Source organism: Oncorhynchus masou, chromosome 19, assembly GCF_036934945.1.
Source record: "Oncorhynchus masou masou isolate Uvic2021 chromosome 19, UVic_Omas_1.1, whole genome shotgun sequence".
Taxonomy (NCBI): Eukaryota; Metazoa; Chordata; class Actinopteri; order Salmoniformes; family Salmonidae; genus Oncorhynchus; species Oncorhynchus masou.
The window spans coordinates 30,646,032-30,789,662 of NC_088230.1; the positions used below are offsets into that span (position 1 = coordinate 30,646,032).

General features: G+C 44.0%; 7 protein-coding genes and 1 long non-coding RNA gene across 10 annotated transcripts; 3 read left to right on the forward strand and 5 right to left on the reverse strand.

The window, feature by feature from the left end:
- Window positions 1-315: 315 nt before the first annotated feature.
- LOC135506154 (zinc finger protein 106-like) lies at window positions 316-24,101 on the reverse strand. The gene is made up of 20 exons (XM_064925619.1): window positions 23,995-24,101; window positions 23,399-23,484; window positions 23,078-23,139; window positions 22,431-22,631; window positions 19,641-21,143; window positions 18,986-19,352; window positions 18,795-18,864; window positions 15,572-15,726; window positions 14,407-15,395; window positions 14,117-14,166; window positions 13,746-13,888; window positions 11,137-11,271; window positions 8,219-8,335; window positions 7,747-7,938; window positions 7,295-7,357; window positions 7,025-7,144; window positions 3,140-3,211; window positions 2,875-2,946; window positions 2,640-2,786; window positions 316-2,313 (listed from the first exon to the last, which is right to left on the reverse strand). The coding sequence occupies exons 2-20, from the start codon at window positions 23,480-23,482 to the stop codon at window positions 2,257-2,259; spliced, it is 4,599 nt and encodes a 1,532-aa protein (XP_064781691.1). The 5' UTR covers window positions 23,483-23,484; window positions 23,995-24,101; the 3' UTR covers window positions 316-2,256.
- A 36-nt stretch (window positions 24,102-24,137) lies between these two features.
- On the forward strand, window positions 24,138-26,153 carry churc1 (churchill domain containing 1). Its single transcript, XM_064925623.1, has 4 exons — window positions 24,138-24,361; window positions 24,573-24,708; window positions 24,918-24,988; window positions 25,334-26,153. Exons 1-4 carry the CDS (start codon window positions 24,323-24,325, stop codon window positions 25,424-25,426), a joined length of 339 nt encoding a protein of 112 aa, XP_064781695.1. The 5' UTR covers window positions 24,138-24,322; the 3' UTR covers window positions 25,427-26,153.
- A 1,322-nt stretch (window positions 26,154-27,475) lies between these two features.
- ttbk2b (tau tubulin kinase 2b) lies at window positions 27,476-38,736 on the reverse strand. Of its 3 annotated transcripts, none has more exons than XM_064925621.1 (15): window positions 38,525-38,736; window positions 37,213-37,338; window positions 36,718-36,865; window positions 36,443-36,516; window positions 36,119-36,259; window positions 35,631-35,735; window positions 35,320-35,385; window positions 33,572-33,664; window positions 33,376-33,501; window positions 33,022-33,179; window positions 32,155-32,371; window positions 31,485-31,702; window positions 30,201-30,642; window positions 29,181-29,899; window positions 27,476-28,926 (listed from the first exon to the last, which is right to left on the reverse strand). In XM_064925621.1, exons 2-15 carry the CDS (start codon window positions 37,282-37,284, stop codon window positions 28,560-28,562), a joined length of 2,946 nt encoding a protein of 981 aa, XP_064781693.1. In that variant the 5' UTR covers window positions 37,285-37,338; window positions 38,525-38,736; the 3' UTR covers window positions 27,476-28,559. The 3 variants fall into 3 exon arrangements, with proteins under 3 accessions (XP_064781693.1, XP_064781694.1, XP_064781692.1); XM_064925622.1 differs by lacking the exon at window positions 38,525-38,736 and adding an exon at window positions 38,319-38,488 and having other exon boundaries at window positions 27,476-28,923; XM_064925620.1 differs by lacking the exon at window positions 38,525-38,736 and adding an exon at window positions 38,319-38,488.
- A 1,165-nt stretch (window positions 38,737-39,901) lies between these two features.
- Window positions 39,902-59,091, forward strand: mideasa (mitotic deacetylase associated SANT domain protein a). Its single transcript, XM_064925624.1, is given in 14 exon segments — window positions 39,902-40,332; window positions 41,037-42,637; window positions 42,640-42,905; window positions 46,242-46,439; window positions 47,211-47,559; window positions 50,181-50,250; window positions 50,482-50,627; window positions 51,702-51,805; window positions 52,014-52,089; window positions 52,267-52,355; window positions 52,694-52,837; window positions 54,456-54,575; window positions 55,861-56,036; window positions 56,513-59,091. Coding segments are annotated over 13 exon segments (3,267 nt in total). The 5' UTR covers window positions 39,902-40,332; window positions 41,037-41,361; the 3' UTR covers window positions 56,766-59,091.
- Window positions 59,092-102,300: 43,209 nt separating this feature from the next.
- On the reverse strand, window positions 102,301-108,606 carry LOC135505592 (potassium voltage-gated channel subfamily S member 3-like). The gene is made up of 2 exons (XM_064924656.1): window positions 108,468-108,606; window positions 102,301-104,554 (listed from the first exon to the last, which is right to left on the reverse strand). Exon 2 carries the CDS (start codon window positions 104,434-104,436, stop codon window positions 102,919-102,921), a length of 1,518 nt encoding a protein of 505 aa, XP_064780728.1. The 5' UTR covers window positions 104,437-104,554; window positions 108,468-108,606; the 3' UTR covers window positions 102,301-102,918.
- Window positions 108,607-118,313: 9,707 nt separating this feature from the next.
- On the forward strand, window positions 118,314-119,904 carry LOC135505593 (uncharacterized). The gene is made up of 4 exons (XR_010450298.1): window positions 118,314-118,628; window positions 119,071-119,121; window positions 119,468-119,757; window positions 119,820-119,904. It is a non-coding gene; the product is annotated as an uncharacterized LOC135505593 (long non-coding RNA).
- Window positions 119,905-131,940: 12,036 nt separating this feature from the next.
- On the reverse strand, window positions 131,941-136,533 carry zpax1 (zona pellucida protein AX 1). The gene is made up of 15 exons (XM_064924699.1): window positions 136,378-136,533; window positions 136,190-136,280; window positions 135,892-136,109; window positions 135,595-135,751; window positions 135,159-135,367; window positions 134,829-134,946; window positions 134,355-134,566; window positions 133,985-134,099; window positions 133,704-133,873; window positions 133,150-133,244; window positions 132,943-133,073; window positions 132,616-132,805; window positions 132,307-132,445; window positions 132,104-132,224; window positions 131,941-132,020 (listed from the first exon to the last, which is right to left on the reverse strand). The coding sequence occupies exons 1-15, from the start codon at window positions 136,513-136,515 to the stop codon at window positions 131,941-131,943; spliced, it is 2,184 nt and encodes a 727-aa protein (XP_064780771.1). The 5' UTR covers window positions 136,516-136,533.
- Window positions 136,534-141,603: 5,070 nt separating this feature from the next.
- Window positions 141,604-143,260, reverse strand: ttc32 (tetratricopeptide repeat domain 32). Its single transcript, XM_064925625.1, has 3 exons — window positions 143,018-143,260; window positions 142,729-142,895; window positions 141,604-142,347 (listed from the first exon to the last, which is right to left on the reverse strand). Exons 1-3 carry the CDS (start codon window positions 143,131-143,133, stop codon window positions 142,220-142,222), a joined length of 411 nt encoding a protein of 136 aa, XP_064781697.1. The 5' UTR covers window positions 143,134-143,260; the 3' UTR covers window positions 141,604-142,219.
- Between the last annotated feature and the right edge of the window lie 371 nt (window positions 143,261-143,631).

Genomic DNA, 143,631 nt, shown 5'->3' on the forward strand with positions numbered 1-143,631 from the left:
TCATATAGCCCTCAAGCTCTGGACTTCGAAGCCAATTCCACCGTTTCATTGTTCCCCTCGAATCAGGGACCGATTTAGACCTGGGACACCAGGTGGATGCAGTTAACTCAGGTAGAACAGAAAACCAGCTCTTGACCTCATAGGGTAAGAGTTCAATACCCCGGTCATAGTGTTTCCATCAAATATTCAGAACTCCACTGTGGGGCATTTAAAGCGGCCATATGGTGTATATATATTATGTATTTATTTCACAAGCCTGAGAAACGGGTGGTCCTTTTTAGACATCTAAAAAGTAATGCAGAAATCACACCACCATTTCCTGGTTGTAAAATGTTTTAATAGTTGGCCTAAATAAAGTTTGACAAAACAAGCCATGTATGATGTAGAGGATCATTGCACGATTTAAAACACTGAAATATCTTCTCAATAAACAAAAATATTGTACATTCAGATGTTTGAAGCTGGTGTACAAAACCTAAAATAAAAGACGCAAAAACTGAATTTAATGGGAAGCAAAGAAATTGCACACCTAAAACAGATCTGCTTCTCAAACCTTGCTTTCAATGAGAATGACGGATCTCTCTCACATTTCTATGTGAATTTGGTCAGGTGGCCTAAAAAGTGACATACTGCAGCTTTAATAGTGAGACCCTTCCATACAGACTGGAAAATAACATGACAAATCATGTCTAAACAGACGTGTGTGTGTTAGGAGTTGGTCTCACATCACAGCAAATCACAAACCATTAAAAAAAACAAAAAAGTGTGTCAATAATCCTTATGTCCGTGCTTTTACAGTAAGCATTGGTCTCGGTCTTACACCACTGAAATGGGAAACATCCTTCCCAACAGAATAAAATCATATACATTTTTCTGAATTAATAAAACACGTTCCTATTGTTGCTGTACATGTGTGTGCACGCTCAGCATATCAATACATACAGGCAACTAACCAACATAAAGGAAACACCAACATAAATTATCTTAATAGGGTGTTGGGCACGAGCCAGAACATCTTCAATGCACCTTGGCATAGATTCTACAAGTGTCTGGAACTCAATTGGAGGGATGCTCCATTCTTCCACAAGAAATTCCACCATTTGGTGTTTCGTTGACGGTGGTGGAAAACTCACTCGCCACTCCAGAATCTCCCATAAGTGTTAAATTGCGCTGAGATCTGGTGACTGAGACACGTCCTTTGAGACCTCTATTTCAGTCCCAGAACTCTTCTAGCCTAGGCAGCCCAAATAACCACCATGGGATGTTAATTGCTTAATTTACTCAGGAACTACACCTGTGTGGAAGCACCTGCTTTCACTATACTTTGAATCCCTCATTGACTCAAGTGTTTCCTTTACTTTGGCAGTAACCTGTACATACGCCATAGATGTGTGAATGTATGTATGAAATAGAAGTCCCTACACAAGACTATGTATAGTAGTTATGTATGACCAGCCCATGTCAACAGATCAGTTACAGTGTGGTTATGCAGTGATAATCTATACGCTGTGTGTTAGTGTGTGTCCCCAGTATGGGCTATTTAGCAAGTGTTCCAATACAATTGCTGACGTTGAGCCACAGCCTTGTAGAACGGTGTAATCCAGGGTTCCCCAACTAGCAGCCCACTGTGATTTTATTTAGCCCCCCCAAGTTCTGAAAATTACTATTTTAAATTGTTGACCATAAGACTGTTAAAACACCAGCCAATCAGCTCCAAGTTTTAATTTTGGAAATCTGTCCCACAATATTCCCAGGCATAATACAGAGATATATGTGATCATATACAAACATATGCCAGGTTTGAAATGATTATGTTTTAGTCAAATATATTTGTTTGGGCTTCTTGCGGTCAATTTGCAGTCAACAAATGATTTGTAATTATGTTAATCCGCTCATGAAAAATCATGCCATGGCTTAATCTAGTTGATGATCCCTGTTGTAAACCAAGGTCCATTAAAAACATGTCACAACCTTTAGTCCTACTGGTGTCCTCTTACAAGGAAAGAGCAGGGGGTTAAAGGATGAAGTGAGAAATTACTCTGAACAAGAAAACAGTTCAGTTCTATCTCCTTCCCTCCTCAACATTTGCCTACTGAATGGGGTCCCAACTCCTACCATCCAAGAAGAATGAATGCCAGAATTCCAGCCTAACTCCATGTATGGAGCCATTGATTCTAATGGTGAGAGATCCGTGTCAACTCAGCACCACACATCCGCAGAAGTAAGAACTGGGGAAACAGCATGTCTTCTCTACTGTCATGTTTTCAGCTTGCTGTCCATCTCTACGTGTGTCTGCATGTGGCTAGGCAGGTCCTGTAGAGACAAGGGGGAGACAAGGTACTGAAATATTGACAATAACCCCCCTCTCTTCCTTATATACAAAGAGCTCTCAAATTCTGCATTTCTGACAGAATAATCTTCTGTAATAACAAGATCTGTAATTCAGGCAGAGAGTCTTGTAGACAGACAGGTTGACTGTTTGTCTTTGTTCATCAGTCAACCTGTCTGTCTACAAAACTGTCTGCCTGTCTCTTACCAGGTGGGAGGAGTCTTGTAATTCAGGTAAACCAAGCAGCTACTGTTGGTCTTTGTCCATCAGTCAATCTGTCTGTCTACAAACCTGTCTGTCTGTCTCTTACCAGGTGGGAGGAGTCTTGCGTGGCGAAGGCGGCGTCGCAGTTCCTCCAGCGACACCTGAAGGTCTGCAGGTGCGGGTTGCTGTGGTCGGTGAGCAGGTGCTGCAGGAGGTGCTCCCCCATGCCAAAGATCAGCGAGCAACCGTGCCACTGCACACAAAGGTCAGGTCAGAAAATGACCTGTCAGACAAAACGATAGGAAATATTCTGAAGGTAAATCCCAGCGTGTTTCTCTTACCCAGCAGCGGTAGTTTTGCATCAAGTTGAGTTTCACGGCCTGGACGGTGCCATCGTAGCAGCCTGTGTAGATCTACATTGCATCAGGAGAGAAGAGTAGTTTATTGTCCACAACTTCTCTTTTCAATTTTGTAAATTCTATCAACTGTACAATGTATTCACAGTAGTCCCCTTTCCAATGTACTGAATGTAGATGTTGTTCATATTGCCTCTAGGTCCACAGGCAGGAGGGTTGGCTTCTGGGCTGACTAAACAAGCTCACTTACCACGCTCTTATGGATGGCCATACACATCACCATGTCATGGTGGCCCCCGTACACCTGCAGCCGGTCGTGGGACTGTGGAGAGAAAGAGGGGTTGAGTGAGGGAGGAGAGAGAGAGAGAAAGAGAGGATCGCAGGACAGAGATGGTTCACCATATTATATTGTGTGTCTGTTCTTTTATTAAGTGTGTTGCACTTTAAATCAAGTATGAGCGAGACGGACGGACGGAGACCGAGAGAGACCGAGCGAGACAGATGGAGACCGAGAGAGACAGACGGAGACCGAGAGAGACCGAGCGAGACAGACGGAGAGAGAATTGGCCACTAGTCTAGAAAAATCTTCAGCCCCTGGTGTTAGTCTCCACAATTCAGAGGTTAAATCCCTACTCTTCACAGATGACCTGTGCCTGCTGTCCCCTACAGCACATGGCCTACAGCAGAACCTGGACGTGCTAGAGCAGTACTGCCAGACCTGGGCCCTGGCAGTAAATGTCAAAAAGACTTAAATAACGATTTTCCAGAGAAGATCCAGATCTCAGGGAATTAGACCAAAGTTCTCAATTGGTACAAAATATATAGAGTACTACATACACTACAATTACATAGGTTTAAAAATAAGCTCAACTGGACACCTTAATGAGGCAGTGAATGAACTGAGAGAAAGTACACAGGACATTCTACGCTATTAAAAAACAAATTCAAATTGAAAACACCTATTACAATTTGGCTAAAACTAATCAAATGTGTCATTGAACCAATTGCACTTTATGGCAGTGAGGTCTGGGGTACTCTTGCAAAACAAGATTTCACCAAATGGACAAACACCCAATTGAAACCCTGTATGCAGAGTTCTGTTTTAGAGACATCTAAAATACAGTGACCGCCTCTCATATCATTACATTTACATTTAAGTCATTTGGCAGACGCTCTATCCAGAGCGACTTACAAATTGGTGAATTCACCTTATGACATCCAGTGGAACAGCCACTTTACAATAGTGCATCTAAATCATTTAAGGGGGGGGGGGGTGAGAAGGATTACTTTATCCTATCCTAGGTATTCCTTAAAGAGGTGGGGTTTCAGGTGTCTCCGGAAGGTGGTGATTGACTCCGCTGTCCTGGCGTCGTGAGGGAGTTTGTTCCACCATTGGGGGGCCAGAGCAGCGAACAGTTTTGACTGGGCTGAGCGGGAACTGTACTTCCTCAGTGGTAGGGAGGCGAGCAGGCCAGAGGTGGATGAACGCAGTGCCCTTGTTTGGGTGTAAGGGCCTGATCAGAGCCTGGAGGTACTGCGGTGCCGTTCCCCTCACAGCTCCGTAGGCAAGCACCATGGTCTTGTAGCGGATGCGAGCTTCAACTGGAAGCCAGTGGAGAGAGCGGAGGAGCGGGGTGACGTGAGAGAACTTGGGAAGGTTGAACACCAGACGGGCTGCGGCGTTCTGGATGAGTTGTAGGGGTTTAATGGCACAGGCAGGGAGCCCAGCCAACAGCGAGTTGCAGTAATCCAGACGGGAGATGACAAGTGCCTGGATTAGGACCTGCGCCGCTTCCTGTGTGAGGCAGGGTCGTACTCTGCGGATGTTGTAGAGCATGAACCTACAGGAACGGGCCACCGCCTTGATGTTAGTTGAGAACGACAGGGTGTTGTCCAGGATCACGCCAAGGTTCTTAGCGCTCTGGGAGGAGGACACAATGGAGTTGTCAACCGTGATGGCGAGATCATGGAACGGGCAGTCCTTCCCCGGGAGGAAGAGCAGTTCCGTCTTGCCGAGGTTCAGCTTGAGGTGGTGATCCGTCATCCACACTGATATGTCTGCCAGACATGCAGAGATGCGATACGCCACCTGGTCATTACCAAGCCCTGCAAGCATAGAAAAGAGTCCCCTCATCCAAAACCTTCTGCCCCAGCTGTGCCCTGGACACCGTATGTGAATTGATTTCCCCCCATCTTTCTTCAGAGCTCGTGCTGTTAGGTGACCTAAAGTGGGACATGCTTAACACCCCGGGCATCCTACGATCTAGACTTGATGCCCTCAATCTCACACAAATTATCAATGAACCTACCAGGTACAACCCCAAATCCGTAAACACAGGCACCCTCATAGATATCATCCTAACCAACCTGCCCTCAAATACACCTCTGCCGTCTTCAACCTGGATCTCAGCGATCACTGCCTGCCTCCGTAATGGGTCTGCGGTCAAACGACCACCCCTCATTACTGTCAACCGCTCCCTAAAACACTTCTGTGAGCAGGCCTTTCTAATTGACCTGGCATCCTGGAAGGACATTGACCTCATTCCGTCAGTAGAAGATGCCTGGTTAGTCTTTAAAAGTGCTTTCCTCACCATCTTAAATAAGCATGCCCCATTCAATAAATGTAGAACCAGTGAAAATGTTGCCTGCTACCAGCAGAGCCTAGCATAGCATTATGCCATGATAAACTTACACAAATGCTTGTCTAGCGTTGGCTGTAACGCATATTTTGAAAATCTGAGATGACAGTGTTGTTAACAAAAAGGCTAAGCTTGTGTTTGAATACATTTATTTCATTTCATTTGCAATTTTCATGAATAGAAAAAGTTTCCAGGGGTATTTATGTCCGCTGCGTTATGCTAATTCGTTTGAGGCTATGATTACGATCCCGGATCCGGGATTGCTCGTCGCAAGAGGCTAGGTAAAGCCCCGCCTTATCTCAGCCCACTGGTCACCATAGCAGCACCCACCCATAGCACGCATTCCAGCAGGTATATTTCACTGTTCACCCCCAAAGCCATATTTTGCTCCTTTGCACCCCAGTATCTCTACTTGCACACTCATCTTCTGCACATCTATCACTCCAGTGTTTAATTGCTATATTGCAATTATTTCACCACTATGGCCTATTACCTTACTTCCGTTATTCTACCTCATTTACACACACTGTATATAGACTTTGTATTGTATTATTGACTGTATGTTTGTTGATTCCATGTGTAACTGTTGTTGTTTCTGTTGCATTGCTTTCCTTTATCTTGGCCAGGTCACAGTTTTAAATGAGAACTTGTTCTCAACTAGCCTTCCTTGTTAAATAAAAGGTTAAAAACATATTTAAAAAAAATCAAATCCAGCTGGTCCTGGGGTTACGTTCACAAACCTGTTCTAATAAAACAAATTACAACACAATCAAAACTACATTACTTATTGGGAAACACAAGCACAAAGCAAAATGCAGTGCTATCTGGCCCTAAATTGACAGTACTCCGTTGCTAACTATTTGACCATGGTTACTGATCAAAACCTTAGAAAAACCTTGACAAAGTACAGGCTCAGGGAGCACAGCCTTGCCATTGAGAAGGGTAGACAGGAATACTTAGCTCCCTGTAAAGGAAAGGCTTTGCAACCACCACACCACAGCAGAACAGAGCTGCATTTCCTGACAAAACGTCAAAAATATAAAACAATTAGATAGTGTCATTACCCCAAATTTGAAACCCGTATTCAAGGTTTCAAAGACCTCTCTGATGAGAGTAGGCAACCTGTCCTGTTGGGGGAGGACGCAGAGAGCTGTGGGTTGGCAGCGCACTACATTGCTGCCTGCCATAAGATGAGGGACAGTGTCAGACAGACCAATCAACCTGTACATGTCCTCTACTGTATGCTTATTGTTATTGTATGGTTATTTTGACCCTTGGTTATTGTTGTTACTGTTGTCCCGTTGACAATTTTGATTCTTTTATTTTCATATTGTAAATATCCAAAGCTTTGGCAATATGTACATTGTTACGGTATACCAATAAAGCAAATTGAATGGAATTGAGAAAGAGAGCGAGAGACAGAGAGCGACAGATAAGCTAGTAATCTGAGTGAGTGGATGAAGCCATTAAAGGAGAGTAGGATGAGGCAGACCCACCTGTAACTCGTAGACACGCACCAACTTGTCCAGGCAGGCTGTCACCATGACCTTCCCCAAGATGGCTAACGCTGTGACTGCGTGGCTGTGACCCTTATAGATACGGACCAGCTCACCAGTCTACACATGGAAAGACACACAGGGAGCGAGGAAGATGTCAACCAAAAAGACTGAAATGAAATAAATCAACTGCAACCAGAGATTGTGACTGTTCCGTCATACGGGAATGAATGTGAAAAAGGAAAGTGATGGGAGGGGTTAGACACTCACGTGGATGTTGTGGGCGTGGACAGACGTATCACTGGAGCCGCTGAAGACCAGGTCATTCACCACCTGACATCAGACAAATGGTGAAAGAATGATCATACCTGACAGGCAGAGTCAGAGTTGTCCGTTCAAGACCACCAACAAATTAACGTTACATTAACATCACAAGTGTTAACTCTAGTGTCCAAAATGAGAATAAAACACCGATTGCATCACATTCAGACCACTACAGGAGAACAAACCCTGAAATATGCCATATCAGCGTAGGAATGCTGACCCGGGATCAGGTCCCTCCTGTCCATATGGTCTAAGAGGGAAATGTGTTCTCGGTAAAAGGTCGGGGTTGACTCCCCAATTGACTGAATTCAAATGGAATTGACCCCTGACCCAAGGACACAGTGGTGACACACGATAAGATTACTATTTTAGATCATATCAACTACCCGACTCCTCACCTTCATACAGAGGACGGTCTTAGTGTGGCCCTGCAGTGAGCGCAGCAGCAGACCGCTCTTGGCGTCACGTACGCTGATGGTGCTGTCGTAAGAGCCCACTAGCAGCACCCGCCGCGCTCCCTCCTGGGACGTGCCCAGGCAGCTCACCCCCCGTGGGCCGTGGCACTCAAACACATCCAGCTGCCTCTGGGTCTGCAGGGGAGAGAGGGAGGGAGAAGGAGACGAGGAAGAGAACAACTGTTTGTATCATATTCTGATCCAAGCTATAATTAGGAACTACCATGTTGAATAGAGGGACCTATCAAAGCGTCTCAGAGAAGGAGTGCCGATCTCGGATCGGTTGTGCCTTTTTGATCGTAATGGAGAGAGAATAAAATCATATGGATAAGCGGGACCTGATCCCAGATCAGCACACCTACTCTGAGATGCGTTATGATTTCAGGACCTGGACTCCAGGCTTAGACACACTCACCTTGACCTCAAAGCTGGCCACAGATCCATTTGCCAGGCCTACGTACAGGATGTTCCAGTGAATGTGCAGACACAGCACCCGGTCGGACAGAGAGATCTGCTCAAGGCACTTCTTTGACTGAAGAGGGAAAGGAGGAAGATGAGGACCAGAGATACACAGCAGGGAGAGGGGAGGTGATGTATAGGAAGATGAGGACCAGAGATATACAGTAGGGAGAGGGGAGGTGATGTATAGGAAGATGAGGACCAGAGATATACAGTAGGGAGAGGGGAGGTGATGTATAGGAAGATGAGGACCAGAGATATACAGTAGGGAGAGGGGAGGCGATGTATAGGAAGATGAGGACCAGAGATATACAGTAGGGAGAGGGGAGGTGATGTATAGGAAGATAATTCTCAAATCAAAAGATGACCCATTACACATAATACATCATAATGACAGTGACCAGAAATATACAATTTAAATAACGCCCCCCTTCCCCCGAGTCAAAACTTTGAAGAAGCACCCCGTCCGTCTTTCTGGGTATGTTTTTATTCTGTACAGACTTCCTTCTTCCCACTGTCAATTAGGTTAGTATTGTGTAGTAACTACAATGTTGTTGATCCATCCTGTTTTCTCCCATCACTAGGGCTGTCCCCGGGGGGGAATTGGTCGAGCAAGAGTCGTCCTGTTCTTTCAACCAATCGACTAGTCAGAATGTTTTCCATATATAGACAGACATCTTATGTGCTTGAATAAAACCAACTACATATGCACTGAGCTTGTCTGATGCTTTAAGCACATATGAAGCACAGTGAAGGCACACCACAGCAAGTGTTAATTGCTCTCTCTGTGCTGAAGCTGCAACAATTTCATCCATTTAGTTCCTTACTTGTTTCTGAATGAAGAGTTGTTACCATAATCACTAATTTGTTCAGGAAAAACATTCCCTATTCCCTCAAACCTTGCTCTCTTTACGTGAAACAAATACGCATGGCATGCATGTGACCAATAGGGCCTGACCTACAGCATATCATTATCACATCGATAAACAAACACCAAAAAACAAACACGTGACAGCAAAATGGATGCGGAGGATGTGAAAAAAAACCCTTGAAACCCGGAGAATGTTTACTGGTTGCTCAGGGGGGAAAAAAGGAAGTCAGATCTGTGGGAGATATTTGACTTGGTTGTGGAAATTACTGGAGATGAAGAATAAGGAGGGTATAGGAAACAGGCGTTGTGTGAGTAGTGTCCCAAGCTGTTGCTGTTAGATTACAATATTATTTCTTCTGACAATTTGGAACAGTGTAAACACTAAGTGTACAAGAGAGTCATAAAAACATATTTATAATGTATAAAGCCTTTATTACAGCAGACTAAAAACAGCTGCATGGATTTGTGAATTGCGTTTTACTTTTGTTTAGGCCAATTATTCAAAGCTCCCTTTGGTTATTTAATTTTTAAACTAAAAATGCTTGATTGTATTTAAAAACGTGAATGTCTCGTATGCTGTGTGATGGAATTAACAAATGATCCAGTAGCCTATATATTGAAATATAGGCCTAAGTAAGTTACGGTATTAAAGACTAAACAGGATGCTCCCTGAGGCCTACAGCTCAATGGTGGTTATACAAGGCTGCTATACTAAGCCTACTAACGATAACGGCATTACTTATTACAAAGATCATCATCATAATAATAATAATAATTGTAACAACAAGAAAAAGGAGGCTATAAGAGTTGTGTGCATATTAAGTGTGACAAACTGGTGCTGTTAAATTACCATATACCCTTTCTGTCTGCTTGGAAAAGAGAAAACACTCAATAAATAAGTAATATCAGTCTGCCGTAACAATTTTTAAAAAGCCTTTTTGGATTCGCTAGCGTCCCACATATCCCAGAGGGGTTAACTGACTTGCCTAGTTAAATACATGTAAAATAAACCATTTGCTATTATGCACATAGCAACATAGGGAAAGGTGCCAAATCTACAGGGCACTGAAGATCATGTTTCAGAACCGCGGACAGCGAACATATCCAACACGGGAGAAAGCACATTTGATATATGTGTGGCACCATTATTTTTTTACATAATATAACTCACATACAATTTCAGTACAACATGTCTTAGTGATGGACTATGCCATCCCTGTGGCCTCCACAATGGACTAGTCCACTGAGACAAGCGCGAATCAGACAGGTGTCTTATACAACATAAAAAATAAACATTGCGACTGCTCGACTAAAGAAATCTCGGTCAACCAACAGCCTATCGACCAAACAATTGACCAGTCAACTACCTATTGCAGCCATTAAACGCTCTAAAAGTTTTAAAGTCACCATTGGCCTCTTGGTGAAATCATGAGCAGTTTCCTTCCTCTCCGGCAACTGAGTTAGGAAGGACGACTGTATGTTTATTGATACACCACCCAAAGTGTAATTAAAAAGTTCCCCATGCTCAAAGGGATATTCAACGTCTGCTTTTAAAATGTTCTACCCATCTACCAATAGGTGCCCTTCTTTGCGAGTCATTGGAAAACCTCCCTGGTCTTTGTGGTTGAATCTTTGTTTGAAATTCACTGTTCGACTGATAATTGTATGCGTGTGGGTGCAGAGATGAGGTTGTCATAAAAAAAAAAAACATGTTAAACACTATTATTGCACACAGTGCGAGTCAAGACATTTCAGCTTTCATTTTTTATTAAATGGTTAAAAAAAAGTTTCTAAAAATATTATTCCACTTTGACATTATGGGGTATTGTGATGTCATTATGGGGTATTATGTTGTCATTATGGGGTATTGTGGATAGGCCAGCGACCGAAAATATCAAAACCTAATCAATTTCAAATTCAGGCTGTAACACAACAAAATGTGGAAAAGGTCAAGGGGTGTGAAAACTTTCTGAAGGCACTGTGTGATGAAAGGGGTGTGGTACCTTGATGCTGAAGCAGCGGATGGTGAGGTCACTGGAGCCGGTGTAGAGACGTGCTGGCAGGCCGGGCAGAGATGACACCAGCAGGCAGTTGATCTTGTTGGTGTGGCCCTCAAACACAGCTTGGCACGCTTTGCTCTGAACACCCCAGGGACAAAAATACAGTATCTCAGCATTGTAAGCCTGCCTGTTAGTCAAATCAATTTTATATTGTAGAATAATAGAAGACATCAAAACTATGAAATAATACTTATGGAATCATGTAGTAAACAAAAAAAGTGTTAAATCAAAATATATTTTATATTCTTCAAAGTAGCCACCCTTTGCCTTGATGACAGCTTTTTACACTCTTAGCATTCTCTCAACCAATTTCATGAGGAAGTCACCTGGAATGCATTTCAATTAAAAGGTGTGCCTTGTTAAAAGTTTATTTGTGGAATTTCTTTCCATCTTAATGATTTTGAGCCAATCAGTTGTGCTGTGACAAGGTAAGGGTGGTATACAGAAGATAGACCTATTTGGTAAAAGACCAAGTCCATATGATGGCAAGAACAGCTTAAATGAGCAAAGAGAAATGACAATCCATCATTACTTTAACTTCTTATTGGCAGGTGGGACGGTAGCGTCCCACCTGGCCAACATCTGTTGAAATTGCAGAGCGCGAAATTCAAACTACAGAATTATAAATATTTAACTTACATAAAATCACAAGTGTAATAGATCAAAATAAAGCTTAACTAATCCAGCTGCTGTGTGAGATTTCAAAAAGGCTTTATGGCAAAAGCACACCATGCGATTATTTGAGGACAGCACCCCGGCATGAAAAACATATTTCAACCAGGCAGGTGCGACACGAAAGTCAGAAATAGCGATATAAAAAACGCCTTACCTTTGATTATCTTCTTCTGTTGGCACTCCAAAAGGTATATTGAAAATAGTGGTAGGCCAAATGTCTTTTTTGTGGGGGGTGGTGGGGTTGTCCTCAGGGTTTCACCTGCCATGTCAGTTCTGTTATACTCACAGATATCATCTTAACAGTTTTAGAAACTTTAGAGTGTTTTATATCCAAATCTACCCATTATATGCATATCCTAGCTTCTGGGCCTGAATAACAGGCAGTTTACTTTGGGCACGCGTTTCATCCGGATGTCAAAATACTGCCCCCTACCCCAGAGAGGTTAAGACATGAAGGTCAGTCAATCCAGAACATTTCAAGAACTTTTAAAGTTTCTTCAAGTGCAGTCGCAAAAACCATTAAGCACTATGATGAAACTGGCTCTCATGAGGACCACCACAGGAAAAGAAGACCCAGAGTTACCTCTGCTGCAGAGGATAAGTTCTTTAGAGTTACCAGCCTCAGAAATTGCAGTCCAAATAAATGTTTCACAGAGTTCAAGTAACAGACATCTCAACATCAACTGTTCAGAGGAGACTGTGGGAATCAGGCCTTCATGGTCGAATTGCAGAAAAGTAACCACCACTAAAGGACATCAATAAGAAGAGACATGCTTGGGCCAAGAAACGCGAACAATGGAATGTCCATTGGAAATCGGTGGAAATCTGTCCTTTGGTCTGATGAGTCCAAATTTTAGATTTTTGGTTCCAACCGCCATGTCTTTGTGAGACTCAGAGTAGGTGAACGGATAATCTCAGCATATGTGTGGTTGTCACCGTAAAGCATGGATGAGGTGGTGTGAGGATGCTTTGCTGGTGACGCTGTCAGTGATTTATTTAGAATTTAAGGCATACTTAACCAGCATGGCTACCACAGCAGTCTGTAGTGATACGCCATCCCATCTGGTTTGCGCTTAGTTGGTCTATCATTTGTTTTTCAACAGGACATGACCCAACACAACACCAGGCTATGTAAGGTCTATTTGATCAAGAAGGAGAATGATGGAATGCTGCATCAGATGACCTAGCCTCCCCAATCACCCGACCTCATCCCAATTGAGTTGGTTTGAGATGGTTTGGGACCGCAGAGTGAAGGAAAAGCAGCCAGCATGTGTGGGAACTCCTTCAAGACTGTTGGAAAAGCATTCCAGGTGAAGCTGGTTGAGAGAATGCCAAGAGTGTTCAAAGCTGTCATCAAGGCAAAGGGTGGCTACTTTGAAAAAACTCAAATATTTGTTTGTGATTTGTTTAACACTTTTTTGGTTACTGCATGATTCCATGTTATTTCATAGTTTTGAAGTTGCACCATTATTCTTCAACGTATAAAACAGTACAAATAAAGAAAAACCCTTGAGTTAGGTTTCCAAACTTTGTACCAAACATATGACAAACCTTTGTTTTAGCAAACATGTGTTTTGAGTTACCTTTCTAACTAATAAGCCATGTTAGAGTTCAGACTTCCTGCAATTACAATGTGGGTAGGTCAAAACATTGAAAAACAATCCACCAAATCTATTAATTTTAAAATGTTGATTACTTCTCCTTGCCATTATCAATCACCTGAGATAATAAGACAAGATGTGAAATTTTGCTAACGTATAACGGGGGTCTCTGGGTCACCGGTTGTCAGGGGGGGGGGGGTCTTAATTGTCAGCAAGGGGGTCCCTGGGCAAGAAAATGTGTAAGACCCCTGTACTATACACCTGTTAGATACGCACCACTAGGCAATATGCTCGTGCTGTGTTATCCCCTGAACATGTATACAGGAAGCCCCCATGGATCTGGAGGTCATGGACGGTGCCAGTGTGGCCCTCGAAGCTCCCCAGAGACGGCTCCTGCTCCTCAGCCACGTCGGCACACTCTGAGGGGAGAGAGATACAGGGTCAAAACCAGGAAACGGAGCCATATCACAAACACTAGTTATGGAACAGACAGAAACTCGTACACCGTGTAGATTGGCCTACAAACAGACAGACCTATAATACACTCACTCTGCGCGGCATTAACATTCAACGTTTATGACTAATTGACAAATTTTCATTTCAGCCCAAAAAATGGTGGAAGTGGACATATGAAGCAGGTAACTCACTCTGGGGACTATGTTTCTCTTTCACAGTTACAGGTGGTAACTTCATTTTGCTGGGGAAACAGAAACCACAAGTATTTCACATTAGGGGGGGGCATTGCATTCAAAAGAGGATTCTAATGCAACAATGTGGGTTGATACTCTGATAACATAACGCCTGGAAACACTATAACGACTGGATACACTGATCTAGCAATTACCAAACAATTTAGCTTCATTACTGTTATTGATACCTAGGTCCTTGTTTATTATTGTTTGTTCCTTTATGGTAAATGTACAGTAAAGAGACTAACCCGTAGCTGGTGTCCTTTAGTTTGATGTCCTTCTGGTCCTCCTTAACCCTGACTGTCTGGGTACCGCTAGAGTTCACCTCCACACACACAGACCGAGGTGGGGCAGGAGAGGTGGAGGGGAGCTGTGCGGGAGCAGGGGTGTGTGGAACAATGGCCTCCGGCTCCTCCTCGACGTCCGAGTCATCGATGGCGACGACGTCCATGTTGGATCTCGGCTGGCGCTCTACAGTGACTGTCTCGACGTAGCAGTCGCTGTCTCCTTCGTCACCCCCTTTACCCCCGTCCTTCTCCTGCCCCAATAGAGGGTCTTTCCGCCCCTGTGCGAGGTGGACAGAGGTGAGGGTGAGCCCCTCTTGGTCCTCCCAGTCCTCTGAGTCACTGGTGGTGGAACTGGCCGTTGAACTCTGGTCTTGAACGTCTTCCTGCTTTGACTTGGTCCTCCTGGTGGCCTTCTCCTTGCTCTGCCTTCCCCTCAGCTGCGTGGTGCTGGTAGACAGTGAGGTGGAGCTACCCACCACCCTCTGCTGGCCGAGTGTCGCAACAGCAGGTGGTGTAGTTGCAGGAAGGGTCACTGTGGTGGAAGGGGGTTTGGCGGGTATGGGGATGGGTAGAGGTGAGCGAACGAGGACAGGGGTGGTGGAGCGAGGGTTCACGAGGGGATAGGAAATGACAGGACTGCCCGAGGGGGTGGTGCGAGACTGGCTGTTGAGAGAGGCAGGCTCTTTTTTGACAGGCAGGCTCACTGAGGTGGAGGGGGTGGGGTTTAGGATGGGTATGGCAGAGGGGGTGGAGTGGTAAGCCGGGGTGAGATTGGGACAGGGCGACAAGGGTGCCGCAGAGGTGGGCCCAGTGGGGGAGGGGATACGGAGGTTGGACAGAGGAAGGAGTGAGGGGTGTTGGATAGGCACCGAAGCTGCTGCCACTGCCCCTTGCATCCCCTGCAGGATCTCAATACGCTTGGCTCGGAGACCATTAATCTCTGTGGTAACCTGCAACACAGACAACAAAAGTGAAACCGATGCAACACTTCATCTATTCATCCTCTATACCAGGGTCGTTCCTATGTGTATCTTAATAAAAATCCAGGTAGAACCTCCGTTTCCTTCCCTTTCATCCCCACTGATCACAACCCAGGTCGATGTCGTGAGCATCGCGGGCGTAGTACCTGCTGTTTGACCAGTAGGAGGCGCTGCACCTCTGTGTAGGCGACCTGCAGGGTGTTGCGGGCCTGGATCAGGGAGGTGTCTAGGCTCTGTAGGGAACCACTCAGCTCCTCCTCCATCAGAGACACAGCTAGCAGCTGGTCTACCTGGACATTCTCTACAGAACAGGGAATGGAGTAAGTCTGGATGTAACAACCACACAAACAAAGTGTGAACCTCAATAGTCTAATGTGGGGGTCTTTACCAGTCTCATCTCCATCAGCAAAGACTGGAAAACACAGGACATGTCAAAGCAATATACTGGGGAGTGTCTTTCCCCTTCCCGGTTCAACAATACTGGGGAGTGTCTTTCCCCTTCCAGGTTCAACAATACTGGGGAGTGTCTTTCCCCTTCCCGGTTCAACAATACTGGGGAGTGTCTTTCCCCTTCCCGGTTCAACAATACTGGGGAGTGTCTTTCCCCTTCCAGGTTCAGTTCAACAATACTGGGGAGTGTCTTTCCCCTTCCCGGTTCAACAATACTGGGGAGTGTCTTTCCCCTTCCCGGTTCAACAATACTGGGGAGTGTCTTTCCCCTTGCCGGTTCAACAATACTGGGGAGTGTCTTTCCCCTTCCCGGTTCAACCCTACTGGGGAGTGTCTTTCCCCTTCCCGGTTCAACAATACTGGGGAGTGTCTTTCCCCTTCCCGGTTCAACCCTACTGGGGAGTGTCTTTCCCCTTCCCGGTTCAACAATACTGGGGAGTGTCTTTCCCTTCCCGGTTCAACAATACTGGGGAGTGTCTTTCCCCTTCCCGGTTCAACGATACTGGGAGTGTCTTTCCCCTTCCCGGTTCAACAATACTGGGGAGTGTCTTTCCCCTTCCCGGTTCAACAATACTGGGGAGTGTCTTTCCCCTTCCCGGTTCAACAATACTGGGGAGTGTCTTTCCCCTTCCCGGTTCAACAATACTGGGGAGTGTCTTTCCCCTTCCCGGTTCAACAATACTGGGGAGTGTCTTTCCCCTTCCCGGTTCAACAATACTGGGGAGTGTCTTTCCCCTTCCCGGTTCAACAATACTGGGGAGTGTCTTTCCCCTTCCCGGTTCAACGATACTGGGGAGTGTCTTTCCCCTTCCCGGTTCAACGATACTGGGGAGTGTCTTTCCCCTTCCCGGTTCAACAATAATGGGGAGTGTCTTTCCCCTTCCCGGTTCAACAATAATGGGGAGTGTTTTTCCCCTTCCCGGTTCAACAATACTGGGGAGTGTCTTTCCCCTTCCCGGTTCAACAATAATGGGGAGTGTCTTTCCCCTTCCCGGTTCAACAATACTGGGGAGTGTCTTTCCCCTTCCCGGTTCAACAATACTGGGGAGTGTCTTTCCCCTTCCCGGTTCAACAATACTGGGGAGTGTCTTTCCCCTTCCCGGTTCAACAATACTGGGGAGTGTCTTTCCCCTTCCCGGTTCAACAATACTGGGGAGTGTCTTTCCCCTTCCCGGTTCAACAATACTGGGGAGTGTCTTTCCCCTTCCCGGTTCAACAATACTGGGGAGTGTCTTTCCCCTTCCCGGTTCAACAATACTGGGGAGTGTCTTTCCCCTTCCCGGTTCAACAATACTGGGGAGTGTCTTTCCCCTTCCCGGTTCAACCCTACTGGGGAGTGTCTTTCCCCTTCCCGGTTCAACAATACTGGGGAGTGTCTTTCCCCTTCCCGGTTCAACAATACTGGGGAGTGTCTTTCCCCTTCCCGGTTCAACAATACTGGGGAGTGTCTTTCCCCTTCCCGGTTCAACGATACTGGGGAGTGTCTTTCCCCTTCCCGGTTCTTTCACAGTGCAGGTAAAGGAGGGGAGACAAGGAAAGAAAGACACTTCGGACTATTGAGATGCACTCACAGAACCACACCGACTGACTATGGAAATGAGTTACAAGTGATATGGAACATGGAGCAAAGAAAAAAATTGCCGACGTTGACATACCTCTATTGCAAAGTTATAAATCATTGGATTCTAGCTTGAAATATACTTATTCATGTTAAACATACCAGAACTTGGCAATTGCTTTACATAAGAAACGTATAAGAAATGTATATGTTGGGGGTCAAGGAAGGGCAAAGAGGAACTTTGTGTAAGGAAAGTTAGTGAGAAAAAGGGGAAGAGCAGAAAGTTAATATTCTGCTCAAACATGCTATTGTTGAATATAAATGTATCTAAGGAAGGAGGCAAAGGGCAACAGTCTAGTTTCAGTTCTTAATAAGGCAGGCCAGTTGCTGCAGAACCAGCCTAAAGACAATCTGATTACAGTCCTCTCTCTCACACACTTCCATGAGGGTCCTGACAATACCAGTAAGAGGAGCCTACTGTGTTTGACTAACAACAGAGAAGGACCGTCTTAGACATGCAAGGAGATGACTCCGCCTACTCGAAAGGTATAAATGTGTGTGCTTGTGTGACTTGTATGTTGTGTTTGCAGCTGAAGCACTCAGTGGATTGAATAAACTTGGTTTGAGCTGTGCCAAAACTGCTATTGCAGGGACGGTGGGCCAACCCTCCACATGGGCGGAGATAGTTCAATTAATCTAATTCCGCTCACTTTGCAGTGCTTGTAGTCATGGCTACCCATACCCCAGGCACCGGTAATGGACCCGAGTAACAACAATACAAGCAAGCCGAGAGGTAAATCTGACAAATACATTTGGCGGTGAAAACGCCAAACCTTGTTCCCAATGCGGCTCATTTGGCCATGGGTGGTGCCGGAGCCCTCTGCACCGGCTCATTTGGCCATGGGTGGTGCCGGAGCCCTCTGCACCGGCTCATTTGGCCATGGGTGGTGCCGGAGCCCTCTGCACCGGCTCATTTGGCCATGGGTGGTGCCTGAGCCCTCTGCACCTGCTCATTCCGGGGTAAGTGCAGCTGTTCAGACATTTTTTTCACTGACTAGTGAGCAACAGCAAGCACTCCTGAAAGCAGCCGGAGTTGGAGATAACGCAAATGGGTATTTGGTCTATGTGCGGTCGTCAAATTGGCTGAATTTATGACAAAATCATTAAGTTCAGTGGGGTTACAGGGATAGAATCTAAAGCTATGCAATTACTACCCATGCTCTTTACAATAGGTCCAGTGACAATACCGGGCTCATTCTTTATGGTAACCGGGGTAGAACCGATTATAATGTAGACACAGAAGTAACAATATGGGCATATTTCAGGAAGGAGGGTACCACAAATTTTAAATGACAACTTACCGCTGTTTGATATAATCTTTTGCTTTTTCCCACTCTGATCCACACCAGAGGTGTCTAACAAGTCACTATCCTGAGACAAAGGCCGAGGAAAAGAGAAGGGTGAACACCAGCTGGCACATTTGTTAACATCAATAGACTTGAAAGAGGCGGGAAAAGTAGCAGCCTGATTGTCTAATAACTCCTCCCCTTACCACTTTCCGCTTCTTTTTCCTCTTTGTATTCAACTGTCTCTGCTCACTGTCCACTCCTGCCTCCCTGTACCGCTCTGGTTCAGTCTTCACACATAAAGACTGAGGGGCTCGGGATGACCTGCTATCCCGCAGCACAGTGCTAGGCTGCTCCGATCCCAGCGTCCGAGCCTCTGACGGTTGCTCTCTGATGACATCACTAGCAGGCATTGCCTGTGGGAGAGAGGGAGTGGGTAGGGCTGCAGGGGGCGGGGCTCCGTCGGGGAAACCAGACTCCCATTGGAAGCCCTCTGTTAGGGGGAGGTCCTCGTCTTCGTCCAGGGCCAGGCCCTCTGGGTCAGAGAGGGGGTTCACCAGTTCAATGCCAAACCTGCAACATGAAACCATTACCTTCCAATTACAGATAACATTGTAGTGAGTAACACAGATGCATGTTCCCAGGGCAACAGTCGAAAGAGACAGTTTGATCTTATCTTAGTCTTAAACAGCATTGTTTAAAAAAAATACACAGTTGTCCAGAATAATCTAATTGCTTTCCTGGTCATGGACTAAAAACCATCCATTCTAAATGAAGAATATCCATTGAAAGTATGTTTTTGTCCAAGACAAGACATAACCTGGGTTTAGTAAACCAGTCCTAAGTGCTGCCCTCCCTCACCTGGGCATGCCTTTGACTTTCTCCTGCTTCTTCCGGTTGGCCTCCTGGTACATCTCCCTCCAGTTGACCTTCCTCTGTGACCCCGCGGAACTGAGCAGCTTCTTCAGTGTGGGTTTGAGCCCTGCCCCTGTCCCCGTCTCCTTCTCTCCCTCGCCCTTCCTTATCCGGCGAGCTGCATTCAGGTTAGGCTCGTGGGCTCCGGGCTTGCTGATATGTCGGGTCAAGTCCCTCTTCAGAGAGGTAGGTCGTGGAAGGGTGCTCAATCGGGGCACAGTTGAACCTTCCTGAGGATTGGTTTGGCTGCTAACCGGAACGTATGTGTCTGAAGCCAATCCCTCACCTTCCTTGGTTGGTTGTGAGTTACTGGTTTCCTCTACCTTGGGGTATCGGGTTGATCTTCGTTTAGCTTGGTTGCCAGGGAGAGGCAAAGTTTCACTTGAAGCCACAGATCTGGTAGTGCTAACCTGTGAGGACTGCAGGGAGGTGGTGGTGGAGGGGAGGCTTTTGAACTGGCTGACTGGGGAGTTGGGAAGTGTGGCTGCCTCTCCACGCTTGGTCCTCTGTGTCCTTCTGGTTAGGCCCTCCTCGGCCTCTGCCCCCCTGCAATGGCCTCGAGTTGTGGTGAGAGTCGGGGTGACGGAAGAGGCTCTTGGGGGCTCCCTCACCCCCAGGGCTCTCTGGACCTGACGTAACATCACAGTGACGTCCACGCTCCGTATCTGGCCCTTGTCGCTGTCATCCTGACCAGAGGGACCTGAGCTGGAGGTAGCGACGGGGGCAGTGGTACTACCAGAGAGTCTCTCCCCTGGGCTGAAGATGATTGCTCCTTTTGGAGGTAGGTGATCACTAGTGAAGTCCATATCCTGGGTCTTTCTGGGTGCCTGCCCATAGAATTCGTAACCCAACTGGCTGGTTTTAGGCCACCTCAGCTGGCCTGGTGGTAGCGTCACAGGATTTACTCCGGCTCCTCTAAGGTTCTTATGAAATGTGTTGGGCCTGCTAGCTTTGAAGCCCCTTCCTCTGACACTAGTGCCCAGGCTCTGGATGTCAGGACTGCCAGAAATTGGAGGATTGTCATCACTGCCAACTTGATGGGGCTGGGACAATGTGGACTGGGTGTGTTGTTCACTGTAGAGGTGGCATGTTCCACCTGGGGGTCCCCTAAACTCTGGCCAGGGAGGCTGAGCTCCACTCTGCCCCTGCGGTGTGGCTGGCTGACTAGGAGGCAGAGACTTGAGTTTACAGGCGAGCCGGTTCTCCTTGTTTTGTACCATCTTACCACTGAGTGGCTGTGATGTCTTCTGCTGGGGTTTCTTCTCGTTGTAAAGTTTTTTTGGTGTTTTCGATTTAGCTATTTTTAGTTTAGCTATTTGCGGTATCCATTTCAGTGCTTGTCCCTTTGGCTGCTTGGGACATTTCCGCATGGGAGCTTTCTGCTTTTCCGGGTCTTGCTGCGCTTCCATTTTTAGATTTAGTTTCTTTTTCTTCCTCTTTTTCTTTTTCCTATGTTGGAAGACAAACGGAATGACGTTCAAAATGAAGCCAGTAGGGATTTAACAAACGGCATCGGTTCCTGGTTCAAATTTTTAAGAAATTAGTGCGTTGGCCCGCTGGGCCCAAACCGATCCAAATGTAGCATGGACCCAAGGCGATCCAAATGTAGCATGCATCGGTCAGAACATCGATACAAACATTACGAATCACCGGTTCATAATTTTTGGGTTTATCTTTACCTGTTTTTTTTTTTACCTTTATTTTACTAGGCAAGTCAGTTAAGAACAAATTCTTATTTTCAATGACAGCCTAGGAACAGTGGGTTAACTGCCTGTTCAGGGGCAGAACGACAGATTTTGTACCTTGTCAGCTTGGGGATTTGAACTTGCAACCTTTCAGTTACTAGTCCAATGCTCTAACCACTAGGCTACACTGCCGCCCTTCCAAAAATACCTCCTCTTTTGTGACAACTGTGTCCTCTCCTTCATTGTAGAACTAAGCAAGTGATTGTGTTGACAGTCATTGATCTACAAGTCATTTGGCATCAACCCCAGGCAATATCAGTAGCATAGTCAAACAGTGCTCAGCTTCGTGCGCTGACCAACAAGAGGTAGGCCTATTCCTGATCATGCATGTCACCTTGAGCATTCAAATGTTTGTTAAATGGCTTGCGCAACATTGTGCTTTATTAGTTGAGTAACATCCAATGTCATTTGCTAGGTTATTTTTTAATCAAGTGTGCTGTTGAAAATTGTGTTTTACCGGAATAAAAGTATTTAACCCTTTCTTAACCGGTTAATGGGGGTTGTTTATTCGACAACGGACCAAAATGTGCATCCCTAGTCATATCCTTAACACACACACACAGAGAGAGAGAGGACCAGCTCATGAGCTCTTATCAGCTCTAGATTTTCATTTAGAATGGAAAATGTGTTAGTGCAACAAATGTTAGTTCATCGAATCGTAATCCTATCAAATGGCATCGATTCATTCCTTTAATCAAATGAATCGCACAGAATCCTTTAAACTGAAATGTATCATATCCCATGTATCAAGATAATTTTGGAATTGTCTTGAAAGGAAAGATGCACATCCCTAAAAGAATGGCTTATTCACTAAGCAAACTCTAGTATCTCATGTCTTGTACGACAAAGACAATGTAGTGTATGTAGCTGCTTTATATCAAGGAAGCTGTAATAATTTTTTCAACTGGCACAACAATTTACATTTTACCAAGTACTCTCAGATCTCCTGTTGTTTAAAATGAAGAGATAATGTAATAAACATGGAACTCACTCCATCTTATGCAGTTCTTTGTTCCTTTCCCTGACTTTGGAGAGCAGCTCTGCGTCAAGGTCTTGTTCCACATACATAGGCTTAGTCTTCCGTGGCGGGTTCTTGATCTTGTCTCCGTGCGACTGGGTGGAGATGTGCTCGGCGTACTCAGTCAAACCCTGAGAGGACACTTTGCACACTTTGCACCAGTGCCTACAATCCCTGGGGAAGAGGAGGGGTGGCATATTTCTCTAGTCCTGGTTATGCTTTCAAATGTTTGTTAAATGGCCACATTTATTTCTCTAGTCCTTGTCATGCTTATTTCTCTAATAGTGATTATTTATTTATGAACTTTTAGTTACTCGGGGCAGCCCAATTGAGACCAGGGTTTCATTCCCAATGGTGCCCTGAGTGGAAAAATGTTCTCACAACAGGAAGAACAGTTGATATTACAATTAAAACATAATGCATATCAACTTAATATCAGGTCTAGAAATGGAAATTAGACGCTGTGTGGAACTAACCACTACCAAGTAATAGAGTCTGTCTTTACACTTGAAAGCATCATTTTTTTGTAGGGACGTGGTACTAAGTATTACAGACATGTCTGCATTAAGATAGGTTACTCAGTTCACAAAAGACCTGTATGGTTGGGAATTGAATCTCACCTGCCCTTCACATTCTCAAGCTCTCGGTGGTGTAGCATGCTCTGCATGTGCTTGTGTGCATCCTGTAGGATAGTTAGGAGAGGAATTTAAAAAAAAATCTGAACTTGAATAACATCTCTCAAGACATGGCAATAGTGAAAAATGCCAATCAACAGCATGCAATTGGCTTCAGCCTGGAATCGCTAAACCAAATCACAGTATCTATGACACAGTAGCCAATATTGTATGGACAATTATAATTTGTTATCATCTATAAAATACTGTCTAGCAACAAGTAATCCAGTTGAAATATGGTTATACCAATAATACGATTGATCTTACATTTTTCAGGTAGACCTTGCGACATAATATACAATAGCAAGACACCTCCACCTTCACGCTTGGGGTCTTCTTAGTCGGTGTCATCTCTGGAAAGGGAAAATGATATGCAGCACATTTTGAAGACAGCGAAGGAGCTAATGACAGATTCAAACCTAACTACCTTGTTATGATTTAAAACTCCAAAGACAAGGCTTTTTACAACGTAAAGATTTCCTCGTCTTTGGAGTTATGAATCACTGCCTACCGTGCAATTTCTTACCACCTGGAGCCAACAATATAATATTTGAGTGTCTGTGAGATGGTGTGTCATGACAATCAACCTATCCAATACACACTCACTTACAATTTAATTTACAAACAGGTAGATGCAAACAATGCATTATATTGTTAGCTAGCTAGCTCTTTTTAGCATTGTATTACTAGTGTCCGTTTGTCAAGGTTTATATAGCTAATGTTAGAGGTTGGCTAGCTAGCTAGCTTCGTTTGCAAAATATGACAAACACGTTTTCAAAACATTCTCAAGATACCAGGACCACAGACATGTTCGTTTATGAATTGTGTAGAAACATACATTGCAGTGTACAAACCATACTTACCTCAGGGAGTTTTTTGGTATATTATTGTACTCAGCAAATCTCACATGGCCAATTTGATCGCCATGCTTGTGGTCCACAAAACACCCGACCACTGCTGATCCACCTCGTCATAGTTGGCCCGAAGAGCCAATCAGATGCATCCTCTAGTTATATTCCCGGAAGTTAAGAATAGCCTGTCATTGCGGAAGTAGCTTCAGTGAAGAAAACCTTTTTTGTTGAGAATTGAAAGATAATAATTTACTGTCGTGAGAAAACGAGTCACGTCATATAGTTAGAGATTACTACCCGTTTTACTGTGTCTATTGCTGGCTTTTTGAAAAGGAGTAAAATGTGTAATGGTTGTGTGCAGAAAGAGTACCCCGACAGGGTGAGTCTGGTTAAAAAATCGGACCAAAACTCAGAATCTAGTGTAAACATATTTGCAGTAGTAGTCACCTAGTAACCGTATATAACTGTATTTTATGATGACTGCTTTTATCAATTTTACGTTGAAGAGGATCTTTCTGTCAAACTGAATATGGAATCTAGCTTAGATAATTGTTTGTCAACTGTAAAATACCTTCATCTCTGGTTGTCAGGGGAACACATGTTTGGAGAATGGCTCCTACTTGATGAACTACCTGGGCTGTGCCAACTGTCACCAGAGGGACTTTGTGTTGATCAGCAACAAGGCCACAGAGGATGAGGATGGAGAGGAGATAGTCACCTATGATCGTGAGTTAATGTTGTTCCAGTGATGTTTCGGATCAAAAGTTTTTGCAACAGCAAACAAAAACAAGCATTTCTAATTGGACAATTTCGGATAGTATCTCCCAGTTTCTTCTGTTTTGTGTCTAATGAACATGGTCCTGAGAAAGGTGTGTGTGTGGCTGTGCTGGAGATGATTTTCATCTTACGAGTGGCCTTTCTTTACTACCTGGCAGATGTGTGTAAAAACTGTGACCACGTCGTAGCCAGGCATGAGTATACCTTCTCTGTGGTGGACGATTATCAGGTAAAGACTTCTCCTTTGAAGGTTAAATACTCACTGAATAACAGTGCAATAGTACCCTGTTCACGCTACTGAGCCAAGCCGAACCAAGGCAAGTTGTACTGTGCTGGCCTGGTTACACATCCACCAGAGTAATAATAGAGAATATATCCGAGCTAGCACAGTAAGGTTCAGGTCGGCACAATGGTGTGAAAAGGGTTGAAGATTTCCATACCATTATCTGAAAGAAACTATAAAAAATGATGTAGGTCCAAGGTGGGTGTCACAATGGTAAATACCTCATAACTGCATTGACTATTCTCTGATTTCTCTCCTGACGGTAACGTCATGGGCCTCTATCCACTCCAGGAGTACACAATGTTGTGCATGCTGTGTGGGAAGGCGGAGGACTCCATCAGTGTGCTGCCAGATGATCCCAGGCAAACCGCCCCTCTCTTCTAGAAGAGTACAATGAAAGACTGAGATGACCAGATGTAAACAATCAAGAACTGCAAGCTCAACATGGACCAGAAGTCCCATGAAAGAGATGGACTATTAGCATTCTAGAAAATAGACCAGGTATTCTAGAACACATATCACTTCTCAAACCCATATAGCCATGCATCTCTATATGGCTCTGCCCAGACATAACATTTCACTTATAGAACACAGAGCTTGTCTAAGATGGCAAGTCCTATATTCATCAAATTGAAATGTAGGGCCTAGTTCACTCATTAACATCCCCAACCCCCACCCCATAAGCACTATTAGAGATTAATCTTGGCTTATCAGAGTGCAAGAAGAAGCTACTACCATATCACATTTACATTAAGTTTGTTGAAGGTTTGGGGGCTAAGGGTTGTTTCTGTATAGGGCCTATGTTGGGGACTAGTGGTTGTTTCTGTATAGGGTCTAGGTTGGGCCTAAGGGTTGTTTCTTGACAGGGTCTAGGTTGGGGCTTAGGGTTGTTTCTGGACAGGGCCTAGGTTGCAGACTAGTGGTTGTTTCTGTATAGGGTCTAGGTTGGGGCTACGGGATCACATGTCTATTTAAATAGATTTGACAGTATTGTTTTTTAAATATAAATATTAAGTAAAACAAATGTTTGTATGTTGTGGGGGGCAATGGAACTTGACACTGTACGCATTTGTTGGTTGCATCATAGCGTAATAAAGACAACGTGTAGGTAGTCTACTACTTTGAAAATCTATTATTTCATATATACTTTACAGAAATATGAACACAACATGTAAAGTGTTAGTCACATATTTCATGGGATGAAATAAAAGATACCAGAAATGTTCCATATGCACAAAAAGCTTTTCTCTCAAATTTTATTGCACATTTGTTTACATCCCTATTAGTGAGCATTTCTCATTTGCCAAAATAATCCATCCACCTGACAGTTGTGGCATATCAAGAAGTTGATTAAACAGCATGACCATTACATAGGTGCACCTTGTGCTGGTGACAATTAAAGGCCACTCTAAAATGTTCAGTTTTGTCACACAACACAATGCCACAGATGTCTCAAGCTGAGGGAGCGTGCAATTGGCATTCTGAATGTCCACCAGAGCTGTTGCCAGATAATTTAATGTTCATTTCTCTACCATAAGCTGCCTCCAATGTCATTTTAGAGAATTTGCCAGTATGTCCAAACAGCCTCACAACCGCAGACCACGTATAGCGTCGTGTGGGCGAGCGGTTTGCTGATGTCAACGTTGTGAACAGAGTTCCCCATGGTAGCAGTGGGGTTAAGGTATGGGCAGGCATAAGCTACGGAAATTGAACACAATTGCATTTTATTGATAGCAGTTTGAATGCAGAGAAACTGTGATGAGGTCATGAGGCCCATTGTTGTGCCTTTCATTCACCGCCATCACCTCATGTTTTAGCATGATAATGCACGGCTCAATGTCTCAAGGTGCTGCACACAATTCCTGGAAGCTGAAAATGTCACAGTTCTTCCATGGCCTACATACTCACCAGACAAGTCACACATTGAGCGTGTTCCATTTCCCACCAATATCCAGCAACTTCGCACAGCCATTGAAGAGTGAGACAACATTCCACAGGCCACAATCAACACCTGATCAACTCTGTGAATGAGATGGCACGCGGCATGAGACAAATGGTGGTCACACCAGATACTATGATTTTCTGATCCACGCTCCTGTCTGTGACCAACCGATATAGATCTGTATTCCCAATCATGTGAAATCCATAGATTAGGGCCGAATGGATTTATTTCAATTGACTGATTTCCTTATATGAACTGTAACTCAGTAAAATCTTTGAAATTGTGGCATGTTACCTTTATATTTTTGTTTCATTAAATGCCATATGTACACCCGCTTTGATTTTCTGCAATCCTGAAATTATGATAAATTATTCTGCAATGGGGAAATAAAAATACTCTTATTTTGCTGGTCTGCATCATAAATATATTTGATCGGGACCAGTTTATTAAAAAATACAGATTTTTTTTTAAAGCGGACACTGTACAAATGATTAAAAAAAATAATATATTTGCAATGATATCCATGCACTTTTTACATTAATTCAGTATGAGTTGTAATTTTTCTTTACATTCTAACATTGTGATACCTCTGCATGACCGAAGAGATTTTCTCACAACAAAAGCATACAAATACATTGTAAATATGCCAGAGTGAGTGACACTTTAAATAGCTCAAATTACAATTTGTTTCATCTACTGTAGTGGTTTCTAAAGGGAAGGGGGAATGAAGTTTACATACCCTGGTCCTCATAAATGAAGGCTGATGTGTTGGTGCAATAAGGGGAAAACGTAGTTTGATTGAACAGCATTAAAGTGCTCTCTATACTAGGGTAAAATAGTCCATATATACACACTAGGAGACCTCCTTTCCATTCCTCAAATATGATACAATACAGATCTTTTTGGTCTCATTGCATACACACATACATAGTGTTAAGAGCACAGGACGAGGGTCGGGGAGAGAAGAGTTGGCATTCAAGGTTTTTTAGGAAACCTTTTCTTCGTTTCGACTGCAGAATCGAGCTACATTTGTCAAGTACTTTCAGTTCGAGACGCATCCAACAAATAAATAGACACATTCTATCATACATTTTACATTACATACAGTACATTCCCTGGAGTACAGTAGTAGATAATAGATATTTACACATGCTATCAAAGACCAGATACAGTATATTCTCTGTACATACATTATTAGTCTTAGTCACCATTGCAGCCTGGGTCGCGTGCAGTGGGGAGGAAACGTTTTAAATCTCAGTGAAACGGAGAGGTACATCCTGAACGTGTCTGTTAACCGGAGCAAAACGTTTTACTACAGTATGCCCTTCTGAACAGCAGGTTGGCATTTATTGGGATTACTCATGTACTGGAGGCAGCTCTGCAGGTTGGTCACTAGTTGACACAGCCACAAAGTACAAAAATATAATTTTAAACCTAACCCCATGAAGACCTAATTGTTACGATATATAGCCAATTTTGACTTTGCAGCCGGCCTATCTAGTGGAAATCGCTGAGCTCTGCCTCCAGGACAACATTCATCCTCCTGCACAACAACCTGTTGCCAATTCTGTCCACTTATCGGCTCACTTTGCCACTGCCTTTGCCCTCGTGGCTGGAGACCCTTCCTCGGGCACCGGGCCCTGCACCCCACGGTATTCCATGCTGCCCGCTGAGCCTGTCCTGGGGGTACCGTGGAGGGGGAGGGGACCCCGAGAAGCTGGACGGAGAGCAGCTGCGCTCCACGAAGACCCCACCCCCCTCGCGGAGCTCGTGACGGGAGGGGGAGGAGCTAAGTGAGCGCTGCAGCAAGGAGGAGGAGCTACGGGGGCGCGGTGGTGGACTGAAGAGTGCACCGCTGCGGTCCTTCATCAGCTGGGTCAGGCTGGCCAGGAAGTCAGCATCGCTGGTGCTGCTGGCGCGCACCCGGAACCGCCGGTGTCTACTGGAGCAGAGAACAGAATAAAAAACTGCAACCCTTACTATTACAGCCTACCAAGGTTGCGTTCGGCAGGGCACAATGTTGTGGAACTTTCAGACACGGCTATGTAATGTAGAGCAGACAGACTGAAAAATATGAGGCTGTCCAATGAGAAATTATGCCAGCGGAATTCATCACATTTCTATATGCAACATGCCATAACGCTTGCCCTACTGAATGTTGCCCAGTGCTGTGACATCATGCCATGTTTTTCATACCTGTTGTCTACAGCCGGGCGGGTGGGCGGTTTCCCGGGAGGCGGGCGAGGCAGGAACCTGCCGGAGGAGGAGAGCTGCTGATGCTGCTCGGGCCCCAGAAGAGGGGAGTTAACGGGACGCGGGATCTTACTCCTGCTGCCCGAGGAGGAGAGCGAGAGGGAGAGGGGGTCACGGTCCTCCCCAAGCCAGTCGGAGCGTGAGCCGCGGTCCGAGCAGGACAGGAGACGCTCTCGGACACCACAGGGTAGCAGGTTGTCGCAGGAGAGGGATGGCGAGGGCGAGTGGGAGGGCGAGCCGGGCACAGGGCTGCTCCAGCGGTGACGGCGATCCGTGGTGAGGGGGGTGGGGGAATCCGGGGCGGTAGTTGGGTCTCGTACAGGGATGCGGCTCAGTCTGGACAAGGAGGGGGAGTCCCTTTGCAGGAGGACCGGAGGGGGTGAGGAGGAGACAGTGACAGCATTCTCTGCGGTGCCTCTAGCTTTCTCAACCTGGGGGCGCTGGTTGGGTTCAGAGGAACGGTCAGGGAGGCCAGAGTCGCTCTCTGGGTCTTTATCGTTGGCTAGGTGGGCTGGGATGAGGCTTGGCACAGGGCTGGGGGCTGACTGGACCGTCTCACCAACCTTGCCCTCTTGGGGGTCGGTGGGTCTGGTGAACGGGGCCTCTAACGGTATGGCTTCACTCTTCTCTGTCACGGGGGACTGCGGTACGGGGTTGGGAGACTGTAAATAGAGACAGAGGGCAGAGATGATTGGGAGACGGGGTGAGGAGGCACAAGTAGAACGAAGTGCAGATTTCTCTGTGTATCTGGTGTGTGTGTACAGTTCTTAGAATTCACAAAATAACCTGCAGTAAAGTAAAAAACATTTCCTTCAAAGTGGATGTAAATGCACCGTCAGGGCCATTTCTAAGAAATGCTGCACCAAAACATTTAGAAAAAGTAACATTTGAATTCCCAGAACAGATCTGTACGTACGCATGAAGTATCTGTGTGAGCATTTCTTCTGCCAAACCTTCACTCACCTGCTCCATCTGAGCTCGGCCCAAGTGGCCTAGCATCCCAGGCAGCCTCTTGCCGCCCAGTAACCAGGTACAGGGCAGGGCCATGTGGGACTGGACGGGACTGATTGGGCCTGAGGGAGGCTGTTGGTCCTGGGCCTCTGCTTGGGTCCCTGGTTTATCCCCATCCAGAGCATCGTCTCCTGGAGGCTTGGCTGCCCCCGAGGCCCCGCTGCCTCCCCCTTGTTCCAGCTCCAGCATCACCCACTCCTGGGAGTCTCCCTCCTGGGGTACAGTGCTAAGGTTGAGGGCCACAAAGCCTCCACTGCTGGCCCCAGCCCCCTCCTCCTGGTCGGGGGTCCCTGTCGCCTGGTCATCATCGCAGGGGGTGCCAACCTGCTCCCCTTGCCCACCGCCGTTCTCTGGGATGGTCTTCTCTCGCTCCTGAGGACGCTGCTTCCCCAGACTGGAAATATAGAAGATATTTGGGAATTGACATTTGCGAAATCGTTCAATTCATCTTTAAAGTTGACTAATGGAAATTAGATCTGCCTAACTTGACAATGAACAGTCCAACAAAATAGAGCTTGGCTGAAACAAAAACCTGAATACAGAAGGGAGTCTTAAGGACTGTTCATTTGTTAAAACAAATCACTCTGCCTTGTGCCTGCCTCGTCCTAGTGCAGTGGTTCTCAAACCTGTCGTCGGGGACCCTCAACAGTTCCATGTATTTGATCTCTTCCAAAGCTAGAACACTGATTTTACTTTTCAACTAATCATCAAGCCCTTGACTGGTGAATCAGGTGTGGTAGTTCAGGGTTAAAACCATACTGTGAAATGTCTAGCGGTCCCCAAGAGGTGGTTTTAGAAGCACTGTCCTAGTGCATATTGTAGCACAATATAAACGATTCAACTACTGTATCACAATATAAACGATTCAACTACTGTAGCACAATATAAACGATTCAACTACTGTAGCACAATATAAACGATTCAACTACTGTAGCACAATATAAACGATTCAACTACTGTAGCACAATATAAACGATTCAACTACTGTAGCACAATATAAACAATTCAACTACTGTAGCACAATATAAACGATTCAACTACTGTAGCACAATATAAACAATTCAACTACTGTAGCACAATATAAACGATTCAACTACTGTAGCACAATATAAACAATTCAACTACTGTAGCACAATATAAACGATTCAACTACTGTAGCACAATATAAACAATTCAACTACTGTAGCACAATATAAACGATTCAACTACTGTAGCACAATGGTAAAAGGAACTGACTAGGCCTCAAGGAAGCGTTCAATGGTGGGCTTGGGTTCGGGGGCCAGTCTCTTCTCAAAGGCCAGGCTCTGGCTGTGTCTCATTCTCCGGAGCAGGGGGGCTGCCCGATCTAGGAACATGGTCTCTGAGCGCACCCGTCTGGGAGAGCTCTGGACGGAACCTGTGTTGGGGCTCTGGTTACCCCCCTGGTTCTGGCTGTGCTCGTCCTCACTCACCACCTGGAGAAGGGGTAGGAATGTAGCTGTGTCACAAAAAAAGGTGTTGGGAGTAGGATAATACTATTTTAAAGGTAGATTCCACGATATGAAGTTAACAAAGCCAGGTGACTTCCTACACACACACAAAGAGGGGATGAGGTAAGAGGCTAATCTCATTCAGCCCCTTGCTTCTCCCTTAGTAATATATTTGATTGCTGTTGCTGTCTATGTTCAGGTCATATCGTCACATAATTGCGTCTCAGTGGTGTTCTGCACATTGTTAATGTAGCTGGACTAAGAACAGTAGAGTAGCTTGAAAAATGCTGCTGGTGACGTAGACAAGGTTAGCTGAACTGCAGCAGTTAAAGGAAACTAACAGGGGTGTTTCTTTCATAGCATGTGTTCCTCTGTCTCAAACCCAGTATTTATTTTTATGGTCAATAAATTTAAAAAGTGTGTGTTCCAATCCGGACCTTCCTGATGAGTGTTTTTTGTTGTTTCTGGGCTGCGGTGTGTTTTCGGTTGCGGTTGCGGTCCATCTCCTCCCACACGTCGGCACCCTGGGCAGCACGTTGGTGCTGGGCCGGGATGGGGGGACAGTTGTCGGCGTCGCTGAGGCGCTCGCCCTGCAGTACGTCCTCAGTGTTCTCCCTCTGCAGCTCGCCGGGGAGCACCGAGGCGTTGGCCATGCTGGGGGAAGAGAGAGAGAAGGACAAAGGGAGAACGAGAAAGATAAGAGAGAGTAAGAGACAGCAAAGAGAGAGAGGCAGGGGGGAGGGAATGAGAAAAGGAGAGAGATGAGATAGAGGAAAAAGAGGTGGAAGGTCATTCAGCTGCTACTTCTCAGAGCACAAATTAGGACTGTGGTTTCCATGGGGATCTCTGACTGACTATGAAGGTTTCCCCTTCCCCCAAAAAGCTTGGAGTGTAAAAACAACCTATGGGTTGACTGGCATGAGTCGGACAAAATTTGGATCCCGTCAATTTGAAGGAAGATATTATAGTCCAATCAGCAAATGCTGACCAATGAGGCATTAATTACAAGCATTCACACAAATATTCTGCATCCCACCAATCAACAAGAAGCCAGACAAAGTACATTTCTGAATCTTAGAATAGAACAGTTACTACTTTGGATCTGAGTTGCAAAATTTCGGGAACTTTCCCAAAATGACCAGGTTTTCCAGAAATCCAGGTTGAAAGATTCCTGGAATGGGGATGGAATAAGCAGGAATTTTGGTTAAGTTACCCAACTTTTGCAACCCTACTTCTGATACCACACAGTTCTACCTTTCCCCTACTTTTTTAAACAATTAGTCCACCATTATTTCAGTTCTTACCCCATGTAAGCTGGTGTGAGGCGGGTGAATTGCTGAGCGGTGGTGGCCGAAGCGGTGATGGTTAGCATATCCTCCGGGTCGCACCTCTCCCAGTCATACGGGTCGTTCTCCAACACACTTTGACTCTTCATGGCATTCTCAAACACTGATATTAGTAGCTGGAACAGAACAACCCAAACCATTGATATTTAGCATTACGAGACAACAGGAAGATTATCTATTGTCGGCAGACAGAGGCACACGGGTTGGGGTCATTTCCATCCAAATTCAGTCAAATTAGGAAGTAAAGATTGGAATTTCAGTTTATTTACTGGATATTTATGAGGTAACGAGCATGTATGGAAAGCTATAGACCTGATAGTCAGGCTTAGTGTAGTAGTCCAAGGTCAGGATATGATCCAGGAAGACGCTGAACTCTGAAGGGAGATGTTTGAGCATTAGGTGATGGTCGTAGGCCTCCTTCAGGTTCCCCACCTGTTCCTGTGAGTAGAGAGAAAAGAACATGAACACACATGCGAGTACACATTCACATGCACACACACACACTTACTTTGTCTTTGACCTTCCTCCATGGTAGCTGGCCCACCATGAACTCCACCAGCATGTAGAAGAGAGACCAGAGGTCGTCATGGCGACCCATCTCCTGCAGACCCCAGACACACACATCATGTGTGAGCAAGGTGAGAACAGTCATACAGCTGTATATATATACACACAGTACCAGTCAGAAGTTAGGACACACCTACTCATTCCTACCTGGTTAATTAAAGGTGAAATAAAAAATAATAAAAAATAAAAAAAATCCTTTTCTTTATTTTTACTATTTTCTACATTGTAGAATAATAGTGAAGACATCAAAACTATGAAATTACACATATGGAATCATGTGGTAACCAAAAAAGTGTTAAACAAATCAAAATATATTTTATATTTCAGATTCTTCAAAGTTGCCTTGATGACAGCTTTGCAAACTTGTAGCATTCTCTCAACCAGCTTCATGAGGAATGTTTTTCCAACTGTCTTGAAGGAGTTTCCACGTATGCTGAGCACTTGTTGGCTGCTTTTCATTCACTCTGCGGTCCAACTCATCCCAAACCATCTCAATTGGGTTAAGGTCAAGAGATTGTGAAGGCCAGGTCATCTGATGCAGCATTCCATCACTCTCCTTCTTGGTCAAATAGCCCTTACACAGCCTGGAGGTGGGTTTTGGGTCATTGTCCTGTTGAAATACAAATTATAGTCCCACTAAGCGCAAACCGGATGGCATGGCATATCGCTGCAGAATGTTGTGGTAACCATGCTGGTTAAGTGTGCCTTGAATTCTAAATAAATCACTGACAGTGTCACCAGCAAAACACCCCCACACCACCTCCTCCAAGCTTCAAGGTGGGAACTACACATGCAGAGATCATCTGTTCACCTACTCTGCGTCTCACAAAGACACACCAATTGGAACCAAAAATCTCAAATTTGGACTCATCAGACTAAAGGACAGATTTCCACTGGTCTAATGTCCATTGCTCGTGTTTCTTGGCCCAAGCAAGTCTCTTCTTATTATTGTTGTCCTTTAGTAGTTGTTTCTTTGCAGCAATTCGACCATGAAGGCCTGATTCACGCAATCTCCTCTGAACAGTTGATGTGTCTGTTTCTTGAACTCTGAAGCACTTATTTGGGCTGCAATTTCCGAGGCTGGTAACTCTAATCAACTTATCCTCTGCAGCAGAGGTAACTCTGGCTGTCCTCACGAGAGCCAGTTTCATCATAGCGCTTGATGGTTTTTGCAACTGCACTTGAAGAAACTTTAAAAGTTTTTGAAATGTTCATGTCTTAAAGTAATGATGGACTGTCATTTCTCTTTGCTTATTTAAGCTGTTCCTGCCATAATATGGACTTGGTCTTTTACCAAATAGGGCTATCTTCTGTATACCACCCCTACGTTGTCACAACACAACTGATTGGCTCAAACACATTAAGGAAAGAAATTCCCCAAATTAACTTTTAACAAGGCACATCTGTTCATTGAAATGCTTTCCAGGTGACTACCTGGAGAATGAGAGAATGCCAAGAGTGTGAAAAGCTGTCATCAAGGTAAAGGGTGGCTACTTTGAAGAATCTTGTGATGTATTCACTATTATTCACTATTATTCTACAATGTAGAAAATAGTAAAAATTAAGAAAACCCCTGGAATGAGTAGGTGTGTCCAAACTTTTTACTGGTACTGTGTGTGTGTGTACATATATATATAAATAATATTATATATGATTGACCCCAAGTAAACGAGAGGGGGAGACACTCACCTTATTCTTGTGTGCATTGACTGAGGCATAGCGCACAGTTCCTCTGAACCCTGCCACGGGACGGGGCTGAGAGAAAGAGAAGAGCGAGAGAGAAAGAGAGAAAGATAAGAAATTAGATTCAAGCTGGAGTATTTACACTAGCATACTACTTAGAATGCATGCCCAATACATTGCTTCATTATAAGTGGACATTGGACTGTAGCCAGAGAATTGCACAAATGAAACTGGGACCTAATACATAAAGACACACACACGCACGCCGCAGGCAGGCAGGCACGCACACACACACACACACAGGGAGGAATACTTACAGGGCGCACTTCCTGACAAGAGTTGGTGAATTGCCGGGCCAGACCAAAGTCAAGCATGTAGCAGCATCGGCACGTGCTGGCCAGGCGCCCCATGGCAAAGTTTGACTGGAGCGGTAAAACACACAGGTAACATCAGTCAGTGCTACTCAGTCTCGTCCTTAACATTAATCTGATTGAACAGGCAATTGTCTCAAGGTAAACCCAGTAACACCATGTACTATTATTGTCTTATTAAATGTTCCTTCTTAATAAAAATGTCTGGGATTTAGTCAGGATCATTCCGAGATGACCAGGAGACATTATAAGGGGGTCATACATGCTTATGACAAGTTGCGCAATACATTATTACTGCATAATAATGCGATATACCTGCATTAATGATTTAAGTTAAGGTGTTACTAGGAAATCCTTTATGCTCTCATTTGGTTCCCTCACTCCTGATGCATCACCCCCCATTGTTCCCTCAAGGTGACCCCATGACCTCTTACCGGTTTGATGTCCCGGTGCAGGAAGCCCACAGAGTGGATGCTCTCGATGGCCTCCAGCATCTGCCTGCCCAGCCTCAGAGTGGTGGAGATGGTGAAGGTGCCACGAGACATAGTTCTGCGCAGGTCTGCCAGATTCCTCCCCTATAGGACACAGAAAAGCAATGTTTGTGGGATGGAGTATGGGACGTTGTCATGGTCACCCAAGGCTGAGCTACTCAATCATGCATTTACACACATTTTTAAATACGTTATTTGAATCCACAAATCACATTACAATCAAAAGGTTTCGAATATTCCAATGAGCGGACACGCTGCACAGCCTACCTGAAGCTCCATCACCACATAGTTGAAGCGGTCATTACGACCACAGCCCACAAAGCGACACACGTGATCTTTCCCTGAAGCAGAGAAAAATAAATGTAGCTTACATGCCCTAAGGCACACCAGGTATGTACCGTATCTGGCTAAATGATTCATGTAAATATGCAATCAATATTTTCCATAAAGGTTTGATGCAGGTTTTTAAGTGAATTTCCTAGTTATGGACATTTCAGTGTTTTACTAACGATGTCCATTTTAGATGTATTCCTCTCTCTCACCCTGGAGCTTCTTTAGCACAGCCACTTCCATCTTCAGCACCTGTTTGGGCTGCTGTGCAGACTCCACCTTCAGGGCCACGTTGACCTGGCTCAGTTGATCCAGTACCTCGTAGATCTCCCCGAAGCCTCCCCCACCAATCTTCTTCACCTGCAAATGGAATGGAGGAGAAGGTAGAATTCAGGTAGTAAAGAAAGAAGAGAGGTGGTAAGAGGAGAGAAAGCGACAATGAAAATCCTAAGTGTCCTGTGTGAAAAGTTACGTACTGTACCCAGGGGGAAAACAATGGTACACACACCAGCAGTCCATATCCTACGTTGAACATGATATCCTGAAGAAATGTTGAATTAATGAACACTTACGTAACACATTATAGAAAGCCGCCTTGACAATATCTCTGCTGCAGTCTGGCTATGAGAAAGGGCGCAGCAACAAAACAGATTTGACGCAAGCTAGCTGTGCCCTTTCTGCAGCCGGAAGTATTTATAGTCACTCACCACTCTCCATCTCTCCCGGACCAGGTCTGTCACTGACAGGATGTCTGCCGCCTGCTCTACAACGCAACTCATCTCGAGTGCTCCCAACGAAGGTCTGAACCTGGCATTAGTGTCACTGGCTTCTTACTGCAGGCAGGGAGAAAGGACAGAGACAATTAGATGTTTCATCTGACAAATCATGCAAATGTATTGGAGACCTTGGCTACCTCCATCTACATGTGTCCTCAGTGAGATATCTTAATTTGCGTGCTGTCACTGTCATTTACCAATAAACTAATGTAAAGGATGTATTGAAACATTAATCTATTTGTTTATACCCACAGCTATAACAACTATTGTTTATATCAAACTGGATAATCACTGAAAATATTAACAGCCCAATCCGCAGAATCTACAGCCTCTATTGCACACTAGCTACTTTTTTTTTTGCCAAGTCCTTTACTGCACTAGGTGGTTTTAAGAATGTTATACTCATGCATTACCACACTGACAGAATGACATTAGAGCTGCTTGTTCACAACTTCCCTTAACCCTCTTTGATGCTTCAGTTAGCCAACAGACATAGCTAGCTAGCAATTTACCAAACCAACATATCAATCCTATTCCAGCATACTCAGCACATTTAGACAAACTCTGTCAATAAGGATTTGATTTGATATTATCGGCCAAGCTGGTTGGCTCGCTAGCTAACGTTAGGTCTAATGTCTTGCAGTAGAGGGAGAAATTGTACAGTTAACTGGCATTGATACAATTTGCTAGCCTGCACCAGGACGACCTTACCTTGCTTCGCTTAACAATAAAGCGCCACCCTATGGCTCGGCATCCACTGCCTGGCAGCGTTAAGCTAGTTATCAACAAACCAATGCTAGCGAAGCTATCTTTCTAGATAACTAACGTTAGCTAGTTACAGTACCTACCTAACTATCCGACATGTACCAGCTAGTTAGTTGGTACAAGCAAATGTTTATTTCTTACCTCTGGAATAAGTAATTTAGCTACCTAGCAAAATAGCTAGCATGCTATTTAACGTTAACGTTAGCTAGCCTAGCTAGCAAGGCAGATGCACATGCGGCAGTTTCATCCTAACTTATTACATCCAAACCTACCTTGTTTGATTGCACCATTTCCAAATATGTAGCTACTATTTAAAATGCAGGCAGTTAACTGACATATCCACATATCCATTGCTGTGAGTCCTGCTTTCAACTCTTAAAACATGTTATTGTGCACATAACGGAATAGCTAGAAGGTTTCTCCTCCGCTCATTCACCCAACAGCATCGGTTACGTCACGGGCAAGCGCTCCCCCTTACATTGATCATCCCTCTGCATCTTTGCAGAGTTCTCTCTGTTTATCTCCGCTGCTGGGCTAGGAAGACGGAATATAGATGTCACTGTCACAGCATTATCAGAACCAACAGTGTTTCCTGGCACATGCGGTGAATGTGATGAGATTGTGAGAGTACAGTATTATGCGCAAAAAAAAGTGGCACCCTCACGACAGCAACGCAGAGTCAATGCAGAGTCAGTGCAGTACTGCATTGACACCTGAATATTATTGACAATGACAGGGTACTGGCATTGAACAAATTTCAGTTCAGACAGCCAATTAAATCAATGCTAGTTGTGCTATAAAATGCTACAATAGATATCTTTGGAAATTCAAATGATGCTTTATGATATATCCACATATCCAAAGTATGACGGCGCGGCAGGTAGCCTCGTGGTCAGAGTTGGGTCAGTAACAGAAAGGTTGCTATATCGAATCCCCGAGCTGACAAGGTACAAATCTGTCGTTCTGCTCCTGAACATGCCAGTTAGCCCACTGTTCCTGTCATTGTAAATAAGAATATGTTCTTGACCGAGCAGTGACGCTTTCAAAAAGAGAGAAGTTAAATGCACTCCGGGGGCTTATGTGTTTGACTTGCCTAGTTAAATAAATATGACATTGCCTAGTGTACTACCCAAATGAGACACATGTATTTGGCCGTGCATGCACACTTCAACATGTGACCCCTTTGGGAGCCCCCTGAAGGAAATCCCCCTCAGAAGCACTGGGCAGAATCGATTATGCTGAGCTGCGGGGTACCGGTCCATGGCCCATGACGGGATCGGCAAAAGCAGTGAGGGAGGATCTCAAATATAACAGTATTCTGCGCCGCTCGGTCATGTTGTCAACAAGGCAGCGTGGAACATCTTCCAGAAACATACATCTATTTTCCATAAAATATATGTTAGAATTGTTAAACTAGTTTTCATTGGAATGGCATATATCAAACTCAATCACTTTTGCATGTGAAAATACAGAATCCTACTTATTACTTAATGCTTAGTTACATAACTTTTGTTTGGAGCCGGCTTTGAACGGGGCACCTAGCTCACGCCCGGGAGACAGACGGTTTCATAACGAATGCAAAATCAACTTTCGACCTGTGCAAAACACGCCTACCATGGCGCCCAAGCCAGATTAATCGAATCCCCTCATTGCCAGGGTGTGCTGCAATTTACTGGATGACGCCACAACCAGTGGGACAACCTTATAAGGACATGGATATAGGCGTGATCAAACAATCGGATTGGACAGCAGACGTCAGTTGAGCGGTTGAAGGGTGAGGCGGCGCATTCACGAGCTCAGAACTTTAACGCGTTGGCGCAGCTTCACAGATTTATAAATGCTATGTGTAGTCTGATGTATCAGTGAATGCAATAGAGCTAATGCATTTGACAGACAGATCTATGAAAAATACGCAAATAACCAAATGTTCTTGACATTTTGATCATACCCAACGGAATCAGTGGTTTATGTACGTACACACTCGATGCGGGGAGAAAGTTGCTGGACATGTTTTCCTGAAAGTGTGTTATTATTTCACCGTGTGCAACATTGTAGCCACTGTACTTACATGGATTTGGGGTTGAACAACAAATATCCCAAATCCCGTGTTTGAATGGTTTCGATGCAAGTTGTTTACTCTATGGCCTGAAGAAAAGTTGTCGAACTCGAAGTATATGTTATCTGTTGCGCACGATCCCGTAGTGGAGCTGCATGCATTCGACTTTGGCCCAAAGGAAATTGGCTCCGTAGAACTCGCTGTCATATACATAAAATGATATTGAAACAGTAAGTGTCAATTAATTTAATTTAATATATCACGTGTGTTGTCGATCAACATAATCGCAAAATATGGAGTTGCAATTGTAAACACAATCCCATGGGAGAATGCACTTCGTGTTTTGTAGGTTTAGTTTGACTTTAATGAAGCCACGATGTGATTTTAGTGGCCTGGCCATATTTATTGCACATAAACTCATGCGCAGATGTTACTGTATGTAATTTGCGAAGGCAACAGTGTGGCAACAATACTTTACTACAACACAAAAGGTTGCCTGAAATTTGCATCCAATTGGCTGGGACTGGGGGCTCCGAGAGGGGGGTGGAAAGCGACTCTACTTGTTTTCTCTCGCTTCCTGTATTTCTCGTTGTCAAATGGCAGTTCTGTACAGTCCACGCCTCAAACTGTCTCTGCCTGCTATTATCACAGTCGAAACCAACATCTACGGTGTGCAAATAATGGGCCGACACGACTACTTTTGTGTCTGTGATGTCACTATATTAATTGGATTTGGAAGTATTTCAGCATTATTAATACTTTGCTTCTACAATACTTGTACAGTGCATGCTCTCTGAACGTATTTTACTTTATATATAATTAGCCTAGTTCTTTCCTCTGAGCCAAGCAAACAGGCCTGTCCTGCACACATGCCCGTTGAAAACTTACTTCACACATATTTGACCAGTCATTTCCCTCACCCTCTATCTTTCAGGGCCCCACACATGAATGAGGGACATCTGGGGATCCAGGGCCGCCGTGACCCTTAACAGTAGCAAACTTCTTCAGATCTGACTTGAGGGAGGAGGTGTGTGTTCTCCGCCCTCTACTCTTTCCTGTAGGACTTATGTTTCCTCCAGAGTCCCTCTGTTCTCGCCGTTAAACAAAGCAGGACATAACGGTCCCAGACCGAGGCAGTGTAGGCAGAAACACTTGGCCTCGTCCTTGTTTTTTACTCAAGTGACTGGGGATATATATAAAGGACCTCAACTTTTTTACCTGCTGTTTTTTTTTTTTTTTTTTAGCTTGATGATTATAGTATGAGTCATCCTCCCCAGCAGAAAGTGATCCCTGATAAGAGTCGGGGCAAACATCGGGCTGCAGCTGCCATGAAGGAGCCCACAGTGCAGCACGCGGGGGATGTCTTCTATGGCGGTATGGGCCCCCCGGCTCTGGAGTCTGCTCACAGGGTAGGGGAGCCTGGAGGCCACGGCTCTGGGGTCTTCAACCCAGAGAAGGGGCCCCAAAGTCGTGCACACTATCAGCAGACTGCCTCTGTCAAATGGATGCACCAGGACCACATCCAAGCCGCTGGCTGGTCTCAGGATGCTTCCGGGCCCCTGCCAACCAATTCATGGGGGCAGAACTTTAGCCCGTATATGGACGGCTTGAACAACGTTAGGGTCCAGATGGCCTTCCCCAAAGGGAGCCACGATGAAGGAGCTGCTCTGCAGATGGGGCCAGCAGAGAAACAGGCTCCAGGTTCCATGGAGGTTTACAGGGAGGCAACCCAAGCTCCAGCCCAGGCTAGGGGCTTAGAGTGGGGGCAGCAAGCTGCGGCAGCCGCCATGCATCAAGCCCAGCTCCAGGCCTTCCAGCAGGGCCATAAGGGTGTAGATCTCCAGGCTCAGCCCCCCCATGCCCCCTCCTCTCACCCCACCATGCAACCAGGGTCCTTGATGCAGCCCATCCAGCTGGCGTTCGGACCCACCAAACAGCACCTTCCATCTGGGTACTACCCAGTGTTCCAGGGGGGCACCAAGGCCATGCCCAAACTGAGCTACAACGAGCAGCCAAAAACCCAACAACAACACCAACTGATGCAGCTTCAGATGCAACAGCAGCAACAACAACAGCAGAAGCAGCAACAACAGTTACATCAGCAGCATCATCAACAACAACAGCACCAATTGCAGCAACAGCTCCAGCACCAAATGCAACAGCATCAGATCCAACTGCAGCTGAATCAGCAGTATCACAAGCAGCAAATACAACAGGAGCAACGGCAACAAATGCACCAGCAGCAGCTTCAACCGCCACACAGTTTACCACCGCAGGAAATACTGCAGCCGCAGTCTCAGCAAAAGCAGCAGCCAAACCAACACTTCCTGAGTTATAACCAGCCCCCTGACAACTGTCCGTCTAGAGCTAGCCCCTCAACCCCTCACAAGGACATGCCTCTGTCTGTGGAGACTCAGGGACAGGGACATACACCGGATGTAGAGACCCCGTCCACTGATCCATCAAGCACATCCTCCGACCCCTGCCCCCCAAAACTCACATCGGACCCCATGTCACCCTCAGACGCATCTCCGGCTGCCCCCGTCGCTCCCGCCGCCTCTCCAGAGACGGGCTATCACCACTCGTGGACCCTCCCTCACTATCCCCCTGGAACCAGACCTTCAGAGAGGTACCCCAGAACGGTGTGGTAGCCAGACGAGAAGGGGGGGAGAGACAGGGGCCGACTGGGGGGGTTATCCAGAGTACGCGCCGGAGGAGGAGGGCGTCGAAAGAGATCAACTTGGAGACTCTGGCCCAGAAGGCTTCCGAGAGGGAATCGCTGCCCCCCTCCAAGATGGCCAAGGTTTGTTTACACTCTTTAGTTTAGTTCAACCAGGCCTACAACCTGTTCCAAGTTCATCTCACATTGTGGCAGACTACTAGGGTAGTCCAGCGGTCTTAGCCCCTGCGTCTGGATCACATGTACTGTGTATCGCTGCAAGCATTGGTTTGAATCTGACCCACTGCTCTAGCATTGTCCTTCTATCAACTTTTCTCTCTATCATCAGTCCAATAAACACAAAATACAAAAGGTGTGGCTCTGCCAGACTCCTTTAAGGAAACACACAGAACACAATCATTCACATAGACCTCTGAATAGCAAGTGTTCAAAATTGTCGCTGTACGCGAAGGCCGACACAATGGGCCAGAGAAATAAGGATGTTGATTAAATACCTCATGTATTTCCTGAAGGTAGTAATAATGTGACTCCTGAATCCTACCAACCCTCCCCTGATTGGAGTAAATTAACAGACAACAATACTTCTACTGCTATTTTCGCTCACTTGTACAGTACATGCAGTTAAATAATTATACATATATTCCTAATTTCATCTTTCTGCAAGTGCTGCATTTTCACACACGGCGGCCTGACTATTGAATTTAGATGAGTTCCTCGGATGACAGGAAAACTGATTGTGTCTTCCCCTACTTTGCTGCCACTGTGACCACTGCAACACTGTTCCTCTTCCAAGAGGAAGATCATGGTTTCTGTGCAGGACTTCCCCTTATGCTGTACTTCTGTGAGAAAAGAGTGATTCCTAGCCTTGCTGTCAGGAATGTATGATGTTGACGTTTCCCTTTAGGCACACCCACTAAAGCAGCTGCATTTTTTTCAGGACTTGTTTTTCAAAGGCAAAACATGTTGGTTATTGAATAAATCGGCAGAGAGGGGGGGAGAGAGAGAGGGATTGTGCTGGGTGCAGGCTGCAGGGGGAGACTGGGTGCAGACTGCAGGGGGAGACTGGGTGCAGGCTGCAGGGGGAGACTGGGTGCAGACTGCAGGGGGGAGACTGGGTGCAGGCTGCAGGGGGAGACTGGGTGCAGACTGCAGGGGGAGACTGGGTGCAGGCTGCAGGGGGAGACTGGGTGCAGGCTGCAGGGGGAGACTGGGTGCAGACTGCAGGGGGAGACTGGGTGCAGACTGCAGGGGGAGACTGGGTGCAGGCTGCAGGGGGAGACTGGGTGCAGACTGCAGGGGGAGACTGGGTGCAGGCTGCAGGGGGAGACTGGGTGCAGGCTGCAGGGGGAGACTGGGTGCAGACTGCAGGGGGAGACTGGGTGCAGACTGCAGGGGGAGACTGGGTGCAGGCTGCAGGGGGAGACTGGGTGCAGGCTGCAGGGGGAGACTGGGTGCAGACTGCAGGGGGAGACTGGGTGCAGGCTGCAGGGGGAGACTGGGTGCAGGCTGCAGGGGGAGACTGGGTGCAGGCTGCAGGGGGAGACTGGGTGCAGGCTGCAGGGGGAGACTGGGTGCAGGCTGCAGGGGGAGACTGGGTGCAGGCTGCAGGGGGGGAGACTGGGTGCAGGCTGCAGGGGGGGAGACTGGGTGCAGGCTGCAGGGGGGGAGACTGGGTGCAGGCTGCAGGGGGAGACTGGGTGCAGGCTGCAGGGGGAGACTGGGTGCAGGCTGCAGAGAGAGGAAGTGTGTGCTGGATGCAGACTGTTGAAGCAGCTACATGTCTGCACACCTCTACATTCCTCAGGACTCTCCCTCCCCAGTCATTCAGCTGAGCCAGGGAGGGGCTGTAGCCTGGAGCCACTCAGGACTCTCCCTCCCCAGTCATTCAGCTGAGCCAGGGAGGGGCTGTAGCCTGGAGCCACTCCGGACTCTCCCTCCCCAGTCATTCAGCTGAGCCAGGGAGGGGCTGTAGCCTGGAGCCACTCCGGACTCTCCCTCCCCAGTCATTCAGCTGAGCCAGGGAGGGGCTGTAGCCTGGAGCCACTCCGGACTCTCCCTCCCCAGTCATTCAGCTGAGCCAGGGAGGGGCTGTAGCCTGGAGCCACTCCGGACTCTCCCTCCCCAGTCATTCAGCTGAGCCAGGGAGGGGCTGTAGCCTGGAGCCACTCAGGACTCTCCCTCCCCAGTCATTCAGCTGAGCTAGGGAGGGGCTGTAGCCTGGAGCCACTCCGGACTCTCCCTCCCCAGTCATTCAGCTGAGCTAGGGAGGGGCTGTGGCCTGGAGCCACTCCGGACTCTCCCTCCCCAGTCATTCAGCTGAGCTAGGGAGGGGCTGTGGCCTGGAGCCACTCCGGACTCTCCCTCCCCAGTCATTCAGCTGAGCCAGGGAGGGGCTGTAGCCTGGAGCCACTCCGGACTCTCCCTCCCCAGTCATTCAGCTGAGCCAGGGAGGGGCTGTAGCCTGGAGCCACTCCGGACTCTCCCTCCCCAGTCATTCAGCTGAGCCAGGGAGGGGCTGTAGCCTGGAGCCACTCCGGACTCTCCCTCCCCAGTCATTCAGCTGAGCCAGGGAGGGGCTGTAGCCTGGAGCCACTCCGGACTCTCCCTCCCCAGTCATTCAGCTGAGCCAGGGAGGGGCTGTGGCCTGCAGACTCCCACTCCTACACATTCTCTCCCCAACCAGGTGCCTTAATAAAACAGTCATACCACTGTTATTCACAATCCCAAGGTTCAGCTTCTTTTATTTTAATTTTTTTTGTTGAGTTGGCTGTGTGGGGTGGAGTTCAAGGGTGCAGATTTGAGGCATTTACTGTAGTCATTTGAATTAAATTTCAAATGTATTTCTCTGGCCTGGCTTGAATGTAGTATTTCTCTGGCCTGGCTTGAATGTAGTATTTCTCTGGCCTGGCTTGAATGTAGTATTTCTCTGGCCTGGCTTGAATGTAGTATTTCTCTGGCCTGGCTTGAATGTAGTATTTCTCTGGCCTGGCTTGAATGTAGTATTTCTCTGGCCTGGCTTGAATGTAGTATTTCTCTGGCCTGGCTTGAATGTAGTTGCTAATGTTGTGTATTTTCACTAGTACCAGATTTTCAATCCGTTTTGTAAACTGACAGTAACCATTTGCTGCTTATAAGTAACTGGTTGTTCATACAATGTGTGCAGTGCTTTCCTGATTCTAGTTGTGAAACGGGATCTTGCAACACTGAAGACTGCCTTTAAGCAATGTCCATAAATTGTCTGTGACATGCATACCTACAGTCTGAGATGAACAATTGCTGCGGGGGTTTCATTTCATTTGTCAAGAATGTAGAATGGAAAGTTCACTATTTTCAATATTTACTTCCACTTTCTATTATACTCCCTTACATATTGTCTATATTGTCTATATTATCTATATTATCTCCTTTCTCTACTTATTTCTATCTCTGTTATTCCCCTCTTCTACCCTGCCCCTCCAGCAGCAGGAGGAGGGTCTTATGGGCAGACAAGCTGGCATGGTGCCCCTGGTTATCCCCGTGTCTGTGCCAGTGCGCCAGGGTCAGACATGCCCTCCGGGCCAGCACGCCCAACTCCCACCCCAGCCCCAACACAAGCCCTCGGTCATTGTAGCGAGCCGCCGCTCACTGAGGAAGTCCCTCTCGGAGAGCTTCAGCCAGGTAGGTCCTGTGACATGCAGACCTTGGTTGTATTCATTAAGCTAGGCGTAGTAAAAATGTTTTGCAGCATTTTAGTGTTCTTTGTTGGACAAGTCCACATAGTTCCTCACTGTTTTCTTCTGTTTTAGTGCCTAATGAACACAATCTAGGGTTCAAATAGTATTTGCTTTCTTTCACATACTTTGAGTGTTTGTTTGAGCCTGCCTGGAGTTCCAGGTGGGTGGAGTTTGCCCTTTTCTGTTTGTTCTGTTGTGCCAGCCAGGCAAGCTCGATCAAGCACAGTTAAAGTATATGAAAAAAATAAAAATACTATTTGAACCCAGATATGATGACCTGCTGGGGGGACATGTTTTAGTATGTAGAAATTAGGCCTGAACTCCACAATGGGTTGGGTTGTCATGCGCTATCGTTCAATAGTGCTATTGACTGTATGTTTGTTTATCTCATGTGTAACTCTATGTTGTTATTTTTGTCGCACTGCTTTATCTTGGCCAAGTCTCAGTTGTAAATGATAACTTGTTCTCAACTGACCTACCTGGTTAAATAAAGGTGAAATAAATCAAATAAAAAATAGGACTCAATGGAGCCACTGATGTAGAGGCCAAAAACATTCAATGTGGTTTCACAACGTTATTATTTAGCGACTTCATTAATCCCACCGGTGACTTCCCCACACAAGTCATAATCTCCCTCCCACCTTCCACTTGTCTATTTGTCCTTGTCATTCTCTGAAATATCACTGAAGTCCTCACAATCATCTCACCCAACCAGGACGGGGAGGGCGATGCTGGTCAGGACGACGATGGGAAATTGGCCAAGCACAAATGGCGGCCTCGTCCCGAGCCCCTCTTCATCCCGCCACCCAAACCGGCTACGTTCATCGCCCCCTCAGTCTACTCCGCCATCACTCCCTACCAGAGCCACCTGCGGTCGCCCATCCGCCTGCCCGACCACCACTTCACCCTACCGCCCTACACCCCACCGCCCATCCTGTCGCCGGTGCGCGAGGGCTCTGGTCTCTACTTCTCCACCTTCCTGTCTTCCATCGCCGCCAGCAACCAGACCCTGCAACCGCCACCCAACACGCCCAAGTCGGCCTCGCGCAGCCTTCTGCGATCCAGTAAGTCTTGTCACGGAAGCTCGAGGAGTCTCGCTGTATCGTTCTCCCTCTCTTTCCCTCCGTCTCTCTCTCTTCTCTGTCTCCTAGTTGTCCCCTACCTCTATTGTTATTACAGAAACTACAAATCTGTTCCTTTCTTTTCCTATGCACTGAATGCAACCTTGTCACAATGTATTTCTCCTGTCAGTAGTCCAGGGCTGGTTTCCCAGACAGTAGTTAAGTCTAGTCCTGGACTAAAAAAGCATTTTCATTGGAGAAATCGCTATTGAACATTGAAACCAGCGCTTAAAGTGTAGGATGCTTCACAAATGGCACCCTATTCCCTATGTAGTGCACGACTTTTGAACAGTCCTATGGACCCTGGCCAAAAGTGGTGCACTACGTTGGGAATAGGGTGCCATTAGGAACACTTTCCCACAGTCCTCCAGAGTTTAATGGCCCCATGACTTCCTGTGTTCTGAGATCAGATCAAGTTCTATAGTATCTCTACCTCTGTCCATATGGTTTCTCTGCCCTCTCTGTTCTATATACCTCTGTCCTCCCTGTTCTATTTACCTCTGTCCAGGTGGTTTCTCTGTCTCTCTGTCCTCTCTGTTCTATATACCTCTGTCCAGATGGTTTCTCTGCCCTCTTCTGTTCTATATACCTCTGTCCAGATGGTTTCTCTGTCCTCTCTGCCCAGATGTTTTCTCTGTCCTCTCTGTTCTATATACCTCTGTCCAGATGGTTTCTCTGTCCTCTCTGTTCTATATACCTCTGTCCAGATGGTTTCTCTGTCCTCTCTGTTCTATATACCTCTGTCCAGATGGTTTCTCTGTCCTCTCTGTTCTATATACCTCTGTCCAGATGGTTTCTCTGCCCTCTCTGTTCTATATACCTCTGTCCAGATGGTTTCTCTGCCCTCTCTGTTCTATATACCTCTCTCCAGATGGTTTCTCTGCCCTCTCTGTTCTATATACCTCTGTCCAGATGGTTTCTCTGTCCTCTCTGTTCTATATACCTCTCTCCAGATGGTTTCTCTGCCCTCTCCGTTCTATATATCTCTGTCCAGATGGTCTCTCTGTCCTCTCTCTGTTCTATATACCTCTGTCCAGATGGTTTCTCTGTCTCTCTGTCCTCTCTGTTCTATATACCTCTGTCCAGATGGTTTTTCTGTCTCTCTGTCCTCTCTGTTCTATATACCTCTGTCCAGATGCTCTCTCTGTCCTCTCTGTTCTATATACCTCTGTCCAGATGGGTTCTCTGTCCTCTCTGTTCTATATACCTCTGTCCAGATGGTTTCTCTGTCCTCTCTGTTCTATATAACTGTCCAGATGGTCTCTCTGTTCTATATACCTCTGTCCAGATGTTTTTTCTGTCTCTCTGTCCTCTGTTCTATATACCTCTGTCCAGATGGTCTCTCTGTCCTCTCTGTCCTCTCTGTTCTATATACCTCTGTCCAGATGGGTTCTCTGTCTCTCTGTCCTCTCTATTCTATATACCTCTGTCCAGATGGTTTCTCTGTCCTCTCTGTTCTATATACCTCTGTCCAGGTAGTTTCTCTGTCCTCTCTGTTCTATATACCTCTGTCCAGATGGTCTCTCTGTCCTCTCTGTTCTATATACCTCTGTCCAGGTAGTTTCTCTGTCCTCTCTGTTCTATATACCTCTGTCCAGATGGTCTCTCTGTCCTCTCTGTTCTATATACCTCTGTCCAGATGGTTTCTCTGTCCTCTCTGTCCTCTCTGTTCTATATACCTCTGTCCAGATGGTTTCTCTGTCCTCTCTGTGCTATATACCTCTGTCCATATGGTTTCTCTGTCCTCTCTGTTCTATATACCTCTGTCCAGATGGTTTCTCTGCCCTCTCTGTTCTATATACCTCTGTCCTCCCTGTTCTATTTACCTCTGTCCAGGTGGTTTCTCTGTCTCTCTGTCCTCTCTGTTATATATATCTCTGTCCAGATGGTCTCTCTGTCCTTTCTATTCTATATACCTCTGTCCAGATGGTTTCTCTGTCCTCTCTGTTCTATATACCTCTGTCCAGATGGTTTCTCTGCCCTCTCTGTTCTATATACCTCTGTCCAGATGGTCTCTCTGTCCTCTCTGTTCTATATACCTCTGTCCAGATGGTTTCTCTGTCCTCTCTGTTCTATATACCTTGTCCAGATGGTTTCTCTGTTCTATATACCTCTGTCCTCCCTGTTCTATTTACCTCTGTCCAGGTGGTTTCTCTGTCTCTCTGTCCTCTCTGTTATATATATCTCTGTCCAGATGGTTTCTCTGTCCTCTCTGTTCTATATACCTCTGTCCAGGTGGTTTCTCTGTCCTCTCTGTTATATATACCTCTGTCCAGATGGTCTCTCTGTCCTCTCTATTCTATATACCTCTGTCCAGATGGTTTCTCTGTCTCTCTGTCCTATATACCTCTGTCCAGATGGTTTCTCTGTCCTCCCTGTTCTATATACCTCTGTCCAGATGGTCTCGCTGTCCTCCCTGTTCTATATACCTCTGTCCAGATGGTCTCTCTGTCCTCTCTGTTCTATATACCTCTGTCCAGATGGTCTCTCTGTCCTCTCTGTTCTATATACCTCTGTCCAGATGGTAGCGTCCTAAAGGTGCTGTGTTAATTTGTGTTCTCCAGCCAGCTCTACAGACATCACGCCCCCAGTCCTCCCTTTGATCACCGATGCCACACCTGTCAGCTTTGAACCGTGAGTACAAACCTCTGTAACACTGAACTCAGGCATAATGCATTATGATGTATATGCCATTCAACAGACGCTTTTATCTATAGCGGCTTACAGTCATGTATGCATACATTTTACATATGGGTGGCCCCAGGAATCAAACCCACAATCTCTCTCGCTCCACCCGCTCGCTGTCTCCCTCGTTCTCCCACCACCTACCTCCCTCCGACCCTCCCTCCCTCTCCCCACCCCTAGGCGTATTAACATTGGCCTGCAGTACCAGGCGGAGGTACCAGAGCTGCAGTGTGACCGCTCGCTGACCCAGTGGGACCAGCACAAGGCTGACCTGGTCTGGCTCCCCATGAAGGCGTCCCTGCTACGCCACGCAGAGCAGGAGACCGGTAACTACACTGCCTCTTACTCAAAACTATAGTAATCTAATACCGTTTTCACAGAACAGGGCTAACCCAAACCATATTGTTCTGGCGTGGTTCCAGAAACTATGTTGAATGCATAGTCAGGCCAGCTCAGTACATCTTGGCTCGGCTCAGCTCGGCATGGCTCTGTGGTGTGAGGCATACAGAGCTGACTTTAAAAAGGTTTTGTATGGAAGTCGAAGTACGCACATTTGAACAACATGGGCTGTAACGTCCTGAAGTAGTGCAAAATGTTGACCGTTTTGCTTTCGGTCTTTCTCTACTTGCTCTCTCTCTTTCTCTCCCCCGCTCTCTCTCTTTCTCTCCCCCGCTCTCTCTCTTTCTCTCCCCCGCCCTCTCTCTTTCTCTCCCCCGCCCTCTCTCTTTCTCTCCCCCGCTCTCTCTCTTTCTCTCCCCCGCTCTCTCTCTTTCTCTCCCCCGCCCTCTCTCTTTCTCTCCCCCGCCCTCTCTCTTTCTCTCCCCCGCCCTCTCTCTTTCTCTCCCCCGCTCTTTCTCTCCCCCGCCCTCTCTCTTTCTCTCCCCCGCTCTTTCTCTCCCCCGCCCTCTCTCTTTCTCTCCCCCGCTCTCTCTCTTTCTCTCCCCCGCTCTCTCTCTTTCTCTCCCCCGCCCTCTCTCTTTCTCTCCCCCGCTCTCTCTCTTTCTCTCCCCCCGCCCTCTCTCTTTCTCTCCCCCGCCCTCTCTCTTTCTCTCCCCCGCCCTCTCTATTCCTCTCCCCCGCTCTTTCTCTCCCCCGCCCTCTCTCTTTCTCTCCCCCGCTCTTTCTCTCCCCCGCCCTCTCTTTCTCTCCCCCACCCTCGCTCTTTCTCTCCCCCGCTCTTTCTCTCCCCCGCTCTTTCTCTCCCCCGCCCTCTCTCTTTCTCTCCCCCCGCCCTCTCTCTTTCTCTCCCCCCGCCCTCTCTCTTTCTCTCCCCCCGCCCTCTCTCTTTCTCTCCCCCCGCCCTCTCTCTTTCTCTCCCCCCGCCCTCTCTCTTTCTCTCCCTGCACCTCCTCTCACTCCCTGTCTTCCTACCTCAAAATTGCCTCACTCTTTCCCCCTAGTGGACGACCTGATGAGCTTGGCCTGCTCCAGCGCTCTGTACGGCGGTGGCACCAATCAGGAGCTGGCCCTCCACTGTCTGCATGAGTGCGGGGGCAATGTCCTTGTGAGTAGAGTGACTCACACAGTGATTTAACCCAGTGATTCCACGATAATCCCCTCTGTGGCAAATTAGTTTCTCCCAGCTTTCATAAATAGCTCCCTATTAACTTTTTATAGTGTGTTTTTTAGTTTATTTTTTATTTTTTACTAGAGCCCCTGGTCAAAATAGTGCACTAGATAGTACCGGTGATGAATTGTGTTGCTCTCCCCAGGAGACCCTGGCGTTCCTGCTGCTCAAGGAGCCCGTTTTCTCTGATGGCCACCACCTGGCAGACTATCACTACTCAGGTGGGAAGACATTTTGTTTCCTCAATTGCTTCTTTCTCAAAAGTGTGCCTGTTAGAAGGGAAATGGAAGGGGGTAGTGCCATTCATTCACTTCCAAATTTCACACACACACACACACACACACACACACACTGTGAGGCCTCATTGACAGAATGGTGAATAATTCCCCCCCCCCCAGGATCAGACAGTTGGACTCCCTCAGAGAAGCGCTTCTTCAATAAAGGCATCTCTACCTACAGGAAGGACTTCTTCATGGTGCAGAAACTGGTACGCTCACTTCTAACCAGGCCATGACGGTTTCACCACATGGCATGAATCAGTACCACCTGGGCAAACAGTGGGAATACTATAAGAAATGAATAACATTTTAATAACTGTCTATTTGTGTGTGTCTGTCTGTGTGTGTCTGTCTGTCTGTGTGTGTGTCTGTGTGTGTGTCTGTGTGTCTGTGTGTCTGTCTGTGTGTCTGTCTGTCTGTCTGTCTGTCTGTCTCTCTCTGTCTCTGTCTGTCTGTGTGTGTCTGTCTGTCTGTCTGTCTGTCTGTCTGTCTGTCTGTCTGTCTGTCTGTCTGTCTGTCTGTCTTTCTTTCAACTATCCGTAAACAGGTGCAAACAAAGACAGTGGCCCAATGTGTGGAGTTTTACTACATGCATAAGAAACAGGTGAAGATCAGTCACAGTGGAAGCGTTACCTACGGACCTGCAGAGTCCCCAGCAGATAGACACACAGAGGCAGTGGTGGATGTTAAGGTAAGGCTTTAGTTAATGAAAACAAATAAAGTCAGTCAAAAAAAGAAGAAGCGTCCTCTCACTGTCAACTGTGTTTATTTTCAGCAAACTTAACATGTGTAAATATTTGTATGAACATAACAAGATTCAACAACTGAGACAAACTGAACAAGTTCCACAGACCTGTGACTAACAGAAAGGCAATAATTTGTCCCTGAACAAAGGGGGGGTCAATCAAAATCAACAGTCAGTATCTGGTGTGGCCACCAGCTGCATTAAGTACTGCAGTGCATCTCCTCCTCATGGACTGCACCAGATTTGCCAGTTCTTGCTGTAACATGTTACCCCACTCTTTCACCAAGGCACCTGCAAGTTTCCAGACATTTCTGGGGGGAATGGCCCTTGCCCTCACCCTCCGATCCAACAGGTCCACGATGTGCTCAATGGGATTGAGATCCGGGCTCTTTGCTGGCCATGGCAGAACACTGACATTCCTGTCTTGCAGGAAATAAGAACAGAATGAGCAGTATGGCTGGTGGCATTGTCATGCTGGAGGGTCATGACAGGATGAGCCTGCAAGAATGGTACCACATGAAGGAGGAGGATGTCTTCCCTGTAACGCACAGCTTTGAGATTCCCTGCAATGGCAACAAGCTCAGTCCGATGATGCTGTGACACACCGCCCCAGATCATGACGGACCCTCCACCTCGATCCCGCTACAGAATACAGGCCTCGGTGTAACTCATTCCTTCGACGATAAACCTGAATCCGACCATCACCCCTGGTGAGACAAAACCATGAGTCGTCAGTGAAGAGCACTTTTTGCCAGTCCTGTCTGGTCCAGCGATGATGGGTTTGTGCCCTTAGATGACGTTGTTGTGGTTGATGTCTGGTGAGGACCTGCCTTACAACAGGCCTACAAGCCCTCAGTCCAGCCTCTCTCAGCCTATTGCGGACAGTCTGAGCACTGATAGAGGGATTGTGCATTCCTGTTGTAACTCAGATAGTTGTTGTTGCCATCCTGTACCTGTCCTGCAGGTGTGATGTTCAGATGTACCGATCCTGGGCAGGTGTTGTTACACATGGTCTGTCACTGCGAGGACGATCAGCTGTCCGCTCTGTCTCCCTGTAGCGCTGTCTAAGGCGACTCAGTACGGAGATGGCAAGTTATTGCCCTGGCCACATCTGCAGTCCTCATGCCTCCTTGCCTTATGCCTAAGGCACGTTCACACAGATGAGCAGGAACCCTGGGCATCTTTCTTTTGGTGTTCTTCAGAGTCAGTAGAAAGGCCTCTTGAGTGTCCTAAGTTTTCATAACTGTGACCTTAATTGCCTACCGTCTGTAATCTGTTAGTGTCTTAACAACCATTCCACAGGTGCATGTTTATTAATTGTTTATGGTTCATTGAACAAGCATGGGAAACTGTGTTTAAACCCTTTACAATGAAGATCTGTGAAGTTATTTGGATTTTGAAGAATTATCTTTGAAAGACAGGGTCCTGAAAAAGGGACGTTTCTTTTTTGCTGAGTTTATTATAAAACAAGTCGTTCATGAGTTCATAAAAAAATATATTTACATTACAAAATAACATTTTATTAAGATGACCATTTATTGTGCTATTTGTCTCTTTTTCACAGAGCTCTCAGGGATCAAAACCAAGTCAGGAAGAAGTTGACAGGAAGTGGGAAGGGTCATGTGACAGGGGTCAAGATTGCAACCAGTCCAGGGTTACTCAGACACTACAGGCTCATTACAATGTAAGTGCTCATTTTCACTTGAAGTTACATTTTTTTAAATTATTTTTAAACCTCATTGTACCATGTTTAATCTATCCCTTATCTATTTATACTTGCTATCATATGTCCTTTGACCAATGTTCATTCATTTTTATGGTTTTTTGAACAAGCATGGGGAACTGTGTTTAAACCCTTTACAATGAAGATCTGTGAAGTTATTTGGATTTTTAAGAATTATCTTTGAAAGACAGGGTCCTGAAAAAGGACAGTACAACACTGGTTTAACAGACTGATTCACCAACAGGACAGTACAACATTGGTTTAACAGACTGATTCACCAACAGGACAGTATGGTTTAACAGACTGATTCACCAACAGGACAGTACAACACTGGTTTAACAGACTGATTCACCAACAGGACAGTACAACACTGGTTTAACAGACTGATTCACCAACAGGACAGTACAACACTGGTTTAACAGACTGATTCACCAACAGGACAGTACAACATTGGTTTAACAGACTGATTCACCAACAGGACAGTATGGTTTAACAGACTGATTCACCAACAGGACAGTACAACACTGGTTTAACAGACTGATTCACCAACAGGACAGTACAACACTGGTTTAACAGACTGATTCACCAACAGGACAGTACAACACTGGTTTAACAGACTGATTCACCAACAGGACAGTACAACACGGGTTTAACAGACTGATTCACCAACAGGACAGTACAACACGGGTTTAACAGACTGATTCACCAACAGGACAACACTGGTTTAACAGACTGATTCACCAACAGGACAGTACAACACGGGTTTAACAGACTGATTCACCAACAGGACAGTATGGTTTAACAGACTGATTCACCAACAGGACAGTACAACACTGGTTTAACAGACTGATTCACCAACAGGACAGTATGGTTTAACAGACTGATTCACCAACAGGACAGTATGGTTTAACAGACTGATTCACCAACAGGACAGTACAACACTGGTTTAACAGACTGATTCACCAACAGGACAGTACAACACTGGTTTAACAGACTGATTCACCAACAGGACAGTACAACATTGGTACTTTCTGGAAAAAATGGCGCCAACAGAGGGCTGCCGTGCTTCTAGCTCGAAGGAAACTTTGCAGTATTCTTTTTTATGTCTTTTTTTATTTTTAATTACAAGTATTTCGCTACACCAGCAATAACATCTGCTTAACATGCGTATATGACCAATAAAATTTGATTTGATTTTGATTTGGTATACTAGACAAACACAATGATGTAATGTTGGGCCCACCAGACAGGAGCAGTGCTAGGGCGCAGGGACCAGGATGCTGTACACAAGGTTGGTCCTCCCCATCCAACCCCTCCCTCTGCAGCCAGAAAACCTCGTCCCGAGGCGGGGAAGAAGAGCCGAGCGCCCCCAAAGCCCCCCGGCGACCCAGAGGGCGTGTTCCCCTGCAAGAAGTGTAGCAGGTCAGTGTGTGTGTGTGTCCCCCTTTAAGACTATGTTTAGATGATCTGCAAAAAGATACACATTTTCCACCATTAATACTTTTCCCCGCCAATTTTTAATTGAGTGAAAGAAAACGGTGAAAGACAGGGATTGACCAAGAGTATTATAAACCAGGCATCTCTCATAGAGACCAGTGTTCGCTGGACATATCTCAGACCAGTGTGGCAACAATGGAGACAATAGCCATTGGTGGCGTTTCAGGTTGTCTTAGTTGCAGTCGCGTTGCACAGGTAATTAGATCTTTACCTGGAGAAGAGTTTACGTCTCAGTAACCACATTGATATACTTTAGCAATCTTCTGAGATGCACAACTGCAAAAATAGGTGACCTGGAACGTCATCTGTGTGGCTGTAGGTTCGATCAGAGCCATAGGTCTCTCTCTATATAGTTCTCTGGGTTCAATTGTCCATGTATCTATCTGACCTTTGACCTCCAGGGTGTTCTACAAGGTGAAAAGCCGCAGTGCCCACATGAAGAGCCACGCTGAGCGGGAGAAGAAGGAAGCTGCACTCAAACTCAAAGAGGAAGAGGAGCAGCGGGCGGTTGAGGCGGAGGCACGGGCCAGGGAGGCAGCAGAGGTTATGCAGAATGGGAACGGGGGTGGGAATGGAGCAGGAGAACAGGATGAGGTCAGTGATGAGGATGTGCCTTCAGAGACAGAAGATGAAAAGGACGAGGACTGGCAGTGAGAGAGGGGAGGAGGGAGGGGGGGGGGGGCTTGAGAGGGAATGAAAGACATATCCTACTCCCGGAAAGACAAACGAGTACAAATAATCTTTGTACCTGAAACAATGAGATGGAGGATGGAGGCGTTCCAGGTCATCATTACAGATGTGCTGCACAGATGATCAGATCTTACAACACCCAGGGAGGTGTTGAGTCTAAGGAACCACATGTACAGCGCCTTCAGAAAGTATTCATACCCCTTGACTTATTCCACATTTTGTTGTGTTACAACCTGAATTCAAAATGGATTACATTTATTTTTCTCACCCGTCTACACACAATACCCCATAATAACTAAGTGAAAACATGTTTTCAAATGTGTTGAAAATGAAATACAGAAATATCTCACTTACATAAGTATTTTCAGTTCTGTGTCAATACAAGTTAGAATTACCTTTGGCAGCGATTACAGCCGAGTCTTTCTGGGTAGATCTCTTAGAGCTTTACACACCTGGATTGTACAATATTTGCACATTCTTTTAAAAATTCTTCAAGCTCTGTCAAGTTGGTTGTTGCTCATTACTAGACAGCCATTTTCAGGTCTTGCCATAGATTTTCAAGACGATTTTAAGTAAAAACAGTAACTAGGCCACTCAGGAACATTCAATGTCGTCTTGGTCAGCAACAGGTTATTGTCCAGCCTCTCTCTCTAGGATGTTGCCTGTGCTCAGCTCTATTCTGTTTCTTGTAATCCTAAAAATAAAAGAATCAACTCCCTAGTGACAAGTTTATCCATAACATGATGCAGCCACCACCATGCTTGAAAATATGAAGTGGTACTTAGTGATGTTTTGTTGGATTTGGCCCAAACATAACGCTTTGTATTCAGTACAAAGTTCATTTCTATGCCATATTTCTTGCACTTTTACTTCAGTGCCTTGTTGCAAACAGGATGCATGTTTTTGGAATACTTTTATTCTGTACAGGCTTCCTTCTTTTCACTTTGTCATTTAGGTTAATATTGTGGAGTTACTATAATGTTGTTGATCCATCCTCAGGAGAACTATCACACCCATTAAACTCTAACGGTTTTAAAATCACCATTGGCCTCATGGTGAAATCCCTGATCAGATTCCTTCCTCTCCGACAATTGAATTAGGAAGGACGCCTGTGTCTTTGTAGTGACTGGGTGTACAACATCCAAATTGTCTTCAATAACTTGCTCAAAGGGATGTTCAATGTCTACATTTATTTAAATGTTTAACCATGTACCAATAGGTTCCATTCGTTGCGTTGGAAAAACCTCCCGGGTCTTTGTTGTTCAATCTAAGTTTGAAATTCACTGCTCCACTGAGGGACCTTACAGATAAATATATGCGTGGGGTGCAGAGATGAGGTTGTCATTCAAAAATCATGTTTAACCCTTATTGCACACAGTGAGCCCATACAACTTATGTGACTTGTTAAGCACATTTTTTATTCCTGAACTTATTCAGGCTTTCCATAACAAAGGGGTTGAATACTTATTGACTCAACACATTTCAGCTTGAATTATTTGTGAAAATGTCTAGAAATATCAGTCCACTTTGACATTGAGGCATTGTATGTGTGTGTAGGCCAGGGACACAAAATCGAAATGTATTCCACTTTAAATTCAGGCTGTAACACAACAAAATGTGGAAAAAGTCAAGGGGTGTGAATACTTTCTGAAGGCTCTGTATGTGATTTAGCAAACTTCAGAAATGCCCGGTGCGACCTGCAATGTCCACTTTGTCTCACATCCGTGCCACAACTTGTCTTGCTTTTAATTGCTTTTCCAACTCCACATATTTCAAACTATTTTTGTGTGTTTATTTTTCACAAGGAAATGTGAAATGATTTGTAAATGCACTGTATTATATTCTACTGCTTTTGCCGATCCCACTTCTTTTATATCACTTTAATTGAATATCTATATTGGAATATCTATTTTGCTATTATTGGAATATCTATATTGCTAATTCTTTGTGTGGACTATTTAGGTCTAATGGTTGTTCTTAATAGTTTGTACACCGGGCGTTTAAACAAACTAGCTATACTCTGTGAATACCTGTTTTTCATTACTAAATCATGATCAAAGAGATTTTTCACTTTTATAATATCCACCTGAGTTCTAAAATTGGGGCTAATGTAGACATCGCCTTGTATGAATTCTTGTTAACTTTTTTAAAGGAAAATATTGTGGGGACATTTTTAAGAATTGTCAGCAAACTCTAAGGTTGAATTGCACATTTTAAACTACAAAGGGACCTTTAACATCGAATGTGTGTGTTTTGTGTATAAAAGTTTATTAAAAAGTAATATACTGTACCTCTATACAAAAAAAAGTACATATCTCACATCCAGATTTTGAGTGAATCGTCTCGCTTCACATCTTCATCTCTGGGAAATCCCACCCAGTTGACTACTTTAAAATGGTGAATCCCTTAATGCAATGTCGGTGCAAAACAGATTTTATTCATCAAGACCTTAATCTGACTTTATGGTACTTCCCCCTTTCAGCCGGTTTACTTCCATTTTCTTCCAGTATGCAGTTAACACAACCACCAGTAGAGGGCAGGAGTGCTTCAATATCATCAATGGACAATACCCCCCCCTTGAGTTTCAATACATATGCTATATGATTAGTAGGACAACATACTACACAAAACTATAGACATAACAAAACGAATAAATCATAGCAAAGGTCAAAAGTGACTTGATCTGACACATTATAACAGAAAACAAGTATACAACAAGGTTACATTTGTTATTCATTTACAGGAATGTGCTTTGTGCCTGTTATTTCAGCCATAACCAGCACCAAAGTATGAGTGCATTAACTTGGAAGCAAAAAGTCCAATATACACATTTTGGCAAGGACTGTAGAAGAGAGAACCTCATAACTATCCAACAGGTCATGCCAGGTTTTTATTTATTTAACTAGGCAAGTCAGTTAAGAACAAATTCAATGACAGTCTACCGGGGAACAGTGGGCCTTGTTCAGGGGCAGAATGACAGATTTTTACCTTGTCAGGCCGGGGATTTGATCTAGCAACCTTACTGGCCCAACGCTCTAACCACTAGGCTACCTGCCGCCCCGACATGGTCATATTCACCAAGCGCAGGAAAACTGACCAAAATGGGTGGGAGAGAACCACAACTTGTCCAATAAGAAACAATATATATATTTTTTTTATTACAAAGCATTTCCCATTTCAAAAAATGTTGCTGCGGTATGCACTAATGAATACAACCCAGGCTCCAATCCGTCTCCACAGCGGGAAGGACAGGGGAAAACTCGTCTGGGCCTGGGGGGCGTGGCAAGTGTTTTGCGACTCTGCCAAGGTGAAATAACTAGCCGTTAAAAAGAACACTGGGTAAGAGCCAGGGCAGCCTGGTGCGCACACACAGAGAGACACACAGAGACGCCAAGGCAGCAGCAGCACTTAGGAGATTAAATGCGAGGCCTGGAGATGAAAGAGGAGAAAATAAAATGGCCTACCTTGCCTTCATCCTACACTCATCATGCCGGGGGGGCCATGACAGCCACCGTTCTCTCTCTCCTGACAGCCACCCCTCTCCCAGCACTTGTTTACATCTCCACTTTTCTGAAAGCGGGAGAGCGAGAGAGAAGCACCTAGGACACAGCCGAGACTGCTCCATCAGCCCTGAAGAGAGGGCTATAGAGCTTTTCTTTTCCTCCACTCTGGGTGTCTTTAGTGTGGGGTTTAACTACCTAATGTACCCTCCTGCTTCTCTTTTCCTTTAGTGTTTACAGTCTGTAAAGGGGACAGATTTTTAAGATGAGAAATTAGTAGTTTTGTGGCTCAAGGGTAAGACTCGTCCCCTTCTTGTTTCTTGTCAACACAATTGATCCATTATGATCACTACTGATTGGGAGTATCTCAAGCATATGGTCCTCCCCTGTGTCTGACACTCTATTCCCTATATCAGTGCTTCCCAAACGTTTTCACTCCTGTTATTTACTATTTGAGAAGGTCTGGTCACACAAATTTCCTAGGTGGCAAATGTCCGGATGTATGTTGTCAATTATCAGCGTAGTCATGGCCCGACTGAATTCCATTTTTTTTCTGTTTGTTCATCTCCCCTTATCTCTCCGAACCACTGCCCTATCTAGTGCACTATGTTTAGTGTTAGGATGTGGACCTAATGTTGTTTCTCTTGTCCTATAGCCTTCAGTCTCAATGACCTTACCCTATGGGGCTTCTCCACGTCTCCTTCCCCTCTCGTCGCTTAAGAAGCTAGCATCGGTCCTATTTCCTTGTGGGTCGTGCTGAGGCCTTCTCCACATCTCCCACCCTTCTCATCACTTAGGGAGCCAGTGTCGGTCCTCCCCTGTGGGCCGTGCTGAGGCAGCAGGGGCTAAGTGGGGATCAAGTGTCCTCATCGAGTCCTCCCACTGCTAATCAGACCCATTAGGAGCAGAGTCATACCCAGGCTATGATCCAAATGGCGCCCTATTCCCTTCATAGCACACTAGGGTTTGGTCTAAAGTAGTGCACTATGATGATTGTTTATGTTAAGGACAGGGAACCAGATGGATGATTTTATTGTGAGAACTTTAAAGAGAGAAGATAAGGGCAGGAAGAGGATCAATGTCGCTGTAATGTTTTAGAAGACTTATTGGCTAATATATCTCTCTGGATCAGCAGCAAAGTCTAGGTTGAAATCTGCATCAAGGGGAAATATGCAGTCATCATTAATATATAAGCTTAGGGCATTTACGCCTTCAAAGTTAATTTCTATGGGGTTTTTAATATAAGCAAAATGCCAGGATACTTTTCAGAAAATAATTAAAGAAAGCATGTTAATGTCATAGGCTTACATGGGGGGAAAATGTCAAAGGACGAACACACGTGTGGATGTGAGAACAGAACTTTTATAAACTCCGCAAAAAAAGAAACATCCTATTTTCAGCAAAGTTAACATCTGTAAATATTTGTATGAACATAACAAGATTCAACAACCGGGACATAAACTGAACAAGTTCCACAGACGTGACTAACAGAAATGGAATAATGTGTCCCTGAACAAAGGGGGGTCAAAATCAAAAGTAACAGTCAGTATCTGTTGTGGCCACCAGCTGCATTAAGTACTGCGGTGCATCTCCTCGTGGACTGCACCAGATTTGCCAGTTCTTGCTGTGAGATGTTACTCCACTCTTCCACGAAGGCACCTGCAAGTTCCCTGACATTTCTGGGGGAAATGGCACTAGCCCTCACCCTCCGATCCAACAGGTCCCAGATGTGCTCAATGGGATTAAGATCCGGGCTCTTCGCTGGCCATGGCAGAACACTGACATTTCTGTCTTGCAAGAAATCACGCACAGAACAAGCAGTGTGGCTGGTGGCATTGTCATGCTGGAGGGTCATGTCAGGATGAGCCTGCAGGAATGGTACCACATGAGAGAGGAGGATGTCTTCCCTGTAACGCACAGCGTTGAGATTGCCTGCAATGACAAAAAGCTCAGTCCGATGATGCTGTGACACACCACCCCAGACGATGACGGACCCTCCACCTCCAAAACGATCCCGCTCCAGAGTACAGGCCTCGGTGTAACTCATTCCTTCGACGATAAACCTGAATCTGACCATCACTCCTGGTGAGACAAAACCGTTACTCGTCAGTGGAGAGCACTTTTTGCCAGTCCTGTCTGATCCAGCAACGGTGGGTTTGTGCCCATAGGCAACGTTGCTGCGGGTGATGTCTGGTGAGGACCTGCCTTACAACAGGCCCACAAGCCCTCAGTCCAGCCTTTCTCAGCCTATTGTGGACAGTCTGAGCACTGATGGCGGGATTGTGCTTTCCTGGTGTAACTCGGGCAGCTGTTGTTGCCATCCTGTACCTGTCCCACAGGTGTGATGTTCGGATGTACCGATCCTGTGCAGGTGTTGTTACATGTGGTCTGCCACTGCAAGGATGATCAGCTGTCCGTCCTGTCTCCCTGTAGCGCTGTCTTAGGCGTCTCACAGTACAGACATGGCAATTTATTGCATAGCTGCAGTCCTCATGCTTCCTTGCAGCATGCCTAAGGCACATTCACGCAGATGAGCAGGGACCCTGGGCATCTTTCTTTTTATGTTTTTCAGAGTCTGTAGAAAGGCCTCTTTAGTGTCCTAAGTTGTCATAAATGTGACTTCAATTGCCTACCGTCTGAAAGCTGTTAGTGTCTTAACGACCGTTCCATAGGTGCATGTTCATTTAATTGTTTATGGTTCATTGAACAAGCATGTGTTTAAACCCTTTACAATGAAGATCTGTGAAGTTATTTGGATTTTTACGAATGATCTTTGAAAGACAGGGTCCTAAAAAATGGTAGTTTAGTAGATTTGACGCCATGAATCTCATCAAATATTTAAGGTTACAGATGTGTACGCGACCTGCAATTCATCAATACAGCAGTCCTCTGTGTCGACTCTATGATTTGAGGGAATCATTTCGGCAATGGAGTCATAAACCTCTGATCATTGGCCTTCGGGGACCAAGGACCCAATCTGCCTCAATGACCCCACCACCTATGAATCCCTTCCCAGCAAACCAGGAACATTCCCAGAGCATTATCTAACATTCCCAGAACATTATCTAACATTCCCAGAGCATTATCTAACATTCCCAGAGCATTATCTAACATTTCCATTAAGTTCTAGTTATTTTTTTTCCCTAACATTTAGTTGTTTGTTTATTTTAAAGGAAATGTCCTCAGAATGTTCTCCTAACGTTCACTGAAGTGTTGTGCACAACATTTGTAACAACCACCACAGAACATTCTCCAAACGTTCTGATTAGGTTTCCAGGTAATGTAATGTTTATAGAACAGACTACTGTAATAGAAATGGTTCTGAAAAAAACATTACAGGAACATTATGTAGATGTTATTAAAGACACCAACAAGCTGGTGTGACATTGACATGGTTGTAATAGCATTCCCTGAACATACTTCAGCAATAGAAGTTGTTCTAAAACAAAACCATTCCTTAAGTTAATGTTGGTGGCGATAGTACTACTGACACCTGTAACAACAAACAAGACACATTCCTGTGAGACTCATGAAGTTATTCTGTGAGGTTATGACAAGATGATCCAGAATTGTTCCAAAAACAACTTCAACGATAATGGAAGTAGATCTGAAAACATTGCTGCAACGTTCTGCTAATATTGATGTGTAATGTAGCATTGTTATATGAAGTTGCCAAAAAAATTTTTTTCCTACAGAATATTTTATTAGGGTATTGTCCAAACATCACTATTTTAAAGAATTGTAATTGAGTAGATATGAACCTGCAATCTTCCAACTTCAAGCTCAACTATTACCTAAATTATGGCTATATGTCTTAGTACATATTCACATCTATGTACAACTCACTGCAGTCTGCCAGGCAATAAGTTTACATGATTTCTGAAGTCAAGTTTGTTCGGAAAAAATACATCCCAACTTTACAGTAAGAAATGATAGAAGATACTTTTCCTCTCTCTGCAAATACGATCACCTGGAAGTCAGAGTAAAGGTGTAAACAGCTGTATATTTGTGTTCGTCCCACCCCAGTGGTGCAGGGGATTGATTCCAGGGAGATAACACTCCAATGGTCCCAGGGTTCAGCAGTGCTTGTGACCATCAACACCATATGGTAAAACAGCTATGTTTGTACAATGAAAGTCTAATATTTTGTCATGTGATTCCAGATAATTTTCATATGCTTTTCGACATGGATTGTTGTACAACTAACTTCCTCAAAAGTGAGAGAACAGTAAGACACAAAATAAACCTCCATGGACTGTTTAAAATGTATTTAAAGCATTCTGGGATCATAGGAAAAACGTTCTAACAACATTGAGGGAATGTTTTGTGCACTCTGATATTAAGAATGTCATCACAACTGGACAGATTTATGTTTTGAGATCCTATCTCTTGTCATAGCCTCACAATGTTCCCACAACCTAGATAAATGTTTTAGAAATTTCTAAAGAACGTAAAATATTTGTTCTGGGAACGTTCTTCCAACACCAGGCAAATGTTTTTTCAACCTAATAGAAACATTAATCAATCAGCACAACTGGAAAGTTTCTGTGTTTTGTGAACATCTGTCCACACAATATTACAACACCCTAAAGAAATGTGTTATGAACTTTTTAAAAACATAGAACAATTTGTTCTGGGAACATTCTTGTAACAACAGGTGAATGTTTGTTTCACCCTAAAATAAACATTGTATAATCATCCGCACAACTGGACAGTTTTTGAGTTTTGTGAACATATCTTCTGTGATGTCCCCACAATGTTCCCACAACCTATTGAAACATTCTGGGAACATTTTAAAGAACAGACTAAATGTGTTCTGGGAACGTTCTTACAGCATCAAGCAAACGTTTATACAAACATTGTATAATCATCAGCACAACTGGACAGTTTTTGTGTTACGAGAACATTTACCCCAATCTAACGAATGTTCTAGGAACTTTCAAAGAACCAACTTTTGGTTTGCTGGGCTCTCTCAGATTGCCTGCTTGTAAACCACATTCGCCTTGCTTCCTTAGTCGCTGTAGGAGACGTTCCTGGTCACCTATATTACAGTCGCACACAGCAAATCTCACAATGCCTGAATATATGTTTAAAATGGAACCTATCCTATAGCTATAGGTTCTGACTCAGGTCTGTAGTGTTTACAGAAGTGCTGCTGTGCACCATAGATCAAGCCCTGACAGGCTACTCTGCCCGTATACACTAACTCACTTAACGAAATGAAATCCATCAGTCAGTGTTTCCGTCGACGTCAGCAGGATAACTCTCACTCGTGTATGCAAATAGCCCCTCTGATGGAAGGAGGACGCTCTCGTCCATTCATCTCCTCTCTCTCTCCTCCCTTGTTCCTGGAGGAGGTATCAGAAATGCGATGGGGGAATGGGCCGGGCCCGTCTGCCTGTTGCCTGAGGGAGATGCTACAATGCTACCTTCCTCAACGGAGTGCTTAGGGTGACTGAGTGAGCCTTGACTCAGAGGCTATGAAGTGGAAAGAAATATGTAGAGGGTCCCCCGCTCTGATTCAGGGCTCCGGTGAAGAGCTATATTACCTTGTCGTAAATGCCTGCGGGCGCGCGTACACGTATACACACACACACAGTTACAGACACACAATTAACTTGCACACAAAAAACGTGCCCTGCGGCTGTCTTCTAAGCGATGCTGAGGGTGGAGCGAAAGGTTGTTTAGAGGTTGTCTGATGGGGGTATCGCTGACAAGGCACAGTGACTCATTGAACTCTTTAATCAAAGAAGTGCAAACTGTGGTGAGGTGTACAGAGGCAGAGAGGGCACTAGGTCCATTATGCACTAGGTCCATTTGCTGAACGGTCGGATAACATCCTATCCAAATTGATGAACAATTTAGGATAATAGAAAAGCAGCAAAACTGGGCCTCTTAACTCTCCCTCCCTCTCTCTCTCTCTCTACCTCTCTCTCTCTCTACCTCTCTCTCTACCTCTCTCTCTACCTCTCTCTCTCCCTCCCTCTCTCTCTCTCTCTACCACTCTCTCTCTCTCTACCTCTCTCTCTCTCTACCTCTCTCTCTCTCTACCTCTCTCTCTCTCTACCTCTCTCTCTCTACCTCTCTCTACCACTCTCTCTCTCTCTACCACTCTCTCTCTCTCTCTCTACCACTCTCTCTCTCTCTCTCTCTACCTCTCTAATCTCTCTCTCTCTCTCTCTACTAAGGGTCAGTCCTTTTAATTTTTTATGACTGAGATGATGATGATGAAAAATATCCGGTGGCCGTCGCCAAATGCACTTACTAAAAGTACGACCTGTTTCAGACCCCGATATACTCCGACTCCTGCCAATCGGGTGATGAGAGAGCAAGAATACGTCCCAAATGACACCCTTTCCCCATTTAGTGCACTACTTTTGAGCAGGGATCTGGTCAAATGTAGTGCACTATGTAGGGTAGAATTCCCCAACAGGAACCGGGATTCGTCGGACCAGGCAATGTTTTTCCACTCCTCGATTGTCCAGTGTTGGTGGTTGTGCCGTCATTTGACTGTTTGTGGCCTGCTTGTTAGCTTGCATGATTCTTGCAATTCTCCTTCAACCTCTCATCAACAAGCTGTTTTATGCCTACAGGACTGCCGCTGACAGGACATTTTTTTTGTCGCACCATTCTCTGTAAAGCCCTAGACACTGTCGTGTGTGAAAAGCCCAGGAGGCCGAACCGTTTCGGAGGTACTGGAACCGGCTGGCCTGGCACCGACAAACATAAGGTTCATAATCACGCTCAATCACAGTAACTGAATGCCTCGATGCCTGTCTGCCTACTTTATATAGCAAGCCAAGACCACGTGACTCACGGTCTGTAGGAGCTAATTATTTTCACAAATACGGTGGTGTACCTAATAAACTGGCCACTGAGTGTATGTGATCGTTTACAAATGTAAGCAAAGTTTGACATCTGTTACTGTCTACAAATGATTTGTAATTATGTTCTGGCCACCTGACCATCCACTCAAGAACGAAAACTGCCCCCGGCTGAATCTAGTTGATGATCCCTGATGCAGAGAACAGGCTGCCATTTGGGATGTAGCCAAGGACTCTTGTTAGCCCTTCCTTTGCTGAGTCACGGTTTTAACAAAGACGTTCTATCGATTACATCGGGATGTTGCTTCCTTAAGTTAATGCTCATCTTGAAACGTGAGGAAATGAGGGGATAAGAGCATCGGCAAAACAAAGGCGAGCAAGGCACATTGGCATCCGTCAACGCCCTCGTGATTTTATTAGCAAGGGCTTGGTCACAGTTATGGGGAGTTTTGCACAAAGCACTTCCTCAAGACAACTTACAAACTGTCTTTTTTAAGTAAGGGCATAATTTGGAAGATTACATTTTTTTTTAAATTTACGTTTCAGATAAAAGTTCATCATCACAGCCATTATAACTCTTTCAAAAATGCTTTGTGTGTTGAAATAGGATCCACACACTGAAAAAACAACTGCATAGCTCAACCAACAGACGATCCATAAAAACTAATTGCACAAAAAAAATGTCCTTAGGACAACTTCAAAACAGTATTTACTCCTAGGGTGAAGTCAGGATTGGAAGAAAATGAGAAAAAAATACATTTAATTTCAGATAAAAGTTTGTCCTTACTGCCTTTCTAAGTCTTCCAAAGATGCTTTGTGTGTTGAAATATTACGACCCATACACTGAATAAACAACATGTAAAACCGTCTACGTTTCAATCTGCATCGCATCTGCGTCTTCCTAATCTAGCCTATTCTGAATGGCGTTTCTCTCTTTCTGGTCCTGATAAGAGAAAAAAACTGCTGGGGAGGTTCTCTTCTGCACTGTTCAACCAATCCGGGTAAATGTGGAGGAGGAGTTAAAGAAACATGTAAACATTTTTCAACTTTATATTTCCCTTAAACTGGATGCATCCGGTTTATGTTACCCGCAAAGGGTAGTGTCTTCTCCAACCCCTGAGCAGACAACTTTGGAGGTAAACTTCCCATCTACCTACCGCGATCCATCAACCCATCTGTTTGAGTCTGAATCGGCCCTCCACCTTTCTCTCCTCAGCAGGGAATGTGATGTATAGGTACAACCTGCGGATGTGTTGATTTATCTGTGTGATTCACCGTCGGGGTTTGTTCGCCTGTCACACACACACACAGTTGAATCTCTTCGTTTTGGCTCCGCTGTCCTTGCGCTGGCGTGATTAAGCGGTAATGGGTAGTACTTCTGCTTCAAATCCAGGACCATGATGGATTGTGGGTATATATCAGCCAGGGGACGGGGCGTCCAGATTCAGGGAATTCATGGATTCTTCTCCATTATGGGCTCCTGATCGATTCTGGAAGCCAGCCAACGATCCTTTAGGAATGCTGTGGATTAGAACAGAACACACCAAATAGAACTGGATTTGCGTCCAAAATGTCACCCTATTCCCTATATAGTGCAACCAAGGCTCATAGAGTTCTATATAGGAAATAGGTTACAATTTCAGACATAACACTGGGGTGTCTATTACTATCACCAATGTTTTTCCAAAAGGCTTTCTATAGGTTTACATTCAACAGTATGGGTATGGATCAGTGCTTAATAATGATGTTGTCTATAAAAGCTAGCCAGACCTGGCAGGGTTAATTAATAATGACATCTATAGTAGCTAGCCAGACCTGGCAGGGTTAATTAATAATGATATCTATAGTAGCTAGCCAGACCTGGCAGGGTTAATTAATAATGATATCTATAGTAGCCAGCCAGACCTGGCAGGGTTAATAAATAATGATATCTATAGTAGCTAGCCAGACCTGGCAGGGTTAATAAGAATGTCTATAGTAGCTAGCCAGACCTGGCAGGGTTAATAAGGATGTCTATAGTAGCTAGCCAGACCTGGCAGGGTGAATAATGATGTCTATAGTAGCTAGCCAGACCTGGCAGGGTGAATAATGATGTCTATAGTAGCTAGCCAGACCTGGCAGGGTGAATAATGATGTCTATAGTAGCTATCCAGAACTGGCAGGGTTAATAGTGATATATATAGTAGCCAGCCATACATGGCAGGGTTAATTAATAATGACGTCTATAGTAGCTATCCAGACCTGGCAGGGTTAATAATGATGTCTATAGTAGCTATCCAGACATGGCAGGGTTAATTAATAATGACGTCTATAGTAGCTATCCAGACCTGGCAGGGTTAATTAATAATGATGTCTATAGTAGTTAGCCAAACCTGGCAGGGTTTATAATGATGTCTATAGTAGTTAGCCAGACCTGGCAGGGTTAATAATTATATCTATAGTAAATCAAATCAAATCAACTTTTCTTTGTCACATACACATGGTTAGCAGATGTTAATGCGAGTGTAGCGAAATGCTTGTGCTTCTAGTTCCGACAATGCAGTAATAACCCACAAGTAATCTAACTAACAATTCCTAATCTACTGTTTTATACACAGTGTAAGGGGATAAAGAATATGTACATAAGGATATATGAATGAGTGATGGTACAGAGCAGCATAGGCAAGATACAGTAGATGGTATCGAGTACAGTATATACATGTGAGATGAGTATGTAAACAAAGTGGCATAGTTAAAGTGGCTAGTGATACATGTATTACATAAGGATGCAGTCGATGATATAGAGTACAGTATATACGTATGCATATGAGATGAATAATGTAGAGTAAGTAACATTATATAAGGTAGCATTGTTTAAAGTGGCTAGTGATATATTTACAACATTTCCCATCAATTCCCATTATTAAAGTGGCTGGAGTTGAGTCAGTGTCAGTGTGTAGGCAGCAGCCACTCAAAGTTAGTGGTGGCTGTTTAACAGTCTGATGGCCTTGAGATAGAAGCTGTTTTTCAGTCTCTCGGTCCCAGCTTTGATGCACCTGTACTGACCTCGCCTTCTGGATGATAGCGGGGTGAACAGGCAGTGGTTCGGGTGGTAGATGTCCTTGATGATCTTTATGGCCTTCCTGTAACATCGGGTGGTGTAGGTGTCCTGGAGGGCAGGTAGTTTGCCCCCGATGATGCGTTGTGCAGACCGATGATGCGTTGTGCAGACAAAAGTAGCTAGCCAGACATGGCAGGGTTAATTAATAATGATATCTATAGTAGTTAGCCAGACTTGGCAGGGTTAATAATGATATCTATAGTAGCTAGCCAGACCTGGCAAGGTTAATTAATAAAGACATCTATAGTAGCTAGCCAGACCTGGCAGGGTTAATAATGATATCTATAGTAGCCAGCCAGACCTGGCAGGGTTAATAATGATGTCTATAGTAGCTATCCAGACCTGGGGGATGGGGTTAATAATGATGTCTATAGTAGCTATCCAGACCTGGGGGAGGGGGTTAATAATGATGTCTATAGTAGCTATCCAGACCTGGGGGAGGGGGTTAATAATGATGTCTATAGTAGCTATCCAGACCTGGGGGAGGGGGTTAATAATGATGTCTATAGTAGCTATCCAGACCTGGGGGAGGGGGTTAATAAGGATGTCTATAGTAGCTATCCAGACCTGGGGGAGGGGGTTAATAATGATGGGTCACCTTTTGATATTGCCATGTTCTGGGGTGGGTGTCCCAGACAGGATCAACAACCCCAGCTTGCTCAATGGACTGTAAATCTTTTAAAGAAATGTCAAGGTCGAGGTGATAATGAAAAGAGACATTTCCGTAAGATGACTGGAACTGTCTTGCACTTCTTCAGTTCCTCAGCACAAAAACTACGCTCTTATTGAGTTTCGGAAGTTGCTGACCCGACTAAGAGCATGATTTGTCTCCAGCAATCACATCATTTTCTCCATCAGTAGCGAAATTAAATCTGCTCTGAAGCTGATTTCATCAGAGACAGAGTGGAACAACATCATACTCGTCAGGAGGCGTTTATCTGCCCTCCGTAAATCATTCAGAGAAGTGAGTACACCGCTTCAAAGCAGAAATTGCTGATGTATGTTTTATAATGTTCTTGTTGGATAAGCCACAGAGGGGTGAAAGAGACCTTGTCAGCCCAAGGGTGATTAAATCAAGAGATTAGTGACAAAACATGAAAATGTTTGCTGTTACACGAGCATCCCTTGCACCACCTATAGCATACAAATGCATCAAACATTCAGAATACAGTATATGAGTCTATTAACTCAATTTATTTAACAAAAGCCTCCACACCCCATATCTATCCAATTCCAGGGATGTTGACTGCTGACAAAATGGAATCAACCATGTGCACCAATCCTCTTCCTCTTGAAAGATCACTGTCTTTTGTTGAATTACAAATAGTCTTTTATTCACTGCTGTACTCTTGAACCAGAATGAAATCTCGCGTGAGCTTAAAGTCTGTTACAACTCTCTGAACAAAACAAAAGCCTACACATCTTGTATCTCCCCAGCACCATTAGCTCACTGGTGTCAGCAAATCCTCTGACCTCTGGTGTCAGTGCGTCAGTCCATATGTTTACTGCAACTGGGACTTGTCTGGACTCCATTTTGGCTCAAGGGGTCTGATTGCAAACACATGATAAGGGTCTTTGACAGACAGGACAACCTGATCCTAGGGCAGACTGGACTGACCAGTCTCATTTTACCTGGGTCGTTCAAAAAAACATATTTCAACACAGTAAGGACATCTTTTTGTGAGAGGATGTGTAGTTTTGTACTTACCAGGGGAGAACGACTGTCCCGTCTCATTGAAGCCACTGAAGTTCAAGGCCGAACGCAGAACTGAAAGTATTGTTTGCAGAAAACAGGATCCTCCATTGTAGTGAATGGAAAAATGTCAATATTTGTAGTCAATCTTTGTTTAAAAAATATATATATGTATATATTCTAATACACCAGATGTATATCCTTGAAGTGTTTATTTTTAAATCGCACACAAAAGAAGGATAATTTAGTTGCTAATGGCAGCTTGCCGTACCCCGGTCGGCCTTCAACTTGAGCTGAAGCTTTACAGATTCCGCGATTGCCCCGACATGACATATGCAACATTTACCGTGAAATCCAAGCGGGAACATTTCCTTTACATTTCAATCACACTGTAAGCGGAATTCCCGTGATGCGAATTGAATAGAGCCTTTACAACAAATTGGTACAATTGAAGGCCATGAGGCAAACAATAATGGAGCCACGAGGGATGGAGGTGGGAGCATGCGGATCTGGCCAGATGAGATGTAGTCACTGTTTGTGTGTGTCTGTAAGTTGATGTTCGTATGTGTATGCTTGTATCTGGTGTGGGATTTAAAAAAAAAAATAAAAAATAAATGTAAAAAAGGAAACAAAATAAGTAATCAAAATTCAAAAATCTAACACCTTTACTCAATGAGAGGGGGCAGCACTGAGCTAGCCTGCAACGTCAGTTCCTGGAGTAGCTCACACTGCTCATGTTATGTCTCCATAAGACGCCATCTTAACCGCCATCTTAACCGCCATCTTAACCGACATCTTAACCGCCATCTTAACCGCCATCTTAACCGACATCTTAACCGACATCTTAACCGACATCTTAACCGCCATCTTAACCGACATCTTAACCGCCATCTTAACCGCCATCTTAACCGACATCTTAACCGCCATCTTAACCGACATCTTAACCGCCATCTTAACCGACATCTTAACCGACATCTTAACCGCCATCTTAACCGACATCTTAACCGACATCTTAACCGACATCTTAACCGACATCTTAACCGACTTATTTTGGCTTCAATGTACTTTTGAGTCTTCACATAGGATTGAATGGTGTCATGTGATTATTGCCGCTGTCGGTTCATATATACAGCCATTGGTATGCACATACAGTGACTTGCGGTTGCAGGGTACAAAAAGTAAAGGAATTCAATATAGGTTTCATTGTCACATACACCGGATTGGTGCAGTGAAATGTGTTGTTTTACAGATAGGTGCAGTTTTACAGGGTCAGCCATAGTAGTACAGCACATAAGGATACGTTTTTCACCTTGTTGGCTCGGGTATTCGAACCAATGTCCTTTCAGTTACTGGCCCAACGCTCTAAACGCTAGGCCAACTGCCACCCAACAATGGTTTTGTGGAAGCAGTTTTGCAAGAGCAGTCATCACTGTGAGGGTATCTATCTTTATTTCATTTGTTTTAGAGCAGCATTTTCCAATTAGACACAAACACAGTCACACACATTTGCCTCACATCCAACATCTCCTGCCTGCCTGCCCACTTTATGTTTCCAAATATAGATGATATCACATAAAAACTATTTTAGTTTAGTTTTATTGTCCATTAGAGTGGACTTGAGTCTGGCGCCTGGAACTAGAATAAATCCAGCTGCTTTTATTTGCCCACAATGATCACAGTCACACAGTATATCGATATAATCTTCCTGGCATTGTAAGCTACTCTTTTTCCTCTCTGGTTCTATTTGTTTTAAAACAGTGGTAATAATGTCGTTCTTCAAAGAAGCCTTTATGTTTCAGATCTCCACACTGTACCCTGCCTTGAAATTAGTCACTGTCACAAGCTGGCAAACACCCAGTACCCTGCCCTGAACTTAGACACTGTACCCGCCCGCTACCACCCAGTACCCTGCCCTGAATTTAGTCACTGTCACTAGCCGGCTACCACCCAGTACCCTGCCCTGAACTTAGTCACTGTCACTAGCCGGTGTCATGACGTTGCCCTCTTTGGGTACATACGAGCACCATCCCCCTCACTCTGTCTCCTACACTCAGGCTGCTGTGACCTCAGGTCATAAATTCCTGGAGGAGATTATCTCCTCATGGCCACAGTATAGAGAGAGAGAGTGAGTATTTCATAGAGAGAACAAAGGAATTTCTTCCACCTCACAGAACTTGAGGTCCGAGCAACATTTATGTTCTGGAGAATGTATAAAAGATCGGTGAAGAATCCAGCTACGAACTGGTCTGTTTGGTACAATTTTGTGAAACTCATGAGAGACAATACGACCACATTACCATCACGCTGTTTATACAATAGCCTCAGTCATTGTTGTAAAAAATGAATGAGTGAGGATGGAACTATTTGTGAAATTCTGTTATGTGATTTTGGACTGTTTAATGAAGGAAACTCCAATTCCCTAAAAAGTTTCACTAAGTCCTTGGGATGCCCCCAGGGGCACATACAGGACCAGGCGTCATGAGACAGCCCTTTTTGATGTTCCGAATAAAACCCCCACCTGGGTTTTCTATCACCAGACCATGTTTCTCTCAATTACGAGAGGACTAAGGTTGAGACCAGCTTACCCCACCACGAGGGGGCCAAGGTTGAGACCAGCTTACCCCACCACGAGGGGGCCAAGGTTTGAGACCAGACCAGTTTGCCTTCTAGGAATTCGGTATCATTGAAGGCGAAGACCGACAACCGCCGAAACATCCATTCAATAACAATATCGCTGAATGTAACTCTGAAGTATCCATTCTGACCATGGCAGAGAGAGAGAGACGGATAATTCTACAAAAGAAACAAACTTTTCAACAGCGATCAAGAACGACACACTGAGTGTAAATATATACAGTGGGGAGAACAAGTATTTGATACACTGCCGATTTTGCAGGTTTTCCTACTTACAAAGCATGTAGAAGTCTGTAATTTTTTATCATTGGTACACTTCAACTGTGAGAGACGCAATCTAAAACAAAAATCCATAAAATCACATTGTATGTTTTTTAAGTAATTAATTAGCATTTTATTGCATGACATAAGTATTTGATCACCTACCAACCAGTAAGAATTAGGGCTCTCACAGACCTGTTAGTTTTTCTTTAAGAATCCCTCCTGTTCTCCACTTATTACCTGTATTAACTGCACCTGTTTGAACGCATTACCTGTATAAAAGACACCTGTCCACACACTCAATCAAACAGACTCCAACCTCTCCACAATGGCCAAAAACAGGGAGCTGTGTAAAGACATCAGGGATAATATTGTAGACCTGCACAAGGCTGGGATGGGCTACAGGACAATAGGCAAGCAGCTTGGTGAGAAGGCAACAATTGTTGGCGCAATTATTCGAAAATGGAAGAAGTTCAAGATGACGGTCAATCACCCTCGGTCTGGGGCTCCATCCAAGATCTCACCACATGGGGAATCAATGATCATGAGGAAGGTGAGGGATCAGCCCAGAACTACACGGCAGGACCTGGTCAATGACCTGAAGAGAGCTGGGACCACATTCTCAAAGAAAACCATTAGTAACACACTACGCCGTCATGGATTAAAATCCTGCAGCGCACGCAAGGTCCCCCTGCTCAAGCCAGCGCATGTCCAGACCCGTCTGAAGTTTGCCAATGACTCTACTCGCCGTATTTATATAAATATATAAATATATATATAAATATATAAATATATATATATATATATATATTTATATAAATACATATATATATATATATATATATAGCACAAGTCAAAAGTTTGGACACCTACTCATTCAAGAGTTTTTCTTCTTTTTCACCTGGAATGCATTTAAATTAACAGGTGTAGCTTGTTAAAATTGTATTTGTGGAATTTCTTTCCTTCTTAAATGAATTTGAACCAATCAGTTGTGTTGTGACAAGGTGGCGATGGTATACAGAAGACAGCCCTATTTGGTAAAAGACCAAGTCCATATAATGGCAAGAACAACTCAAATAAGCAAAGCGAAATGACAGTACATCATTACTTTAAGACATGAAGGTCAGTCAATCTGGAACATTTCAAGAACTTTGAAAGTTCCTTCAAGTGCAGTTGCAAAAACCATCAAGTGCTATGATGAAACTGTCTCTCATGAGGACCGCCACAGAAAAGGAAGACACAGAGTTACCTCTGCTGCAGAGGATAAGTTCATTAGAGTTACCAGCCTCAGAAATTGCAGCCCAAATAAATGCTTCACAGAGTTCAAGTAACAGACACATCTCAACATCAACTATTCAGAGGAGACTGCATGAATCAGGCATTCATGGTCGATTTGCTTAAAAAAAACACTATTAAAGGACACCAATAAGAAGAAGAGACTTGTTGGGCCAAGAAACACATGCAAAGGACATTAGAAATTTGGAAATTTGAGATTTTTGGTTCCAACCGCCATGTCTTTGTGAAATGCAAATTAGATGAATGGATGATCTCTGCATTTTTCATTCCCACATGAAGCATGGAGGAGGAGGTGTGATGGTGTGGGGGTGCTTTGCTGGTGACACTGTCAGTGATTTATTTAGAATTCAAGGCACACTTAACCAGCATGGCTACCACAGCATTCTGCAGCTATACGGCATCCCATCTGGTTTGTGCTTAGTGGGACTATAATTTGTTTTTCAACAGGACAATGACCCAACACAACTCCAGGCTATTTTTAATATATTTTGATTTGTTTAACACTTTTTTGGTTACTACATGATTTCATGTGTTATTTATTCTACAATGTCGAAAATAGTTACAAAAACTATGCACGAGGCCTATTAGTCGCTTTGGATAAAAGATTTTGTGCCATAGCATATATTAAAGTAACACAGTCGGTCTTGATAGACTGACGGTGTCAGACAGAGCAGCTCCACTGTTCATTATTTTACAATGATGCTGTATAGCCCCATTTGATAGCATCATAGATCAACCAATGGAGTGTCTGTAAGAGAAATGCATATACAATACATTATTTAGCGTCTCAAATAAGGATGCAGAAACTGCTGTACGTACTAGCCTGTGGGTTGAACACCTGACCTGCCTGAGTAAACACTTAGGGGTCACTCTACTCAATCAGACCCGCTTTATCCAGCATCTGCATAGCGGTTGTTTTGGCAATGTCAGAGGTGTAACTGTGTTAGAGCTGTCAAATCCACAAGTGGCTCCTGGCATTGTACCTAAAGTGGACATCCCATGTAGCCTTGTTTACAAGTTTGAACACTGGAATGTGTGATGTAATCTACACCTCCATTTGGCTGATAGAAATCCTCATTGTTTTGTTGAATGGGTGTGGCTTCCTGAAAATTATCAAGAGCAGCTGTTCACCAATTTGACCAATCTAAAGCAGTTACACTTTGACAACGGCAAAACATCAGCTATGCGCGGGTCGGCTATCGCTGGCTAACGCTTGATCTCATTGAATGTAGGCCTTAGCTAATTAAGTGGTTAATATAATTTGGCGCAATGCTGGAGGCCAACAAGGTGACGGTTACATTTCAGACACCTCCAGATTGGTTGGAACAATAATGATGTTCAATTAAAGCAGGTAAATAATGTGTATAAATACATTTTTGGCAAGGTCTTCTGAGGGCTATCAAGACATTTATGTGGACAAGAAAACTGCATTGAATAAATTAGGGAATCTATCATTGAATAATTGCTTCTGAAATGCCTTTGGCCTGCCCGAATACAGGAGTCTTTTAGAATTTTAAATGTTTCCATGACAGCAAAAAGCCAAAATCTCCAGGCTTGTAATTGATATTAACACCTTGAAACGCAATGTGAAACACGGTACCACATTAACAAATATTTGGAGAGTTTTGCTGTTTCACAACAGTCAGGCAACACCCGGTTCGTGTTCAGTGGGGTGCACCATAGCATAAGGTTTTGCAACTTACAATGAAAATCTGTGTAGTACCTCCCCTTGTTTCACTCAGTTTCAAAAGCATTTTTTTTTTGTCTTAGGAACACAGCCCAGGACAGCAATACCAACATGGACAGAGGGCAGATGAGCCCTTGAGACAGAGTTGACCTTTGAAAGATGACTCTGCAAAACAATATAATTTGTTACTCGGGATGCCAAGGAGCAATGGTGCCAAAACTCGGAAATCCACCCCCCCCCAAAAAAATGAAATATTTCAGGGCATTTGAAAGGGGGTGGTGCTCACTCCTTCAAGGTAGAATTGATCCATCTATCCAGCCTCTAAAACTTCAGCGCTGACGTTGCATTTAATCTTTTCTATGCCCTTGTAGTAATGGAAAGGCTGAAGTTCTCCCCTGAGGCCTCCTGTGTATGGGAGGGTGTGTGAGACAGAGAGGAAAATTCCCTCCTCCCATGTGCTTGATAGCTTGTCACCATTAAACATTAACCTTTCTTCATGGAGGGAACGGTGATTCTGTCGCCTGCCTCTCAAAAAATATGAGTGATGACAATGGCCATCTGGGCTCGAAGCTGTGGGGGAATAGAATGGTGTTCATCAGATCGCCGTATTGGGGTACTCTGGCACAATTATAGCGGCACAGGACAGGAATCTATGAATATCCTATATATCATTATAAAGTAAGTTCCTAATTCACTTTTAGCAGACTGCAAACTGACTTATGCATCACCTTGATAGCGATACAATATAGAAGTAACACATTCATCATACTCAATGACAATAGATTTGACAGAGTGCTAATTTGAGAAGAAATACAACACTACAAATTGCGTTATCTCTGTCATAATGTGAAGTCAATGTGTACAGGCAGAGAGAATGATAGAGAGAGAGGCTTCCCACTGGGCACAGACGTCAGTTGAACGTCTAGTTTTGGTTTACATTTGGTTGAGTTGTCAACAAACTTGAATTCAGCGTGAAATCAACAAAACATTTCACCATGTCATTGGATTTAGATTAGGTCAAAATAAAGACGATTACTTTTTGCAAACCCAAACAGTATTCCACGTTGATTCATAGATTTTTGGGGTTGAAATGATGTGGAACTAGTTTTTGCCCCGTGGGTTGATCATGGTCGAGGTCATTCAAATATATGATGAACAAAAATATAAACTCAACATGTAAAGTGTTGGTCCCATGTTTCATCAGCTGAAATAAAAGATCTGAGAAATGTTCCATATGCACAGAAAGCTTATTTCTCTCAAATGTTGAGTACAAATTAGGGAGCATTTCTCCTTTGCCAAGATAATCCATCTACCTGACAGGTGTGGCATATCAAGAAGCTGATTAAAGAGCATAATCATTACACAGGTGCACCTGGTTCTGGGGACACTCTAAAATGTGCTGTTTTATCACACAACACAATGCCAAGTGCAATTGACATGTTGACTGCAGGAATGTCCACCAGAGGTGTTGCCAGAGAATTGAATGTTAATTTCTCTACCATAAACCACCTCCAACGTCTTTTTAGAGAATTTGGAAGTACATCCAACCGGCCTCATAACTGCAGTCCACCTGTTTGGTGTTGTGTGGGCGAGTGGTTTGCTGATGTCCACGTTGTGAACAGAGTGGTGGCAATGTGGTTATGGAATGGGCAGGAATAAGCTATGGACAATGAACACAACTATGTTTTATCAATGGCAATCTGAAGGAACAGGGATACCGTGACAAGATTCTGAGGCTCATTGTCGTGCCATTCATCCGCTTCCATCATCTCATGTTTCAGCATGATAATGCACATGATAATGCACAGCCCCATGTTGCAAGGTACACAATTCCTGGAAGCGGAAAATGTCCCTGTTCTTCCATGGCTACATACTCACTAGACATGTCACCCATTGAGCCTGTTTGGAATGCTCTGGATTAACGTGTATGACAGAGTGTTCTGGTTCCTGCCAATATCCTGCAATTTTGCACAGCCATTGAAGAGGAGTGGGACAACATTCCGCAGGTCACAATAAACAGCCTGATCAACTCTATGCGAAGGAGCTGTGTTGCGCTGCATGAGGCAAAGGGTGGTTACACCAGATACTGACTGGTTTTCTGATCCACTACCCTACCTTTTTTCTTAAAGTATCTGTGACCAACAGATGCATATCTGTATTCCCAGTCATGAAATCCATAGATCAGGGCATAATTAATCTATTTCAATTGACCGATTTTCTTATATAAACTGTAACTCATTAAAATCTTTGAGATTGTTGCATGTTGCGTTTATATTTTTGTTCAGTATAGTTGCTCTAATGAAACTGTCCTTTGTCAAAAGCCGCTCTGATTCCAAACATGGCTGTGACCAATTGTCAGATCAAATTCACATTATGAGTCCGATTTAATGGATTTTTGGTTAATAAATCCTCTTTGGGCTGAGATCCCGCTAACGGGATCGATATGACAACAGCCAGTGAAAGTGCAGGGCGCCAAATTCAAAACAACAGAAATCCCAGAATTAATATTCCTCAAACATACAAGTATTTTACACCATTTTAAAGATTACACTTCTTGTTAATCCCCCCACAGTGTCCGATTTCAAAAAGGTATTACAACGAAAGCAAACCAAACGATTATGTTAGGTGAGTGAAAACACAGCCATTTTTCCAGACAAAAAGAGGAGTCACAAAAAGCAGAAATAGAGATAAATGAATCTCTAAACTTTGATGATCTTCAACAGTTGACACTCCTAGGACTTCATGTTACACAATTCATGTATGTTTTGTTCGATAAAGTTCATTTTTATATCAAAATATCTCAGTTTACATTGGCGAGTTATGTTCAGTAGTTCCAAAACATCTGGTGATTTTGCAGAGAGCCACATCAATTTACAGAAATGCTCATAATAAACATTGATAAAAGATACAACTATTATGCATGGAATTATAGATACACAGAAGTCAGAAATAGCATTATAAATATGCACTTACCTTTTATCAAATCAAAACTATTTATATAGCCCTTTGTACATCAGCTGATATCTCAAAGTGCTGTACAGAAACCCAGCCTAAAACCCCAAACCGCAAGCAATGCAGGTTTAGAAACACGGTGGCTAGGACTGGGGACAGCAAGGAGTCATGCCAGGTAGTCCTGAGGCATGGTCCTAGGGCTCTAGTCCTCCGAGAGAGAGAAAGAGAGAATTAGAGAGAGCATACTTCAATTCACACAGGACACCGGATAAGACAGGAGGACTACTCCAGATATAACAAACTGACCCGAGCCCCCGACACATAAACTACTGCAGCATAAATACTGGAGGCTGAGACAGGAGGGGTCAGGAGACACTGTGGTCCCATCCGATGATACCACCGGACAGGGCCAAACAGGAAGGATATAACCCCACCTACTTTACCAAAGCACACACCACTAGAGGGATATCTTCAACCTCCAACTTACCATCTTGAGACAAGGCCGAGTATAGCCCATAAAGATCTCCGCCACGGCACAACCCAAGGGGGGGCGCCAAGCTAGACAGGTAGATCACGTCAGTGACTCAACCCACTCAAGTGACGCACCCCACTTAGGGACGGCATGAAAGAGCACCAGTAAGCTAGTGACTCAGCCCCTGTAACTGTAATAGGGTTAGAGGCAGAGAATCCCAGTGGAAAGAGGGCAACCGGCCAGGCAGAGACAGCAAGGGCGTTTTTTTTGCTCCAGAGCCTTTCCGTTCACCTTCACACTCCTGGGCCAGACGACACTCAGTCATATGACCCACTGAAGAGATGAGTCTTCAGTAAAGACTTAAAGATTGAGACCGAGTTTGTGTCTCTCACATGGATAGGCAGACCATTCCATAAAATGGAGCTCTATAGGAGAAAGCCCTGCCTCCAGCTGTTTGCTTAGAAATTCTAGGGACATTTAGGAGGCCTAAGTCTTGTGACCGTAGCGTACATGTAGGTATGTACGGCAGGACCAAATCAGAAACATAGGTAGGAGCAAGCCCATGTAATGCTTTGTAGATTAGCAGTAAAACCTTGAAATCAGCCCTTGCCTTAACAGGAGGCCAGTGTAGGGAGGCTAGCACTGGAGGAATATAGCAGCCGTATTTAGCACTAACTGAAGTTTATTTAGTGCTTTATCTGGGTAGCCGGAAAGTAGAGCATTGCAGTAGTCTAACTAAGAAGTAACAAAAGCATGGATTAATTTTTATGCATCATTTTTGGACAGAAAGCTTCTGATTTCTGCAATGTTACGTAGATGGAAAAAGCTGTCATTGAAACAGTCTTGGTATGTTCGTCAAAAGAGAGATCAGGGTCCAGAGTAACACCGAGGTCCTTCACAGTTTTATTTGAGCCAACTGTACAACCATAAAGATTAATTGTCAGATTCCACAGAAGATCTCTTTGTTTCTTGGGACCTAGAACAAGCATCTCTGTTTTGTCCGAGTTTAAAAGTAGGAAGTTTGCAGCCATCCACTTCCTTATGTCTAAAACACAGGCTTCTAGCGAGGGCAATTTTGGGGCTTCACCATGTTTCAGTGAAATGTACAGCTGTGTGTCATCCGCATAGCAGTGAAAGTTAACATGATGTTTTCGAATGACATCCCCAAGAGGTTAAATATATAGTGAAAACAATAGTGGTCCTAAAACGGGACCTTGAGGAACATAAAAATGTACAGTTAATTTGTCAGAGGACAAACCATTCACAGAGACAAATTGATATCTTTCCAACAGATAAGATCTAAACCAGGCCAGAACTTGTCCATGTAGACCAATTTGAGTTTCCAATCTCTCCAAAAGAATGTGGTGATCGATGGTATCAAAAGCAGCACTAAGGTCTAGGAGCACGAGGACAGATGCAGAGCCTCGGTCTGATGCCATTAAAAGGTCATTTACCACCTTCACAAGTGCTGTCTCAGTGCTATGATGGGGTCTAAAACCAGACTGTATACATTGTTTGTCTTCAGGAAGGAAGTGAGTTGCTGCGCAACAGCTTTTTCAAAACATTTTGAGAGGAATGGAAGATTCGATATAGGCTGATAGTTTTTTTTTTTTCTGGGTCAAGGTTTGGCTTTTTCAAGAGAGGCTTTATTACTGACACTTTTAGTGATTTTGGTACACATCAGGTGGATAGAGAGTCATTTATTATGTTCAACATAGGAGGGCCAAGCACAGGAAGCAGCTCTTTCAGTAGTTTAGTTGGAATAGGGTCCAGTATGCAGCTTGAAGGTTTGGAGGCCATGATTATTTTCATCATTGTGTCAAGAGATATAGTACTAAAACACTTGAGTGTCTCTCTTGATCCTAGGTCCTGGCAGAGTTGTGCAGACTCGGGACAACTGAACTTTGAAGGAATACACAGATTTAAAGAGGATTCCGTAATTTGCCTTCTAATAATCATGATCTTTTCCTCAACAAAGTTCATGAATTTATTACTGCTGAAGTGAAAGCCATCCTCACTTGGTGAATGCTGCTTTTTAGTTAGCTTCGCGGCAGTATTAAAAATAAATTTCGGAATGTTCTTCTTTTCCTCAATTAAGTTGGAAAAATAGGATGATCGAGCAGCAGTGAGAGCTCTTCGATACTGCACGGTACTGTCTTTCCAAGCTAGTTGGAAGACTTCCAGTCTGGTGTGGCGCCATTTCCGTTCCAATTTTCTGGAAACTTGCTTCAGAGCTCGGGTATTTTCTGTATACCAGGGAGCTAGTTTCTTTTGACAAATGTTTTTAGTTTTTAGGGGTGCAACTGCATCTAGGGTATTGCGCAAGGTTAAATTGAGTTCCTCAGTTAGGTGGTTAACTGATTTTTGTCCTCTTGTCACGTTCTGACCTTTATTTCCTTTGTTTTGTTGTTATTTAGTATGGTCAGGGCATGCGTTGGGGTGGGCAGTCTATGTTTGTTTTTCTATGATTTTGGGATTTCTATGTTTCGGACTAGTATGGTTCTCAATCAGAGGCAGGTGTAATTAGTTGTCTCTGATTGAGAATCATACTTAGGTAGCCTGGGTTTCACTGTTTGTTTGTGGTTGATTGTCTATGTTAGTTGCTTGTGTCAGCACAGTTCTCATTATAGCTTCACGGTTGTTATTCGTTTATTGTTTTGTATAGTTTGTATTCAGTGTTCAGTGCTTTCTTTAAATTAAAAAATCATCATGAACACATACCACGCTGCATTTTGGTCCGTTCCTTACGTAGGCAGAGGGAGTCTGGAAGGGCATCAAGGAATCTTTGTGTTGTCTGAGAATTGATAGCACGACCTTTGATGCTCCTTGGTTGGGGTCTGAGCAGATTATTTGTTGCAATTGCAAACGTAATAAAATGGTGGTCCGATAGTCCAGGATTATGAGGAAAAACATGAAGATCAACAACATTTATTACATGGGACAAAACTAGGTCCAGAGTATGACTGTGACAGTGAGTAGGTCCAGAGAAATTTTGGACAAAACCCACTGAGTCGATGATGGCTCCGAAAGCCTTTTGGAGTGGGTCTGTGGACTTTTCCATGTGAATATTAAAGTCACCAAAAATGTGAATATTATCTGCTATGACTACAAGGTCCGATAGGAATTCAGGGAACTCAATGAGGAACGCTGCATATGGCCCAGGAGGCCAGTAAACAGTAGCTATAAAAAGTGATTGAGTAGGCTGCATAGATTTCATGACTCGAAGCTCAAAAGACGAAAACATCTTTTTTTTTGTAAATTGAAATTTGCTATGGTAAATGTTAGCAGCACCTCCGCCTTTGCGGGATGCACGTGGGATGTGGTCACTAGTGTAACCAGGAGGTGAGGCCTCATTTAACACAGTAAATTCATCAGGCTTAAGCCATGTTTCAGTCAGGCCAATCACATCAAGATTATGATCAGTGATTAGTTCATTGACTATAACTGCCTTTGAAGTAAGGGATCTAACATTATGTAGCCCTATTTTGAGATGTGAGTTATCACGATCTCTTTCAATAATGGCAGGATGGAGGTCTTTATCCTCGTAAGATTGCTAAGGTGAACACCGCCATGTTAAGTTTTGCCCAACCTAGGTCAAGGCACAGACATGGTCTCAATTGGGATAGCTGAGCTGACTACACTGGCTGTGCTAGTGGCAGACTCCACTAAGCTGGCAGGATGGCTACAGCCTGCTGCCTGGCCTGCACCCTATTTCATTGTGGAGCTAGAGGAGTTAGAGCCCTGTCTATGTTGGTAGATAAGATGAGAGCACCCCTCCAGCTAGGATGGAGTCCGTCACTCCTTAGCAGGCCAGGCTTGGTCCTGTTTGTGGATGAGTCCCAGAAAGAGGGCCAATTATCTACAAATTCTATCTTTTGGGAGGGGCAGAAAACAGTTTTCTACCAGCGATTGAGTTGTGAGACTCTCCTGTAGAGCTCATCACTCCCCCTAACTGGGAGGGGGGCAGAGACAAATACTAGATGCCGACACATCTTTCTAGCTGATTTACACGCTGAAGCTATGTTGCCCTTGGTGACCTCTGACTGTTTCATCCTAACATTGTTGGTGCCGACATGGATAACAATATCTCTATACTCTCTACATTCGCCAGTTTTAGCTTTAGCCAGCACCATCTTCAGCCTTAACGTCGGTAGCCCTGCCCCCTGGTAAACAGTATATGATCGCTGGATGATTCGTTTTAAGCCTAATACTGCGGGTAATAGAGTCGCCAAAGACTAGGGTTTTCAATTTGTCAGAGCTAATGGTGGGAAGCTTCGGCGTCTCAGACCCCGTAACGGGAGGAGCAGAGACAGGAGAAGGCTCGGCCTCAGACTCTGACTCGCTGTTTAATGGGGAAAACCGGTTGAAAGTTTCTGTCGGCTGAATGAGCGACACCGGTTGAGCATTCCTACAGCATTTCCCTCCAGAAGCCATGAGAAAGTTGTCCGGCTGCGGGGATCGTGCAAGGGGATTTATACTAACGTTACTATCTGTACTTACTGGTGGTACAGATGCTGTTTCATCCTTTCCTACACTGAAGTTATCCTTGCCTAACGATTGCGTCTGAAGCTGGGCTTGAAGCACAGCTATCCTCGACGTAAGGCGATCGTTCTCCTGTATATTATGAGTACAGCAACTGCAATTAGAAGGCATCATGTTAATGTTACCACTTAGCTTTGGCTGTTGAAGGTCCTGACAAGAGGCCTCCCGGGTGGTGCAGTGGTTAAGGGCACTGTACTGCAGCGTCAGCTGTGCCATCAGAGACTCTGGGTTCGTGCCCAGGCTCTGTCGTAACCGGCCGCGACCAGGAGGTCCGTGGGGCGACGCACAATTGGCCTAGCGTCGTCCAGGTTAGGGAGGGCTTGTTCGGTAGGGATGTCCTTGTTTCATCGCGCACCAGCGACTCCTGTGGCGGGACGGGCGCAGTACGCGCTAACCAAGGTTGCCAGGTACACGGTGTTTCCTCCAGCACATTGTTGCGGCTGGCTTCCGGGTTGGATGTGCGCTGTGTGTTAAAAAGTAAAAAACGTAAAGTTGTCAGGTAGCAAAGTAAGGTTGGCAACAAAATGCACAGGAACACGTAAACGAGTCTGCAAGTTATGACCGGAAATGACAACAACACCAACACTTTGATGATCTTCATCAGAATGCACTCCCAGGAATCCCAGTTCCACAATAAATGTTTGTTTTGTTCGATAATGTCCATCATTTATGTCCAAATACCTCCTTTTTGTTTGCGCGTTTAGCCCAGTAATCCAAATTCATGACACGCGATCACTAGGTCAAGACGAAAAGTCCAAAAGTTCTGTTACAGTCCATAGAAACATGTCAAACAATGTATAGAATCAATCTTTAGGATGTTTTTAACATAAATCTTCAATAATGTTCCAACTGGAGAATTCCTTTGTTTTCAGAAATGCAATGGAACTCAAGCTAATTATCACGTGAACACCCGTGTTCAGCCCATGCCTCTCTGGCAGACCTCTGACTCATTTCCCTCTCATTCGCCCCCACTTCACAGTAGAAGAATCAAACAAGGTTCTAAAGACTGTTGACTTCTAGTGGAAGCCTTACGAAGTGCACTTTGACCCCATAGACACTGTGTATTCGATAGGCCAAGAGTTGAAAAACTACAAACCTCTGATTTCCCACTTCCTGGTTGGATTTCTTTTCTCAGGTGTTTGCCTGCCATATGAGTTATGTTATACTCACAGACATCATTCAAACTGTTTTAGAAAGTTCAGAGTGTTTTCTATCCAAATCTACTACAAATCTATGCATATATTAGCAACTGGGCCTGAGTAGCAGACAGTTTACTCTGAGCACCTTATTCATCCAAGCTTCTCAATTACTGCCCCCAGCCATAACAAGTTAAATGAGACACACTTTATTGAAATGGTGCCAAAACTTTTGTCTCACTAATTGTTTTCACTGATTACAAATTAAACCGGCGCTGGTAAGAACTAGTACAGAATCATAGTTGATTAGATGGAATTCAACTACAGATGAAAACATACCGCATAAAATGCATTGAAATATGACTCTGTAAGAGAAAAACCAAACGAGTTCCATTTCATTGATTTTCCATTACATTGCTTTATTGGAGTTGTGAGAGGTTGAGTGGGCTCAATTGCAAGGTAAAAACCACCACCCCAGAGATACGCTCACTCCTGTACATAATTCATACAAGGGAGGGTTGTAAACATTGCAATTATGGTAAAATACTCCTGCAATATTTTATATTACACTCCAAGCCCTGATGAGTTTGAATGGATACCTAGATCTTAGGTAAGCAAAGCATGCACAATAATTAAAAAGGCAGTATATAACTTTCCACTCAGAAATCAATCAATAGATAAATATACACTATATATACAAAAGTATGTAGACACCCCTTCAAATTAGTGGATTCGGCTATTTCAGCCACACCCTTTGCTGACAGGTGTATAACATCGAGCACACAGCCATGCAATCTCCAAAGACAAACATTGGCAGTAGAATGGCCTTACAATAGAGCTCAGTGACTTTCAACATGGCACTGTCATAGGGTGCCACCTTTCCAACAAATCAGTTCGTCAAATTTCTGCTCTGCTAGAGCTGCTCCGGTCAACTGTAAGTGCTGTTATTGTGAAGTGGAAACGTCTAGGAGCAATAATGGCTCAGCCCTCGAAGTGGTAGGCCACACAAGCTAACAGAACGAGACCACCGAGTGCAGAAGCACGTAAAAATGGTTTGTCCTCGGTTCCAACACTCATTATCGATTTCCAAACTGCCTCTGGAAGCAACGTCAGCACAAGAACTGTTCGTCTGGAGCTTCATGAAAGGGGTTTAAATGGCCGAGCGTCGGCTGGTGTGGTGTAAAGCTCACCGCCATTGGACTCTGGAGCAGTGGAAACGCGTTCTCTGGAGTGATGAATCACGCTTCACCAACTGGCAGTCCGACAGACGAATCTGTGTTTGGAGGATGCAAGGAGAACGCTACCTGCCCCAATGCATAGTAACAACTGTAACGTTTGGTGGAGGAGGAATAATGGTCTGGGGCTGTTTTTTATGGTTTGGGCTAGGCCCCTTAGTTCCAGTGAAGGGAAATCTTAGTGCTACAGCACACAATTACATTCTAGATGATTATGTGCATCCAAATTTGTGGCAACAGTTTGGGAAGGCCCTTTCCTGTTTCATCATGACAATGCCCCTGTGCACAAAGTGAGGTCCATACAGAAATGGTTTGTTGAGATCGGTGTGAAAGAAATTGATTGGCCTGCACAGAGCCCTGACCTCAACACCATTGAACACTTTTGGGATGAATTGGAACGCAGACTCTGAGCCAGGCCATCTGACCACTTCCACTCAATATGGAAGTGGTCAGATGACGCGGTTGCTACACTACATGACTGTTTGCTAGCACAGACTGGAATATGTTCCGGGATTCATCCAATGGCATTGAGGCGTATACCACCTCAGTCATCGGCTTCATCAATAAGTGCATTGACGACGTTGTCCCCACAGTGACCGTACTTACAGTGCCTTGCAAAATTATTCACCCCCCTTGGCATTTTTCCTATTTTGTTGCAATACAACCTGTAATTTAAATGGATTTTTATTTGGATTTCATGTAATGGACACACACAAAATAGTCCAAATTGATGAAGTGAAATGAAATAAATTGCTTGTTTCAAAAAATTTCAAAACTAAAGATAAAATGGTAAAGTGTTGGGTGCATACTGTATGTATTCACCCCCTTTGCTATGAAGCCCCTAATAAGATCTGGTGCAACCAATTACCTTCAGAAGTCACATAATTAGTTAGATTGCACACAGGTAGACTGTATTTAAGTGTCACATGATCTTAGTATATATACACCTGTTCTGAAAGTCCCCAGAGTCTGCAACACCATTAAGCAAGGGGCACAACCAAGCAAGCGGCACTATGAAGACCAAGGAGTTCTCCAAACAGGTCAGGGACAAAGTTGTGGAGAAGTACAGATCAAGGTTGGTTTATAAAAAAATATCAGAACCTTTGAACATCCCAAGGAGCACCATTAAATCCATTATTAAAAAATGGAAAGAATATGGCACCACAACAAACCTGCCAAGACAGGGCCGCTCACCAAAACTCACGGTCCAGGCAAGTAGGGCATTAATCAGAGAGGCAACAAAGAGATCAAATATAACCCTGAAGGATCTGCAATGCTCCACAGGGGAGATTTGAGTATCTGTCCATCGGACCACTTTAAGCCGTAGACTCCACAGAGCTGGGCTTTACAGAAGAGTGGCCAGAAAAAAAGCCATTGCTTAAAGAAAAAAATAAGCAAACATGTTTGATGTTCGCCAAAAGGCTTGTGGGAGACTCCCCAAACATATGGAAGAAGGTACTCTGGTCAGATGAGACTAAAATTGAGTTTTTTGGCCATCAATGAAAACGCTATTTCTGGTGCAAACGCAACACCTCTCATCACCCCAAAAATATCATCCCCACAATGAAGCAAGGTGGTGGTAGCGGTATGCTGTGGGGATGTTTTTCATCGGCATGGACTGGGAAACTGGTCAGAATTGAAGGAATGGTGGATGGCGCTAAATACAGGGAAATTCTTAAGAACTTCAGAGATTTGAGACTGGGACGGAGGTTCACCTCCCAGCAGGACAATGACCCCAAGCATACTGCTAAAGCAACACTCGAGTGGTTTAAGAGGAAACACATAAATGACTTGGAATGGCCTAGTCAAAGCCCAGACCTCAATCCAATTGAGAATCTGTGGTATGACTTAAAGATTGCTGTACACCAGCGGAACCCATCCAACTTGAAGGAGCTGGAGCAGTTTTGCCTTGAAGAATGGGCAAAAATCCCAGTGGCTATGTGTGCCAAGCTTATAGAGACATACTCCAAGAGACTTGCAGCTGTAATTGCTGCAAAAGGTGGCTCTACAAAGTATTGACTTTGGGAGGGATGGGGGTGAATAGTTATGCATGCTCAAGTTCTGTTTTTTGTCTTATTTCTTGTTTGTTTTACAATAAAAAATATTTTGCATCTTCAAAGTGGTAGGCATGTTGTGTAAATAAAATGATATAAACCCCCCCCCCAAAATCCATTTTAAGTCCATGTTTTAAGGCAACAAAATAGAAAAAATGCCAAGGGGGTGAATACTTTCGCAAGCCACTGTACATATCCCAACCAAAAGTAATAGATTACAGTTAACATCCGCATCAAGCTAAAGGCTAGAGCTGCCGCTTTCAAGGAGCAAGACATTAATCCGGATGCCTATAAAGAAATCCTGCTATGCCCTCAGGTGAACCATAAAACAAGCAAAGCGTCAATACAGGATTAACGCTCGTTGGATGTGGAAGGGCTTGAAAATTATTACGGACTACAAAGGGAAATCCAGATTCGAGCTGCCCAGTGACACGAGCCTACCAGATGCGCTAAATACCTTTTATTCTCACTTCGAGGCAAGCAACACTGAAGCATGCACGAGAGCACCAGCAGTTCTGGATGACTGTGTGATAACACTCTCAGTAGCCGATGTGAGCAAAGACCTTTAAACAGGTCAACATTCACAAAGCCGCGGGGCCAGATGGAGTACTGGGACGTGTACTCAAAGCATGTGTGGACCAACTGGCAAGTGTCTTCACTGACATTGTCAATCTCTCCCTGACGGAGTCTGTAATACCTACATGTTTCAAGCAGGCCACCATAGTCCCTGTGCCCAAGGAAGCGAAGGTAACCTGCCTAAATTATTACTGCCCCGTAGCACTCATGTCAGTAGCCATGAAGTGCTTTGAAAGGCTGGTCATGGCTCACATCAACAGCATCCTCCTGGACACCCTAGACCCACTCCAATTCGCATACCGCCCCAACATATCCACAGATGATGCACTCTCAATTGCACTCCACACTGCCCATTCCCACCTGGACAAAAGGAACACCTATGTGAGAATGCTGTTCATTGACTACAACTCAGCGTTCAACACCATAGTGCCCACACAGCTCATCACTAAGCTAAGGACCCTGGGACTAAACACCTCCCTCTGCAACTGGGACCTGGACTTCCTGACGGGCCACCCCCAGGTGGTAAGGGTAGGCAACAACACGTCTGCCACACTGATCCTCAACACTGGGATCCCTAAGGGGTGTGTACTTAGTCCCCTCCTGTACTCCCTGTTTAACTATGACTGCGTGGCCAAACACAACTCCAACACCATCATTACGTTTGCTGACGACACAACAGTGGTAGGACTGATCACCGACAATGATGAGACAGCCTATAGGGAGGAGGTTAGAGAACTGGCAGTGTGGTGCCAGGATAAGAAATTCTCCCTCAATGTGAGCAACACAAAGGAGCTGATTGTGGACTACAGGACCGGTTGCATCCTGACCGGTTGCATCACCGCCTGGTATGGCAACTGCTCGGCATCTGACCGGAAGACGCTACAAATGGCAATGCTTATGGCCCAGTACATCACTGGGGCCAAGCTTCCTGCAATCCAGGACCTACAGTTGAAGTTAAAAGTTTACATACACTTTTGTCAAATACATTTAAACTCAGTTTTTCACAATTCCTGACATTTAATCCTAGTAAAAATTCCCTGGCTTAGGTCAGTTAGGATCACCACTTTATTTTAGGAATGTGAAATGTCAGAAAAATAGTAGAGATAATTATTCCAGCTTTTATTTATTTCATCACATTCTCATTGGGTCAGAAGTTTATAAACACTCAATTAGTATTTGGTAGCATTGCCTTTAAATTGTTTAACTTGGGTCAAATATTTCAGGTAGCCTTCCACAAGCTTCCTACAATAACTTGGGTGAATTTTGGCCCATTCCTCCTGACAGAGCTGGTGTAACTGAGCCAGGTTTGTAGGCCTCCTTGCTCGCACATGCTCTTTCAGTTCTGCTAACAATTTGTCTATGGGATTGAGGTCAAGGCTTTGTGATGGCCACTCCAATACCTTGACTTTGTTGTCGTTAAGCCATTTAGCCAAAACTTTGGAAGTATGCTTGGGGTCATTGTCCATTTGGAAGACCCATTTGCGACCAAGCTTTAACTTCCTGACTGATGTCTTAAGATGTTGCTTCAATATATCCACATAATTATCTTTCCTCTCGATGCCATCTATTTTGTGAAGTGCACCAGTCCCTCCCGCAGTAAAGCACCCCCACAACATGATGCTGCAACCACGTGCTTCACGGTTGGGATGGTGTTCTTAACGATGGTCATTATGGCCAAACAGTTTTATTTTTGTTTTATCAGATCAGAGGACATTTCTCCAAAAAGTATCATCTTTGTCGTTGCAGTCTGGCTTTTTTTATGGTGTTTTTGGAGCAGTGGCTTCTTCCTTGCTGAGCGGCCTTGCAGGTTATGTCGATATATGACTTGTTTTGCTGTGGATATAGATACTTTTGTACCTGTTTCCTCCAGCATCTTCACAAGGTCCTTTGCTGTTGTTCTGGGATAGATTTGCACTTTTCGTACCAAAGTACGTTCATCTCTAGGAGACAGAACGCGTCTCCTTCCTGAGTTGTATGATGGCTGCGTGGTCCCATGGTGTTTATACTTGCGTACAATTGTTTGTACAGATGAACGTGGTACCTTCAGGCGTTTGGAAATTGCTCCCAAGGATGAACCAGATTTGTGGATGTCTACAAAAAAAAATTCTGAGGTCTTGGTTGATTTCTTTTGATTTCCCCATGATGTCAAGCAAAGACGCACTGAGTTTGAAGGTAGACTTTGAAATATTTCCACAGGTACATCTCCAATTGACTCAAATTATGTCAATTAGCCTATCAGAATATTTTAAAACCATGCCATTTTTTCTGGAATTTTCCAAGTTGTTTAAAGGCACAGTCAACTTAGTGTATGTACACTTCTGACCCACTGTAATCGTGATACAGTGAATTATAAGTGAAATAATCTGTCTGTAAACAATTGTTGGAAAAATGACTTGTGTCATGCGCAAAGTAGATGTCCTAACCGACTTGCCAAAACTATAGTTTGTTAACAAGAAATTTGTGGAGTGGTTGAAAAACTAGTTTTAATGACTCCAACCTAAGTGTATGTAAACTTCCGACTTTAACCGTATATAATAGGCGATGTCAGAGGAAAGCCCATAAAATTGTCAGACTCTAGTCACCCTAGTCATAGACAGTTTTCTCTGCTACCGCACGGCAAGCGGTACTGGAGCGCCAAGTCTATGACCAAAAGGCTCCTTAATAGCTTCTACCCCGATTGGCCACCAGACTATTTACATTGACACCCCCCCCCCTCCATTTGTTTTATACACTGCTGCTACTCGCTGTTTATTATCTATGCATAGTCAGTTCACCCCTACCTACATGTACAAATTTCCTCTAACCCGTACCCCTGCAAACTGAATCTGTACCCCTGCAAACTGAATCTGTACCCCTGCAAACTGAATCTGTACCCCTGCAAACTGAATCTGTACCCCTGCAAACTGAATCTGTACCCCTGCAAACTGAATCCGTACCCCTGCAAACTGAATCCGTACCCCTGCAAACTGAATCCGTACCCCTGCAAACTGAATCCGTACCCCTGCAAACTGAATCCGTACCCTGCAAACTGAATCCGTACCCCTGCAAACTGAATCCGTACCCCTGCAAACTGAATCCGTACCCCTGCAAACTGAATCCGTACCCCTGCAAACTGAATCCGTACCCCTGCAAACTGAATCCGTACCCCTGCAAACTGAATCCGTACCCCTGCAAACTGAATCCGTACCCCTGCAAACTGAATCCGTACCCCTGCAAACTGAATCTGTACCCCTGCAAACTGAATCTGTACCCCTGCAAACTGAATCTGTACCCCTGCAAACTGAATCTGTACCCCTGCAAACTGAATCCGTACCCCTGCAAACTGAATCCGTACCCCTGCAAACTGAATCTGTACCCCTGCAAACTGAATCTGTACCCCTGCAAACTGAATCTGTACCCCTGCAAACTGAATCGGTACCGGTGCTCCCTGTATATAGTCTTGATATTTTATTGTGTTACTTTTTTATTATTTTTACTTCAGTTAATTTGGTAAATATTTTCTTAACTCTTCATGAACTGCACTGTTGGTTAAAGGCTTGTAAGTAAGCATTTCACGGTAAGGTCTACACTAGTTGTATTCAGCACATGTGACAAATAGTTTGATTTGATTTGAATCGCCCAACATTATTGCCTGACCTCACTCATGCTCTTGTGGCTGAATTGAATCAAGTCCCTGCAGCAATGTTCCAACATATAGTGGAAAGCCTTTCCAGAAGAGTGGTGTCCACTCTCTGTTATAGCAGAAAAGGGTGGGACCAACTCCATACTAATGACCATGATTTTGGAATGAGATGTTCGAGCAGGTGTCCACATACACTACATGGCCAAAAGTATGTTGGATGTCTGACCATATTCACTGTCAATAGCTAGATGGGATCTGATGATTGGACTTATCCCCCCTCCAATCCTTATAATCCTTCTCTTCATTAAATAGCTACAGATGAGAATGTATAGGCTCTGTTTGAAACGCCACCCTAATCCCTCTTTGGTGCACACTACTTAGGGTGCAAAGGCATAATATACTATCTTTCTATGTGAGTTGTGACCCCCACTTCTCTCTGCCACCCGCTCACCTTCCCCCTTACCTCCTCCCTCCCTCCCAATCATTAGCAAGGCTCAGAGAGTTCTCCTTCCCTCTTTTTAGTACCTCCATAAAAGCCTTGATCTCTCCACCTCAGACCACCGTGGAGAGAGAGAGCGAGACAAAGTGTGTGTGTGTATATATGTGTGAGACAGAGAGAGAGTGTCACTCTATCATCTGAACTCATGGCAGCCTGGCCACTCTCTCATACACATTTTTCAACCTATTCATTTTAGCCCAGCACGTCTTGGCTCGGCTCAGCTTGTTCAGATTGGTTCATCAGGATTGTTGGGGCCAGATTAATGAGGTGTACATTTATACCGCGTCTGGGCTGCTGATGCATGCCGTGTAAAGGGTATGACCCAATCTGTCCCTGACTGACATCTGATGATGTACAGTGTAAGTAAAGTGGAGATAAATGTGATGTGGATCAGTGAAATATCTCCCGAATTTCCCCTTCAAAAGTTGCTTTAAACTTTGACTGTTGCATTTATAATTGATTTCAAACCTCTTCATATTCAATATATGCCATTTAGCAGACGATTTTATCCGAAGCGACTTACAGTAATGCGTGCATACATTAAGTATGTGTAGTCCCGGGAATCGAGCCCACTATCCTGGCATTGCAAGATCCATGCTCTACCAACTAAGCTACAGAGGACCACTCTTCAGTTTCACTCTTCCTATTTGACTTAGAAAATAAATAATTACATAACAACCCCTGCTGCAACCTCACACAACCTTTACTTATCTGCCAGTACAGTTGAATCAGCAGGCGGCAAGTACCAAAAGCCCCAAGAGATGGGGGCGTGGGGGGGTGTGTAACTGTAGCGGGGCATGTGGACTCCCCCATGGGAGTGTATAGTAGGGCCCACCTGGGACAAGGCCTTCTCCCTCTAATCCCCAGCCTCTTAATTGGTGAGGCTTCCTGGACACGCCTCTGATTGGAGGACAATAGAAATGTCTGTGTACAAAATGGCACCCTTTTCCCTGTATACAGTAGTACACTACTTTTGACCAGAGCCATATGGACCCTGGTCAAAAGTAGTGCACTTAACAGGGTATAGGGTTTCATTTGGGACGTACCCATGGTCAAAGAGGTTAATTGAAAAGGCATTACTTGTTTTCTTGTCTGTGATGAAGTGAAATGAGATAAGTCACACTCACGGTTCAAGGAGACGAGGTAAGGAGAAGGTCTAAAAGGACTCGAGGGGGGACCTGGAGTTCAGTTAAAATATTAAGCTAATGCTTTTGGGATATAAACATCAAGGAATACTTCTGTATGAAAGGAAAATGTAGTTTATGGTGTTGCACCAACAACAACCGCAGCACAAGCTGTGGTCACTGTAGTAAATAATGATTAAGTGGCACAATAAAAAATGTTTCCAAACCCAGTGTGACAAAATGGAGCTGGGAGCTTTCCATCTGCACTGAGAAAGTAGAACTGAGAAAGGGCAAGATAAAAACAATGTAAACAGTTATTTCTTGCAACACAAGCCTATACCTAACAGACAACCATCAGTAATAGCCTTTGATGTTGGACTGAATACAAAGTACACCGATCAATATTCTGTTTATTAGGCTGGAGTCCAGAAATGTAATAATCAAAACCTTACAAAGAGTCATCGGACCAAATCGGAAAATGAATGCACAAATCAAACAGCTTCCTGGCACCAAACCTTGTTGTTTTCTTTCCTCTTAACCCCCAAAAGGAAAAGTAGTACTGTAGTTTCTTCCCGCTACTCCAGACCTGGGTTCAAGTACTATTTGAAATCTTTCAAATACTTCTAGCGTTTGCTTTAGTTTGAGTCAGCCCAAAGTGCCAGATGGGTGGGGATTGCACTTTTTTGACTAATCTATTGGTTCCATTGTGTTAGGCAAGCTCAATCAAGCCCAGATAGTCTTTGAAATGATATCAAATAGTATTTGAACCCAGGTCTGCTCTACATCTGAGTTCAGCCAAGCACCACCGAACACTTTCCAGCTCATTACGACTTCAAAAAGACATAAACATGAGGTTGGCTGAGTGCTTTTTCTCGGCTATAGGGCCATTATCTCGCTGTGGGCTAATACTGTATGCTGCTGAACTACAGGCAGTATGTTCTTGGAAACACATTTTATATATACCATGATATAATACATTAATGTTTATATATCCATCTGGGTCATTGTGTGCTCAAGTGAAGTGAAATCCAATGTTTTTTATGGAGATGATTGGCACAGGTCTGTTTGAGTTACCTCAGGGGATGCGCCACCTCTATCCATCACATCTGACGGTTAACTGGTACTATTAGCTCTGAGGAATGTGGCCTGGTATTTCTGGTATATTCTGTGGGTGAAATACAAACCCACAAACAGTAGACACATAACTTAAGGACAAACACACACACACACACACACACACACGTGCATTCCCCTCTGCTCAGGGGTCAGTGACCTTTTCCCAGTCCAATCTTGGAGAGCTAAAAAGGTAACAATAGTTTTTGCAAACCCCGGGGCACTTTTTGTACATTACATTACTGTATGAATTCTGGTTCTTACCGCCCTGAAAGGAAATAGCTCTTTAGGAAATGGAGAATAGATTTTTTCTGATATACAGCTGCACTCATCGATATAACTTCCATTGAAACTGAGCCATATACTGAAATATTAATATTCTTGATGGATGACATGAACTCCCATTTTCTTACTCTGTAAATCAACTAGTAAACAAGACAGTGGTTGAAATAAATGTAATTCATGTCATTCCTGCTTTATGATATTGTCACTGTGAAAAGACAGTGTTTTATCCTTCTTCGTAACTATGTCTGAGAAACCAGATTGATAAATCTTACCCATGCACTATATCCAAGCATATAAAGGAAGGGAACTGAATGGTTATTTGCCACTATAGTGTATGCATTTGGGGGGCCACCATCACAGAGTCGATGGGTTTGCAATGTTCACATTCATCAATATAAAATAGCCACATGTGTCAGAAGGTTTCCACGGTCTCCCATGTACTTCATTCTCCTGTTCATCAACAATATCAACAGAGGCCAACTTTTTGTTGAACATGTCGAGCCATGAAGCCAATATAGCTCCACGGCCTTTATAAAACAAGGCCGACTACCCTGAAACACACTGACATCTGAGAAACAACAACCATCTTTCTGTTAAATCCACTAGGACCACTTGGTTAGAAATTGAAGAGTCGCACTGTTGGGCATTGATTAGAAATAAAAATCGTAATGGAAATAGCTGCCACAAACTCCTCCTCCACTTTTTATTCCCTGAAGAACCTTTGGTTTTAATGGCCATCTTGACCGCAGTGTCTTTGACTGAACTTTTTCAAAACTTAATGACACTACATACACTATTAATTGAATGCCATTAAACCACTACCACATCCAAACAGTAATGGCTGTAAAAATCAGATTTCCTGTGAAAGAGAACTGCGTATGAATGGTAAAAACAAAAACACAGACTCTATATACATATAAGAGAGAGATGACTCTGCATAAACCCATGTACTGAAGATTTACCTGAATCAGAGAAAACACACAACCACCACACACACACACACACACAACATTGTCTCAAAGTTAGGGTTGCAAAATTCCAGGAACCTTCAATAAATTACCTGGTTAGAAATCGCGGTTAGAGGATTCCCAGAAGTAATAAGCAGGAAGTCCAGAATCCTTCAACCAGGATTTCTGAGGGAAAAAAAGTGAATTTATTGAAAGTTCCCAGAATTTTGCAACCCTACTCAAAGTTGACTTAAAGTTATTGACCTCAACGTGAAGGTGCATAAAATCATTTAAAGATCCTTCCAGTCTATGCCTACTAGCTGTGGGTCGTGTTCATTAGGGTGTGCAATGGAAAACGCATTGAATTGACTATGTTGCAGTGGTTTGGATTCATTGCCATCTGAAACTCCAGGGATGGTTTCTATCAGAACCAGACTGATCTCACTGTCAACTAAAACACAGAATCAAGGAGAGTTTACTTGATAACGCGCTGTGATTAAAAACTCATTCAAACCGAAGGTTGTACTATGAATGGTTGTACTAACTGTTTAGTCATATGTTGGTAGTTTGGCATTTGACATCAGCAGAAAATAAGTAGATTAAGTGATTAAGCAATTAATATAGCTTAAAAGGGATGATTTGCCCAAATTACATATTGGTTATCCTGTTAGCAGTCCTTGGACAAGGAGAGACAGCAATCATCAATCAATGCTTTGGTTTACCTGGCTGCTGTCACCAAAAGATTGCTAACTTTAGCATTTTTTTGTCCAAAAACCAATGCAAGTCAATATCCCACAAAATTATGTCGACACCCCTTAAAATTAATGCATTCAGCTATTTCAGCCACACCCATTGCTGACAGGTATATAAAATCGAGCACACAGCCATGCAATCTCCATTTGACAAGCATTAGCAGTAGAATGGCCTTACTGGAGAGCTCAGTGACTTTCAACGTGGCACTGTCATAGGATGCCACCTTTCCAACAAGTCAGTTAGTCAAACTTCTGCCCTGCTACAGCTGCCCTGGTCAACTGTAAGTGGTGCTATTGAAGTGGAAACATATATGAGCAACAACGGCTCAGCCGCGAAGTGGTAGGCCACACAAGCTCACAGAACAGGACCGCCGATTGCTGAAGCACGTAGCAGGTCAAAAATCATCTGTCCTCATCTGTGCTCACTACCCAGTTCCAAACTGCCTCTGGTAGCAACGTCAGCACAAGAACAGTTCATCGGGAGCTTCATGAAATGGGTTTCCATGGCAGAGCAGCCACACACAAGCCTAAGATCACCATACGCAAAGCCAAGTGTCGGCTGGAGTGGTGTAAAGCTCGCTGCCATTGGACTCTGGAGCAGTGGAAACGCATTCTGATGAATCACACTTCACTAACTGGCAGTCCGACGGACACATCTGGGTTTGGCGGATGCCAGGAGAATGATACCTGTACGTATGCATAGTGCCAACTGTAAAGTTTGGTGGAGGAGAAATAATGATCTGGGGCTGTTTTTCATTGTTCGGGCTAGGCCCCTACCTATCGCTTCAGCATACAATGACATTCTAGACGATTCTGTGCTTCCAACTTTGTGGCAACAGTTTGTGTAAGGCCCTTTCCTGTTTCAGCATGACAATGCCCCAGTGCACAAAGCGAGGTCCATACAGAAATCGTTTATCGAGATTGGCATGGAAGAACTTGACTTGCTTGGACAGAGTACTGACCTCAACCCCATCAAACCCAACCCCCCACAGCAACTGGCCCAACATCCTTGGTTTCTCTAATGACTGCCTCGCCTGGTTCACACACTACTTCTCAGATAGAGTTCAGTGTGTCAAATTGGAGGGCCTGTTGTCCGGACCTCTGTCAGTCTCTATGGGGGTGCCACAGGGCTCAATTATTGGTCTGACTCTTTTCTCTGTATATACCAATGATGTCGCTCTTGCTGCGGGTGACTCTTTGATCCACCTCTATGCAGACGACACCATTCTGTATACATCTGGCCCTTCTTTGGACACAGTGTTAACGAACCTCCAAACTAGCTTCAACGCCATACAACACTCCTTCCGTGGCCTCCAACTGCTCTTAAATGCTAGTAAAACAAAATGCATGCTCTTCAACCAATCGCTGCCCACACCAGACGGCCCGACTAGCATCACTAGTCTGGACGGTTCTAACTTAGAATATGTGGACAACTATAAATACCTAGGTGTCTGGCTAGACTGTAAACTCTCCTTCCAGACTCACATTAAGCATCTCCAAGCCAAAGTTAAATCTAGAATTGGTTTCCTATTTCGCAACAAAGCCTCCGTCACTCATGCTGCCAAACTTACCCTTGTAAAACTGACTATCCTACCGATCCTTGACTTCAGCGATGTCATTTACAAATTAGCTTCTAACACTCTACTCAGCAAATTGGATGCAGTCTGTCACAGTGCCATCCGTTTTGTGACCTGTATGCTCTCGTTGGCTGGTCCTCGCTACATATTCGTTGCCAAACCCACTGGCTCCAGGTCATCTATAGCACGTGCTCTATATTTCACATCCCCAAAGCCAACACCTGCTTTGGCCACCTTTCCTTCCAGTTCCCTGCTGCCAATGACTTGAACGAATTGCAAAAATCACTGAAGTTGGAGACTCTCCTTCACTAACTTTAAGCGTAAGCTGCCAGAGCAACTTACCGATCGCTGCAGCTATACTCAGCCCACCTGTAAATAGTCCATCCAACTAACTACCTACCTCATCCCCATATTTGTTTTTCTTCTCACCTGTATTTCTACTTGCACATCCTCATCTGCACATATATCACTCCAGTGTAAATTGCTAAATTGTAATTACTTCGCCACTATTGGCCTATTTATTGCCTTACCTCCTTACTTCATTTGCACACACTGTATACAGATTGTTCTATTGGGTTATTGACTGTATGTTTGTTTATCCCATGTGTAACTCTGTGTCGTTGTTTTTGTCGCACTGCTTTGCTTTATCTTGGCCAGGTCGCAGTTGTAAATGAGAATGTGTTCAACTGGCCTACCTGGTTGAATAAAGGTGAAATAAAAAACTTATAACAATCGAACACCTTTGGGATTAATTGGAACACCGACTGCGAGCCAGGCCTAATCGCCCAACATCAGTGCCCGACCTGACTAATGCTCTTGTGGCTAAATGGAGGCAAGTCCCTGCAGCAATGTTCCAACATCTAGGGGAAAGCCTTCCCAGAAGAGTGAAGGCTGTTATAACAGCAAAGTGGGAACCAACTCCATATTACTGCCCATGATTTTGGAATGAGATGTTCGACAAGCAGGTGTCCACATACTTTAAAAAGTCTGAAATTGACTTTAGCTAAAACATGCTAATTACGTAAATACATGTAGCCTAATTATTATTTTCAGCAAAGCTATGTCTACTGAGGGAGAGGAGCTTAACATCTTGACAGAATCCTTTGTTTCTGGAATCCAGTTAACTTGCTCATTACCCCATATCATTGTTCTTATGGCCGGGAGAACACCACAATGGTTACTACGTAAATGTGCCAAAACCTACAGTGGTTTGGGCTCATTTCCCACATTTCTGTTCTACTGGGACAGCAACTCATCCTTCCAGAGAAGATGACACATGACAGGAAATCAGTGAGAAGAAGCCAGAGAAACGTATAAGGAGTCAAGAACACCAATTATTGCCTAGGAGTTGAACGGGAATTGTTTTTTTCTACAGGATTTTACGACTTTTATTCTGACGTAATCCCAAAGTTGATTTGTTTCTAAATAGTTTGATTTACTGTACCGCTAAGTGTAACCACTAATTTAAAAGGGAATACGTATTTCGCAACTAATTCGTGTACATTCCTAGTCCATCAATGACTTAAAACGCATGAAGCAAAAGGCTCCGATCGATGTCAAAATAAAGAGACATAATTCAGCTTTCGCAGGTCTGATTTTATTTGATTAGTACGTCCATACGGCCTAACCCAGGGAGCTAGCATGCCATCATATATTTCTAAGACAATGTCTCAATGACTTTCTAATCAAATGACCTGTACATCAGTGCTTATAGCATGAGACGTTTTGGAGAGAGGTCATTTCTGTCTCTTTATCTACAGTAACTGTGGTCTCAAAGTAATGATCCACTACCCATGATTGATGACTTGTCTTATGTGTTTTTATTCATGCAGAGATTGAAACATCAATCGAACCTGGAATCTGATCACTCTTTTCTTTTTTTCTCAAATCAATTTAGTTTTTCTTTGCATATGCAAACCTTTACTGAACTTTTGAGCGGATAAATCTGTACGATATAATGCAAATTCCTTAACATACGCATGCAACGTTGCAATATCTGGCCTAATAGATGAATTACATTCAAACCTTTATAAGGGGGATCCAAGTCAGTCATCTGTGCCCTCTCAGTTCAGGGATATATTTATCAGAATAGAAAAAATCCCATGGTCACAGTGTTGTGAAAGTCTAGAGTCAGCCATGAAAGGAAGACATATTAAGAGTTAACGATGGAGAGCTTGACCCTGAGAACCATAAAGGGCTCCTTTGAGGTGTATTGAGCTTTCTAAAGCCTCAAGCTTCATTTTGCTGCCCCATTGTCCAGAGTGTCTGTGTCACACACCTCCTCTATGTCCTGTAGGCTGGAGGCATCCGTATCATCCCCACCGCTACTCTCACTGTTCTTGAAGGCGAGGCCGCCCATGAAGGGGTACACGCCCAGACTCTGGGCGTAGAGGTCTCTGATGTTATGGTAAGGGAGCTCCAGGTCATGTCTCTCGGACGCCTTTTGACTCAGACACAGGCCCTCCTCAATGGCTTTATTCCTCTGGTAGTACTTGGAAAACTTGTTAAAGATTATGGTGATAGGCAAGGCAACCACCAGCAAGCCGCAGAGGATGCACAGGGTGGCCACTAGCTTCCCCAGCAACGTAACTGGGCAGGTGTCACCATAGCCCACGGTGGTCATGGTGATGGTGGCCCACCACCAGCCCATGGGTATGGTGCCCAGCTCAGTGTCCTCCTCCTCTTTCTCTGCTGAGTAGATGAGCACGGAGAAGATGGAGATGCCCACAGATAAGAAGAGGAGCAGCAGGCCCACCTCGTGGTAGCTATGGCGGACAGTAGCGCCAAGCGCACGCAGACCCACCGAATGGCGGGCCAATTTTAGGATCCTGAAGACCCGCATCAGCCGGAGGACCTGCACCACCTTGCCCACGTTCTCCAGGTTCTCGTTCTCCTCGCTGTTCTCATCATCCACCGTCTCAAAGGCCAGCGTGATGTAGAAGGGCAGGATGGAGGCCACGTCGATGATGTTCAGGGTGTTGCTGAGGAACTTCCTTGGGGAGGGGGCTACGATCAATCGGATGATGAACTCGGCCGAGAAGCAGACGATGCAGACCACCTCCAGGATGGCCAGTACGGGGTCCTCGATGTGTCTCTCGTTCTCGTCCAAGATCTGAAACTCGGGCATGCTATGGACGCACATGGCCACGATGGAGGTGAGCACAACGCTCAGCGAGGCCACAGCGATGATCTTGGATGAGAGCGAATGACCGGGGTCCTCTAGCCTAATCCACACGTAGCTCCGCACCTCGGCGCACCACGCCCCCTTGAACTTCTCCAGGTCCTTGTCTATGGCTGAGAGCTCTTCGAAGGACGAGTCCAAGCTAGGCGGCTGCACGTCGTCACTTTGTACGTCCCAGTCGCGGTCCTCAATGTACTCCTTGCGCTCCTGGAACCAGTTGCTGCAGCAATCCCCTAAGTGGAGCTCCTGGATGCCCCAGTACTCAATCTCCTGGCTGAAGGAGAAGACGCATACCTCCTCCATGATGTGGATGCGGCCTGTGCGGTAGAAGTTGATCACGCTGATGAAGATGTGGGGATTGCGGTCAAAGTAGTACTCGCGCTCGGTGGCACTGTAGTCGTCGCATAGCTCCAGGATGGCGTCCTCACTCCGGCAGTGCAGCAGGCGGCCCAGGCGTGTGTGGGGGAAGCGGAGCAGCGTCTCCTCTGCCACCTCGTGCCGGACACCTCCCACGTTGAGGTATACCTGGTCTTCCTCATTTCCGCATCGGTGGAGGACTTGCCCATATCCCATGTTGGTGATGATGAGCCATAGGCCACATGGGCAAGGAGGGGGAAGTGCTGGTGGGAAATGTAGTTTGGGATGATCAGCCTCCGGTGGCTAGCGGTGAGGTTAATGCTCAAGGGTCCATCTATGAGGAGGAGAAACATTCCAATTATCAATAGTCATTCTACCACCCATTTTAAGTTTAAGGAATAGGGTTGTTCCATGTGATCAATGACTTTCTGACTGCACCCCTTTTGATTTGAACAAAACCTTCCATACATGTTTTCCCATGGTAGAAGTGGTCAGAAAGTGACTTTTAGGGCCTGAATGGCATAACATTTAGGAGATAAAGGTGCTCATATTTTACACTGCACCCTAACATTAGACATCCATGTCTTCATCACTGAAAAGGATAAACGGATGAGTTTGATATCATTTGAAAGCCTACAAACAGGGTTGTCAAACAATTATATAATTTCTTGAATAAAAAAATAAATAAAAACATTTTTATAATAATGTCTTTAACATCAATTATCAAAAAGCTTCAGAGGTGTTTGTACCCACCACCGGTTGAGACACAGTGTGTTCTTGAATAGGTGTCATGTTTTGGCTGATAAATGTACTACAGTGTCAATAAAATGTAAATTTCTACTTTAAAATGGTACCACAAAGATGGTTGTAGGTCCACACATCAGATTATGTTGACTTGAGTGGGAATATCCATGGTCTTCAATGAAACTGTCAATTTTGAAACATTTCCATTCAAGTTGACATTTGACAGCGGGTGGATATCTTTCTGGTAGTAACTGGAAGTTCAAATTTCAATTAAATTTCAATGGTGTACCATCTAAATTGCATTGGTCTGAAGGGATAACACCATTCTATGAATTCTGTTTCTCTGATTGAAATGACACCCACCGTGTTGTGTATTCAAAAATATGCTGTCTCAGCCATGAAATGCACAACACAAACACCTCAGATGATGTACAATAGGGTCTAAAATACACTACATGACCAAAGGTATGTTGACACCTGCTCGTCGAACATCTCGCTCCAAAATCATGGGCATTAATATGGAGTTGGTTCCCTCTTTGCTGCTATAACAGCCTCCACTCTTCTGGGAAGGCTTTCCACTAGATGTTGGAACATTGCTGTGGGGACTTGCTTCCATTCAGCCACAAGAGCATTAGTGAGATTGGGCACTGATCTTGGGCGATTAGGCCTGGTTCGGAGTCGACGTTCAAATTAATCCCAACGGTGTTCCATGGAGTTGAGGTCTGGGCTTTGTGTAGGCCAGTCAATAACTTCCACAACGATCTTGACAAACCATTTATGTGTGGACCTTGCTTTCTGCACGGGGGCATTATCATGCTGAAACAGGAAAGGGCCTTCCCCAAACTGTTGCCACAAAGTTGGAGGCACAGAATCGTCTAGAATGACATTGTATGCTAAAGCGATAGGAAGGGGCATGGCCCGAACAATGAAAAACAGCCCCATACCATTATTCCTCCCCCACCAAACATCAGAGTTGGCACTAGAGGGTCTCGGAGGGTTGAGGGGAAGCTCTCGGGAACTGTTGGGGGATCTTGGATGATTGGTAGCCTAGCTGTTGGGAGCTTGGGCCGGTGGCCAATAGGTTGCTGGTCCGGCTCCCCGATTTGACTTGGTGGGAGATCTGTTTGATGTGCCCCTGGGTGGGGCACTTGACCCTGGTTGCTCCTGTGGGTTGCTCTGGATGGGAGTGTCTGCTAGATGACTGAATGTAATGTAAATGTTGAGCGGTTTCACAGCAGGTAGATTGAATATTAAAACATACAATCAAATCAAATAAAAATTAAATATTTCCATTCACTGGCCTAGCCCAAACCATGAAACAGCCCCAGACCATTATTCCTCCTCCACCAAACTTTACAGTTGTCAATATGTATTGGGGTAGGTAGCATTCTCCTGAGATCTGCCAAAACCCAGATTTGTCCATTGGACTGTCAGATGGTGAAGCGTGATTCAGAGAAGGGGTTTCCACTGCTCCAGAGTCCAATGGAGGTGAGCTTTACACCACTCCAGCCGACGCTTGGCATTGTGAATGGTGATCTTAGGCTTGTGTGTGGCTTAATGGAAACCAGTTTCATTAAGCTCCAGACGAGCTGTTCTTGTGTTTAGAACTCGGTAGTGAGTGTTGCAACCGAGACTATTTTTACGCGCTACGTGCTTCAGCACTTTCGGTCCCGATCTGTGAGCTTGTGTGGCCTACCACTTTGCAGCTGAACCGTTGTTGCTCCTAGACATTTCCACTTCACAATAATAGCACTTACAGTTGACCGTGGCAGCTCTAGCAGGGCAGAAATCTGACGAACTGATTTGTTGGACCGGTGGCATCCTATGACAGTGTCACTTTGAAAGTCACTGAGCTCTTCAGTAAGGCCATTCTACCGCTAATGTTTGCAAATGGAGATTGCATGGCTGTGTGCTCGATTTTATACACCGGTCAGCAACGGGTGTGACTGAAATAGCCGAATACACCATTTTGAAGGGGTGTCCAAATGCTTTTGTATATATAGCGTATGTGACAATTTGAAAAATCTGAGTTTACACTTATTTTTGCATAAATGTTTATTACAAAACATTTTCAGTCAATTATAAAATAGTTTGACAACCCTGATGGTAAGCTTTCAAAAGATATCAAACTAAACCATTTATAATTTTCAGTAATGAAAACATGGAAGTCTCATGGTAGTGTGGGGTATGCAAGAACTTCGAGCACCTCATCTTGTTTTGGTATTCAAGTCCAAAAAGTTCATTTATGACCACTTCGCACCATGGGCTAACAGGATTTGTTCAAATCAAAAGGAGTACAGTCAGAAAGTGACTGAATTCATATAGAATGAGTCAATTGCTGTATAAACTTATGTCCTCTCGAATCAGCCTGGTGTCATAGTACATGTAAATCCAGGACATTGAAATAGTATGATATGTAATGTTTGGTATGGTTAGACGTAGACGTATAACAGGAACATCTAGTAACCCAAAGGTTGCAAGTTTGAATCTCATCACGGACAACTTTAGCTGCTAATTAAGTCATTAGAAACTACTTACTACATTTTAACATGTTAGCTAACCCATCCCCTAACCTTGATCCCTTTAACCTAACTCCTAAACAACCCGTACCCCTGCCTAGCTAACGTTAGCTACCAAAGCTAGAATTCGTAACATATTATACGTTTTTGAAAATTGGTAACATATTGTACGTTTTGCTAATTCATAACATATAATATGAATTGTAATTTTAAACATATACGGAATGAGTGATGGACAGCCACAAATTAATACATACCATACGTGACGTAACATATCATACTAAATGTTGTGTTTCGGATTGATGTACTGAATAATACGAAATGCTCTGAGACCAGGTTGCTTGAAAAGCATTCCTAGGACACATTTAACTGCTTTTAAAACCAATAATATATTACACCATGAAAAGTTTCTGCCCTGAGCCCACCAATGTCTATATCAACATGCAATGGCTAGCATCAATGGGAAGAATATAAGAATAGAGTGCGTGTGTGGTGTGTCGATTGTCATCGAACGGTGATTCAGTACTATCACTTCCTCAAGCAGGCTAAAGTACTAGATTATCACCAAGGGAATCGAATTACGGGCCCTCAGCACCAGAGAAATAGGATTTGACAACAGGATGAAATGGGATTTAATATCGAGCAATTATTTGAAAAATATATATTTTTTTGCGGACAACAAACTATTTCGACAAGTGTTATTATGGACCCCTTCATCCGACACGGGGCCGCTAAAGGACTATTTTGGTTAGTCTTGAATGGCGACTGTAACTTTTGTCAAATTAAACCTGATAGGCTACAATTGTTTTATTTAGGATATACTTGTTTTTCTCTTTTACATTTGCCTATATACAGTCTCAAATACCAATTAGACAACAATGTAGGCAATCAATTATATTATATTCTATATTAGGCAAGAAAGTTCAAACAAATCGACATGGGCTCCCCGATAAGTTCAACATGATAATAATACATAAAGCATACCTGTTCCTGTGCCCTTTCTTTCCATTAAAATAACTTTCCGAGTACTGATTATCCGATTATTCTCATCTCCAAATAAATAGTAGTCCCATGCTTCAGAAGGAATTATCCCTAAACCGAAACGTTGTTGGTGCTCGGAGCGCGCCCGCAATAATGATCGGACGGGGAGTGTAGCAAGCTGAATCACGCAGTCCGCTACTCCGACAAGAACGCACCAATAAAAACGGCGCGAGGATTTTCTGGTCCAAAGCCAAGCAATGGTTTCCTTCAATCTCTGAGAGGGGAGGTGCGTCGGATTTGGTGGAGATTTTAGCCTTATGATTAAGTGTGGCAAATGTATTTTTAAATGCCTCGTTTTTTATTTCAGTAAAACAAATCTGTAAATATTTGACCTGCATCGTTGAATTTTCCGTTTTCACCTTTAAACCCGCATAGTGATTGTCTGGCCCACCATTGATGGCAGATAATCAATAATGAGTGTCACCTGTTGTGCTGCTATATAAGTAGAAGTGTGAGGTACAGGAACTATAGGATATACCTTTGGTCAAATATAGGTCACAGCTATAGCATGATTCTGATACAAACGAAACGGCTGTTCTACAATGGGTCATTTTCTTGGATCTGGGTTAGTAGCGGGCCTAGAAGAGCCCTATGCAACCTAAACATTGGACTTGTCTTCATTTTCGATTTAATCATTTTTCAAATGCCTTACAGGTGGTTTTGCCTATTGATGGTAGCTGGGAGCATACAAGCACAGACACCTTCTACAAGTAAGATTACTGTATATTCAGGCACTAAATGTTTGACAACATTTGGACTCCCATTTCCAGATGACTCAACCCTGAATGCCTGGGGAACATTATTTGTTTGATTGTGTATCCCCTTTACAGGAGGTTTGAAGTTGACATTGTCGGTCAGTTTGACTCTTTGAATCACTTTCATAATTCATGCATTGAAATTGTACATGTATTTGCAAACTTTTGCTTACACCCTCGCCAACCCTTCCAGATGACCTGAAAGTCATAAACCTGATGCCCAGCCTGGCTACTCTGTGGATTGAGCGTGAAAATGGACCCGATGGGCAATGTCATGTTTGCTTCTGTTCTCCTCTGAGCGAGTACTCTGTCAGTGTTGCCAACTTAGCGACTTTGTTGCTATATTTAGTGATTATTCAGACCCCTCTAGCGACACATTTTCAACCCCCAAAAAAATTGACTAGTGACAAATCTAGCAGTGTTATTGGAGACTCTGACGTGAAAGCACTTAAAGTTCTTACCCTTCTCAACGAGCAGTGGGTGCTGCCGTGGGCCCCACCCCGTCTCAAAGCACTCACAGGCCCGGTCCTCACGCAGCAGTCCCTCCCAGCTGCAGTCAGAGCAGGAGATGTTCACCCCTCCATGTCCAGTCTGCAAATGAATCGTGAATGCGGGAAGCTGCCGCTGGCTGATCTCGCCCTGGCTTACATTCAAGGCAGGATGTAAAATGTTCTGTCTAAAATAAATCGCTGCACAAAAAATAAATCACTGCATTTGACTCACACAGCCTCAGTCACTTACTCACCTTGTCCACTGTGTGCCTCTCCGACATAAGCTAAACATCTAGCTGGCTAGCTCATGTCTCAGTCTAAAGGTACTTTAGTGACACCAAGCAGACAATTGTATCAACATTTCTGGGGCTTGTTGATTTGGAGGGAGGAGATGCCAAATCCATAGCCCGTGCTGTTGTGGCTTTTCTCCTGGGGATAGGGACTGACAATGCCTCTTATGACAGGGATTAACAATTGGGTCCATAAAGTTGCTGAAGGATGAGTATGGCCTCATCTGATTGGTATTCGCTGTGTGTGCCACTCTACAGCTTGCTGTAAGTCATGCTTCCAATAACACCATCCCCTGTAGTGTGGAGTACTTGGTACGAGAGACTTAACTGGTTTTCAGTGTCTCCAAAGCGCAGGGAGACCTACAAGGTCAAATATGAAACCAACTGTGGGGAGAAACCTGTACAGATAACCAAGGTGTGCCACACATTGGCTCTCCATTGAACCCACGGTTTCACACATTTTGGACCAGTGGGAGGAGCTTAAGCTGCATTTCACAGTCACCAAGTCCAGTGAACACTGCTACATGGCTGAGGGTGTATACTCCATGTACAGTGATCCTCAAAACATATTGGATCTGACTCTTTTGAAGGTAGTGCTGGGTGAGGTACAGTTGGCCATTAAGGCTTTTGAGGGAGAGCAAGTAGATCCTCTTAAGCTACTTGACAGCTTGGTTAGCCTAATCAAGTCTGTGAGCAGCAGGGTGCTGAATCCACTGGCAAATGTTGATGTACTCAAAGGGCCAATAGTTGGATACATCAGTCCCAAACTGTACCTTGGTTACCTTTTTGAGTCAAAGGCAGCTGAGCTCCACCTTGCGCCTGAGGATGAAAACAATGTCAGAAAGCAGTGTGGAGCCTTCACCATCTCCCTCAATAATGAGTTGAGGGTGAGACTGCCGGACAACATCGAAGCATTGCAGTATATGTCAGTTTTCAATGCGGATGAAACTCTAAAGCACAATAAGAGCCCTGGAGAAATAGAAGAAATAGCCAAGCTCCTTGGCTACTCCCCTGCAGAGATAGACAAGATTGTCCAGCAATGATGTGCCATCCATCTTAGTAAATGGAATGAGACAAAAAAAAACACACTGGGCTTCTGGAGTGAGATTTGGAAGTTCAGGGATGCAGCTGATATCAACCCGTTTCAAGAACTTGCCATGGCTGCTGTGTCTGTGTTGTCCTTACCACACTCGAATGCTGAAGTTGAGAGAGTATTCAGCTTGAAGCTTTTTGGCACATCATCTGCTTACTCATTTAAGTCAGCTCCCTCAGTTGCTGAACCTGCCATAGAGAGAGAGCCTTGACCAAAATGACGATGACCCACTCTTTCTGTGAGCCAGCACAGCCTGTGTGTGTGGAGGGGGTTCTGGGGGGAAAATAAACAATTCACCTGAATTAGGGCCAGACTAGTTACCATAATTTTCTCACATTGCCATTGACAGTTTTTCTATGTTCTCTTTTTGGCCCATTTAGATTGTATACAAAAAAATGTTTAAAATGTAAAAGGTTAAAAATGTCCTAAGTGGACCATAAGGTCTAAAACCAAAACAAATTAAGAAAACAAATTGTTTTAATTAAAAACTAAGTAACTCCACCAGAGTGTCTCTTTTGGGTCACTTTTGCCGGTCCCAAGCCCAGAGGAGGGTTGGAATTGTGACATAAAAAAACACACAAATCGACAGAAGAAAGTTCTTTGTAGTTCTAAACATATTTAGGGTGTTTTTTACTCACTTTTTTTGTCTCTCCCATGACGTTATTCCTCTCTCTTACAGCGTCCATCACAATTACATGCACATGGACAATTATGCAAATTAGGTGATGGCGTCATTTAGCGACTTTTAGGACAGCCCATAGCTACTTTCCTTACTGAGGAGTTGGCAACACTGCTCCGTGTACAGAGTAGGCAAAACCTGTAGCTATATCCTATGGGCCTCCCGAGAGATTCTGTGTGACCGCACCTACATGGAGGTAAGTGAGCAGAGCATGGCCCAATGGACTACTGGGGGCCAATGTTACGCCAAAGGCCTTACATGTTCTGTTTTAAAGGCAACTATGCAACTGGAAGCCAAATACTCCATCTACATGTGACTCGATAAAGTAATCCTTCTCACCCCCCCCCTTAAATGACTTAGATGCACTATTGTAAAGTGGCTGTTCCACTGGATGTCATAAGGTAATTTCACCAATTTGTAAGTCGCTCTGGATAAGAGCGTCTGCCAAATGACTTAAATGTAAATGTAAATGTTATTATTGCTGTATGGTTCTAGAGACATACATCCCACTACTTTCATATCGCATCAATAATTTCCCGTGCAAAATACGCACTTGCTGTACACTTAACAGTTGCAGCGGACAGTATTTTTCAGTAACATGTTTGTGGCGTCAATGTTGTGTACACAGATGTTAGGAGACGCAGATGGCTAATTAGCACAGATGACTGTCTTGTCTGTTTTCTGTAACAAGGCGGTGTGTGAGCCTTAACCCTACAATGTTATGTAGTAATCAAACCATGTTTTTTGATATGAGATATTCCTTATGTTTCTGAAACCGTACTGCAGTGACTAGTGCTAACCTTTTTTAGAGCAATGTTAACACTAGTTGCTAAACAAAACTCACCTGGCTAGAAGATGTCATCGTCAATAGGCGCTTAAGGTAGTTGACGGCTGACTGGGCTCGCCCCTATGGAGAACTGTCGCGCTTGTCCTAAATGCCTGTAGGAATGATCTGTCTCGCTCTACAATTCTCCACTTTGGAGAATTGCAACAAAGCAGAGGTCTTGGCTTTTTCTCAACTGTTCTTGATGTCACTCACCACCTCAATGCTTACAGAATATAGTCAGAGGAACATTGGCTCTTCATTGCGTTTTTAGAAGAGCAGACTCAAATTGACAAGACCTATTAAGAAATTAGTTTCCTATTTCCTATTGTATGAGGTGCTGAGGTAGCCACGTTTCTTTAATTCCACTGCAAAATGATAAGTTTGCGCCGAACAGTTTGCCTTTAGTATGAACTTGGTTAATTCATGTTTCCATTTCCTAAAACAGGATCTTGCTTCAGGATGCATGACAGCAGTGGTCTTCAGTCCTGGCAAGAAGGTCATGAAGGTGGGTGAGCTCCAAAGAAAGGGCTATGCAATAGGCAACACTCCCACACAGCTAGTGTTGAGGAGCCCTGATAATGCAGAGGAGACGTACCTACAGGATGTAAGCAGACGTTCTCCACTTCCTCCATGAGCTAACTGTTTATCTCCCTATGTTTTCTATGACTGGGTTGTGTTCATTAGAGCAAACGTTTGGAAACCAAGTGGCCCTACCTGAACTTGTCAAAGTGTTTTCGCTCTGTGCAACATTTTACTACACAGTGCCCTACTGAGCACAGCCCTGGTGTGGTTGCCCCCTGAACAGGTTGCTGGGGTTCCGATGAGGCTGATCTCAACCTTTGAGCAGAAGTGGCTGGTGACTCGAATAGATGCCACTGCTGATTGTACAACACCAGGTTGAGTGAACTATTGGCACGACATTCATTTGTTGCTTGGTCTACCTAGGTAGTGTTCAGTTGGGAGTTTTGAAACAAAGAACTTGAATTTGTCAAAGGGCACATTTTTTTTATTTGCTACAAGGTTCCCTGGTCTACTGAAGATGTCCTTGGCATCTTGTTTCAATGCAGGGGCAGTGGCCTTCACTCCAGAAATGATCACCTGGTACATGCCCAGGCACCTAGACCCACTGATCTCCTCTGATACCTTCACCATGTTGGCGGTGTACATGGGGATTGATGCCAAGAGACTGGATGCTGAGGAAATGGCTGCCAGAAAATACAACTTTTCAGTCAGTGATGCACTTGTCAGTGCTTTGCAGTAACACTTCTCCCTTTGCCTTCTTTCAGGGGAAAACTCTTAAACCTGTCTTGTGTAAAATATATCTTATCAAGCAATATTACTAAATGATCACTTGACTATCTAACCGAGCCATATTCAGGATGACCACTACTTCGTCACTTACACCATTGAGTCCATGCTTGAGTTGCTGTGGATTGAGGAGGATGCAAACAAGGACACCAGATACAAAGTCGTCCTCCCTATCACCACACCTCTGGCCAGGCCTCCACAAGTTCGCAACTGAGTAAGGTTTAGTTTCAAGGTGCTGTTGGGATGCTGGGTCCTGTTCATTAGGCACTAAAAGGTAGACAATGTACTGAAACATGGTGGGATTATCCCCAAAATGCAGGTTTCTGCTAAGCATTTAAATGATTTTTTTTGTGCCAATGAACAGACACGGCCTTGGACGCTGAGCAGCCAGTGTTTTGTGTTTGAGTTGGAGACTTTCAACATTGATGTGGAGCTGCTGAATGGCACCTTTCCCCTCGGCATGCTGACTGTTGCAGAGTGCAATGCCAGAGGCTTTAATGTTCAGGAGCACAGATCCCTGGACAACACCTTGAAGACCTTCACAATGGACGTTTCCTTTTCTGACCCAGTGGTCTTTAAGGAGGTACTTTTCGCTCTCTAAACACAAAGCCGCATTGCCTAATGGGTATGGGTCAACAAATTGAGCGACTGTCATGCCGTCTTCACATGCAAATGGTGCTTGATTTTAAGATGCGTAGTCGTTGAGGAATGTGACAACATTGCTTTTTAGAAAGATTATAACTCATTTTGTTATTCCTCAATGTACTTGACATTATCCCTTGATGTTGAATAGTTACAACGCTATCAGTTGACCAATGCTTTTAACTTCCAGTTGAAGTGGGAAGTTTACATACACCTTAGCCATATACATTTAAACTCAGTTTTTCACAATGCCTGACTTTTAATCTCAGTAAAAATTCCCTGTTTTAGGTCAGTTAGGATCACCACGTTATTTTAAGAATGTGAAATGTCAGAATAATAGTAGAGTGATTTATTTCAGCTTTTCTTTCATCACATTCCCAGTGGGTCAGAAGTTTACATACAGTCAATTTAGTATTTGGTAGCATTGCCTTTACATTGTTTAACTTGGGTCAAACGTTTCATGTAGCCTTCCACAAGCTTTCCACAATAAGTTGGGTGAATTTTGGCCCATTCCTTCTGACACAGCTGATGTAACTTAGTCAGGTTTGAAGGCCTCCTTGTTTGCACACACTTTTCAGTTCTGCCCATAAATGTTCTATAGGATTGAGGTCAGGGCTTTGTGATGGCCACTCCAATACCTTGACTTTGTTGTCCTTAATCCATTTTGCCACAACTTTGGAAGTATGCTTGGGGTCATTGTCCATTTGGAAGATCCATTTGCGACCAAGCTTTAACTTCCTGACTGATGTTGTTTCAGTATATCGACAATTTTCTTTCCTCACGATGTTATCTATTTTGTGAAGTGCACCAGTCCCTCTTGCAGCAAAGCACCCCTAAAACATGATGCTGCCACCCCCGTGCTTCGTGATTGGGATGGTGTTTTTCAGCTTGCAAACATCCCCCTTTTTCCTTCAAACATAACGATGGTCATTATGGCCAAACAGTTCTATTTTAGTTTCATCAGACCAGAGGACATTTCTCCAAAAAGTACCATCTTTGTCCCCATGTGCAGTTGCAAACCGTAATCTGGCTTTTTTTATGGTGGTTTTGGAGCAGTGGCTTCTTATGTGCTGAGTGGCCTTTCAGGTTTTGTTGATATAGGACTTGTTTTACTGTGGATATAGATACTTTTGTACCTGTTTCCACCAGCATCTTCATAAAATCATTGCTGTTGTTCTGGGATTGATTTCCACTTTTTGCACCAAAGTATGTTCATCTCTAGGAGACAGAATGCGTCTCCTTCCTGAGCAGTATAACTGCTGAGTGTTCCCATGGTGTTTATACTTGCGTCCTATTGTTTGTACAGATGAACGTGGTAGCTTCAGGCGTTTGGAAATTGCTCCCAAGGATGAACCAGACTTGCAGAGGTCAACCATTTTTTTTTTCTGAGGTCTTGGCTGATATCTTTTGCTTTTTTCCCATGATGTCAAGCAAAGAGGCACTGAGTTTGAAGGCAGGCCTTGAAATACATCCACAGGTACACCCCCAATAGGCTAATTGACATCATTTAAGTCAATGAGAAACTTCTAAAGCCATAACATAATTTTCTGGAATTTTCCAAGCTGTTTAAAGGCACTTAACTTAGTGTAAACTTCTGATGCAGTGAATATCTGTCTGTAAACATTTGTTGGAAAAATTACTTGTGTCATGCACAAAGTGGATGTCATAACCGACTTGCCAAAACTATAGTTTGTTAAGAAATGTGTGCAGGGATTGAAAAACACTTAGGTTGGAGTCATTAACTTGTATGTAAACTTCCGACTTCAACTGTATCTACAGAAAAGACCGGAACAAGGAGTCACTTCCTTCACTCTTCAGCTGATCTACAGCCTGGTCATCTTGCCGGAGTACGCCCATTTCTCTCACCCTGCCGTTGTGTACGCTGTACAGCAGGACGTTGTGTACGCTGTACAGCAGGACGTTGTGTACGCTGTACCGCAGGCCGTTGTGTACGCTGTACCGCAGGCCGTTGTGTACGCTGTACCGCAGGCCGTTGTGTACGCTGTACCGCAGGCCGTTGTGTACGCTGTACAGCAGGACGTTGTGTACGCTGTACAGCAGGACGTTGTGTACGCTGTACCCCAGGACGTTGTGTACGCTGTACAGCAGGACGTTGTGTACGCTGTACCCCAGGACGTTGTGTACGCTGTACAGCAGCACGTTGTGTACGCTGTACCCCAGGACGTTGTGTACGCTGTACCCCAGGACGTTGTGTACGCTGTACCGCAGGACGTTGTGTACGCTGTACCCCAGGACGTTGTGTACGCTGTACCGCAGCACGTTGTGTACGCTGTACCGCAGCACGTTGTGTACGCTGTACCCCAGGACGTTGTGTACGCTGTACCCCAGGACGTTGTGTACTCTGTACAGCAGGACGTCGTGTAGGCTGTACAGCAGGACGTTGTGTACGCTGTACAGCAGGACGTTGTGTACGCTGTACAGCAGGACGTTGTGTACGCTGTACAGCAGGACGTTGTGTACGCTGTACCCCAGGACGTTGTGTACGCTGTACAGCAGGACGTTGGTATGGAACTGGGTTCTCTGTACTATGCACCACTTATATTGACTGTTTCCTCTTGTTAACATTGATTGCCATGAATGCCATATTTGACTTGAAACCATGTTTTCTTTTTTCCCATGCAGTCTCTGCAAAAAGTGTTAAGCTGTGTATTTGGAACCTGTTCCCAACTTGCCAGGGTCGTGTTTATTAGGGCGCACTGTAGAAATCAATGTTTTATCATGGACAAGTTTAAGTAGTGCCTCCCTGTTTTTGTACTTTTAGTTCCACCATCAGTCACTGGAAAAAGTTATCCTGATCAGTTATCACTTTGAACTATGGCAACCAGGAGCCCTTCGTGGTTGTGGTTGGCAAGCGGCAGATGACCAAGGAGCTTGCTCAACAGTATTTAAGTGGGTGACTCAAACATCACTATCACAGTGCCCTTCTCTTCACCAAATACAGTGTTTGAGGTATGACGCGCTCCCTGAACACGTTAAGCTAAAATTCTAAATGAAATTGACTAATGAATGCTCAAACTGTTTCCCAGTCTGTTCACTCTTCATTCATCAGGAGCAGACTGGATGTGACTGAATCCCTACAACATTACCATCAAATACTTCACTCTGGCTTGCAGCTTCAAAACTCTTAACTGGTTGGTTCTAAAACTAATACTGCAAAAAAATGGCCATGACATGACTACCAAACCTGGGTTCAGATATGAATTGTTTTCTTTAATCTGAGCCTAATTGTAGTGCCAGATGGGCATAGACTCTACTTCTTTACCACTGTTGCCCTGTGGGAGGCAAGCTCAAATGAAGCAAGTATTGGAACATACCATTTGTTTAATACCTGATGAATACCTGTCCTTTGCCCGAGAGTGTTTCTCTAACAGGACGATGGCTGCACTGGAGGTGAAGGTGGAGTATGCTCCCAGTCTGAACCCTAGTCAGCTGAACCTGAGTGACCCTGCCTGTGGCCCCACCTACAGCGATGACCGCTTTGCCTCCTTTCACTTCACTGTCAACTCGTGTGGCACCACCCGGAAGGTACAATTACCCTGAGGTGATGGGGACTTCCCTTCTACAGGCCCTAAAGTAAATGCTACTCTTATAGTTCATCAACAATGTCACGCTGTATGAGAATGAAATCTCATTGCCAGGCGAACTTGAGGGGAAGACTAACGCAGAAACTTAAGACTCGGAAGAATATAAGTTAGTGGTTACACAAATCATAACATTTATAATTAATATTTGTATGCTTTTATTGCCAGTTGCTCAATAATCTAACCTCCCTCTCCTGCCAGTCATAAGCTCTGGAATTACAGGTGCTGCAGTACCCCCACCCCAAACATCTTCCTGTGGCAATACTAGCAGTGTAGGCATGTTTCCCTTAACCTAATGAGGGATGGTAGAATATTTGACTGTCCTGCTGCTACGTGGTCAATGTCACCGACACGCTTTCCTTCCTCACCAATGAGACTGGGAACGGTCAGTTTATATTCAGAATGAGACTCACTCATGGTAAGAGTGCACTAATTTTAATTTGACACCTGGCCTCTACATTTTAGTCAGTCCTGATCTGAGGATTGAATATTCCATCATTGGCATAAATTTAACAGGTCTCCTTCACTGGATTTATAATCTTGATAAAGTGCAGAAATGTAAGCCGTATGGTCAAGGCTTAATCTTGCCTTTTTGATTGCCTGGGTGGAAATATTTCCAACCTGTAATGCTTCTACTTATCCAACCAGCTCCGATCTGCAGAGGAGTAGTTATGGAGGAGGTGGTTGGTGAATTCAGCAGAAGCCTCTTGTTAATGTAGCATTTGGTATAGACTGGTCATGTTTATTGGGGCACAACAGGATATGAAAATGAGCATTTCTTATTGGATAGGTTCAAGTACCTCCCTGTTTCAAGGACACTGAACACCACCCCCCCCCCCCTGGTTTTCTCTGTGTTCCAGATGCCTCGTATAACTCGTTCCACCAGGAGGAGGATGGAATCTCATTAATGGGTAACTTGTTCTATTTTTGACCCAGATAAGTGTTTTGGGTAGTGGGTTACTTTGGATTTAATGTTGACTTAGCGTTCCAACCCTGATGTTCACTCTTTGAGTGCATTATTTCAAACTAAATGAACATGGTTGTATTCAGTAGAACTTTTTAGAAAGATATCAGAATATGTAGGTATGTTAACTCCTTGAACCTGCTTGGTAGTATATCCCCTCAGGTAGGGCCAGCCTTAACAGGCTATTTCTAAAGAATTTAGATCAAACCACCATAAGACCTCATACACAAGGTGGTATTGGTTACAGCTTTTTTTATTTGTCTGCTTAACTTGGTTCCTGTCTCCACTGGCAGCTGTGAGAAACCGGAGGCTCTGTACCGTGTGGTCTTCCACCCAGTGGTGGCTGACTCCAGGGTCCACTTCCCCTCTCGCATCAAACGCTTTGAGGATGTGAATTATCTTAGTGGCCAGGTAAAGTTCACAAAATAATTTCTGTTTAGGTACATTTTGTTTGAGTGGTAATCTTCCCTTTGTCTATTTGGTTTGTAGCTCTTTGTCCATTGTGTTGAGCTCATCTGTGACGTCAGTAATCCCTCTGGCCTCTGTGGTGGACAGTGTGTGAACCAGGACAACAATGAGAAAGGTATGGAATGATTTCCAGACTCTGTCAAACACAACTGAACTAACAGGTTTTTCTCTCAACAGGGCAAAGACCTCAAAGACATCTGAGGAGCATCCCATATGTTTAGTCTGGACAGGTTTTTGTGTGTAAATGTCCTAATGTGAGGAAAGTTCAAATAAAGTGTTCTACATTATTTGGTTTGATTCACTTGCACCTCAATCTATCAATTGCTCTAATTTGGATTTTCATCAGGCATGGCAGTGTGAGTGGGTCAGAAACGGTAACTTAAAGATTAAGGTAGCTTTAATGCTCATCTGGTTATTTGCATTCAACACCAAGGCATATACTTTAGTCATCTGACATCCATAAATCAACCCCTTTTTGTAATTCTGCAACTCGTTAAAAACGGACCGCAAAGTGAAATAATATTTTACATGGCATGAAAGACCAGGCAGCAGAGCCTACTGGTTGACGTCTCAATCGCGTTGTTCTTGTTTTGGCCAACAGAGGGGGCTACTCGCTATAGCAGCTTCATTCACTCTTCTTCTACGAACTACTTGCTCGCACAAGTCTTAGAGAAAACTGCTGTGGAAAACTCGGCCAGAAGCTACTAAGTGTCAAAGTGAATCCACAACATCACCACAAACGTCTTCAAGCCGGGTAAATTACAATCGTTTGAGATACTAGCTAGTAATGTTGTAATGTCACAAATTATTATATAGATAGCATATTTAACCTTTATAGAGCAGATAATCTATGTAGACTAAATTAGTAAATGATCTAGCTAGCTAGCAACTGTCATGGTAACGTTAGCTTGGTTAAAAAGCAGCCCATCCAACGCATGTGAATGTTTTGAAATTATATTAACCTCTTACACTTATGGTGGCGCTATTTCATTTTTGGAAGAAAAACGTTCCCGTTTTAAACAAGATATTTTGTCACAAAAAGATGCTCGACTATGCATATAATTGCTACTGTTCGAAAGAAAACACTCTGACGTGTCCAGAAATACAAATATCTTCTCTGTGCGTGCCCTTTAACGTGAGCTTCAGGCAAAACCAAGATGACTTGGCATCCAGGAAATGACAAGGATTTTTGAGGCTCTGTCTTTCATGATCTCCTTATATGGCTGTGAACGCAAGAGGAATGAGTCTGCCCTTTCTGTCGTTTCCCCAAGGTGTCTGCAGCATTGTGACGTATTTGTAGGCAGATCGTTGGAAGATTGACCATAAGAGACCACATTTACCACGTGTCCGCCCGGTGTCCTGCGCCGAAATTGGTGCGCAAAAGTCACCTGCCAGTATTTTTCCATGGGGCACAGAGAGAGAAGCAAGCTTCCACGAACTGCATGTCAATGAAGAGATATGTGAAAAAACACCTTGAGGATTGATTCCAAACAACGTTTGCCATGTTTCGGTCGATATTATGTAGTTAATCCGGAAAAAGTTTCACGTTGTAGGTGACTGCATTTTCGGTTCGTTTCGGTAGCCAGGCGCAATGTAGAAAACGGAACGATTTCTCCTACACACAGACGCTTTCAGGAAACACTGCGCATTTGGTATGTGGCTGGGAGTCTCCTCATTGAAAACATCAGAAGCTCTTCAAAGGTAAATGATTTTATTTATTTGGTTATCTGGCTTTTGTGAAAATGTTGCGTGCTACATGCTACACAAAATGCTATGCTAGCTTTGCATACTCTTACACAAATTAGTCAATTTCTATGGTTCAAAAGCATATTTTGAAAATCTGAGATGACAGTGTTGTTAAGAAAAGGCTAAGCTTGAGAGCAAACGCATTATTTTAATTTTATTTGCGATTTTCAGAAATCGTTAACTAATTATGCTAATGAGCCTGAGGCTTAGTCACAATCCCGGATCCGGGATGGGGAGTTTCAAGAGGTTAAATGAATGCACAATTAATTGAGAATATTTATTTGTAGATTAAAATTGTAATGGTTTGGCATTATAAGTAGTTTGAAAATAGAATTTGAAATTTTCATGGATAACATTAGCATAATGTTTTCTGTTAGAGTGGAGAGGAGGAAGACTGGATAGGAAGAAGAGTGAGTGAGAGAGAGGAGGAAAGGTAAAGATATGATTACAGAGCCCGCCAATATATTATTCCAAACAATGTTTTTGAGATTAAATACAAAAATGATGCAAGCAATGGGAATCTTAACCAAAGTATTTTATCGAATAGTGTATTATTTATTATTAGATTGGAGAGGAAGGAGAAGGGACAATTAAGAGAGTAAAAAAAGTGAAGCGAGGAGAGTAGAAGAGTGAGGTAGAAAGAAGTGAAGGAAAGGAAGAAAGAGAAGGAAGAGGAGTGAAGAAAAGAGAGATTGGAGAGAATAAAAAGTTAAGAGGTACAATGGTTCTTTCCAAGAAACGGAAAATGCCATTTTAATGGCAACATGAGAGAATTTCCGTTTATACGCTCCGGTGAAGACGATAGAATGGTTCACAGAAACCTTTTGTTATTCCTCTTTTTCCAATTGGCAGTGGGGGAAGAACGGCAGTGGTAGAACATCAACAGACAAAGTATAAAGCCTCTCTGATTGGCCGTGTTGGTATGCCCTCTGTCACCACATTCTTCAAGAAGGTAGAGCCTTCCCAAGAAGAATATGGTTTACCTGTGCAGGAGGGTGTCTTTGCATCGCATAGTGTGGTATGCAATCATAGTTACAGATCTATGGACTGCACAGCACAACTGACACGGAAGCTTTATGAGCCAAAGTTTACATGGGCTAGGACAAAATGTGACACCATAGTGAGTAAAATAAATGATGGCAGCACATCTGTGGAAACAAAACAGCTTGATTTTGTTGAATTGAAAGGAGAAACAGCAGAGGAAATTGCATACGAGGTCCTCCAAAAATGTAACCTGGAAAACAAAGTCGTGGCATTCTCTGCCGACAACACAAATCCCAATTTTGGAGGAATGAATAGGCTGGGGAGGGTTAATGTCCATACCAAAGTTAAAAAGGCTCTGCAGCGTGAGGTGATTGGCATAGGTTGTCCTGCCCACATCATTCATAACACAGCCAGAATAGCTTTGAATATGATTCCCCTTGATGTTGATTACCTGCTCACAAAGATATTGTCATATTTTCACCGTTAGAGTAGAAAGACTGAAGAGCTTTTGTGAGTTTGTTGGCCAGGAGTACCATAACATTTTAGGACACTGCGATGTTCGCTGGCTGTCCATGCTCCCTGCTCTAGAAATGGTTCTGAAAATATATGTGCCATTTGAAATCCTTTTTTCTTTATGAAGACACATGCCCTGTTGTCCTGTGAACAATGTTCGAAGGTCCATTGGCTCGCCTTTGTCCATGGAAACCTGACCTTATTCAGTGACATGATCAAGATGCTTAAAGGCCAGGGCCGCTGTGCTGTGGAGTCAACTGCAATTCTGAGAAATGTTGAGGCAAAATTGACTGCAAGACATGATGACAACTTCATTCCAGTTTTGGTCAGAGGACTTCTGAGAGAGCTGGAGGGAAATGGAGCAATGTCTAAAGAGAGCTTTCTCAAAACATCCCAATCATTCTTCACTACGGGTGTGAATTACTTGCAAGCATTGGGGAAAGCACACAAATAATCTAAAATATTTACATGGTCTCCTTCTTAAAAGGCAACCTCCGCGTGAAGAGATCCAGAAGGCAGCAGCCACACTGCAGGAAAAATGCCCCAATGTGACCATCGATGAGGATGCATTGTTTGACGAGGTTACTGGCCTGCAAGAGTTCCTAAAGGGGGGATCACTTGAAGAATGGAAAACATGTGAGACAACGCTTAGTCAGATATGGAGCACGGTGGTTAACCACTTCAAAGAGAATGACATCCCACACACTAACCTGGCTAAATTATCATCTGTTGTCATGTGCTTACCTGGAAGTAAGGCACCAGTCGAGAGTGTTCTCCCAAATTAATGATATATGGACAGCAGCAAGAAATAGGTTCACTATTCCGACCAAACTTCATCCTCCCCTGCCAGGAGTTCATGGAGAAGCTGGCCAAAGACAGAGCAATCCTGAAGAAAATACATTCTTCTGAGAAATATACCGATTAGGTTGGTATAAGTATGTTATGTAGTTACCAATCTCATCAGCATCTTATTTCTTTATTGTGTTAAGTATTTCACAAATACTATTGTCTTTTTTAAATTTTGCTCATGTTGTCTTTGCTCTTATTCTACCCAGACTACCAGGACCACTGAATGGCTGTTCAGATCAGACAGTTATGTCTTGTCTGTAGTGTTTCTGTAATATAGTTGTTTTCTCTGTCTACCACAGTGTGGCTGTTAGATTAAATAAATGAAACCGGAATTGTCCCCCTTTTTTCTTTCATCAATAATAACATTGGATATTTTAATGGTATATTGACCGCCAAACTGGAAATGTCCCTGGTTTTTTTTTCCTTCAGAAATCTGGTCACTTTACTCTAGCAATGCTAACCTTTCCCCAATAAAATGACATGTGCAAGGTTGATTCAGTCTGAGGTGACAGGTCATGACTGTGTCCTATCAGGGTGAGAAGACAAAGTAGCCAGTAGTGGTTGTAGTTCTGGAGCCTGACCAGGTTGTACAGCTAACAGTAGGGGTTGTAGTTCTGGAGCCTGACCAGGTTGTACAGCTAACAGTAGGGGTTGTAGTTCTGGAGCCTGACCAGGTTGTACAGCTAACAGTAGGGGTTGTAGTTCTGGAGCCTGACCAGGTTACACAGCTAACAGTAGGGGTTGTAGTTCTGGAGCCTGACCAGGTTGTACAGCTAACTGGTCATTCTGGGCAAGATGCCGCAATAAGGGCAGTATAATTCCTGTATGTTTGACAGGGTATTCAGGGCTGTGTGGTGATCAGTTTCCATTTCTAAAACAGTTGCAGGCACTCAACAGGTGCAGCTTGCATGTCAACGAGACCCATTGACTAACCAGAATGTTATCTCAGCCTGAATGATGCTGAGGATACTCCAGTAGTGGAATGGTTGGGGGTCTGGTTGTGAAAGGGCTGTCACACATACTTGCCTTTCGATGCCTATGTTTTTTTTTTAAATGTTGAATATGGCCAAGTCCTGTAGGTCATGTCCTACATATTTCTTTATATTCCTTTGGAAGTCGGGATGAAAATGTTATTGATATTAACTGTGGGTGGTTGGCATTGATTACTTACTGGGGCACGCCCAGCAGGAAATGTGGAGAGTGACAACATGTGAGAGTGACCTCCAGTTACTTGCAGGTTAGTGTCGCTTGGTTGTGAGGGACGTAGCACAGCTCCATATACATTTGAAGTTGATCCCTGGGCTTTGATGGACAGTTAAAGGGTTGAACAGCAAGTTTTTACCATCCTACGGTGCTTCTTGTTTGTCATAAAATGGCATGTCCTTATAGGGATGTTGGAATTACTGCAGTTTCCCAGACCAATGCATGAGTCACTACAGAATGAACTCATTCTTCACATGCTCGTCCAGTTCAGGTGTCACATGTGCTGGTCAGCTATGGTTGGTAGCAAAATAGTATGAGGGCAATGCACAAGCAATTTGTGTCTGTTGAATGGCCTGACATGGCAGTCCAGTCTCTCTAGTAACTGCCTGGTGGGAGGAGTGGGCCTATGGAGGATAGTTCTAGGAAATTCACAATAGTATTGACATTGGAGCGGTACAAGTTGATGGCATTTCTTGTCAATGAGTGTCATTCTGGTTGCATTCTCCTAATAAACCTTAATGTAAACATCTACAGCAACCCCAGGATGATGGACATGACTGTCTGGAAGAAGCAACCGGAACAGGATAAGGGTGAACCGGAACATCCCAATGTGCATCACAAATGCAGTGAGCCAGCGGAAGGTCATGTTGGATTCAGGCAGACGTTTTAGGCTAGCAATGAATCAAAGCTCACTTCTAAATAATGAGGTGATTTAAGAGCCCAATCCTGGAGGCACAAGTTATACTACAGTGGGGGCAAGTTGTAGAGCTCGGGAGAGGGTGTCTGAGTCCAGGGTTGGATGCTCTTTCGTCAGAGCCTCCCAGTTGCCTCATTGATCCTCAGACGCTCGTGACTTGGATTGCCTGGTGTTGCCATGCCAAGAAGTCTGCTACCTTTTTATAAATCCAGACAAAGGTGTTTGAGTGTAAATGGGCATGTTGGATTACTAACAGCTGAATTACACAGAAATAGTCTTAAGTAGTGGTCATATGTGTACATATACAGGTGATTAAACCACCATTTAACATTGTTGTGGAGGCCATTTTGGGCACCATAATGGATTTGGAGTCAAGTCTAGGGGGGGGCCTAACGTAATTGGAAGAAGCTGAACATATAAAATCCACAGGGCAACCTTTGACTTAAAATAAGTTTTTGGTGTCTGAGCTTGCCTTAGCGCTTGATTACATTAGCCACAACAGCCAAACACTTAAGTGTGTGCATTTGTGTCAGGCAGGACCGTACAACACTGAATGAGAGCAGATTTGACAGTTATCTGTTTAACAGTTACCAAAAGGCTTACATTCATCATAAATATTCATAGTTATTTCCTCCTGTTGTATCTGTGTTTACAGGTCTATATTTCCAAGATGCGTTAAGACATGTTTGTATGTAGGGAAGACAACTGACTACTTGTATTGCACATTGTAGCAATATCAGAGCTTGTAATTGTGGGTTACATCAGCTTGTGGCTCACCCCCCTTACAGTCATGCATCACTCTGCATGGTTTGACTTTAGGTGGTGTGTCACTATTTATCAATTTAACCACTTTCAGTAAAACATTTTTACACAACCATCCATTTCATATATGGGAGACTTGAGATATGGAAAAACATGGTTGTGCTTTGTACCTGGGGTAGAGATACCTCAAACAAAAGCCTTTGAGTATTCTTCCAGTATTGGGCACTAGTGTACTAATGATAACTATGAAACTGAAAGACTCAATACTGAAAATTAAGACATCAGTAGTTGATGGGGCAAAGTTAGTACAATGCATATAAAACATTCAACCGTCACAGAACAAGGCAGCAAGAAGCAGACGAGCTTCTACTTCTTGTAGAGTTGTACAGTGCCGTCAGAAAGTATTGACACCACGACTTTTCCCACATTGTTACAGCCTGAAACGTAATTTATTATAGAGATTTGTCACTGATCTACACAACACCCCTTAATGTCAAAGTGGAATTTTGTTGGTAGAAATTTTTCAAATTAATAAATGAAAAGCTGAACTGTCTTGAGTCAAGTATTCAACCCCTTTATGGCAAGCCTAAGTTCAGGTGTATAAAATGCGCTTAACAAATCAATGTTGCACGGAATCATTGTGTTCAATTGTGGTTAACCTGATTTGAATGACTAATCATATCTGTACACCACACAGAAATTCTGTAAGGTCTGTCAATCGACTAGTGAACTTCAAGCACAGATTCAAGACCAGGGAGGTTTTTCCAATGCCTCATAAGGGCACCAATAGGTAGATATGTAAATCTAAAAAGCTGAATATATCCTTTTAAGCATTGTGAAATTACGTTTTGGGTGGTGTATCAAAGGTGATTTTAAAACCATAATGGTTGTGATAAGATACCTGATGGATCAACATTGTTACTTCACAATACTAACCTAAATGGCACAGCCAATCAGAATGAGTTTCCCCACAAATGGGCTTTATTACAGACAAATACTCAGCACCCTCAGACAATCCCGCAGGTGAAGAAGCCCGATGTAGGTCCTGGGCTGGCATGGTTACACGTGGTCTGCGGTTGAGGCTGGTTGTATTTACTGCCAAATTCTCGAAACCGATTGAGGCAGCTTATGGTAGAGAAATTAATGTTAAGTTTGGTGGACATTAATGCAATCAACATGACATGTGATGGAAGCATGCAATTGTGGCATCTTAATTTTAGGGGCCTTTTATCCCGAGCACAAGGTGCACCTGTGTAATGATCGTGCTCTTTAATCAGCTTCTTGATATGCCACACCTGTCAGGTTAATCTTGGCAAAGGAGAAATGCTCACTAACAGGGATTAACAAGTGCAAAAAAGAGAAGCTTTGTGCATATGGAACATGTGATTTTTTTTTATTTCAGCTCATGAAACTTTACATGTTGCATTTATGCAGTATTTTTAATCCATTTTGAACAGGCAGTAAAGTGGATTAAATCAAGGGGTATGACTACTTTGAAGGCACTGCGTATAAGAGGTAGCTGGATACTTTACATGGACCTAATTTAAGAATAGCAGGCTAAGGCCTAGTTGTGACAGCATGGCAAGAAAGGCCTCACTTCACACTTGATGTTCACTCACAGAGTACAGAGAATGAACACTGAAAATTGACATTGATTAGAGAAATAAAGTGGGACTGGAATTTATTGAAATAATCAAAGTTTAATGTAAATGTTACAGGTTGAAAACTACACATTAGGAAATAAATGCAGTCAACTGATTAAGAATGTTAGTGTTAAGGTATGAAGCATAGCCTTACACTTAAAGGACAGGGCCTTATAACCCACATGGCTCAACTGCTATGTAGGGCCAGAAAAAAAGGGTCTGGGGTCAATGGAACAATTACTAATTGGCGATGCGATTTGTTGAGGCAAGGTGGGAGTGGCAGTGCTCGGCTTGGGCGGGAGCTCAGAGCGAAGGTGGGAGTGGCAGTGCTCGACTTGGGTGGGAGCTCAGAGCGAAGGTGGGAGTGGCAGTGCTCGACTTGGGTGGGAGCTCAGAGCGAAGGTGGGAGTGGCAGTGCTCGACTTGGGTGGGAGCTCAGAGCGAAGGTGGGAGTGGCAGTGCTCGACTTGGGTGGGAGCTCAGAGCGGAAGACCGTCACTTCCTAATGTCTGAGCGCCTGTTCCTCAGATTAGCGCAAAAGTATTGGAACGCCTGCATCAGTACTGCCACCTTTTAGGCCAAGTCCAGCACTGGTGAGTGGGAATATCCATTGACAAGTGATGGAATAGTAATAGGGCCCTCCTAGCCAATAACTGATACCTGGAGTATCAGTACCGAGTTGCTACAGCTGATGCCAAACAATAGCCAGGGTTTAGAGGAACCAGTAATACATCTCAAATCTTTGTTTATTCAAGTAGCCTGCCGCCCAAAATGAAAGAGTTCCCATTTTAGTTACACCTTTCCTGAAAATGCAAGTCAGATTTAGTAATGAGGCAGTAGACAAAACGACTTGGCCTATTGAAGTGCTTCACTGACACATTACAGCTTCCCTTCCATTTTGAGAGGAACCAAAATTGGCAATTGAGCAGGCATCCCATTACTCAGCACAATAACGCTGGTACACACAGAACTTTAATGTCAAGGACGACTGGCCATGTCAGACAAATTGGAAGTAATTCAAAGCCTACCTCTAAGGTAACATTTGTCCTGCCAGTCAAATACACTAGCACCCTTAGTTGAGAATTATTCATACATTGGGTTGTCACAATTACAAAACCCCTTTTAATGTTTATAAAATTACAACTAATTGCATGGGCAAAATTGGCACCCAGGAGAATTTACAACTATGAGCTTGCTGCCAATTTGACCCACTTGAGAAGCACCAATTTTGCAAAATTGGGTGGTGATGTCAACTGATGGGATTCAGATGACTTTTCACAGGAAGTCAAGTGTGTACCAACCATTGTTAGGTGCTTGTGTTCAGGTTCTCTTGCTGGAAGACCAACAGTCAGACAATTGGAAGATTAAGGGGTTGCAGTGTACAAGCCACCAATTACATATCTTGCACTTAAGGCCCCCCCAGTACCAGAAGCAAAGCAACTCAGTGTCAAACCGCCATGTGATTGGAGTGAGTGTTTTCACTGCTTCATTGTGTTGGTGAACAGAAAGACCAGAATTTGGTCTTGAACTTCCAAAACCACCTAACACCTTAATTAAGGGGAAATTAAGATGTTCAATGACCAAATTAATTCAAACTTGTCCCTACAAAGGTGGAATAATGCAGTGGGGTTGGCAAAGTCAGCTGCTTAAGCTCAGTCCAATAGTCTACCAAGCTACACCCATTATGGGAGAAAACCCCCAATTGAAAACCTACAGTAACAGTACAGCAGGCAACCCTCAACTTGAAGCAAACCAAATTGCTAGTAGGAAGGTACAGCAAGCTCAGGACACGATGCATTTCTTGCAGTCTTTGGCAGAAGCTATTTAACCAAGTATTGCACCTAGGTGCCAATAATTGTCCATGCCTTGGTGAGTCTCTTAATTTTCAATGTTAAACCTCAGAACTAACCCCCCTACTTTTTTCCATTTCTGCTTGAAGACATACCCAAGTCTGCTTGTAGCTCAGGCACAGACTCAAGGATATGCATATTCTTGATTTAATTTTAAAGAAACTGAAGTTTGTAAATGTAGGAGAACACAATAAATCTGGTTTTGGCTTACAATGAAATATACTTTTTGAAAAATTGTATCTTTAAAAGACAAATCAAACATTCAGGATGGGGACAATCTGTGAAAAATTAGAGGGCAACAGTACTTGTGCAAAGTTTCAGAATGTTAACTTCCAAAATGAGTGTGCTGTGACATTTATCATGGAGTCACCCAGGTGTCCCACACAAGTAGCCCGAATTGGTGAAGTTAAACATTTTGAATGGAGTAACTTTATACCAAAATGGTATTCTAACACGCCCCCGAAATTGAGAAAAACATTGACAAAATAACACTTTCAAACTTTGAAAGACCCTCAGTCCTCTACACAACATTATGTTGCTGATGCCAGGTGCCATAGCACATCCATGCCTGCAGAAATACATTTGGGTAGTTGAACACTGGTGGCAGAAGCTGGATGAACCAGCTTCAGTGGGGGATGGACACCTTGGCACTGGGGGCTCCCATTCGGAGTCAGTGTCACTGAAAGGAAATGTTCAGTTACAATAGTTTCACATGAGCCCTGTATTGGGTATAAACAGATTGAGTACAGGGAACATAAGGTTGAATATTATATACCTGCAAGATCTGTCTGATTTATGTTATGACATCAGCTAGACCTGTCTTTAAATTACAACAGATCAGCTGTATCTACAGCCGTCTCCATTTCACTTTGCCTATTGTGGGCCTGCCCTCCCCACAGCCTCAAGCTATTTCAAATAATTTTACTAATTTCAAAACTTAGTCCAAAAAATAAAAAAAATATTCCTCCATTTGGGAATCGCTAAATTAATTGTCCTCGATCACTCAAATTGTGTACATCTAGACTTACCTTCCCTGACTTAAGCGCCATACTGATTGATATAACAGCTGAATATGCACTTTACCAAAACGCTGTGTGCAACATGCGTTGCTCCTTCGGGTATGAATAGTCAATAGCGAATGAACCTCTTTTACATGAGTTTCTCTTCAAACATTACATATTGCCGTTTACCTCAGCACCTATCTACCCAGCTAGATTTCATGACGATCAGTGGTCATTGGGTTCAAATACAGGCAAACAATACAATCGGGCAAAGCATTGGTGCACAATGTTATTACTTGTCTTCAAAAATCTGTCTTTCAGTCAATACGTCCTGCAAATGACCCATCAGGTTTGGTTGTGTTACAAAAGAAACCAGTTGAGTGCAATGAAACCGAACATGACTGGAAAAGTCGTGTGTATGTACCTCAAATTTGTTGTTGAAAATGGAATGACAGATTTCACTACACAGGAGGTTCACAAAATGTTGCGTGTTAGGCTATAACAATTGATTTTATCAAACAAAATACCATTCATTGTGTAACAATGAGCATTGGGATTGCAAACAGCAAGAGTGAGGTGAAAAATGTATTTTATTGCAGTTTGTTATGCCTGTGCTGGTTGAAATAGTTTGGGGCTCTATCCTCAGATAATCACATTGTATTCTTTTGCAGTAAAACCTTTTAAATCTGACAACGCAGTTGGATTAGCAAGATTCTAGGCTTTCGAAACATGTGAGACACTTGTATTTTCATGAATGTTTAATGGGACTATTTATGTAGCCATCACCATATTGTTTAATTTCATCCCGCTACCGGGTTCCATGCACAGAGAGGTTAAGGTAAATGTTGACAAACCAATGAGTAGAAAACAAGCTGCAAATAAATTTAGAGTTCTTAACTACAGTGCCAATATTGTCTGGCACTACATGCTGTTGAAGTGGCCTAGTGAAAAGCTATTGAGTCTAATTACATGGAACAACTCCTGTGGAAGGAGTTAGTGGAACACAAAACCAATGTGCTGAGACAAACAGAATAAGATTAATTATTTTTATTATAAGTTGGAGTCAGAGAGAAGAACAGGTCCAGATGAGATCTGTTTCTTATACTGGCTGGCATCTGCAGCTCTAAGACCTAGAACAAGAGCAGACACCAACTTTAGAGTCGAGGACATACTGATAAGAGCCATCAGTGGCCAGAAGACAGTGGAACCATACCTCTTTTTGAGCCAGTTGGTCTGAGAGAGTCTGCATACCTCAGGGCAATTGCACACTGGCCTGAACAGATGCCATCAGGTTTGGTGGTGTCACAGAGGACTGCGTCACAATGAACAAAGAGCTATGGAGAGAAAAGCGTATTTAAAATACAACTCAGGCTAGCATCTAAGAGAATAGACTTTCTGGAGGGAAGTCTGCATCACCTGTTCTTTCAGAACTGCATCATCGGTGAAGGTGAACATCTTGATTGAGAAGCGTTTGATGTGAGCTGGGACCTGAATCCTTGTGTCCGCAACGACGGGATGGAAGACAGTGAGGTAGAGGTCATCAGGATTCTCACAGCTGAGTCAGAGTGGGCAAGAGAATACAAATCATGAATCCTGGGCTGTATTCATTAATGCATACCAAACTGTTTTGGGCAGGTAATCCATTTGTGTCAGCCAGTTTACTAGTGAATGAGACTACTTATTCTGCCTAAAATGAACCCAGAAAAAAACAAACATGTGAGCTACCCGTCAATGATGAGGTCCCAGCTAGGAAGAGAAGTCCTGTCCTTGTGCAGTGTGGCCCAGCAGTTCTCCAACACCACCTCTATTTTAGGGTCAGTGGACTGCATCAACTCCACCTCAAAATACAGAGACTGTCTCAAGTACTTTTCCACTGGGTAGTCCTCAGATTGGTAGAATAAGGCATAAGAGCTATCTGAAAGAGAGCCAGTGAACAGAATCTACATGAATGTTTATTACATTAACTACATTTGACAAATTAAGTTAAGAACTAGTAACCCAAGTAGTCTGACTAGAAGGCTGATTTAGGACAGTCACTTAAACTCATCTTACCCTGGGACAGTCTGATTTGGACCAACAGATGTCCCACCCCAGGATCTGCCACAGGGTTAGTGCTCCTTGGGCTAGCACGGAATGCCATGGTCTTCGTGTAGTTGAGCAGGTAGTAGCAAGAGATGGTGTGCCTGAAACATGAGCCAACCAGTGACAACACGCACGGGACGGAAAAATCATTCACAACATAGTGGCATGTATTCTTACCGATACTCTGGAGTGAATGGACCTTTACTACTGTCTTTGCCGGTGTTGTATGGCAGGGCAATTTCATTCTCATACACCATGACATTGTCAAAGAACTAGAAAGATAAGAACAATTAGATATGCAATATTCCAGTGCCGTTTGAAGAATGTTATTCACGATACAGAGGTAGAATCATAACACATGGGACCATATGCAGTGTCAGTAGGTGTGCCGATCAAATCCTAGATCACGCATTGTGTCCCACCCACCCCTCTTTTACACTACTGCGGTCATCATGTATGCATGGTCACTAACCATATCTACCTCAGCCTGACAATCGCTTTAGAAGTAGCAAGGCTACATACAGACACCATTTCTACCTACCGGTCACCTAATACCTTTTTTGCACTATTGGTTAGAGCCTGTAAGTAAGCATTTCACTGTAAGGTTGACACCTGTTGTATTCAGCGCATGTGACAAATACACTTTGATTTGAAATCCACATAATCTGATTTCAAAGTCAAGTTGTAGATCCACATTACTGATATGTCATCAGGCCTAGAAGCAGTCTTACTGTTCTTGTGGTGCCACAGGAGTTGAGTTTGAAGGAGAAGAGAGCAAAGCGGTCATTGCTGAAGGCTGGTTTACATGACTGGTCCCTCAAGGTCAGGTATTCAGGGTTCAAGTTGCTAACAGATTCCACCTTAACCGCCAGTGCAGTCACCGTGCCGTTGGCGTAGCACTCTGAAATTTGTTCAAAACAAGTACAAATAAGTCACTATTGACCTAATGTGAAGCTGCATTCCGGTAATATTTTAAGCAAATGGGTTAAAGTAACATTCAAATACAACAAACCAGTTGTAGTCAGGGGGAAGTAGCAGGCAAGTGAAAGGTCAGCGAGTTGCCACATGTTAGGCATCTCCAACAGCAGCAAGTCCACTCTGGCTCTGATAGATTTGAAATTAACCAACTGGAAAGCAACGATTCCATTTAGTTCAGGGGTAGGCAACTAGATTTAAACTTTTACTTTGAATTAATGGTCAGAACATAATTTAACACTGCAAATAAACCAAGAGCACATTTGACAATGTAACCACCATTTAAAACTAACAAACATTGTGGGGCAAATAAAAGCACCATGTTGCCAGCCCCTGATGCATTACGCAGTTCAAGTCATCTGAGGCATCGTGCACAGTTAATAGTAATCATGGAGCAGAACTCATACCTCAAATTCTGCAGCAGGTGCAGTGAAGGGCACTACAATACTGAAGTGTGTGCTGTTGCCAGTGAGACTGTACAGCTTTGCCAGCTCAATATCCAGCTCCCTCCATGAACCAGCATGAAGCATCATGGTCTGGAAGTTATCCTGTTGGCTCCCGTATTTTACAGAGAAGTAGAAGTTCTCCTGGTCGCAGCTGCCAGTGATTGTGGGAAGAACTAAGACAGAAAATGCAGCTAAGAAACAAGTTGATCTGAAGCACTGGATGGGTGCTCATCCTGGGCCCAGTTTCCCTATTGGATAGGATTAAGTGCATTGAAGTAGAAACAAAATTGTTGCCTTCTATTCCTATGCATTTAATCAAGTGAAACACATAGGAATATAATCTGCATGGAAGTCAATTGACTAGCTTTAATCAGATACCTTACTGGGTCCTGTAGTCATACTGAAGCGATTGGTCTTTAACCTAGGTGGCCTTACCAACATCTTCCCGGGAGGCCTCCAGCTCAGCAGGGTGGGGGAAGGGAGTTTGGTCAGGCAGGACTAGCAGACCGAAGACCAGTGGGAGGAAGTACACAGTTGTAAGGGGATCAGGGTTCTGCATATTTTAAATAGAGAAGCGCATTACATGTTGGTCATGTCACACATGAGGCAAGTTTCAGATGCAGAATCTAGTCAGATTTACTGTGAGCCAAAACACCAAGTTGCCCTTCACAAAATCCTGTTCATATATACACACACCACATAAGCAGTGATCTTTTACAGACTGAGTCAGTCACTGCAGTAATACATTTGACCGAAGGAACATACTCGTTTCAGGACTAATGCATCTGAGAAGGGCACTCTTATTGAGAAGGTCTTAGAGCCGTTAGCAAAGTGGTGCTCCTGGACATCGAAGCCTCTGGCATTGCACTCTGCAACAGTTAGCACCCTGGTGGTAAAGGTGATGTTCATCAGCTCCACATCATGGAGGAAAATCCCCAGTAGGATGTCAAACACTCTCTGCTCATGAACTGTGTCTGAAAGAGAGACCATAGCATGGGTTAAAGGTAAACAGAAGTTAACAAGTATTCCAGAAATGGATTAAAGTACACCTGACAATGTAATTTATATCAGGGAGTTAAGTTACCTCCTTGGAGACTGGGACGGCATCTGCTAGAGTGGAGGTTACTGCCAGACTAAGTGTTTGAACTGTACACCATCCTGAAGAGACCCCCTGCTTTCAGTACCAGTGAAGCAGACTTACTATCAATAACATGTGGAGGTCTGGGCATCAGAGGGGTTGTGATGGGGAAGAGGACTTTGTATCTTGTGTCAGCCTGTGTGTTTTCTGCCCTCCACAGCAACTCAAGCATCGGTTCAACAGTGTAGGTTATGTGGTAAGCATAATCTGGGGCATGACTCTGCAATCAATACATTTTTTATAAATCAAGCAACTCAAGACATGTTTTGTTCATTAGGCAGATGAACAGTGAAACAATTACATAAACACATTCTGGGCTAGAGAGTTCTGGCCTAATGAACAATATGCAAGTAATCTGACCTTGTAGTAGCCGTCGGGGGACCCCACTGGAATCTCAATGATGACGTGAGACTCTGTGACAGACAGCTTGTAGTGTCTGGCAGCCATCTTGGTTTTGTCCAGCCTCTGGCCATTGATGCCCATGTGTGTCTCCAGAATCTTTACAGCACTAGAAATCAGCGGGGTGATGCGGCGAGGCACATGCCAGGTGATGACCTTGTCAGTGAAGACTACACCACCTGACCAATTGGGCAAGATACAATCAGAAATGTGCTGCTTTTGTATAAAGCCAGAGATCCCCTTTAGAAAGCATATGTACCAGTAGGACAGGCAGCAGCTGAATCCACAATCAAACTGCCAATCTTGTAGTAAGTGGACACACTGAAGACCTCCATAGGAACTCCAGCCACCTGGTGAGAAAATAATGTATTAGTCACATGACATGTTCTAACCAATGTGTCATAATGGAAGTGAACCAAGAAAATGGCTTAGGCCAGTGATGATCACCTCTACAGAATAAGTCTCTGCCATGTTGTAGGGGCTTCGGATCACCAGTCTTGTTTGGGTCATCATTGCACCATAACCAGCCCGCTGAGCATCAGTCAGCAACATGACCTTGGGGTCAGGGGTCAGGAATGTCATCATCCAGATGCCATTTGGAGCAACAGCAACCTGTGGTGTAAAGGAAATAGTAACTACAGACAAGAAATGGAGCCATTCCACGTGTATAAAACAATGCATCTTAAAATAACATACATCAGGGATGGCATTTTCCCAGGAATCATGAAGCTGCTGGCCAGCAACCATTTTGACAGGGGTCTCTGGAGCGACCATGAGGCTTGACACCTGAACAGAGCAAATCACCAAGGCTTGAGCAATAAGTTCTACCCCAAAGTATTGCACCCCCCCTTAAATATAAAATAGTAAAAACAAATCTAGGGATAATCACAAGGGCCTCACCTCCATGTAGTTCCTGTCACAGAGAATTTCCCGGGAGGCCCAGTGGGAGTAGCTGCACGTCTCGGTCACATCATGCTCGACCTGCTCTGAAAGGCCATCTCCATACAGTCGGAGTCGCAGGCCAAAGGTGAACACCACATCTGCCTATGGAACAACTCACTTAGTACTGGGTCCCTTTCATTAGGCATGAAGCATAAGAGTAGCCAAAACAGGGAGGGACTACCTGGAATGCCAATTTTCCATTATGGGTAACTCGGCATATTTTGCCCTAAAATAATACTTTTCACAAGTTGAAGTGTATACATCAGCTGATAAAAAGACTTAAGAGCAAGGTTGACAAAGGACCAGGTAGTTGTCATTTAACCAGTGTCCCTTTTGGAAATGTACCTGGTTGTCAACATAACAGCCCAACAAGGATGCAAAGACTTTGGTGTTGCCCCAAGGGTCAGACTCAAAGCTGTATCCACACTGGGCAGCCAAGGTGTGCGACAATGGTATAATGTCAGTGCCATCTGAAAGAACAGTTGTGGATTAGACTTAAAAATAATGTTCACACCAACTTCTCATGACTTCAGTACTTAGACTCACCGATGGCATCAATTTCTAGCTGGCTACCCACAGCCAGAGTTTTGTCCAATGTTAGCCTCAAGACATTGCCAAGACACGCAGACCGCAAACCATTATCTGGAGAGAAGATACCAGTAAATCCTACAGAGCAGTATTAGTCAGGTACTCAACTTTATACAATTAGGGAGAACTTACTTGAACTAGGCTTGGAACTTGGCCTCCAGAACTGACCAGAGACAGCAACACTCAGCAAAATCCATGTCACACTAAAATGAGAGTACCACATATAAATCAAACATTTATGAAACATTAAAAACTAAAAACACTAAGATACTTACAGACGTCTAAAAACACACATCACACCAAATCAGCACTTTGGCTTGTACGCAGCACAGAAGGCAACTGTACCACTGGAATACTGTGCTTGATCCCCTTCCCAGGTGTTTTATCTGGTATCCAATCACACTGGCCACAGGTGATAGTCATTATCAATCAACGGCCCACACTCATAGTTTGTTAGCTGTAATCAGAGGACAGAACCGTCAGATTGAAACGCATTGGATATGCTTCTTTTTCATGTAGAGAAAATAACCATTTTAGCTCTATATGTTGTATTTATATCTAAAATGTTATCAGGGAGGTGATCAGCGAAATAATGAAAAGTAGGGCAAAGGGGGTGCTGCTGGATTATGTCTAGATGGGATACAGGTTTTGTCAAATTGACTTCAAAGGTAGTTTTTTTTTGCATTTTAGCTAACCCTTTTCCAAACCTTAACCTACTTCTCCTAACCTGCTCCATTAATTATTCTAACCTGCTGCATAAGTTCTCCTAAAGCTGCTACGAAAAGTCAATTTTGACAAAAGCTCTATCCCTTCCAGACAAAATCGGTTTTACTGGCCTATTTCAATAATAGCATTAATAGTTTACACAGTCAGCCTAATGCTGATCTTTGTCCAATAATAAGTATTTTGACCAATCAGATCAGCTCTTTTGCCAATCGTTGGCAAAAGATCAGAATTGGGCTGCCTGTGTCAACGCAGCTAAGACATACTATTCAGGGACGTTTTTCAAGTCACAGGAACCTGAAGTCCGAGTCTGGCCCGAAGTCCCTATTGTTTGAGTCAAGAGTCCCTTGGTAGTGCTAAAAGCTGCGGTCCAACCAGTGCTTGACTTGGGCAGGAGCTCACTGAAGCTGAGTATCAGCACCTCAAATGTTCTACTGATTGAGGTCCTGTTCCTCTTATAGAATATTCGCTAAAAAGTATTGTGGATCGCCTACACCCAAATATGAACAGTACCTGCACCCAAAATGAGTTCCGGAACCTATTTCAGTCCAAGTCAAGCACTGGATCCAACCCTTTTTTTTAAATCTAAATTCTGTCCATTGTAAGGATGGGAGCGTACGAGACGAGTCATGAAAATTGTGACTTGAGTCTGACTCAAGTCCGAGAAGTGGACTTGAGTACAACACTAATACTATTACTCATTAATTCAGAAAAATCACATTTCGCCATGTTGTACAGTGCCTTGCGAAAGTATTCGGCCCCCTTGAACTTTGCGACCTTTTGCCACATTTCAGGCTTCAAACATAAAGATATAAAACTGTATTTTTTTGTGAAGAATCAACAACAAGTGGGACACAATCATGAAGTGGAACGACATTTATTGGATATTTCAAACTTTTTTAACAAATCAAAAACTGAAAAATTGGGCGTGCAAAATTATTCAGCCCCTTTACTTTCAGTGCAGCAAACTCTCTCCAGAAGTTCATTGAGGATCTCTGAATGATCCAATGTTGATCTAAATGACTAATGATGATAAATACAATCCACCTGTGTGTAATCAAGTCTCCGTATAAATGCACCTGCAATGTGATAGTCTCAGAGGTCCGTTAAAAGCGCAGAGAGCATCATGAAGAACAAGGAACACACCAGGCAGGTCAGAGATACTGTTGCGAAGAAGTTTAAAGCCGGATTTGGATACAAAAAGATTTCCTAAGCTTTAAACATCCCAAGGAGCACTGCAAGCGATAATATTGAAATGGTAGGAGTATCAGACCACTGCAAATCTACCAAGACCTGACCGTCCCTCTAAACTTTCAGCTCATACAAGGAGAAGACTGATCAGAGATGCAGCCAAGAGGCCCATGATCACTCTGGATGAACTGCAGAGATCTACAGCTGAGGTGGGAGACTCTGTCCATAGGACAACAATCAGTCGTATATTGCACAAATCTGGCCTTTATGGAAGAGTGGCAAGAAGAAAGCCATTTCTTAAAGATATCCATAAAAAGTGTTGTTTAAAGTTTGCCACAAGCCACCTGGGAGACACACCAAACATGTGGAAGAAGGTGCTCTGGTCAGATGAAACCAAAATTGAACTTTTTGGCAACAATGCAAAACGTTATGTTTGGCGTAAAAGCAACACAGCTCATCACCCTGAACACACCATACCCACTGTCAAACATGGTGGTGGCAGCATCATGGTTTGGGCCTGCTTTTCTTCAGCAGGGACAGGGAAGATGGTTAAAATTGATGGGAAGATGGATGGAGCCAAATACAGGACCATTCTGGAAGAAAACCTGATGGAGTCTGCAAAAGACCTGAGACTGGGACGGAGATTTGTCTTCCAACAAGACAATGATCCAAAACATAAAGCAAAATCTACAATGGAATGGTTCAAAAATAAACATATCCAGGTGTTAGAATGGCAAAGTCCAGACCTGAATCCAATCGAGAATCTATGGAAAGAACTGAAAACTGCTGTTCACAAATGCTCTCCATCCAACCTCACTGAGCTCGAGCTATTTTGCAAGGAGGAATGGGAAAAAATTTCAGTCTCTCGATGTGCAAAACTGATAGACATACCCCAAGCGACTTACAGCTGTAATCGCAGCAAAAGGTGGCGCTACAAAGTATTAACTTAAGGGGGCTGAATAATTTTGCACGCCCAATTTTTCAGTTTTTGATTTGTTAAACAAGTTTGAAATATCCAATAAATGTTGTTCCACTTCATGATTGTGTCCCACTTGTTGTTGATTCTTCACAAAAAAATACAGTTTTATATCTTTATGTTTGAAGCCTGAAATGTGGCAAAAGGTCGCAAAGTTCAAGGGGGCCGAATACTTTCGCAAGGCACTGTATGCATAGTCACTTTAACCATATGTACATATTACCTCAATCAGCCTGACTAACCGGTGCCTGTATGTAGCCTCGCTACTTTTATAGCCTCACTACTGTATATAGCCTGTTTTTTATTGTTTTATTTCTTTAATTATATATTCTTCACCTAATACCTTTTTTGCACTATTGGTTAGAGCCTGTAAGTAAGCATTTCACTGTAAGGTTGCATTCAGCGCACGTGACAAACTTTATTTGATACACGGAACAGGCCTATCAATTCCTCTAAATGTGTTCATGGCCGACACACCCCTAGTGTCCTACGAGTCAAAGAAAGGTAAAATGTGGTACTCCTGAGTACGCTGCATAGGGATGGGAGAATCTGTCTCCAGGAATATCACAAAACAGGAATCATAATGGATTACAATGCCACAAAAGGAGGGGCGGACAATTTAGACAAGCTGGTGACTGGCTACAGCTGCAAAATAAGAACCCTACGCTGGCCACTTGTGATATTCAACTTCTTGGACATCTCTGCGTACATCACATTTGTCATCTTGATGTCGTTGAACCCAGATTGGAACAGAGGGAAGGTCCAGAGGAGACCGCTCTTTCTTGAGGAGCTGGGCATGGCATCGGTAAGAACCTGAAATCTAGAGGCGGCAACATGTCCCAAGGACCAGCTTCTGCAGCCATCGTGAGGAGGATGCTGGTGCCCCATCTGCCCGACCCACAACTACAAAGCCGGAAGTGTGAGTGATGTTCTTGCATGTGTGTGTGTGACTCTCCTACCTTGGCCTGCTGTAACTACATATGTGAGTGAGATGTTAAAATTCCTGAACTAAATGTTTTCATCATTCTAGATTGCACCCGGTAGCAACAAAAAGTGCCTATGATGTGTGTGGACCCAATGAGGACAGGAAGACGATACACATGCAACAAGTGCAAGAAATACATTTGCAACCCACACAGTAAAACTGTCCCTCATGTGGTGTCTACACCGGCCTTAACGTGTTCAATTGGACTCATCATTTCCATAAAATACTGTATGTAAAATGTGTCCTTCCAATTTGTTCAGTTCAAAGATCAAGATAAACATGATTTATTCCACCCATGTTCGGATTATAAATGATTTGTTTACAAAAATCACATTTTATATATATAAATATATATATATATTTTTTTTAAAATAGTGCTTTCATTGGTAAATGTGATCTAGCAGCGGTAAATGGCATATATTAACCATGTATGCAGTCTATATTGCTTGCAATTTATATCAACATCTACAGTAAGTATTTTTTACATAAATTGTTATGCTGTATCATTTTAAAGACACAATAATGTGGGTCCATCAGACCCACGAACATTGGGTGAATAACAGAAACATTGTACACCACCCAAGGGTTAAAAAAAAACATGTGCTGTATACATTACAGCATTATCATCTTAATTAGTATGAGGGCAACAGAGGTTGTTCATGGTTGTCACACACTGGAGTTAAATTCTTAGATAAGGATGGGTATGTTGTGAATCTACACTTTATATTTACCATAATCTAATAATTGATCTTATCCCAAAAAACATAAGCAACATCATACATGGACACATTTTTGTGCCAATACAAATTGAAGACATACTGGCAATGACTTTGTTGAGATTTCTTGTCATTAGAGTGTAGCTAAGGGGAAAACCTATTACATTTTCAATATCCCCTATTGATCTTGTGCTCTTGGTCCAACAGTGTTTGCTGTAAGCTCACTTTGGCATCTTCAAAGTTAGGGTTGAGTTCTAGAGCCCTCTTGAAGTCCATCTCTGCATCTTGGAAAAAACCTGCAACAAAAAAAGGTAAAACAACATTTATCCATTCAATTCACCAGGGATGTATTCATTACTGAAACGGTTTAAGAACCAAACGGAACAAAATGAGGGAGCACCTGCATTTGTCAAATATAAACTCTTGTTTGCTTATTCCGTTTGTAGTTAAACGTTTTGTGGAAACTTTGCAACAGAATAGGCTTAATGATTACCCCAGCCTACTAGAAACATTTCACATAAGGAAAACCAGCAAGACTGCCTTGCCAGCACAAGTTTGTTCAAATGGATGAAATAACCCCACCTAGTGACTAAAATTGGGACTGCAATACCATTTTTCACCATTGGAATTCACAATCTCGTCTGTTGCAGCCACTTCATTACACGACATTTCATTACCTAATCTATAACGTATTAGTCCTCTGTTGTAGAATGATACTTCAAACTGGTAGTTGGCCTCAATTGCCGAAGTGTAGTCCTCCATTGCCTCACGAAAATCCACCCTGAAGTACTTTATCTGCCCACGGTTGTTGTGAGCAGTAGCAAGGTCACTGGCATCACAATTTCTGAAATAAACCACGGTGAAAGAGGATGTTAACATTTAACGTCAGCTAGCTACTTTATTCCATATAGCTAAATCAGCACGGAATTCACACATGATGTCAATCACAACGTGTTTTTGTGTTACCTTGTTTTCCAGCATGATGCGAGGAACTTTGTATATAGTTCTTCTGCCTGCTTGAAATTCCGTTTTTTAAACTCAACATTGGCGCGTTCAAGAGTTTGACATCTGTCTTGTTCCATTTAATGAATAAAATGTTTGGATGGAAATCTGTTTTCCGCTTCAGAAACTCTTACCGGAAATGAGTATATTTGTGGACAAACGCTTTGTGCGTGTTGACGCCAGGGGGAACGTAGCATGTATGGTTATTTAAAATATTTATTGATCTAACATTATATTACTAAATAAACACCATATTTATTGTACATAACCGCTCAATAGATTAGCTATTTAAATATAATCCAAATGTTCACCTATTTTCCTTTCTTGTAAAAACAGGTGGCAGAGTTGACCACGTTGATTATGTGTCCATATTATGATTTTCTTGTGATTTGTTTATCCCCTTCATTTGTGTATTTTTTTAATCTTGGATTTTTTGTACTTTTCTGAGTAATGCACATGTCTTATACATAAACAATTAATTAATGTGATATAGAGCTCGCCTGCTTGCAGTCCTAAAACCCGGAAATGAGTGACTTCCGGTTCGTTCAGCCAGCCATATGGGAAAATGGAGAAAATCG

What these genes read in the sequence shown, in the direction of transcription:
- LOC135506154 (XM_064925619.1), bottom strand. Translation starts at nt 23,482, where the DNA reads ATGACACCGACTAAGAAGACCCCAAGCGTGAAGGTGGAGGTGTCTTGC. An exon ending in TCCTACTGGTCAAACAGCAG is followed by an intron (nt 15,396 to 15,571) that starts GTACTACGCCCG and finishes TCTGTGTTGCAG; the next exon opens with GTTACCACAGAGATTAATGG. An exon ending in TGGCCATCCATAAGAGCGTG is followed by an intron (nt 2,947 to 3,139) that starts GTAAGTGAGCTT and finishes GATGCAATGTAG; the next exon opens with ATCTACACAGGCTGCTACGA.
- churc1 (XM_064925623.1), top strand. Translation starts at nt 24,323, where the DNA reads ATGTGTAATGGTTGTGTGCAGAAAGAGTACCCCGACAGG. An exon ending in GGAGATAGTCACCTATGATC is followed by an intron (nt 24,709 to 24,917) that starts GTGAGTTAATGT and finishes ACTACCTGGCAG; the next exon opens with ATGTGTGTAAAAACTGTGAC. An exon ending in CTGTGGTGGACGATTATCAG is followed by an intron (nt 24,989 to 25,333) that starts GTAAAGACTTCT and finishes TATCCACTCCAG; the next exon opens with GAGTACACAATGTTGTGCAT.
- ttbk2b (XM_064925621.1), bottom strand. Translation starts at nt 37,284, where the DNA reads ATGAGTTGCGTTGTAGAGCAGGCGGCAGACATCCTGTCAGTGACAGAC. An exon ending in GGAGGAAGGTCAAAGACAAA is followed by an intron (nt 33,502 to 33,571) that starts GTAAGTGTGTGT and finishes CTCTACTCACAG; the next exon opens with GAACAGGTGGGGAACCTGAA. An exon ending in AAAAAACACTCATCAGGAAG is followed by an intron (nt 31,703 to 32,154) that starts GTCCGGATTGGA and finishes CCCCTTCTCCAG; the next exon opens with GTGGTGAGTGAGGACGAGCA.
- LOC135505592 (XM_064924656.1), bottom strand. Translation starts at nt 104,436, where the DNA reads ATGGGATATGGGCAAGTCCTCCACCGATGCGGAAATGAGGAAGACCAG.
- zpax1 (XM_064924699.1), bottom strand. Translation starts at nt 136,515, where the DNA reads ATGATGACATTCCTGACCCCTGACCCCAAGGTCATGTTGCTGACTGAT. An exon ending in CAGAGACTTATTCTGTAGAG is followed by an intron (nt 136,281 to 136,377) that starts GTGATCATCACT and finishes TTTTCTCACCAG; the next exon opens with GTGGCTGGAGTTCCTATGGA. An exon ending in ACCAACTGGCTCAAAAAGAG is followed by an intron (nt 132,021 to 132,103) that starts GTATGGTTCCAC and finishes CTCTTGTTCTAG; the next exon opens with GTCTTAGAGCTGCAGATGCC.
- ttc32 (XM_064925625.1), bottom strand. Translation starts at nt 143,133, where the DNA reads ATGGAACAAGACAGATGTCAAACTCTTGAACGCGCCAATGTTGAGTTT. An exon ending in GCATCATGCTGGAAAACAAG is followed by an intron (nt 142,896 to 143,017) that starts GTAACACAAAAA and finishes GGTTTATTTCAG; the next exon opens with AAATTGTGATGCCAGTGACC. An exon ending in ACTAATACGTTATAGATTAG is followed by an intron (nt 142,348 to 142,728) that starts GTAATGAAATGT and finishes TTTTTGTTGCAG; the next exon opens with GTTTTTTCCAAGATGCAGAG.